Raw genomic sequence first — 144,179 nt, 5'->3', positions numbered from 1 at the left:
AGGACAATGACAAAAGTAAACCCAGAGTTAATCTCAGAAGAAGACTCAAAAAGGAAATAGTTCCAGAAACTGGCAAGGGTGAGAAAATAAGGCAAGGATCTTCACGCTTGACAAAAGGGGCAAAGGGACAGAGCAGACGCTTACTTCTACATAAGAGTTGTGGAAATATAGCATGCACAAAATGATAGTAGATGCTCTTTGAACCAGAAGGCATCAGAGAAGGAAAAACCCAAATAAAGTTTTCAGAAGTCAACTACATTCTAAGTGTCCGACCAGAACTAACACAATACAATGACAGAGTAATCCCCGTGTACCTACGGTCCCAGAATGACACACATTCCCTCCTGCTGTTGGGCAGCAGCTGCTGATCTCTTACCAAGGTCAGGTAACTCTAGAAGTGTTTTGGTTTGTTTTTTTCTTTTCTTTTTTCCCGAGCTTCTGCTTAGCATTATCTTCAGGTACCATTAGTAAACAGAAGACGTAATCCAAAGAGTTTTGTTGCTTTACCACCTGAACTCCATCTCCACGTTACAGAAGTACAGAAAAACTCACTTCCCTCACTACCATTTCACCATACTCCTGATCAACCTGGAAAAGAAAATAGTCAGAAAAAAACCAACCATACCAGCTTCTTAATAGAGTAGTCAACTAGCAGGTTTGCATAAGAAACACTTCTTGTTTTTCACTACCTCTTTGGCATATTTCCTAATCAATTTTGTCTCTCATTACAACCAGGTCTGTATTCTCAGCAAGTAACAAGTCTTCCAAGTCAATATCCAAACAACAGCATCTTCTAAATATCATGGTTGGGTCACTGTACACACAAACGCCTGAACTAAAGCAGGCCTACTAGCATTAAATACCAACATCATACCACTTTACTCTCAGTTCTAAAAGCAGCATGAAACTTGCCTGTTAAAAACAGCAGCAAAATCACAGCTACCATAAGCAGCCTACAAAGTTAGCAGAGGACCACATCCCAGAAAGCAATTTTTATTGGAGCCACAAGATCAATGCGATGCCACACATCATAATCTTATTTTTATATCATAAAGCTAGAAAGCTACTATCTCAAAAATACTCATGTACAATTCACAAGGATTTTGTTATGCTCCAAATGACAAATAAGGTCTGAGGGCAGGCAAAGGTTTAGTTTGTCAGCACCAGTACCTAAAAAATAATAGCTCAAACAGATGTCAGTGTGAAATAAATATGGTTAAGTATGCTCCAATTCCTGTTTAAATGCACATTTTATCTTCCTAAATACACTATGCCTTTTGGGATCTCCTATCAAAGGGTCTTTAAAAGTTTTCCAGTAAATCCTGGAAAATGCCTTGATGAAACAGCGTACACAGTACTGACATTTTCCTCTTCCCAAAATATACTTCAGTCTCACCAGATCAATCTTTCTTCCTATCCTCCCCTCTCCGGCCAACTCCTCAGTAGCTCACGCTTTCCCTCTCTGCTTAAGCCTTGTTATTTCAGTTTTCACAGACAGGCTCCCACAGACCTTTTGCTTAGATTTTTCAGACTCATTCTGTCACTTCCACTCTCTGTATGCTGCCCGATTTGTGTACGAGTTTAGTAACCCAGTGCACCAGGCATCACAAATATTTACTTGTCTGCTATCTTTCCACCTCTTTTTCTGATAAAACCCCCGCTTATCTATAGGCAAAGCTCAAACTTTCCTTTCCACATGCACAACTGCATCCCCAGTTGAGAGCTACAGTGTAGATAAAATATGAAAGGCCACAATCATTTTAACCACTGCATTATCTATGCCTATAACTGTAAAAGTCAGTAACTGCCCGGTACATTCTCACACTTCTTCCAAGAGAAATGAAATCATTTTGTCCATCTGTCTGTCCACCGTGCCCCGTTATGTTCCTCAGTAACTTTAGAGCACACTTCCTACAGTTCTGCTGAATTTATCAGGGGAATATATCCACGAGCTTTACAAAAACAGCTGGCCAGATGGAGGACAGAAGCCTCAAGAAGCCAAGGACAATTTGGTATATATATCCTTGATCTTTACAGCAGCCGACTGGCCACTCGGCAAACGGGAACACCTGACTCAGCTGGCTGTACACATAAAGACCAGGCAGATTAGGACACAGGTGGCACCTGGGTGCAGTCCTGAGGAGATGGAGGCTACCGGGGGACTGAGGGTGGAAGGAGACAGACAGGAGTTACTATGGCAGGATGTGGCAAACAAGTCCCCAGGAAACCAGGCTTCCTTAATTCCCCTCACAGAGCAACTTTCCTTCAAGCACCATTACCTACGGAAACAAAGTTTATATAATCACACTTTTCACCAGTAAGGTTTTGGATCTATTGGCTAATTTCAAATACATCTGAGAGAACAGTAGATGTTTTAAAAGCAGAGCTTACGTGTTTACTGGAAACTGGCAGCAGGAAAGTGCGGGGGGAAAGGCTGTGGCGTTAGCTCCATCTGGGCAACAGTGTGCACACAGCTGGTACACAGAGGGAGCTGGAAACACTGTACATGGCGGCAGGAATTGAAAGTACCATAGAGTGGAATGCTACGGGACACAGGAAGGAGCCAAGGGTACCAAAGCAAAGGAGGGTGCTGGGACCCAGTCAGAAAATAACCAAAACCACGCCAGTTTCACTACTAAGGGAACATGACCCCATACACAACAATAACATGAACTGGAAACGTTTTAGGGAGCCTTGTTCAACTTGGAAGCAAAGCCAAAGCAGTGAGAAAATTCTGTAGTCTTACTTCTCAACTTGATGTTCCTATGTTTATTCAGTTCATACCTAAGATAGGCACCAAAAACTCAATCATGGTGTGTATATCCACCTGACATGCAGCAACAAGAAGCCTGTCTCTGCTTTAAGATAGCACCAATTACCTTCTCCCACTTCCAAGAAGACAGGCAGTGGACAACGAGCCAGAGGAGAAGAGATTTTGGTATCAGAATTGAGCTGCCAATTTTGTTAATGTGCAAGGAAACAAAATCCACCTCAGCCTCCTGAGATTTTGTACTGCCAACAGAGACAAATCTTGTTGCAACTAAGTAGGTCAGACTTAAGGACATAAGGGGTGCATGGAGTCATTTTCAAGTTAAAATAAACCACAGTATTAATATCCTGTTCTGTAATAAGTACCAGGTGGGATCTATTCACATGGAATTCACTGCCAAGATGAGAATCTACATTTTACAATTTTCTCTGTTTGCTCAGACCCTAAAGCATACGTGTATATTGTAGGACCAGGACCTCAGCTAGCCTAAACCAAACCAGCTGCACTGCTTATACACATCTGTATCCAGAAAGGGTCTAAAGATGCAAGTCCATTAAAAATGGGTAAACCCCACAGGCTTTGACAACAATGGTCAGCATTTCTGCTCAACAATACACATCTTATTTTCCACAACCGGACAATGACCTTAGCCAAGCTGCAAGTGGTACTCTGTGAGCTAGTCCATTGTGCGGACGGCTATTCACAAGCGTGAGTACATCGTTAGAAAGGCAGCAGGCTTCACAGCTGTGCGGCGTTCTTTTCCCATCTGAAAGCAAGGATCCAGAAGAGGAAGGAAATGTAAGAGCGCAGACAAACGTTCACATCTGCGATAGCGATGCGCCTGAAGTCCTTAACTGACCACGGATGAAATCGGGAGGTATTTTGACAACCTGACCTTCCACCTCGGGAAAACGTAGAGGTATTCCCAGCGAGGCAGATCTGCTCAGACCGAAGATGCCCGACGTGCCGGAGGACCCGGCCGTGCGCATTTCAGCGCGCTGCTGATGCCGGCCGCAGCGGAGCGGCGCGGCGCAGCCGGACCCGCGGGAGCCCTCCGCGGGGCGCAGCCCTCCTCCTCCTCCTCTCCCCCCTCCCCCCGCCGGGCAGCTCGGTGGGAGGCCGCCGTTCTTCCTCCCCCCCCCACGGCCAGGCCCTGGCCCGGCCGAGCAGCGGCGCACCTGCGCGGGCGCCGCGCGCCCCTGGCCAACGGCCGTAACGGTTCTAACGGCTCCTCCTTCCCACCCTCTCCGCGGGGCTCCTCAGCCGGCACCCAGCTCCTGCGGCGGCAGACGCCCGACCCGCGCCGGCCACCCCGGCCCTGCGGCCGCTGTGCCCCGCAGGGAGGCGGCGGGCTGTCTCCCCCCGCCCCGCCCCGCCCCAGGCCGGTGCCCCGGGCAGGGCGAGGCGGCAGGGGCGTGCCCGCCCCTCAGGTGCCGCCGCCCCGCCGAGCCACGCAGGCAGGCGCGGGAGCGGCCTCCTCCAGCTCCCGCCGCCCTGCGGAGCGCCCCGTGGCCCGGGTCGGCCGCACCAGCCCGCCCTCCCCTCGCGCCGCGCCGGTGCCGCACTCACCCCGCCCGGCGCCCGCGCTCCATGCCCCCGGCCGGCGCCGCCGCCGGCCCCCGCCAGCTCCCCAACATGGTGCCGCCCGGCAGCCTGCCCCCCACCCCGCAGCCAATGGGCGACTGCCCCACCTCCCCCGCTCCACTCACCGCCCGCATGCCGGCCAATGAGAAGGCTGTCTTTTCCTCCCCAAGGGGAGGCGGTGCCCCCTCCCATAGGCCGGCTCCTAGCGCCCTCGGCCTCCCGCCTCCAATAGGAGCGGCGGAGGGAGAGCCACCTCCGGCCAGCCAATGGGATGGGAGCGGCGATTAACCCCGCCTCCCTGCGGGGCGGGTCCTGGTCCGCTGCGCCGGGGGAAGGAGCGGAGATTTTTTAGGGCGAAATAAAGGGAAAGAGGCAGTTTTTTTAGGTGCATTAAAAGTACTTAGCTCTGATGGCGTGTGCAGGATTCCGATAACAACACACAGCGATATTCAGATGTATTTGGCTTCTGTGAATTTAGAAGTATAGCCCTATTATACAGTATTATTATACCGTATATACCCGTTATACTGCATATTAGGACGATGTTATATCCCTAAACAATACACTTTTTAAAGTTTATGCATAGCATGAATGTCATTTCTGTATCTATGCGCATGCTGCTGCAAATAATCTATTAATTTAATTTTTTTTCCCTCTGCTTACACATTTCCTAATAAAAAAAAAAATAAAACAATGCTCCGGTGTCAATTTAATTTAGCAGGCATTACTCGAAGTTTGGCAGGCGAAGCGCAGCTGGTGCAACGCCAACCTGCCTCAGCAGGAGTCACCACCGAATGGCACAGAAACGTTCTCAGAAAAATATTACCAGCAAGAAACTCGGCAGAGCAGTGGGTGGACAAGGCACAGCTATTCCGTCACACACACCACCCAGGGTGCTCCATAACCACAGCCTATACATCCTGTTCCTCCATATCTCCTTGCTATCCAGAACGCTTTTCTCCATCACTTCTGCTCCACTTGCTGTTAGTGATCATTTTTTTTTGTCCACCCCTTTCTTCCACTTATTCCTGGAAACAGTCCATCAAACCATGGAAGGTTGCTCCCTCCCCTTTCTTCAGACCTCCTGAGGACACCTCCTGTAGTTCTTCACCAACCCAGTACCCACCATCCAGGTCTACCTCAACTGCATCTTGCTTTTTATTGCGCAAATTGTTGCTCAAGACTAAACACTATTAATTATTTGTTTTTATTCATTTGGGTGGGGAAAAGGGAGAAGTAGTCCCATGCATATATACTTGGAAGATGGTCTCCAGCACAAACCACTCCATACTCTTGGGCGAGATGCGAGTGAAGCAGGTCTGAAGGCCCAGTCAGAAACAGGGAGCGCCCGATCTTAGTTACCAGGGCAATGAGAAGAAGTACAAGATTTCCATCGCAGAAATTCACAGTGGAGAAAGTGGGCTGCTACGCGGCAGCCCCATTCCTTAGCTCTCCTCTTCCATACTGCAAGGGAAGGAGTTCACCACCAGACCTGGCAGGAACACAGACGTGGGATTGGCTGTTGGGGAAGAGGGGAGCTCGTTGAGAAATGAACTGTGGTTACATCCCAATCCGTCTGGCTTCCACCGATTCCTTCCTAAGCCAAAGAAAGTTTCTTTCTGTGGTGCTAGAAAGCAATCCCTCGCAGAGGGACAGGCAGAATTCGGTGGGGAATTTTTCATCTTGCACATGGATCTAACGTTTCCTACGCAGAGCATCCTGGGTTTGTTTGGTACCTACCATGCATCCTAACAGCACTATTTTTATTATCATTGGCTCGCTGTGACTTTAGAAACATAGCTGAATGCAATACCTTCAGCTACTTTAAGACTGCAACAAATACTGCATTTGCAGACTGGCTCATCTGAAGTGGAAAATAAATATATTTCTTTCCAGGAATTTTCCCTTCCCCTCCTCCATTTTTAAGCCTCGGAATGAAAACCTTTTTTAACGGGACTTCTTAAAACCCCTTTGAAAAAAAAAATCATACCTAATACTTTATGACTTCCTGCTCCAAGCTTCCAAGCGTTGCAAGCAAACATCTTTGCAGACATCCATACACAGGATACTTTTCTCGTGCAATGTTATTGCTAGAGGGAAAGATAGTTAAAAATAATATATATATTAATAGCTGTTTCATTGTTATGGACCGCATCTCTGCTAACTCCTCACCGAATTAAAATTTTAAACCTAACTACAGTTATGGTTTTCATTATTAATTAGCACATTAATATTTAAGTCTGAGCACTTGACTACAGCTATTGAAACATTAAGAGCTAGAAGTGGCCAAGTGGATTAGGTTACGGACAAGCTATGGAGCTGAGGATGGTGGATGGCAGAGGGACCAAGAGTAGACAGGGTGGTCACGATGGGCCATCATCTTCCAAAGCCAACAGACCGAAGAGCTCCGTTATCACTTGCCAAGGAGACAGCGGACTCCAGGAAGATCAAGAAAAAGAGCCGATGGAGCTGGGGCTCTAAAAAAATCTGTAGGTCACGGGAACAAGGACTGTCTCAGGCTGGAGAACAAGGTCTGACTGGGGAACAGCAGTCAAAGGACCGTCTCAAAAGCTGGGGCTGATGTGGGAAGGAAGCCAGAGACACTGTTAAATAATTCTATCTGCTCCAGGAAAACCTCTGCGTGCTCAGAAGGAGAAAGCTTTAAATCAACATGCACACTGTCACCAGATGCTGCACAGATCTTCCTATTCAAAGAGGTGTGTGATCCTGGCAACAGCCTGAAATCAGATTTATACAATACAAAAGAAATTCCTGAGTCAAGAACACCACTTAGACCCAGCAACGCATGTTAAATGTTGCTTTGCAGAAGATATCTATATAAAATAAAACCATGTGCCAATGGAAACAGTAAGCTAAAGTTACAGAAATAATTTCAGCCAGGGTGACGCTGAGGTCAGGTATCAAGCACAGGCTCTCAGATGGAAACTCTTCAACTAAATAGGTGCTGTCCCCAACTCTATTTCTCCCTGCTGGGCAGTGGTGAGAAGAACGGGTATCAATGCCTTGACTTACCTCTGAAGAGAAGTTCTTGGATATTGTGAAACTGGAAGGGTGAAAGAACCTGAGATAGCGGGACCAGCAGAAATGAGACAGAGTCTGGGGAAAGACAGGGCAGGTTGGTTGAGGAACACTTATGTGCACAGGGTCTTCTCTGTCTTGCCAGGCTTGGCAAGCGTGCGTGGTGGTTAATGCAACCTAGTGACCACACTCCCCACGCCTTCCTTGTGGTGCTACCTTTAGGCAAAAAAAGGGCCACAAGGCCATTGTTCAGCAGAAAGACGGCACAAGAAAGCTTTCACTGAGACTAGAAAGTGGCAAAGGAGTCCCTCAGTATATAGTCAAAAAGGCCAGATCCTTAGGACTGGGATCAGATTAATGGGATCTGGGCTTTGGACAATGTGTAAAGCATGCAGGAGCCTCCCAAGCAAGCACAAAAAGCAAGCGTGACACATGATGACTTAGTCAAGGTGACTCAATCAGTTGACAGCAGGTTCGTTGCCACCTCAGGAGCAGGCAGGCCAGGCAGGGCTTGCTCCTCCTCTCCTGGACCTGTCCAGAGGGAAGGACAGCAACAGACCTCCCTTTTCCAGATCCAGCCTGAGATACTACTCCCTCCGGCTGCTGGTCACTGCCAGCAGAAGTCACCAGCACCAAATACGTGCCTGCTGAGGAGTTCTGCATCACCACTCCCTAACGTGCTTCAGGGAAAAATCCACAGGGTTAGTTTGTATAGGTGCTTTGAGCTGCCTTGGGTGATGGTGCCTGAAGCAGATTAGGAAACACACACCCCAGCTGCTCCCCAGACAACACTGGGTAGAAGAGTTACAATAAGCAACTACCTGCGTTAGTATTTTAATAAGAGTACTGCACCCTGAAGCATGAAGTTAAAGCAGTTATACAAGAGATTAAAATTCTTTTTATAGTAGTCTCAGGCTTATTTATACAATTAGATTGTAATTTTTATAATTAAATATTTGTGATTTCTTTTTTCTCCCAAGCCACGCTTAACTGGAAAGACAAAAGCATACATTTAACATTTAAAAATTCCTTAATTGCTTTTAAATGTCACTACAAATTAAACAATGTTTATTTGCAGTATAATTGACAAGCAGCACTAAGAGGCCGCCTCTCCACCTGAGCGGGAAGGCTGGTAGAGGAACAGCGCAGCAATACAAGTTTGCATTGCATAAGCTGATTTTATACTCCCTGCTTCCTCTCTGCGTGCGTGCCTTTGACGGCACCGTGCCTGGTCCTGCCGAATCCCAGCCTCTCCGAATCCCAGCCTCTCACCCCCCGGTGGAGCAGCAGCCAGCTCACTAGAGATCAAACCTCCTCCTGGCGAGGGGGAAGAGTCCCGATCATCCCTTGGAAGAACAAAACAAAAAGCAGTTAGATGAAGCCCAGACGTTGGTTGGTCTGGGTTTTCCATGGAGCACAGCTACTAACCTCTGCATCCTTCCCACCAGAGGCTGGGCCAGGAGAAGATGGAGAACTCGAGGCTCATTAAAATCTCATCAGAGCTGCACGCACACCAAAAACCTGACAACAGCACTGGAATGGCCATTTCAAATCAGTCAGTCCAGTCACTGCAAAAACAAAATCCAGGGAGTTAAAGGCAGTTTTCTGTGCTTTCACATTTTACATGAAACGAATTAAAGATTAGTTTGGTGGGGTTTTTTTGACTCAAAGTATTTTTAAATTAAACTGCAAGTCTGGTTTGGATGTTTCATGAAGCATCAGTGGCCAAAATCAATTTTTGGAAGGTAGAATCTGGTGAATAAAAACTGTGTGCATAATTCTGAGTCTTGTTTAAAAGATGAGGGTTCAGCACAGCCTGGGAAAAAGAACGGGAGAAGAGGGGCTAGCTTGCTTGGAAAACAAACTCCACAGAGCAAGAGGGTGCCAAAGAAAAGGAGCAATACCTACAGTACAGCGATTTTCCTTTTCTCGCTGGACATAATAGAAGTGTTAGAGATACTGGATAAAAACAGTAGCATTCTCAAGCTTCTCATGACAAGTCAAGCTCTGTTCAACTGAGAGGTTGAAACAAGTCACTGTGCCACGATAACATGACAGCCAGGCTTTTGTATACATTTCTTATGTGTGTGTGTATTAGCCTGAAATAATTCAAGATATTTAAATCATAACTAGCTGACGTTAGAGCAAACCAAGTCAGCCATGCAGAGGCTCTTACAGTTCTTCCTATCACCTTTTCAGGCTGTCAGCAGTCACGTGGATATTTTTTTATTGGTGCGACTGTTTTATCTGATTCCTGGTATGAAAGTCCTTCATTATTCATGTAAGCCTTCTGAAAGTGCGCTCAGCCATTTTGGGAGAAGCCAGAGCAAAGATCCTAAACACAAGCTTGAGAAACTACTCGGGGTTAAGATTAAATAACTTAGAAAGAAAAGTTCGCCAACTTAGCTATGGTTCTAGGGCTGAAAGAGAATTGCTTTCATGAAAAAGGCTTCCAATTCCTCTCCTGGTGAGATGGGACATCACCCAAACTTACCTAACCTTTATTTAAAAGGAGCGATGGATGCTGTTTGACCTCCATGGCTATGACTTGACACACTTCCTTACAGATAACCCTCTTCATGGTTTCCCTTCAGGGCTGTAGGCAACAACTGCAGAACATGGGGTGGATTTATCTCTCCCCCTTCATTCAGAAGAAGGCTGTAGCACTGTTTGCTGGCAGTAAATTCAGGAGACAACCGAAAGGAAATATACCTCTGAACGACAGCCCTCTGGGCCAGAGTGGGCTTGGTGGAGGGGGAGCCTGCGTTACCCCATCTGCAGCTGGTAGGGCTGCGAAGACTCCATCTGGAGGACACCCAGGAAGGGTTTTGGGGAGGTGAGGATAGGGAGAGAGCAAGCCCAGCCATTTGGGGGCTAAGCTTTTCACATGTCGAGTCTAATCCTATTTCCATGAGCGTTTCCAGTCTTGGAAGCTGGATCTGTCTGTAAGAATTTTTTAAGTGTCTATAAATACTTTTCATCTCAAAGCTTTTTACAAACAGACATGCTGGGTCTGCGCAGAAATCCCTTTCCCGATCGCTGAGATAGGGCTCCCACTTGAAAAAGAAGTGACTGCTTTGCCAGCTTACTGCTCCCCCATGCAGCAGCTTTGCATAACGTATTAAACACTGATCCCAGCAGATGGAAGTACGGAGCTCAAGGGAGGGTTGACATGGCTAGTTAGTTAAGTAAAACCATACTGCAATTTGGCCACAGTCCTGAAACATCCATTATTTTGAGAAGCGAGATGGTATCTTTAAAGCCCTCGATACGCTAGAGCTTGAACTTCCTCTAGGACAGAAGGCATCTCCAAAGATGGAGCGAGGGTCTAGTGCTAAGGCTGATCAACCAACATCATTCCTCCAGTGGGAAAATGATTCCTGAATGCAGCATGACACTAACTGCATCCAACCTTGCTTACCCACAAAACCAAAGATCAATTTCTCCTTGCAAACAGCTCTAACGACCGTTGAGTTTGTACGACAACTCATTTCTACTGCATATTCTGTCCTTGCTCAGCCCAGTCTGGCTCAGTTCTCCCTTCTGCAGACAATGCAAACATGAGAGAATTAAACACGTTTATCATCCTTGGAGGAAATTAATTAGACCAGGCAATTCTCAAGGTGAATAGTGCACTTCCAGCGCTCAGGTTCGCTGTGTTTCAGACAGCATATGAGAAACAGGAGTGCTCTCAGACTACCATCATCTCCCGCACAATGCCTGGCTGTGCTCCCATCACCAGGAGCCTCCCCAATAACCATCCTCTTATTTCTGATCTTTAACCCTGCACGTAAACAGGGGTCCTCTGCTCAACTGAAGCGAAAGGGGAAACTTATCCCTTTTTAATTGGGATGCTCTCTGCCCAGAAGTAAATACAGAACATGCGCACAGTGAGGCATCTCATGACACGCTCCTAAGAGCCAGACAGCCAGCTAAGTGGCTTGCAGCGAGAACAAGCAAAACACAAAGTTGTTGCTCTCCATATTCAAAATGCACATTTACAATCAGACAAACCTTTTTGCTCTTGCATTTTTAAACAGTAGTGCAGACTGGAAGGGAAATTATTAGCATCCTGGCTTCACCTCGGCATGGAGCAGCTCCTTCCCAATGCTTCTAGCTGTGCAGAAGGTCCTTTGGGAAACTCAACCCGTTACAGGTACATTTTTCAGATCTCATAGAATATTCATCATCATCCTCTTTTTGGCAAATGAGCTTTTGCGGATTTAGCTACAAGATTTTTAAAAAATATGAATTATTTCTAATACAAAAGATATAAAGGATTTTTATTTTTTAATTGGAATTAAGAAAAGGTGAAGCTTTTCACCAGAAAAAAAAATTAAGTTTTCTCTAAAAGAGGACACGAAGGAATCTAATCACTGTCCTCTAGTATCAGCAACAAGGATCAGCAAGACCTGCAGAATGTCCCTCCACACGTCTCCACAGGGTGTCAGTGTTATTTCAAATTTGAGTAATTTTACACTGGAATTAGACTAATTTTCTCACCACGTTATTTTTATGAGCCTGCTCCTCAGAGAGCTGCTGCCACCACAGACTGCTTGTTAGAGAGCTCCCCCTTTCCTCCCTTAGCCACCATTAAAATGAAATTTCTTAAAACGGGGAGAGAGAAACAAATCGTCATGGTGGTCTGAGGACATCAGGAAGATTTCAGAGAGATTTGAGAGTTGACATTCACTACTCCAAATCTGCTACCAGTTTGCTGGTGGATTCCCAGTTCCTGCTGGGTGATGATCTTTCAGCAGGTGACGCAAAGCTCTTTCACATGCACCTACCCAGGGCTGTACGTCCTTTCCCGGACAGATACGTAACCACAACGAGCATCTCCGGCACTTCAAGAGACTGCTGCAACCCATTCTGTGTTTTAAAGCCATTTGAGAGCCGACTCTGAGGCAGAATAAAGCTGTTTAAGTTGACCCTTGCCAAAAAGTATTTTCCAGACACGTTACTAATGTGGCTGTGCTGAAACAAGGTCCCACTGTACTCTGGCAGCTGTGGCAGATGTGTGGTGCGACACACAATATCCCCACCGACCTGTGTACTCCAAGTGACCGCACAAACCAGCTTCAGTTCTCCTGCAGGGGCTCTGCTAGGATGCCTTCTGAACCAATGCTCCCACTCTCAGCGGCTTCCTTCTGTTTCCATTGGTCCAGCCTGCCTTCTACAGTACTGCCACTCATAAAATAGCTCCCCTTTTAACCTGTAATTTTGGGACAGTTATTGGAGACACACCTCAGTTGTATGCCCAACAAGGATGAATCCTGGCTCAGGAAGTTTCTACAGGTATTAACTACTCAGCGTTTCAGTTCTTTACCATATTATTCTAAAATGAGCCATTACTTACTGATATTAAGGACATCATCCCAAAGAACTTTTTTGTGCAAGCAATACTTAAGAATGTGCTTGTATAAGGACGGGCAACAAACAGGCCTGTCTCTGTATTGTGTGCTTAGTCCGGCAGAGGACATGCTCTGCCTTTGACATTCATAGAATCATAGAATGGCTTAGGTTGGAAGGGACCTTGAAGATCATCGAGTTCCAACCCCCCTGCCATAGGCAGGGACACCTCCCACTAGACCAGGTTGCCCAAGGCCATGAACACCTCCAGGGATGGGGCCTCAACAACCTCTCTGGGCAACCTGTTCCAGTGCCTTACCACCCTCAAAGTGACAAATTTCTTCCTAATGTTTAATCTCAACCTTCCCTCTTCCAGTTTAAAGCCATTCCCCCTCATCCTATCGCTACATACCCGAGTAAAAAGTCCTTCCCCAGCTCTCCTGTAGGCCCCCTTCAGGTACTGGAAGGCCACAATAAGATCTCCCTGGAGCCTTCTCTTCTCCAGGCTGAACAGCCCCAACTCTTTCAGCCTCTCAGCAGTAGTTTGACAAACAGTAGTGTTTTTCAGCAGAATCACCCATTTCAGTTGCCCCCATCATGCTTCTCCCTATTTATCCTCCCACTCCTACGCCAGCCCTTCAGTTGTGCCAATACAATAGCCTGTGAGGCCGTGCAGTAAACTGAATTGCGGAATTGACCTCGATTAAAAATAACATGGCAACAAAGCAAGGAAGTATATATTTAACCCAGATTAATTACCCCATCGAATTCACCAACTGGCTGCACAGTAGTTGTGCCACCAGGAACAAGCATGGGAGGAGTGGCGGGTGGGAAGGAGGTGCTGGACACTCAAATCAGCGCTGTTGACAACAGCAACGTTCAATCTGTACCCTTGGAGTTTGACCTGTATTAGAGTAACAAAAAGATGAAACTCCAGATCTTCAGAAATACCTAGGGGTCTGATTTCCCATAGATTTCAGGGTTTTCATGCTCCTCCTACACAAGCAACCACCTTACTTTCTTTGACAAATCTGTCCCAAGCTCTGCAAGCGGATGAGCTCAGAGGTTGAGAACAGACAGCTGGACTCCTGATCTCCAAGTTGATACTCACTTCACAAGCTCAGAAGTTCTCAGATGGTCATTCACAAGATTACAGTTAGTCAGAAGCTGGTCGGTGGGTCCTCCAGTCAGTGGCCAACCTTCCTTGCTATAGCCCTTTTCAAAGACTTTTCTACAGGATGACCACTACCTCTACTAAATTATGACTACTTTTTCAATTTGAAGGAAGCTGGAGGAGTTGGGACGTGACAGTGGCAGATCACACAAGGGGATAAGGACCTTGCGTTGGACAGGTGACCTGATGGAAGGCCAGGCGCTGGGATCAATGCCAACTACTTCCAGCATAGAGGCAGAAGAGGAGGTTATTTCCTCCAGCTGCAGTTCTCAAGGGGAAAAGGAGGAAGATCACATGCCCCAGAGAAACTCCAGAACAAGACAGCATCTTGCAGACCTTCACCAAGACTCCAGAGCAGTCATCGCACTACGGGTTTTGTCCTGGCTGGACTAAGAACCTGGCTGGTTCTTTCTATTTTACCCTACCACAGCATAGCATGGTACCAAGCAGGCTCCCAGCCTCACAGCAAGCCCTGCTCCTTCTCAAAGCTACCTGGTGGTCTGCAGAACATAAAAAGATTTTGGAACAGCTGCACTAGATGATGGTAGAGAAGGAATATTGACTGGGACCGCTGTGGCTATTTCTTAAGTCTTTAGAAAAGAAACATCATGGCAGCTATTTAGTATGGTTTTTGAAAAATCAAATATTGACAGAAGGAAGTTTTCCAAAGGATGCCAGCAGCTTTTGCAGCAACCCCAGCAGTAGAAACACACTGCAGCATCAGATGTGGGCTGTAACACAGACCAAACCCACAAGCTCCATGCAGGCAGGAGAACTACAGCGGCACTTCACCCTCTGTAAGATGTTTGACTGTGCACTGGAGCAGGGGGTGGCGAGGGTTGGAGGGTGGAAGGGAGAGGCTAAAATGCCCCGAGGAACTACAATCTCACTTGCCAAATTCTGCATTTTACTGGGAAAGGGAGAGAGTGACTTCACTTTTTACCTCCCCTTCCCCACTTCCCCTGCCCCAAACAGACAGATGTGGCTTTGCAAGAAATTAATTACAGATGGAGGCTAAAAAAAGGGGAAAAAAAAAAAAAAACAAACCCACAAAAACCCAACCCTCAACCACAAGGCTTTTTCCTCTGCAGACTTGAGGATGGATGGGGCGACCTGGGAAAACTGGCAGATGGAAAAGCCATTACAGATGTGAGGTTTGGAGAATAAGGCTGAGGGACAATTTGAGAGTTGTAAATTTTAAGTTTGGGGGTATAAATGCATTGCTTAGCAACAAAAAACAAATAGGAAACAAGAAGCCTCACGAGAGAGACGCTTAAATGTTTCAGAATCCCTATTTGAGGTGAAGACTACATTACCAGAGACCTGAGGAGCTGCTATTCTCAACAGCTAGAGTCAAGATAGAAAGAAAATGAGGACTTTAATCTCATTTCCACACAGAAATGCATTTAACTTCTTTTGGGCAAGAAAAGTAGTTATTCAGTTGTTCCCGTACATGTTTTGCACGGCGCCTACCTGACAAGATCAGAATACATTGTGTATCTTGAAGCACTTTGCTACCCAGGAAAGATTTCTCATAATGTGTTCAAATATATGCAGGGAAGCTGCTTTAATGGGGTTTACAATCATTGCTACCATATGTCTGACCCCCCGCTACATGGTCCAATACCTTTTTATGCTGCTGCATAAATCTTCTCCTAAAATTCCTGACGTCTCAAAGGATGGCAGGGGCCTCCATCTCAAGGGAGAGAAGGAGAAGGGTGAAAAAGAACAGATCACCTGGAAATAAATGCTGAATGTTTTACACTGTTTCTTCAGCATGAAAAGACAAGGATAAAGAGGAATGAAAGAATGGAAAAAAAAAAAAGAAAAGAAGAAAAAGACATTACCAGCTTTGGAAGGTCAAATGTTACTGCTTTTGCTTTTTTTTTTTTTGATCCATTGAAACACTAGAAACACAAACTAAAGCAAAGCACAAAGCTTCCAAACGAGCCTGCAACCAAAGCCTCACCTTCTGCAGCAAAACACTAAGGGAACTCATTAAAGATTAAAAAAGAAATTCACAAGAAACCACAAGTCCCTTTAAAAATTCTTTTTCTTCGAAGAGCCTGTAAAAGTAGTTCTTTAAATACATACACACATGTGCACACACATATATATGCATACAGGCATTTATATACAAGAAAAAAAAAAAAAAAACAACAAAAATTAAGCATCAGGTAGTTCTTTGCCTTGTTATGGGGTATTAGCCCATGATATTACCTCTAGGGTATGCTGAATTGGTAGGAGCATGCTGCGTTCCTCTCCTGCACTGCTGAACATGACATCATTCAGTTTCTTTCATGAGGGAGGTCCACATTAAACGGAGTTCGGAAATAACCCAGACATTCCCATTCGGTTTTGCTCCTCCAGCTAAAAGAGATGCTCCAGGGCCCGGGTTTTTTTGGTGGTGTTTTTTTTTTTTTTTTCCTTTTTTCTTTTTTCCCTAGCTGAAAAAAAACTAAGCACAACCAAGTAACCCTTGAAATAACTAACAATTGCAAGAGTTAAAATCAGTAGGAAAGTTTCTTGGCAGCTTAGAACTTCAGGCCAATAAAACCAGCTGTTTGGATATATACTTTACCTTTAAAATTGATGAAAAAAAATAGAAGCGCAATGGACACAACTTGTTTAATCTAATGGCCAGAAATCAGGAGAGCAAACACCGCTTAGAGAAAAGGCATTCTGACATAAGACAAAATAGTTCATCACTTGCACAGTTCTCCTAATTTGGAGGACTGGAAGAGTTTTATAATTCTCTAGAAAGGGAAGACAGAGAACGCAGTATCAAAGATAAATGAAAATTTTGCCTAGAAATGCATTCAATTACAGTCTTTGGTATAATAATGAAACCAGTTCTTAGTTTAAAAATAAATAAATCCAGAAAATCCAGAAAATGATTATTCTTTACTTCAATACAAGACAGAACAAGGCCTGGAAGGGCTGCGCTGGGTCACTGCCTCCTGTCTTCTTGGCTGCCCTGGGATAATGTAATTCTTTCAAGGAGTGCACTTGGCTTTCTTTGCTGTTCAAAAAGGGAAGGTAATAACACGTAGGTCACCTCAAACTGAAAATGCAAAGAGCTAACGTGACAAACATCAATAAATTTTGAAGAATTATCAGAACATTACAAGCTAGGGCTACCTTTAGAGATGAGGGAAACAGGTACTTCTGTATAGATCCTCAGTGGTTTTATAAGTAGCACTACATCAGCTGAAACGACCAGATGCAAATACCATGAGCAAGATTCAAAGAACTGTCTCCCACTGTGGTTAATCTCTTAGCATTAAGTGACGTTCAAAATCCAACCAAATACCATTTTGCAGGCGTGCTATGAAGACGGTGTAAATCAGAAAACAGTGTCTGCCGCTATATATCTGTACACCTGCCTGAAAGCCAACACTAAGCCCTTCCTGGAAGACAGGCTTTTGGGAAATGGCTTGATCTTTGGCCAAAAGAGTCACGTAAGAAAAGCTCATACAGGCGAGATTTCAGACAGATAGTTTTAGCTTGGCCCGGGACAGAAGCAGAGACCACAAGCAGCGGTGTTGAAGGTACCTGAGCTTGTGTTCCCTTTCCCCATTTCCCTGTCTAAACCCATGCTGGCAGGATTATCAAGGCTTCATTCCTCCACTGTCCTTGCAAGACATTTTATGCTTTGCAGACCAAAGAAGTGAAGGGGCATCTTTCCAGTACCTGAATTAAAGCCTAGGTTATTAAATCACCCACATCTCTCATTTACCACAGTAAATTTGAGGAGAAGAAAATTGCCTACTGCAAAAAATTACTTGGTAGATCAGCACCAGCAGATGACATTAATAAACAAGGCCCTAGCAGCTCCCAGGAGTCTTTATACAATCAGTGAAAACTATTTGACAAGATGGTAAATACATGCCAGAAACTGATGGTCTCCATCTAAGCGCAGACTCCCCGCTGCTGCTAATGCTAATAACACCACTAACCCAGGGTAACATTAGCTGGAAAGTTTTACACAGTTCCCTCAGATAGCCAAGGGTCTAGATTTCCAGGATGAAAGAGGCAGGAAAGCCTGGGATCTTACATAAAAAAAAAATAAAAATCAAAAAACCCAAACCACCAACAACCCAACCCCCAATACCCAAAACCACACACAAAACCAAACCACTCCTATAATTTCCTCTATTTTCCTCTCTCTAAAATTCACGTGGGTCTTCACTGCACAAATGCAAAAAAAAAAAAAAAAAAGGCAAAATAAAATGCAAACTCATTATTCCATCTTTGCCAGCTGCTTTTCCTTGCAATGAAAGCTTCTTTTTCCATAATGGTCCCATTACAGATGGGAGACTGGCCTGCTGCAGCAACGCTGCCCAGCCTGGCTCGCTTTTTTTTTTTTTTTTTTTTTTTTTTTTTTTTTTTGGAAAAAGTGGCATAGAGAAGGCATAGTGAAAAAATGAGCCTCACTTTGTTGGATTCTTTCCTGGATAAAGGTAGGAACTCCTACCAAACCCCAGGCACTCGCGGCCAAAAGCATTCCCCCGGCCAACGATGTGACACCAGGTCACTTGACACAGGGAGCTTAACAAAAGGGAAGAAAAAAAAAAACAAAACCAAAAACAACCCTCAAAGTTTACTCGTACTCTTGAGTGAAAACAGGCTGCTAAAAATTGCACACGAATTAAAGAGCATTATGGTGTGGAAACTGAAATCTCATCAGATATTCCACTGGAAAACAGAAGGAGCGGCTTCTCCAAGTGCGAGACAGCGCTGCTGCTCTTGGAGAGCGAGAGGGAGCGAGCAGCCAAGGGGTTGGACAGGCTGGCCCAGCTGAACAAGCCTCACTTTTTTGGATGCTGCTGAAACTTGCCACTGTTGCTGAAACCCTGGCTTTGCTATGCACTTCACACAGAGGAGATAGGTGTGGGGCAGGAGAGATGATGGGGGGAAAGGGAACGCGCAGAGAGATAGGAAGGGAAAGGGGTTGCTCTGTTCCCGAAACCCCTGCCTACCCCATCCCTCGTGAAAAGGCTCCTTCAGCCAGACCTATCTGTCAGTCTCCGATCTGCCTGTCAAGATTATGATGCTCTTTGATTTTATTCATTCCTGCTGGAGGTTTTGCTTAAATATAAACAGCAGAGCATTTCAGAAGGAATTAAAAAAAAAATACAAATAAATAAAAAAAAGAAATAAGAAATTCCCCAAACCTCCAGGCACATTTTAAAACACATTAAAAACGACACAACAGTAACAGCTTCATACATACCACAGCTGCAGTGATTTGAAGCAAAAGTAAGGAACGTTGAATGTGCTAGTGTTTTGTTTTAAAATAGGGCCTATAGACTTCACATTCAGGCCGCAGCCCTCTACAACGCCAAAATCTCCCCTTCTTCCCCCTGAAGGAGAGTGAGAAATTCAGCGATTCCCACTTTTCCCACCTTCATTTCTGCTCCTCCATCTCCTGCACGTGCTGGGCAGGCTGGAATCCCGGAGACCGGAGGCTTTTGTGAGGTCCCCAGGACGCCGGGAAACACAGTCAGCTTTACATTAGGATTTACAGCCAGTAGGTGAATAACAACTCAAGAGGTGTTTTATTACTTGTGATGGGACTATCAAAGAAGCCACAGGGTACTTTGCCAAGCGTTTGGTGTTGTTTCTTTAGTTCTTATTGGCAGCGGCCTTGGTCATTGCTCTATTTTTCTTTCCCCTCCCACTCGCTTATCTTTCATCTTACAGCCTCCAACATTGACTTAATTGCAACACACTGTATGTTGGACATTAATCCACACAAATGCTGAAGGAATTTCAGCTGCTAGAAGAAAAAAAAAGGCAGCAGCTCAAGCTTCTGACACACACAGGCCAAGATACTACTCCAGCACTTTATCACCGCACTGGTTGTGCAAACAGAAAATGAAATCCTGGTCTTGAACTTCAGGGGTCCCAGTAATCCCGAGCCAAGGATGCTCAGCTCAGTAGCACCTCTTTTCAATTCCTGCCCTGCCTGCACAAGGGCTACGGTGAGATGAAACAGGAACCAGCGACGGGACCCTTTGGTTGACTGACACACAATCGAGAAGCTCCCCTGGTCAAAGATGAGGATGACTGCAAACCTATGAACTGTATTCCTTTTTAACCCAGATGCTTTTCTATTTCCTCTGTTCATAAAAGGAAAGTGCAAGTCTCTTGAGCTACCAGGAAAGGCAGAAGGCTCTTGTGCACAGATTTTGACATTTTTATCTTCTGGTTTGAAACACGGCCAAAGGATGAACAGCTTTTCCTTTGGTAAGCACAGGGCTTTAACAACACGTCCCACCTTGCGATTAACAGTAATGTCTCGGTTTCTTGACCCTTTTGTCATGAAGAATGGAACCAGATAACCCATCAAACAGCATGTGGAAACTATATGTACTTACTGTATTCTTGTGCATTTGGCATTTCTCAAATACTGCCCAAAGTAAAAGCTCAGGCTTGCACTGTGAGTGGCACGTATAAAATCTGTGAAAGACAAAGCAATTTGTCGGTTTAAGAAAGGTAGGTGATTATCTACTGACACTCATTTGTGCTGTGTGCAAATAAAGGGGCCCAAACCAGTGCAGTTATGTTTTATAGCATCACAAATGTCAATAGAGATGGACTAGCTGCCTGTGTAACTTAAACAAAAACAAAGAAAGAGAGGTGGTGTACACTGTTAATCTATGCTGGAGGATTTCGAAGCAAATAAACCTCTATTAATCTTTTCTGGCTTGTATGTGCAGATGTTTTACTTTTTGTAACACTATTTCAAGTTAGACCCAGATGTTGTAAATCAAGCTGCAATGCTTATTAAATATATATATATATAAAAGGCATTTATTCCATCCCTTCAGCATTGAAAGCAGTTCAGCAGGGCAGAGCACCCACCCTCTGCAGAGAGTGCAGATGGCATATTTGACCCTGGCAACTATACACAGTTCAAGCAGCTGATCTCTTTGTAAATGGCTCCTCCTCAAGCCAAGACAGAGACTTCCAGACTAGTGTCTCTCTGAAACAGGAGGCACTGGTGTACGTAAAATGCACCCACTTTCTATGCTGACAATAACCACAACTATTGGACCACATATGTAGTTCTTTTTAGAACCAGACTTCTTTTCCTCCCTCTCCATTGAGAGTTACAAGGCATTTTGGATACCGAACCTGAATTTAAAAAGTACTAGCAACTTTTATTTATTTTTTTGGTAAATTCTATCTTCACCAAGAATCCTTCATGTTTATGAAATTCCCTATTTACCTTTTCCATAGATTACACTGGTTGTAGTGGCCATTCAATTCTACACAGACTGCTATGTAAATGACCAGTTAAACCCAAGCAAACGCTCACCTTGTTTTTCCAGTCCCAGCATTACTTTCGTATTTACTGCTGTTTATTTTCTGTTTTGCAATGCCTTTTGTTGGCCTTGCAACCTTATTAACTCACTAGTACAATCCTTTCTACTACCAATTTGTTTAAAGGAAATACCTATGCTTTTACGTAATAAAACATGAAAAAACGCCAAAAGAGAGGAAACTGCAGTCCAGTGTAAATCATGATGGGACACTGATAATAAACGAACCTCAATCATGACAGACAAAGCAACAAATCCTCATTTAACACACCAAATAATTTACCCTCAGCCAGAAAGACACTCAGTCTGACATTCAAACGGCCGTATTTGTACATACAGCGAGGCTGCCAAGTCTCCATACTTGAATGATCTCATAGACTCTGGAAAAAAAAAAAAAAAAGAAAACCAAAACATTTTACCATACTAGCTGAATACACAGGGGCATAAAAGGATCGACTTTAAAGCATTTTAGGGATTTGGGTCCTAGTACAGATCTGCAGACAAGCTTTGGGAAAAATTATGACCGCAAAGTCACAGAAAAATAAAAGACCTAAGCAAAACCCCCTTTAAGCTTTCTCGCCTACAATACTGCTATCCATGAAGAATAACCACCGCTAAAGATCTATTGCTGTTCTCTCCCCTACTTGTACCAAGCATAACCCGCACTTGTTTCACAAACAAGGAAAAGGTACATAACAAGTTATAACCGCTGTTGGAGAAGTTGAAGTGTAAAGGCAGCAATGTTTTTCTCCGAATCATTAGAAAAAGGTGATCAGTTTTCACCTATGACGCCTTTCTCTTTTGCTGTCAGCCAGGCATTGCTTAGTTAGAAGGGAAAGGAGGACAGGGGGACGACATGGATACAGACGAACAAGAGGACATTGATCTGTGTGCTGCTACCTAGGAGAAATACCTGCGTGCAACCCAGTTGGCTTGGGCTTAGTACGGAGCACAGATAGTTACTGAGCTCAGCTTGGTTCCCAGCTGTGTACACTGGACCTGATCCTCTACTTGGGTAAATTTCCGTAGTTCAATTCGGCTGTGAACGATGACAATTTTACCAGCTGGAGACCGGCTACATTCGGGGTTTCTAAAAACACCGCGGTGCCTTTCATCGTGTGACTGCACATGTGAAACCAACTTCGAAAGAGCACATGAGGTACATCTTATCCTGCTCAGATGAGACAAAGGCAAGCAGAAATCTCAGGTTTAAATAGCGACTGATAGGTTTGGATTCCTCCTTTGCCAGTTGCTAGGTCAGGATGGGCTGAATTTCCAAGCGTGCTGCATAATCAAACTCCCAGTTGACAAGAGGGACTCAAACAGTCCATTATATTACTCAAAATTATGTGCCTTGAAGTGTTAAGCCAGGCACCAAATATGCATAACCAATCTTAAAAAAAAAAAAAAACACCACAACAAAACAGGCATAAGTCACTTGCTTCGCCTCACATAGTGCATAAATTGCACAACATGGAAAAATAACAGGGAACATGACGGAGAGATAAGATGAATTTTCTTCAAGCCTTAATTACTGTTATCTACAGTTTAACTTAGTATTTCACCATACTGTTTCACTGCTGCTTTTCATAAACAAGGAAAGCAACATCAGATGCCAGAATCAACTCTGCCTCAGCATCCCTCACTGCACATCAGCCTCTCCGTGCTGCTCCCATGCAGCGAAGTCTCCAGCATTTCACAAGATTCATCTGCACAACCGAAACGGCACCGATACTGCCGCGTTGGGTTATGGTTGTTTTTTTTTTTTTGTTTTGTTTTGTGTTTTTTTGTGTTTTTTTTTTTTTTTTTTTTTTGCGTTTGAAGGTGCGGTGTATAATCTCAGCTCTGTTTGTCTACATGTGGGGACTAACCGGTGCAGCCGCTTATGTGTGGACCAAACCGTGCCGGGCTATCGCACCCTGCTGCACACCTGCAGGTAGTTCACACTCAGCGTACAGCTCTGGAATCTCTCTCTCTAGTCCTCTCTGCATAAATCAAGCAGCAGGGAGGCTCAGAAACATGACGAATACGTTGGCTAGAATATCTCCTGCTGTAAAGACACAGGGAGGAAGGGGGATACTAAACTAACCTTGCCTTGGATGGAAAAGCAGCTGGAATTTAATGTTCTTGGAAGCCAGCCCTGGCTGTTCAGACAGGGATCTGCCAGGGAAGTCCCCAGTGGAGGCATTGCTCATTCTCCAAAACTAAAATGTCAAGAGAAAGCACTGGAAATCATTAAGCACTCCGTTCAACATTTCTTGAACAATCTCAGGCAGGGGGAAAAAAAAAAAAAAAAAAGCCTCTCAACCACAAACAAAACAGAAACAAATTCTCAGTGTTAATACAAAACAGAGGGGGGATCATCAGGAATCTCAAGTGGGATTTTGCTTAATCGTGTCAGTCTGAAACGATACAACATCAAGCCAGCCTTAAAAAAAAAAAAATAAATTAAAAAAAAGACAAGATGGAAGAGAGCAGAAAGCAGAAAACCAAGAAAAGGTAAACAAAGAGAACTGTGTTTGGCCTGGGTTTTCAGGGGCTTCAGTATTACAACCCACCCGGTGCGACTGCCCCTGCACCAGCTACAGCACCTGCACGTGGCGAGCTGTGCTTGGTCACCGTGAACTCAACGTGGAAGAGAAATGGCGATCAAACAGAAGGCAGCACAGAAAGCCTTCCTCTGGAGAAGAGCTAGCAGATCCCATCTACATCTCACTGGCACAAACCCCCATTTGGAAGTATGTCACTATTTTCTTTTCCTAGAGTTCAAATTAAGGAAAGAAAAAAAAAAAAAAAAAAAAGGTCACTTCGCCATCTGCTACAAAAGTGGAGCTCTAGAAAAAAATGCGTGTGACAGTTTTAATCCTATACCCATTCAGACACACATACCAACTGGCTATTATGGAAATACGTTTCCGCAGTTTGTACTTCCCAGCCCTTCCAGGGCGAGGGAAGATTTTCTTACAGATGTGCCTCTCCTCCAAACACTTCACTAGTGAGGTAGCTTCTAAATCACTGACAGAAAAGCATAAAATCAGTACTGAATTTTGATGCCGTGCTATGGGAACCACCACCTTTCAACTAGAAATTTAAATGACTAAGTCATGCCCATTGAAATAACTAAAAACCCATTGGCCATTTTTGCAAAAAAAGAGGCAAACTTGCTAAGTGGTAGGTTAAACTGGAGAGGGTTTTTTGTTTGATGGCAGAAAGATTTGTACATCTGAACAAAACAAGGTTCTGTATTTTATGAGTTGGGTAAACCGTGTACTCAGTGTTGGATAAACTGGCTGCTTAATGTTGACTGATCCAATAGGTGGCAGAAGCTATTTCTCTATGATCTGTAAATCATTTGGCAATCCCTTTTGGATGAAAGATGTATCAGGAATAAAAAAATAAATATAAAAAAAAAAAAAATCACAGTTCTACTCAACTGAAGTGTTAAATTCCCAGGAATCAACCGAGAAAGTGCTCCACGTTACCTAATTTTATTTTTTCCAGTTAGGATTAGTAACATTTCTTACAATGCTGGAAAACCCAGGTAACAACATTTTCCTGAATGGTCCTACTGAGGACTACTGCACTTAGTCTCATGGCAAAAGAAAAATGGACTTTATCCTACTCCCTGAATGCCTGGACAGGTTCTGCCTAAAGAGCTCCTGTAGGGCAGGTGGAAGGGGAGGTTTTGAAGCGGGCTAGAAGAAGAGTGCCTCTGCCCAACACTCTGCTGACAATCTCATAAAGACAGTAGCTGCGACTATGGAGCATGAGATGGGGACCCAAAGGATCTCCAGAAGCAGTCCTGAAGGTAGCCTGGCGCAGCTGTGTGACTTCTTTGAGGGCCGGGGAAGGAAACAAGAGAAGTAAAAGTCTGAGATACGAGAGAGGATTTCCTGAATTTGTTTATACACATGTATGTATGGACACGTTCCAGCAGAAGAGATAGATATTGCTTACAAAAAAAAAAAAAAATATCAACAAAATGAGAAACAGCCTTTGTGCATTGGGATGAGACACCTCTTTCCAGAACAGGCTTCCAAGCAGAAACAAACCACATTTATTCCAATATCTAGCAGCGAACATTGGATTTAAATTGACAGAATTAAAAAAAAAAAAAAAGTTTTATCCTCCCACAAGCTGACTGGTATAGCAATTTTCATCTAAAGCAGCAGCAGATCACCAAGACAAACATATTCACAGGGATTTCCTGTCAAAAGTCACTCTAATACAAACATATTTTTACTGGGAGAAAATAAAGCTCACTAGTGACATCAGCAGAACACTATTTCCGTTTAAAATTAAAAACGTGGCAACTTCAGTTTTAATGGAAATTAAAGTGCGCTGGCACTGTCAACTAACTGTAAAGCCATTTGAGGGTTTTGTTTAATTTTTAATTTTAAAAAATAATACTTCAGAAGGGGACATACTGTCAATACTTTCACAGATCCAATCCCAGTTTCCATGTGCGCTAATGGAACCCTTACAGTTCTCCATTCACGTGACTTAAATTTGGGTTACCACAAGAAATAGGATATGACTTCAAATCTTTAGCCTGATCTTTCAGAGAAAATTAAAAGAGCATTTTTCCATAGCTTGTAATTATTAAGTATAAAAATACCTGTTTACCCGTAGTTCTGATTAATCTTCTAATACTAACAAAGGAACCAGTGTCCATCTTTGGAGAAGTTGTATCAATTAAATTTGCATTTACAGAGTAGCTGAGACCCCCACAATTTAAGATAAACAGAGGCTCATGGGTATTTGAAACCTCGAATTCTTTGATGTTCAGACATAATAACTTGAAAATTTTCATCTTGCAAACTTGAATTTCAATAGAAGGCACAACTTAAAGAAGTTTTGGGCCACCCTCTGAGCTCCCAGAAAGCGGCAGTTTTCATAAGAGTTGCACCATTCTAGCTAGGGATACTTGTCCCTGCAGTACAATTGGACTCAAATTAATATTTTGTACTGCTTACAAACTAGAACTAATACTATATTTTAAAAAGTACCTTTAGAAGATGACGTTTCCTTCAATATTTAGCAGTCTCTGAGACTGTTCATAAGAGACCACAGCCCAGAAGAGAATTCCTACATCGCTAAGTGCCGTCTCATGGTATTGCAGACATCTAAGTTGTAGTATAATTTCTTTCACGATCTGATTAAGCTGCACAAAAATCTCCCACAGTTATGGGGTTGCTCCCCATGGTTCCTTTCAGAAGCTGTAACAGATACTTTCCCTCCTTGATGGTGTGAAACCTATCTTTTGTTTATAGTCAGTTTATGTGTGTTTGTTCATGTGACAGTCTTCTCTTTAGATGTTTCTTTTCTATTTCTTGTGTTGCAGTATATGGGTAAAGAGCCTCTCCAAGTTTCACATTGTGGGAATAATACATTTTTGAAATCCTAAAGTGAATTAGGAAGTAGATTTAAAACAGTAACACAACCTTAAAGTATGGAGTGTTCGGTGCCTAAATCGCTCTTTAAAACAAACCATGAGAAATTAAAATTAAAACACTCCAAACAGCATTGACTTAATCCAATTTGTTATTTCCTTGCCAGCAGCACATTTTTACTTTAATCTAACTGCCTATTACATTTTCATTGCATATCCTCGACACTGAAGGAACAAATACTGGGTTGATATCATCAGAGCATTCAATGTCATTATCTAAGTAGAAATGACAGGCAAAACAATATATTAAAAAGAACTCAGGCTTAACTGAAGGACTCGATGAGCTCAAGGTGAACCAATCTGATGCATCACGAAAGCCTCCTTTGGAAGCTCTTCACACATGCACAGCAGGAGAAAAAAAAAAAACAACCCACTGTACTTGCTTGTTTACATTCAGCACTGAAAAAGAAGCACTTCAAGGATCTAAAGGCAATACAAAGCACTGAGTTATAGAAAATAATAAATATATAAGCCTTACAGGATTTGTTAGCTCCTTTTACTCTTGAAAAGGACCATAAAAAGGGGGTGAATTAAGAGGTTTGTGTACTTCCCTTTTTATACTTGAACCTAATAAATCATTCTTTCCTTACCTTTTTAATTTGAAGAAATTTTATTTTGCTCATATTTTCCCTGACCACTTTTATGCAAACAAAATGGCAAGAGGAGCAATGGCTTGCCCCTTCTGAGATTGGCAGAAGACCGAACAGGAGCAGTAGGCTATCTCACAGTCACCCAAATGCATTATTAATCTTAAGTAAAGCACTTCTTGCGATGATTACCTTATGCACTATTGGAAAGTCTTCAGCTCAGAAAGCTTTGTCTAGAGACTATTTTCTTACAGTGGTTTTGATATTATAAGCTTCTTTGAGTGCAAGAGATTGTTCTGTCTGCACGCAGCCCCGCTGAAGTCCCTGAGGGTTCCACTTCCACATACACCCATCTACAGGCCTGGCAGTACTGGGATTTAAAGTATTTAGCTTGCCCGGCATTTTTCTTGGTCTGACTGAGAGACGTGTCCAGGCCACCGATGGGCTTTACCTCCACACATCATCACTGTCAAAACCTATGATTTAAATCAGGATAACGGATATACTTTTGCCAGAAACACTGGAGGATATGTACTCCGACAAGTTCTTGCTTGATTATTTTATGCATTTATGACCCATTGGGAAGTGCACTGGATATAATCTCAGAGCTGGCTTAATCTACAGCCTGGCAATTACCGTTGCACGCTTAACACAACACTTACTACTCCTCTGCTGTGCCTCAGCTTCTCCATCTGTAGCACAAGGACAGTATGACACTGGTTTCTTCTGTAAGCCACTCTGAGACCAACTGATGAATCCCACGGTAAGAGCAGACATATTAATTCCTTGCCAATATTAAGAACTGGGCAGTAAGGCATCACCACACTCCTGAGGAACAGCATCCCCTGAAACCTTTTACCGTCAAGTTACTTAATTTGACAGTTCTCATTCAGCCAAATGTGATTGGAATAACAGCAGCACAAAGAATATGATTTAAGCAAGCTGTTGTTTAGTAAATATTTATTAGATAACCATAGTAGCAAGCATGGTATGTCTTTGTATAACGGCTAGCAGATATTCTCAGATAACCAAATGGCTAATACATTTATGCCGAAATAGTTTCCTTATTCCAACACCTCACAAATTGAATCCAAAACTGTGTGCAAGAATCTTATGTGTAGACATTACACAAAATACTTTGACTCCTAAAAATAAGTAATAATATACAGATGTCTCTGACAAGACATAAACCAAGATTTAACACAAAGCCTGGGGCATATTTCACATTGGCTCTAAATTGGTGCGTTCATGCCACACCAGTTCTGCTCTTTATCATCTCACATGCACAGCTTCAACCCCTTTTTGAAAAACATTCTTTCTAGAACAGGGAACAACACCACCACATCTCCCCTCCCTCTGTCCGCTCCCCAAATACACTTTGGGATTTATAAAAAAAGTAAGCTTCTTACAAAGCTTAGGCTTTACGTACAGCCTTGCTTCCAGCTGCCACTCACAAAAGTCTCCTACAGGTGTGGTGCCTCTGCAGGCAAGAGGCATCAGGAATGGATTCTCATTTCTCTACAGCTGTAGTATTCAGAGACTACTAGAAGCAAGACTCCATGTTAAATTAAAACTGAGGAAGTATATGGAGAACATGATCCTTGTTTTCTATCTGGCACTTTTCTAGTAAGTGTCAATGCAGTTCAGTACAAAAGAATGCCAAATGCGCTGTTGAATATGATCTCTCCACACCATTACGCCTGATACGTTTCAGGGCACGCTACATGATGGCTATGAAGTATCTCGATGTATATGACTCCTCACTGTCCTGGTTTGAGGTAAAACAGAACTAATTTTCTGTTCAGTAATTTTACTTTTGTTAAGCCTCTTGTAACTAACTGAACTCTCTGAAATTAACAGCAATTTTTCAGACACTATTCGCTTCCAGAGTGATAAGACCATATTGTTTATAATTTATGCCAAGAAATGGTATGCGGAGAGGCTCTTGCTTATACTCACGTGCAAAGACCGGATCCTTTCTAGAAGGACCAAGATGATTCTTGAGTCATTCAATTGCTATCCAGTCTTTAAGAGATTCATTCTGCAATGGAAGGTTGGGCTGTTGAGAGCTCCCATATAATCCCTTGTGCTGTTAAGCAAAGGCTTCTGAGTCAAATCAAGATTAGAAATGACACTGGTATGTGTTACTTTTTAAATTATTTAATCTTACCCGAGAAACCCCTGTTCAGTAATCCAGATTACTGAAACAGTCAACATTAAAAGTAAGCTTTTGGAGGAGGGTTATTTTAAACATACTTTACAACATAGATCTCAAGTATTTTTATTATCAGAAGTGTTTTCATTTTCATTAACATACATTTTGATGGATTACATCAAAGAAATTAAGAGATTAGCAGAAACATTTTCATTATTACAGCTATCATCATAATGCATGAAAATAAGGAAATGAAACTATAAAGCTTTCAATACATAAGACAGTCATTCAGTGTTGGAAGTTACTTACCTTGCTAAAAGTTCACTCCTCATCTGCACGCTGTAGGTTTACTCTTTCCTCTGAAGCCTCTGATACAGGTATCAGATAGGATATTAGAACAAAAGCAGCACTAGTGTAACACTATATCACACTGATGGAGAACTGATTATTCAGGTGAGAGAGGCTTGCATTTAGTAACTGCCTACACACAGTATTTTGGATATGTAGTGCAAGTCAAAAAGTTCATAAAATGCTTGCTAATACCAAATATCCCCAAATCAAGAACAATAATAGACCACAATCATCTCATTGAGACTGTCTTGTTTTGAATAAGTCTTAGATACATGTTTTTACTCATTAAAGAGCATACTGCTGTTTCAGCACTGGGAACTCAGAATTTGCTTTTCCCAGTTCTATCACATAACGCAACTGAGCTATTCACAATAACATTTTTTTCTCTAATCCACTGCTTTGGGATTGCTCCTGTGCAAGGCAATGACCCCCTCCTCTCATGCTTGCTCACTCTATTTCCAGACAGCTTCACCTTAAGAATGAGCTGCTTTCTATATTCCAGACAGCCATTCTAAAACATTACAGAAATTCTGCACAGTCAGGTAGTGAGCAACACAAGCCACAGTCTACCCCTGGCTGTAACGCGCATCTTCAACAAGCTATGAATTATTTAAATGTTATATTATTTGACCTTAAAACAGTTCAGCTCCTTATCCCTTTTCCATAATGAAAGTAACACATTTTCCTACCTAAAAAGAAAATGAAAGATGTATTAACACTTTGCTGTTGGCTGTATTCTTGTACAAGATCTCTCTTTAGCTTGGACTCATTTTGTGTTTTGCTACACATATAGTAAAGGCTAGTTTTGCACAGCAGCAATTAACAGTCTCTTGTACCAGTTCTGGGAGACAGGCAGAAGGTTTTGCTCTGGATCTGCATTTTGTCCGTAAGTACCAGATTGAACTAAAAATGGGGAACTGAAAGAGGGAAATACCAATGCAAACATAAATATTACCTATGCAAGGATGTCTGTTTCAGTAATAATGCTCAATTTAAGCAAAAACTAATAAAAATATTACTTACAAGTCAGAAGCACGGATTCAGTCTTATGTATTCCATTTACTTGCTGTTATAAAAACCATATCTCCCCACTGTTCAGTCAAGGAATACGGTTCATGCCAAAACAATATCATCTGCTTACATCTGGATATCTTCTGCTTACATTTTTGTTACCTAACATTCCCATTTACAAAACCTAAGCTTAATACAAAAAAGGGAAAAGACCATCTCCTCTTTTCAGCTTGCTTATTTCATGCATCTGTGGTTTGGTTTCTCCGTTTCTCCTACGGATACGAAGCCCCCTCTCCCCCCACTGTAATTCCTTCACATGCAAAAATGAAAAAAAAAAAAAAAAACCCACACAAAAAACCAAACAAAAACCAAACCACATATCAAAGATGAAGTTACAAACCCAAGGCAGTAATTAATACTTCTTACAGTTTCAAGAATAATATTCAGTTGATGGACTCACTAGCATATGCACCTGATGAAAGACAGCAGGAAGTATATCCACAATGAAAATCATTCCAGTTGGGAAGCAAGGAAGAGATTAGGTGCCTTTCCCCTGCCTGTCTTCCCACTCTGTGGATTGGAGGCCCTCTCCTGTAAGCAGCAGCCCGAGACAAGAACATAAGGAAAGAGGCCAAAGAAGTCCTTGACATGTTTCTTCATTTGAAAATAAATACATAAATAAATAAAAAGAATGCTTCAAAGAACTCTCACTCCACCACTTTTAACAGACACTGCAGAAAGATGCTATAGCCCTTAAGGATTTAAAGGCAGAAAGTATATGAAAGACAGAAGTCAGATAAACAATGGAGCTAACAGAGGAGAGCACAATGTCACAATGTGACAAGCATTTCACCTCACCCCACAGCATTTCCCACTGAGGGCTGTATGATCCTTTTCAGAATTAAAAAGACACAGAAAGAAGAGAAGCAACACCAAAAAAAAAAGCTAATGCAGTACAAGTATTTGCATGCTATTCATTTGTTCTTCATTTTCAGTTTATCTTCCATGTAGTTGCTCCTTAAATTAAGAACCAATTTGCCTGATGGCTGCTTTCAGTAAGTTTAAATTTATCACATCTCTAAGTATACAGAAAAAAATCTGATAAACTACCATGGAGAGAAAAAACCACATCATTTAACAGAATGATCTCTGAAACCAAACATAAATCTCTTCAGTGAACTGTATTTTCCTGGTAGTTTTTGGATTTCTTTTGCACCAGACAACGGTATATTTACATGCTACAGTTCAGAGGTTCATTGGAAAAAAAAGCCACTAAAATTCCAGCTGATCTCAGCATCGTTCTGAAAGACAGGCAAATTCCATGTCGCAAAACCCTCTTGCAGTACCAATCTTTGAACGAGAAATTAAGACTTCAGACACAGGCCATCTTTTAAATCATTTATTTCAGTAGGAAAGATTTTTGAAACCTGTACTTAAATTCATTTAAACTAGCTTATGCAAACACACAATTTTCACACTCACACACAGAATAAAGTATTAAAAAAGTTGAAGAAAAAGGCTAGACGACAGCCAAACTGCACATCACTCAATGAGATCATAGTGCAATCCCTCCATCCCTATAAGACCTCACGCCAGCAGGGAATATGAAAAATGGCTTGTGTTTACTGCATGACAACCTTGATTCCCCTTCCAGTGATGGTTGGTCCTTAGAGGATTATTACAAAACACATATATGATTTCCTGGTGCTTTTCACACTTCAGTACAGTAGTATTTGAATGGATATGCTCCTGTACACACGGAGCTAGAAGTGCCTGTAAACACGGCACCCTGGAACCCTTTCGTTCAACACTTAATTTCTACTGCTTTTCAGTTTAATCTGTGAACAGCTTTGGAATGGTAAGAAATACCTTCAGGAAACACACGTGAAGGCCAGAACCTACCCAAACAAAGAGAAATAATATGCTAATCAAACACACAAGGGAAACAGAACATTTACAATGCTTTTTGTCATTCAAGAGCAAGGTCAGGCTAACAGCCATAACCATGCCATGATCTGCAGGAACTTGCATTTCATTACATTTCATACACTGTTTTTCTTAGCATCGTAACTTTAAGAAAACTTGTCAGCTCTGTTCTGCAACATGCCTGGCTAAACTAAGTAATTTTTCTTTTCTCCTTTGACCTAACCCTTCTATTGTCTTTGAATCTTCGTAGAAAGCAAAAGATTAATTTGTAAATTATCCTTCCCTTTCCAACATCTGAATTTATAAACACTATAGTAAAACCGCTATGTTTTTATAAGGATGTGTTCCAGGAAAACAAATATTTAATTGCTTAAGAACAATACATTCTTTCTTTCATTTCCCCTTCCAAAGCTTATAAAGTCTGGCTACTAAAACAATCTCTAGCAGTTGTTTCAGTGAGGGATAGTACTCTCTACATAGTGTTGGCAGTAGAAATACAACATAAAAAACTGAGCTTATGAGATATTAAGAAAGAATAAGATTTATCCAAGCCTTCTCTTTCCCCAAACAGTTTTTTCCTGTAGTATTTATTTTACATTAATTAAAAGCTTGGAAGAAGTAAATCTTGTAAGAAAGTTCTTCAATGTTTAAATCAAAATGGGAGAGGAAAGCAAGCTCCTTTCTAATAATGTGAGCTCTTAAGTTCATGTGGTTTGGACCATGACTTGAACTACCCTTTTCAATTCCCCGCCGCCCCCCCCAATCTACTTAGAGACATACCAAAATAAAAATAAATTAATTTTGAAGAAGTCTCAGCTATTTCTGACAAAAGCTGAACAAGCCCAAGCTACCAAATACCTCTGCATTTTTCCTAAAAAGAGGCTATCCAAATACAGAAAAAAAAAAAATACTAGAGCAACTCAAACCACAACTATTTTACATTGACCAAAACAACTAAGTTCTGCAGAAATGCAGTGACTATAAGGAATGTCACCCCTCAGTACATCAAGGACACAGTATGCAAATCTGCCATTGTGGTACTCTTAGCACTGAAATAAAGGAATTGGTCTTCAAGTTAATAATAAGGCACTGACAAAAGTCCTCCTTAAATCCAAGCACTCACCCTCTTGATGCATTACAAATTAGAATGATGGTTTAAAGAAAAGCATAACCCCTACAAACCAATTCCATGTCCACTCGTACAGATTGTTTTACAACAACTTTCCCAAGCTAAATCACCTTATGCACACTCCACTTTTAGAGAAAATTAAAGAAAAAAGGGCAATACTTAAATAATAATAGAACTTTTAAAATGTGTCCTTGTAGGGAGAATAAGTAATTAACTGATGTGATTTAGTACCAGCCCTGGTGTTTTGATGCTTGCAACAGGCAGCATACCACAGCCAGCCATTGGAACTACTAATTGGAACTACTAATGCTGGTGAGTTAGCATACCAAAACAACGGGTGGAAGAATGAAGAAAAAGGCCACTGACAGAGCCAGAAGAAACAACATTCCATGATTTATCTTATCTGGATTTGGACAAGATTTGCTACAGTTAACAAAACCCATAAGATCAATTTGCCTTTTATCAAAAGGGATCTCACCTCCTCGAGTGCCTTAACAGCACAAAAAACCCTGCAATTACTTCTGCTGGAAGGGAAAGCACTTCCTTTAAACATTTCTTATGTCTGATACTAATAGAAGAGGACTGTTGTTAAAAATGTATAAATGCAAATAGAGGGGGCTGATATTGCAAGAAAAATTAGATTAGATGAATTTACTTCTAGTGAGGAAAAGATAACTAATAAAATCCTGCTGTGTTTTTTTTATGCTTTCTTTTGCTCCCAGTATGTTTTCAAATATGCATACTTCTATAAATGCTTTTTTTGATAAAGGTTCAAGTGCTCTACAGTTGTGTTTTAAGGAGGAAAGTTAATCAGCTGACTCCCCAAAAGAGACAGATTCCTCAAACAGAGGCTAAAACATCTGTGTAACTAGGAGGCTGCTTAATATGCCAGCTGCAGAGTTGACAAATAATGTCTACCACTACAGTGTTTTCCTTTTCAGATCTTTCTTAAGTAGGATATGATTTTTCACAGTAATTTCAAAGAGCTAACAGAAACACACTTTTAAAGTTGGGTGCTAAAGCTCATTCATTAAGTATTTATGTGTATTCCTTTAGTCTTGGTAGTTTTAATGCCTATAACTTGCACCTAAATACTTAAATAATAATAGCCAGAGTAATATTCCCCTGGCATGAAATGCCTGCAAAATGAAATACTTGTCTGTGTTGAGCTATGTTTTCTTGAAAAATTATCAGAATTTTTCAAAAATAAATCTGATTTGCTTTCTAAGAACACTGGAATAGAAGTCAGGTTTGAAAAACCTAGCCAAAAGCAGTACCAATTAAGTGAGAAAGAAAAAAGTTAGCCGTAAGTATTCAACCACCAGTGCAATGTTAGGTATTTCTAATGCACTGCACCAATTTCATAAACCAGACACTTCCTGGTGTTCAATCTTTACAAGATTGTTAGTTTAGTTAAAGTGGTTAGCAGTCAGCAGGTAATTAACATTTATATGCGAAGTCTTGCTATGAAGATCTACTCTGAATACTTTTTGCTCATATGCCTCCAAAACACAGTACTCTAAGGGGCATCATTAGTTTCAAAATCAAAACATTAAGAAATAAAGTGACAAATATTAGCTGAAATATTTCAGCAGTTATTAACAAGATAAAGAATTAGAGCAATACATTAAAAATAAAAAGAGAAACTGCCAACTATATGAACTAGTACCTGAATACCACGAGCTTGTTGCTGTCCTTGTTATCTCAGCACTGGTTTTAATTATTTATTTTTGTTTTAACCCCCTATTTTGAAAAAGAGCATTACTACATCCTTTACAGTGTTATTTGACTTGTCTGAGTCTTTCCAAAGGTTAGCTGAAGCAGCTTTCCCTCAGGGAACAGAACCACTTTCTCTTTCTGAGCACCATTTATCTCAAAATATGTAACATTTCAGTATTTCTGTGTTGCCCTGTAGGACTACGTGGCTAAATAGGAGATAAACAATAGGAGAGTACTGAACTACTCATTGTAAAAAGTGCCAATAATGTTTTCCGTGTTGTCATTAACCACTCCAGTTATTCTGATGACACATTTTAAGAAACTCCTCCCACAATATTCAATCTCTCCCCTGAAAAACAGCATATCTGAGGGTAGAAAAACAAGGAGGAGTAGGAGACCTAAGAACATTGAAAGCTGGTAAACAGCAACAATTCACTAAATGATAATTTGTGAACGGTTTTCCCCACCATCTTCCTACCATAAAAACCTAACTCAAAACAGCTGGAAAAATACAAAAAACCCCAATAATAAATGAAACCTTCTGACCTGGCTCTGTCTTTAGCAAAGCTGTGTGATGTCAGGCTGGGGCTCACAGTTGCATGTGTCCTTTCACTAACAGGAGAACAGATACAGTTGTGCTGCAATGAACCTATAATAGCTTATTTAAAAAAACAAAATCCACAGGCTGTTATTGACAATGCTTAAAAAAGTACACATGTTGTTAAAAAACACTTAGTTGTTGAGAAGACAGACACATTAAATAATTTTTAAAATGACAAAAACCCCCAAAACTAAAGTTGTGCAAAGTCTACTACAGTAACACTGCTGGCTATGAAGATGCTGTCTTTACTATACATCCAACATGGGTAAACTTGGGAGATGTGTGAATTGCAGAGGGATTCAGCACAAGCAACCCCTTCCCAAAATACATGACTTCAGGATCAGAACAGACTATTCCTTCCCCATCAAAACAGCAACAAAATTTGCAAAGCAACACAAATTCCCATGGTGCTTGTGGTGTAATTCTGACAGTAGCATCCTTCTACTGTTTTCTTTCTACCAAGAGCCAATTCACCAGAACAATTCTTGGAAACATAAACCAGACTATTACCCTTTACATCATCAAGTGGTTGGGGTTTTTGTGTTTTGATTTTGTTTTGTTTTGTTTTACTGTGAGATTGGATTATCCTTCTTTTTTGCCCCCCCCCAGAAATCAGAGATTAATCACTCCCATTAAGAGATTACTTTGACTCTGGAAAAAAACCCAAAAAGTGAATTTATAGGCTTCTACTCAGATGCAATAAACAAACTGTACATTTTCAAAATAATAACTACTAGTAGAAACCTTTATTGAATAGTCAGAGAACTCTGCCACAGACTGGTAGGTAGCTTGTTTCTTTTTAAAAAGGATTATTCATGGTGGAATCTGCAAGCGTATTTACGGCCACTAAACCACAATGTCAATGAAACAGTTACTACTTTTTCACAGACTTCAAAGTTCTGATATCGGAGTCATATTTTGGACAACGTTTCCTTGCTTTACAGATCATAGTTTTGAAGATTCAAGAAAGACTAATCATCCAGGAAACTATATCTAGGTGACATCAAGGAAAGCCAAATAAAGCAAGAATCAGTCTTAAGCATAAAACACACATATAAAGCGTGGCTCCCTTTTTACAACCATAATGTTCTTCTCTGCGAGTAATTTCAGTGACCAAGAATTATTCCTGTCAAGGACGGAATTTTGATAGTCCCACACCTTTTCTCTCCTTAGGTTATCCTACCTTCTAACAAATTAATTTATGCCTGAAGATCAAAAGAGCTTCTGTATGTAAGGTCTGCTTTAGGCCATATTATCAATACCACACATTGTCAACTATTTTGACCAAGACAGATACTAAAATCAATTATTGCCAAATGAGAACATGAAAGCTTGAAATTGTGCCTCTATCTTTTTATAACGTAGAACATTTAAGTGGCATTATGAAACACCATACACTGACAGTGGTCCCTAACTGATAATTAACAGATACCCAGAGAAGTAAAATGTCTCCATGAACTATACCCAGGTGTTGGGTTTTTTTTTTGTCATTAAACCTTCATATGTAGTAGAGTGACAGGTGTAGAAACAAATGGGAAGAAAACACTCAGTTCTGACCCAACAGTGCTTTCAGTTTTGCCTCTTCCATGCACATACCCCGAGCACGCAAAACATGTGAGCTGTGTTTTTAACCAGGAATTAGGAAACGACGTACCAAAAAAAATTTTGGTGTGTAAGTGCTCAGCCTTTGTGCCACTCATAGGGAATATGGCTCCCATACAGTACTAAGGTTTGCAAACACTGCTATTTTAAACTTGCAGTTGTTACATTTCTTGTACTTTTAGGTCTGAGAGAAATAACAATGCCCCAGGCTAAGCATGCCTGGGACAGGCTCCTATCGAGAACTCCTGGTATAGTCTAAACAACATCTCTAGAATGTGAAGTACCTCTTTTACCCAGTTCATACACAGCTTTTGATACAACTCTTAAATACCAGTCTACTTGTTTTCTTAAGAATGCCTAAAAAGGTGAGTTATTTTCAAAATTAGTATAAAGTTAAAAGAAACGCAAACTAGCTACAATCTATTTAACTCAAGCACAGCACCGCCAGAAGTTTCACACACACTATTTGGTGTTTCATGTTGTTTTTCCTTTCACTCTTTAAGGCAGTGGTTTCCACAGGTCAGTTCAGAGAATATAACGAAGCATGGTCCATGGCAATTCATGTTGCAACTCCATTTTTAATTTGGGGGACTCTTCTCCCCAACCATTAGTCATTTTGTTCAGGGCTCCAGAGTTCAGAGATTGAGTTGACAGGCTCTGTTCTGGCACAGAATACAGCTGGCACATTTTTCATCAGGACCTCGTTCTCAATTACGAGATGGTTCAAATTGTACTTTTTTTTTTTGTTTTGAAATAGCCTATTATTCAAAGGTCATCAAGTTGGCAGGAACCTGAAAACAAAAATATAAATGATAGCAGATTTTATTTTAAGTAGTAGCTACTTACATTCCACTGTTTCACAGACTAGCCACCTGTTTAAATACACATCGTTACCACTTATTCTGTCTCAAAAAAGGGAAGGAGGAATGCAACTATCATTCAGCAGCAGAAGCATACTTAGAGCTGTAGAAAACCCAGGTATAACCAAAATATTAAACTGCTGCGTGGTTTATAATTTTATTATATGGCCTTAGATCTTAATAATTTTGATGAAATTTAAGATTTAAGTTGTCAGCAAAACAACCTTAACATGATAAATCTCAGCACCAAGCTACACAAGAAGAACCTTCTCACTCGAGTCCCAGCTAGAGAATTCTTGGCACGCAAGTCAGTGATTGATGGAGGCCCTCTAGTATTTTTAAGACTAATTTAAAAAAACGAGGCATAAACACTTGCCTGGGCTTTTCCCATAGGAAACCTGAATGCCTGCTCCAGACATCGCTCCCTTTCATGAAGATTAAAGCTAGTTTGCATTACATTAGTTTATATCCCGATTTTCTCCCCATCAGGAATTTGCCTGACAGCAACATCCCTTGTTTAGTCAGGTTATTAAAGAGCCACCGTATTCCTGATGGCTGTCAATAAATACCCAGTTTGGTCTGATTTGAAGCAAGCATTTCTTGCTTTGCATTTGCCATTTACCTGCAGAAGCAAGAATGATCAACTGGGCTAAAGTTCCACCATTAAAATTAAAAATAATATCTACTAAAATAGTTCCCAATATTATTCAACTGGGTAGGTGTCTATACTTTATCAAAGGCACATTTAAACATCCAGTCTTTCTTAGGCAGTCATACTGTTCACAAGCAAGAAGATCTTCCATTTTAAACACTATCAATAAGGCGTGTCTCTAGGAAATGCACTGCTCAGAAGTCAAATCATGATCAAGAGAAAAGTAAGTGTTACAAAATTTTTTTTTTTTTTTTTTTTTACTCATTTGATAAACCAACCTCTGTAACCTAATGTCTGCGTGAAACACTGCTTCTGCTATGGAAGCAATTATGCTGCAAGAACCCATACAGTACAACTGCACAACATGCCAGAAACAGAAAATATACAACAAATAATGGTAGCAGGGGTTTTGGCCTTTTAGTGGTAGGTTTTCTTAATTAATCCTCCCCTCCTTTTTTTCTTTTAAAATCTCCTACGCTTACCTTCACTTTGCTGTCATATTTTCCACCCCACCAAGGTTCTTAAGCCTGCTGCTTTTGCACAAGCTAGGGGCCGAATACTTTAAACAAGTTTGCATTAAATAGTATTGTTAAGCCTTACTGAATAAAAGCTGTCCTCAGAGGGCAGTTTTCAGGCTTGCCTGGAAGTCACCACTTTCTTGCAAACTCTTTGCCACTATCTGCTACTATTCCCACATTCTTCAGCTAGCAACACAATTTCCTCTCCTTTGCACTGTCTCAAATACTTTCAAGGGAGCTTCTACAACCCTCTTTACTCCTTAGATGTCTCTCAGAAGCAGAAATGACCAAGAAAGCATAGAAGGATCTGGAAAGGTCCTTCTGTTTCCCCTTGAAATTCGGTAGTACTTTTGCTCTGGGAACTCTAAAAACAAACATGCAAAGGAAAAAGGAGATTTCAGGAAGACAAAGTGGTAACTTAAAAAGGATTTTGCTGATGAAAAAGGTCAGTAAGAAATTATATGGGAACAGAATATAATAGGGGTTGGAGTAGTCTTACCTTCCTTTTTGATTCATGGAAAATTCTACTTTTGCTTTCAAAGTCTGCCAAATGTACCCAGGACTAAACTTTTTTTTTTTTTAAATACATTTTAGAAATCCATATAAACAACAGAAAACATGAATGCCCAAGACCTGACAAAATGGCACTATGGAAGAGTTATCTGGAATTGATATTGAGTGCTGCGGTTTATGGCTTTTTATATAACTGTAAAATAGCTTTTTTTAAAATGGGCAATGACAAAAATATTGCCACTAGAACAGATATTTTAAAGCATTCCTCCCACTTCCCCAGTTGCTTTAAATTAGTCTCAAGATAGTGCCAAATAATTCTTAATTACCACAGAAACTCTGAGGACTTGTTTGCAAAGGGACAAAGAGGAAAGCTAAGGCAAATCAATAAGCATGTAAAAATTGATGTACAGGCTGCTCAGAGTAGATTGCTCTTCATACAAAGTGATCAGTTACAGCTCGGTCATCTTGAAGATCTATCAGTTCTGAGCTCTTAACAGCTCATTCCTTTTCAACGTCTTGCTCTCACCTGTTGTCTGTTGCTTTGGCAGGCAGCACTCAGGTGTTTAAACCAGAGCATTGCATTCATTCTGTTTCCAGCCTGAAACTTATATGAATTTCCTAAGTGAGAAAGGTAGAGAAAAAAAAAATGGTAAAAGAAACAATACTGAATACAGGTAGGATTTAGGTATATAAGTTAACTCTAAATTAAAACATCATGAAAAAATTTAATAGCAGAAGGTTCATATAACTTAACACTTTGTCTGGCATAGGTGCAACTTAATTGTTTGACCTAGTGCAGAAGTTTCAACTCGCCTGTCTTCCTTTCCAACATTCTAAATTTCAACTAACACCAGTGTCAACTAGGAAAGAGCAAAACATTTCTCAGAACCTTACAACAAAAATGGTTTTGTTCATTGCCATTATTGCAATTTGTTTATATCATTTCATATTTTTTTAATGAAGTGCAAGATAGCATGGAAATGCACTGTAGAAAGCTACATTTGAAAATTGTTCCTAAACATGTTGATACATTTCAGACTAGAATTTTCAGTGTCTGGTGTTAATAGAGTGCTTGCTCGGATTCAGAAAGGCCGAGTATTACAAAAACATTTCAAGTTCCTGTTGCTGAGTTTAAGCTGACAAGCATTCATGATTTACACCACACATCAGTGGTGCAAGAATAGATGCTTGGAAATAAAATGTACTAAGACTTGAACTAGACAAAGCAATAAATAATGTTGAGATCCTTTATCAGAACTTCTAATGATGTTCTTTCTGCATAGTTTGAAGTGCTATGGAAAAATAACAATTTCTTCACAGTTTAAACTAAAAACCAGGGCACTATGTTGGAGTAATGGAAATCGAGGCTTCTCTGCAAAACAGTCAAGATCTCTTAGGTATTTTTTTTCCTGGTAATAGTGCTACATTGGAACTGATGGTTGGTTTGTTTGTTTTTTACCTTGGAGAGGAGAGGGGATTGGTCAAGCACCTAGTGTTAGCTGGATATTGAACTTTTTTTATTATTGTTACTTACATTTTCACATATGTGAAAATGCCTCCGAGTGGTCTAAATATAGTTTAAAAGAATGCAGATGAATACTTCCAATAAAAATCACAACTGGTGGTGTTAGAGTTTGGAGAGTTCTTAGAACTTAATGAAGACTAAAGGTTCTCCACGGACAATTGTTCCCATAGCATTCTAAAGGCAAACATGACATGCCGAAGAGCAGTTGAATAAGAGAAAGGTAATATCCTTCCAAATTCATTTGGTTGCTTATGAATACCTCGGCAAAGCAAATGTTTATTCTGGGAATCACTGCACCCTTGGAGCTAGCATTGCTTACCCTTCTCCGAATCAGTCAATAAGAAGAGATCTGGGTGCTCAGGGTCATCTGCCATCATCACCATCCAGCCCACCACTGACACATTCTTACTTGGTGTGGATTTGAACTGAAAATACAAGCAGAGATGCAAACCAAAGTAAAACATGAAGCTTCAGCCAGACTGACTGCACTGCACAGAGCAAGTGTTCAAAAGGGCAGTTCTTCTCAGGGACACTGTTAAAGACACAGAATAACTTCAAAGGAAGTTTGACATAAAGCACTTCATAAAATTAAGAAAGTTTATGAATTTTATAAGGAATTAGTGAAAACAGAACTTACCATAACAAATGATACCCAAAACAAATTAAAAGGAATATTCCAATCCCCCAAAACGTGTCAACAGATATCTAAATTGGACTGTATGAACACAATAGCATTCCCCACCACATTACAGCACAGGTGTATGCATACTATAGTTCACAAAAAAGTGCATTAACAAATGCAAAACTAATCCCTCCACTGTTAACAAACAGAAGAATTAAACTTGTCTGTGCCATAATTATTCAAAGTTATCATGCATTAATTATGACGACAGTCTGTAATTACACATAACACGAGTCCTGTGGACAAGATAACACAACTGTGTAATTAAATATTATGACCTGATGAATGAAATAGATCAAATGAGGGTGTAGATTCTACAAACATAACATGCTCATTTATCGACAAGATATTCAAAATGATGGAGTTTTCGTGTTCAAGGTGTTACTCACACTTTGACATACAACTTAGGTCTCTACTAAGCACAATACCTGTCTCTGGTACACTAGCCCCTCTTCTGAGAGCTCTTTGGTCCCATTCTCCTTTTCATCACCTGGTCTTTATTATTTTCTACTTCTCAGACTTCTCCTCTCAGTTCCAGGCTACTTGCCCATTAAATCTCTGTCAACTCATTTCCAAACCACAAGCTTCCTTCTCCCTGGTCTCCTTGCTTATCTATTAATAGACACTCACAATTCACCTCTCATTACCTGCTCAGGCAGTCCCATTCACTCCCCAATACCCAATTCATTCAGTTTCTCTCAAGTCTTTACTTGCCAGGTGTCCCCTTCCCACATTCATGGGTCCGACACAGGCTTTTTTCATCAGTCCTAGCGCTCTTATCCTTTGCAGTGCTTTACCTCACTTCTCTGCCCAGAAGGTCCAACTCTGCTACGCGCTCATCCTTATCAGATGCATCTTCCTCCTGTCATGTGAAATCCATATTCTAACCGCTTTATTAGTAGTTATTTGGACCTCTCAATTACATTATTAGAAACCATAAAGCTAAAACAATCTCATGGACGTTTTAAGTAATTAAAATTTATTTATAGTTCTAAAATACTTTTATTCTTCATACGAATGCCACATAGCAAATTTACAATATTAAGCATCAAATGTCTTTTGTTTCATTTTAGAAACATTGCTTTACCATTGCAAATCTAGAACTCTCATTCAGCAAAAGGAGGCATTACTGCTAATAAGTTTGAGGATATCGCAAGCAAAGTAAGGGTTTAAAAGAATATTCTCTATATGGGAATATAACTACTTTATGAATAAAATTCCAGTGCAAGTCTAATGCTATTCTAATCTATGCCACAGATTAACCGGAGACCTTCAATGTCCAGGTAAGTTTATCTGTCTTGGACTTATGCAACAGGCTACATTTTAAACCGCAGTTTAAAATACATTAGAACTTTAAATGAACAAATGTTAGATCAATATTTGGAACAAAAAGTATTTTAACCAAGTTCAAAATAATTTAAGAGTCCAGTCTCTCTGTATCTTATAAACTTTTGAATGCATCATCTGTGTACTGCCCTCTTTATGTCGCTATAGTTACACTTGCAGGAACCATTCCATCACAAGTTCCTACCAGTCATGTTCAGCTGACATTTATGTAATGTCAGTGGAAATATAGAAGCTTGGAAACTTTAAAAGGATGCTTGTACAGATAGCTTAAGCGTAAAAGTGATGATGACTGTTCTTAGGAAAGACCTGCCTGCCAAACTTCAAAACAGATGCCCTTTTTTGATATTACTATGGATGAAACTGTGGGAAACAACCATTCCTCATAAAACCCATAGAAGCACATATAGTAAAGTTAAGTAACTCTACTGCCTTTGGGAGGTGGACAGATTTGGTAACACCTCATAAGAAAGAGTAGTAAATTATAAAGGTCCATCAGACAACATTTCATTACAGTGAGAGTTGGGTAACATAACTTCTTTCCAAACAGAAACTAAAATTTCTTTGAAGATTCCAGTCAGTAATGAAAAACGTTGAGAAATTTTATCTGAAAGAAGGAATAAAGACAGAGAAAGGGAGTAAAATAAGGATTAGCTCATGAGTTCTTGAAAAAAAAAGAAAAAAAAAGTATATATGCAGGACTTGCTATGGACCCACTGAAGACGTTGCCTCGAAAAATAAGATAACACAACTTACAATTAAACGAGACCTGCAAAACACAAACTTCCAAGTCATACTAAAAAGCACTAATGGGTCATTTTCATAGATGTTGAAATTTGAGTCACAAAGCAGTTTTAATAGGTTACAGATCAACAATGTACCTCTTGAACTGCACTCACGTCTAGTTTAATGCAAATAGCACATTTGCTTTCCTATCTTAGTTATATATCATAACAGTAGGTATACAATATGTGAAATTGCCGTGCAATCAAAATTGCTAGAGCTCGCTGCTTTTTACATTTTATTCAAAACAATTAATCATGGTACTTCTCCAAAAAGTAGGAAGTTCCACACAAGGAAAATGTTTCCTGCCAGCAACAATCCATCATCACTTGAAACACATGTCAGTTTTCCATCCCTCTGCACCACTGGATTTGTATTCCATGTTTACATAGTCCCCCAGGGCAGTACATTCTCCACTGATGCATAGAGCCTTGCTAACAGCAAGTATGCTTTGTTAACATGGAGGGAATGAAAGCTTCATTGTAATTTAATGTTCCTGGTTCTTCTTTATTTATTTTTTTTTTTTTATACAGGCCACCGGAATGACACACTTATTACACACATAGAAAACTACAGAGTTCTGGTGCTAGGCTTCACATAACTACTTTTTTTTGGTTGTTGTTCTGAGCTCAAAGACATTTATACATAAATCAAAACCTCTGAATTCGTCTGTGAACAGACTTTTCACTCCAACCTTTTGGCACCTACAAATCTCCTCCTCCTCATCTCCTGTTGAGGTTTTACAGCATTCTAATATTCAAATAATTTCTTGGTGGCTGAATATACTTCGTAGAATGACAGCATTCTTTATCAGGGTATTTCAGTGACAGTGCCTGAGCAACACTACCAAGATTTCTAGTGCCAATAAATGGATCTAATTCTGAATATAACATGCAATGGAAGGCTTGGTATGAACATGCTTGAGCTTGAAGATTCAAAAAGTCTATTGGCTATTTTTACTATTTTCCTTTTCTAAAGGTGTGCAACTGCTATAGTTTTATCACAGAAGCTTGTTTGTGGGTACCATTTCAGCATATGAGATAAAACTTTAGGCATTCCGCACACATTCGTCTCAGATTCTCCTGTACCACATGTCTGGTGTCTGACATTCATGTGCTCATTATAGACAATTCTCCATTACTCTAGTAATAACTGAAACTTGTTCACAATTTAAAATACAAAGCTCATTGTAGTTAGTAGTCTTTCTTAGTAGATGCAGCACAAGAACATTTGTCACATCCAGGTATCTACAGCATCCTCTTCCTTTGGACTAGATTCACATCTAGAATACACACTACACTGGATGCACTCCTTTGTCTTTGACCACAGGCATGAGAAGAAGAGCTGGCTCGCCCATGTCTAAAAGGGAGGGGACTTCTTGCCCTTTTTGCTGGATTACACTGGGATTTTTATGAGCTAATTTTCCAAAGAGGTTGGCTATTATAAGACTGGAAGAGCTTTCAGCGTCAGTGCATTCCAAGTCCTCAGTCTCAGCTGCCTGAAGCAATAGCAGCAGCAGAACAGTCAGAAGCATTCCTGTAATCAAGACACATTTACCATGAGAGGTCTAGCCAGGAAACTTTATATAGCAGACTGACTTTTTCATTGCCAGTATTCCTTTCCATGTCACAGAGGCCTTGAGAAAGGAAGCTGAAAAGATAGATGGCTCCAGAAGATGCTTGGAATATTTCACCTAGGTAAATCTCAAACTCATCAATCTTTGAAAAAGAAACCTGCTTCAAAGTAGACAGCATCATCCTTTTTATCCATTTAATCTGGACAGTAACAAAACAAAAACTAGATCTACCCTTATATCTCTGTATTTTGCAGAACGGACCTCTTCAGAATATAACTGGGCAGTATTTGTACAGTGAACATATACTCATGCACTAGCTATCTGCAGATGGTTGGCTATCTACAGTTTATTCTCTCTTGATTTACTTTCTTTCTGAAAATGCAACCAAATGTGAATTGAAGCATGACACCTGACAAATCATCTTACAGACTCCAGAACAAAAGCTGAGGCTTTGTACAATAACCCCTGTACTGAAATGGATGGAAATCTAAGCCATCAATGGCTAAGCTGAAAGTACAACACAGGTAGACTAGCTGAACAAAGTTACTGACCACCTATTATAGGCTGTTTAATAACCTGGAGCCTCTCCCTCTAAGCCCCCAACCTCAGTCTCCCACAGCAGTTACCAGGTTATCTTCCCCCTTAATTTCAGCATAAAGATTATACTCTGTGTTATTGTAAACTTTGGAGCAAAAGTATGCGTGCATTCACTGTGAACTACTTGTTTAAATAAAAGATAATCCAAACCGTAGCTAACGGGTATTACATTATTTTAATCATGCACCTTGAAAACCAAATCAGAAACCTGAGCTTCATAACATGCTTTGCATCCAAACACAGAACAAAATATGTTTGCTGCCCTAACAAGCTAAAAGCAAGACATCGGCTGTGTACAGACAAATCCAAGGTCGTGCTGGATAGTTCAGTCTAATTCCACAAAGCCAACTGTTAAAAAATTAAATTTGCTCTGCTTTTTACTACCGCTCCTCTGTCTCCCTTTCCTGGGAACTGTGTTGCTCAAACTCTGCTCAGTATTTGCAAGCTGTAATGCTGGCAGGCTTCTGATGGACAATCCTGCCAGCTTTATGGCCTTGAATGTCTCCTAGCCTCTACCTGCAAACTTCATTATTGGTCTGCTGGCACATCCTTGGACAAATAAACATGAGAACATAAGTAGGGGGACAGAATTTAACTTCTTAGGCACTATTCTCTGTTCACTAGTGCTTTAGTAGTTGTACGTATGAAGACATCAGAGACTTGGGAAATATTAAAAGTCCATTCAACAGGTTCAGAAAATATTTTTTGAAAGATCATTCTAAATTGATATGACTGCATTTCAAGACAAAAGTAAAGGCTTTTGCAGTAACAGACTCAAGAGGATCAGATACCAGACCTGAATGTTTACATGTTACCTTTTTACTTCATTTACTCTTCCTAAAGAAAAGGCAAGACCACTTAAATGATTAAAATTGTTATTCTGAAGGAAACATATAAGCAAATGACCACATAAAAATTCAATATACTTAATTACCAAACAATAAAAGACCAGCTATGCAATTTTTCCAAGTTTTCTAAACCCGTATGTTATTCAGATTGTTTTAAAATACTTATACACAACACTGAAAAAGCTTCTGATTGAGTAGCTACAAATATGGTAAAGTCCTCCATCCTTCAGTACTTTGACAGACAGTGGACAAGAGAGACTTACAAAACGCATATTCTATTCTTAAAAGAAAACATAATGCAATTTTGGCATAAAGCCTGAAGGCATCACATCAGTAACAGGAGCACAGTCTGACATTACAAAAAATTCTTTTCCATCTCTCAATGTTTCTAGAAAAAACAAGCTACTAACTGTTAGTGACATAATGTCAGCACAAGTTTTCTCTTTGTTCTTTCTTTTGCTTTAATACTTTGCGTTTCTGCTCATAATAGTTTGTAGGTCTGCTCTTTCCAACTACCTTTACTTTTAATGAGACAGACTCCTTCCATAAAGTTTTCCCTGATACCAGAGGCAAATGCATCCAAACACATGCACTTCTCTACAGACATGCAGGAGACAGAATACTTGGCTAACAGGCCATTGGTCTGGGCCAGTATTGTCTTAACTGACAAGACAAATTAAGTAGGATCAGTTTTGATTTCACCTAAGCAATCAAAACTAGTAGGGGCAGGGCAGATGGATGATGGCAAAGAACTACAAGTATTTAGCTATTACTAAACTACTTTGAGTATTAATGTACTGTTTCCTAATTAACTCCTTTCAATAAAAGTGAAAAACACTCAAATTCTTTTGTAGATGAAGACAACATTACACACAAACTTTCCACAAAGAAAATTTGAATATCCAGGAGTCTACTAATCAGAAATCTTAAGCTTCAATTCTCTACCCTCTGAACGTAAGAACGTTAAGATAAGAAAACAGTATTTTGCACCAAAAAGAAATAAGATAGTCCCCTTACACGAATTCTAGGAGCACATCTCAATTTGAAAAATTACATAAGCTTTACACAAAGCAAATGCTCTTCAGTGACAGTTGTCATAAATTAAACTGACACACTGGCCAAGGCAACTATAAGTAACGGTTCTGAGTAGTGAATGAACTCAGAAAAAGATCCAAGATCAAATGTTACCCAGTTTCTTAATAGAATCTTGGCGGCATCCTCTTCCATTCTAATTAACCAGTGAAAACAGGAACTACGCACATCATAACATCCCTGGAACATCTACAGAAAATCCTTTTATTACTTTCCCACATAAGTAAAGTATTTTTAGCTTCTTTCAAATAAAGTTGCAGCGAATGAAAGGAAAGCCAGCATCATATGATATGCTAGCTCTCTGCATAACATATGAAGTGTTTTGTACTCCATTGTAGTTAACATATTACAGGATTAGACAGAAAAAGAAACTAGTCTAATTTTACCACATATATGAAATCAGTACATGTTTAATGTCATGTAGTGACTTCTCAGTCTTTCCACATCAGTACTTGTTTTGGATTTCAAGTAGCAACAAACTGGTGCAAGACTCAGATCATCAAAAGATACTACTTCTACCTTAGAAAAGCAGAGAGACCCAGAGTTCCCTTCCTAATAGACCAACACATTCAAAGAGGCCCATAGCATATGCAAAGCAGATGTTCTTGGTGTAGCACATAAACCTGCATGGTATTTCCATTAGGGCATATCCATACGAGGTGACCGACTGATTGGAAGACAGGATAGTGCTGACTAGAAATCATGCAAGTCCTAAACTATTCTCAGTGTTTACATCAGGAAATTACATTTTAATTTTGGCAGATGATACTGGAATATGCCTGTTTTACATACATGTTTTCTCTCTGTGGCCTTCAGAGATTTTGCAGCGTAGTAAAAGAGTTGGGTTCCACACAGTGCTACCCAGTATTTTGTCCAAGATGCTACCTAGAGAGAAAAGAGAAAAAGCGTAACGGATAAGCAAAATGTTTCATAGTATTGAGATGTGAAATAGCAGGCATCATCCTGCAAGAACATGACAGCACTAACTGTCCAACCAAACCTTCGGCCATGTTTCCAAAGCTGCTGTCTCCAGTTATTTGTGTAGGCCTATGAATGCATTAAAAATCTAGAAAGCAGAAAGAACATGCCTTTCCTCACTAATCTGAGAAAAATTTTGTGCATTTTATTCTATACTTTCTGCAACCCTTATTGAACACTTCATTGAGTTAAGAGTACATTTGTTCCTTTTCCATTTTACGTACTGCCATAAGGTATCCCCCTTGTCATGAATACGTATTTTGATTTAAGATTCACAATCAAGCATATGTGATGCAAATGCTAAGGGTTGTTATCTATTGATAAATTGTTAGGATCCACCTACTGTTCAGAAAGACAAATTATGCTCCTCTCTTAACTTCTCTTCTACTCCCTAGATCGTGGGTATAACCTTACAAACTGGAGAAATCCACCAAACAGAAGAATGCAAACTCTAGCAGTGACCCTAAACCTTAATCAGCAAGGCAAAGGAGATTGCAGATACTTGAATTAGCTGCACAATGGCCATTTTATTGTATTTCTGACTGGGTAAAGGCAGAAGGTAAGAAAATGAATTAAAAATCTTACTGTAGGTTTTTTGCCTTCTTTCAGCAAAGTCTTCCTCCGGAGAACACCTTGAATAGTAACTGCTCCTGGATACAAATGAACAGCCAAATCTTCAGATTCTAGGGAGCTGAAAGGAGCATATGAAGATTTGCATGAAAAAACATTTTTCCTAAAGTAGTTTTCCAATCATTACCACAAACTAATGCAAACATCTGTATTTTAATTTAGAAATGTCAACTTTTTATTTATTGGACTTCATTGTGGAAAAAGACTTTGGCTGTTACAAGGAATTGCGGTTGTGGAATTTACACTCACAAGCAAAAGTGATCAGAAAAATTAACTAGCCAAGCAGGTAATCCTTAATTAAAAAAAAACAAAACTCAAGACAACTGAAATACAAAAACAATTAAGTTTAAAAAGCAAATGTTTGAATTACATTCATACTGTTGCTGTAGGTGTTAAAACCTCTCCTTCAGCCCTTGGAAGAAAGATTGAGTATTTTTTTGTTAGAAACACTGGAATCATTGGCACATCAAAACCGAAGCATAGCTCAAACATGCACAATCTTTAAAATATTTCAAAGCAAGAAGAATGGGCAGGAGCAGTAATAAAGACTAGAAACCCGAACCATAGCTTTAAGGTGTCTCAATGCATCTGGTGCTCTACTAATCATCAACCATATGTAGGATCTAAGAGCAATGGGACAAAATAAATGCCAGGTCCAGCACTGTGAAAAGGAAACTTAGCTTTATTAAAATTACAAAGCTGACTGGCTTACAAAACATTCTCAATCAGAAAAAAATTACAACAGAAATAATTTCAGTAAATGTCAATCAGAGCATATAACTAAATTGCTGAGCCCAGCAGCTTTCTAGGAAAGCCAAGAAATTGAACAGCATCTGAAACTCGTTTTGAAGCCAGGATTTGCTGTTTCATCCATCCTAACATTCATGAATGTTTAAAGTAAATTGGAAATCTAGCAAACATTTTCATTGCAGTACCTACAGAGGATGATGATATGGAGACAATTTTGGACATTGACAGATGTGAACGTGCATTTAATTCAGTGAGACAATGCTTGCTTCTTGACATGACAAAAGTTTCATAGTTAATGGCTACTCTTTCCCAACTACAGTGCCACACAGCTGGAGACAGAATTTGTATTTTAATTAATCAGAATAATGGGCTATATTACTATGTCAGCTTGCAAATACTACTACATATAATGAATTGGGGCCAATTTTAATGCGTTGTTCATTTTAGCCATATTTCTTACTTCAGGCAAGAAGGGAAGAGAAATTCAATACAGAACTGCCACCAAAGAAAACATCTTGAATGCCATCCATTAGCACAAGAAGCAGCTTTGTTGTCCACATGAGAACTACCAACACTGCTACGCAGTGGTGGGCAGTTAAAAAGTTATCTCTGATAAAACATCTTTAAGCCTTCATATAAAGATCCAATGGTTCAGAATTTGGATTTGCAGACAAGAATGAACAAAAGCCCTCACGGTGATACAGATTAAGTCATAGAGAGGAAAGCTTTAAGTCTGAGAAAAAGGTCTCTACCTTTATTTCAACATGTAAGTTAGAAAGATAACACCAGAAAACACCCACTTAATTATTAAACCAAACCAAATCACCAACAACAGAGGGAAAGTTTGACACCTCTGTGTGCAGTGGGGATTGTACCTGCTGGCCTTCATGTGGCCTCGATAGCCATTTCGTGACACTCTTGTCCCCGGACCGAGAGAATGGTACAACCTGTTCCTGTTGGATTCCATTATAAATTGTACGTATTACATATACTTTCATTCACACAAACAGCATGACTGCTAAAATAGCACAGTATTTTTTTCGTGTGCGTATCACAAAGCCACTTTTTCCACATAAGAAACAGAAGATAATTTTATTTAGAAAAATGCATGCAGGTATGGATATCATGTTTTTTATTTCGTCAGATGTTCTCTTTGTCAGTACTCATGATACTGAAGTGTTTTACTGGCGCTGAAGAATAATACATTTTGAGACCAAAGTCTGCATTTAGTTTTTAGAGATTAAATCAGTGTCAAGGAACCACATTAATAAAACTTGTATGTCTTTAAATCCTGACTATAAATGTTACTACCAAAAAATTATTCAAATTCTGAGCATGCACACACACAAGCTGTTAGGCTGAAAAGAATCAAAAGCACTATTAGAATATGACTGACACTGCTTAAAAACTGTTGTATTAAGTAACAAAGTAAGCTAAGCAACATTTCAATTCTCCAGTTCATACAAGCTTTAAACTTTACATATAAATTTCACATTTTAGAGTCCTTAACCTGATCTATACTATTATCCATAGCCAGGACTTGTGTTCTAGACCTGCCTTTTGAATACTGCTTTGTTTCACTGAAACTTGTTTTTCAGGATCAGATCTCTTAGTTGACTGAATTACATTAAAGTCAACAGAAGCATATGTAATTTGCCCTCACCTGCTATTTTTTATCCATTTCCCTTTTTGCTTGTATTATATGTTGAATGACTGAAAATCAGCTCTAATTCTGCAGAACCAGGCAGTTAAGTACAAGATTATGAGAATTTTACAGGCAAAATCTCCTACATACTATAAATCTAACAATCTGTCAGCTGGGAGAGGGGCTTTGTATTTGCTGGATAGGGCTGTATTTCTCAGAATGGAAAACAAACAAGTAGCAATGTTATGTTTCAGTCTGAACTCAGAGTAGCATACAGCAGTCAAACAAAACAGTCTTAAAGAAGGGACACAGTAAAGGTCAGCAGCACTAAAGAAGAATGTTTTGGTTTTTTTTTTTTTTTCTTCTTGTTTTGTGTTTGTTTGTTTTTAAACCAGCTCAAACTATTGCCTTTGCTGCAGGAAGAATTATCAAAAAGATACTAATGTATTACCTTCTACTAATCTATCCCAGAATATGCCATCATTTGTTTTTAAACATAACTGATATCTTAGAATTTATTAAATATTTTTAAAAATACATTCAAGATACAGACAAATAAAGTAATAATTAAAATGAAGGAATGAAAGCCATAAGATAAGCTGTATATTTGTGTGTACATATATTTTGCATGCAAATGAAGTACATTTTCTTCTTACCTTAAAACTCGTTTTTTTTTTTTTTTTGCATAACAAGGAGGCTATCACTCTTGCATTCAAGCTATTTCAGGGATATCTATTCAGAGACATTCAGGAGACCAATAAGACTGAAGTGTCACTTAGTATACTGTCCTTAACATGATGTAAATGTCAGGACTTGGAATTAAAATCCTTCGAGTAATTTTGATTAGCCTAAAGGGAACACCCCAATTCTGAAAGACTGTACTCAGGTTTCAGACTAAGTTTCTGTTGTACTTAAAAACAATCAGTGAGTCCAGTTCTCATCCCTTCCACGTTTCCCAGTTACAAATGACAGTAGGGCCAGGAAAAGCAGGAATATTTAATACAATTCCATCTGTTACCTAGGGAGTCTGTGTGTGGAGTATCTAATTACTTCCTGTTAGGCACACTATGCAGATTTAAGCCCTCCTACTCAAAGATACTGTTCCTAAATCACTGGGGAATATTGAATTCCCACTCGCCCTGCATAGGAAGTAATCATTAATAACACTGGAAGTATCCCAATTTTGCCAGCAGCAAATTAATGCTTCTCCCTTGCTCTTTTATAAGAATGGAAACCCACTGTACAGACCAAAACTACATAGACGCTCTCTCTAGTTACCTTGAATTTTAACATTTGCATTTCAGTGTATTACCTATTAAATTCCAAAACATGCTTCATCATCTTATAAACCGAGGAACAGACACAAGGTTGCTGCGTATCTCTAGCAATTTCACACATGATGTTTTGAATGTCTCTAAGGAACCCAATCCCTCTCCCTGGAAGCAGGCAAGAAAACTCACCCTCAAAAGCATGCAGTTTCAAACACAGTTCCCAAAGACCTCTCTCAGGAGAGAGGAAAGTACTGAAGGCAAGTGGAATTTGGAGGAGCAGGCATCTTCTGACATAATTGTTTGTCATGGAGCAAACCTTTTAACTGGGGGGAGTCTGGGCCAGCTAGTTCTCATAATGACAGGGATGAAAAACGTCTGCTTTGTCTCAGAAGTCCACACAACTCTGGAGAGTGCTATCATTCTCTAAAAACATGAGCTTAAGCCTGAATCTTACTAAAATTTCAAGTTTCTTATGCTACTTAAGGTAAAAACACTCAGTTCACCACTTTGTCTGAGGCTTTCCCACATAGCTTTTTGGCTTTGAGAAATAACCTGAACTCACTTAATTCCATAATGCAACAGGGAAGGAAACCCAAGAAGAAAACCTTTTGAATGTTGCAGGTTGCATCACTGAGCACATACAAGTTACAGATTTTCTTTCTGACTCTATGAAACATGTCTTCAAAGCATGGTAGAAAAAGTCATCCATGGCAACTCTGAAGCTGATCAATCACCTGAAATTGAATTATAGAAGTAAACCATGCACTGTATTGTGCATCTTACTGAGCTGTGGGAAGATGAAATTTCCACCTTTTACTATATTAAACTACAGCTCTTAGTCTTTTTCCACATTCCCAAACAATACATGGGAAAGGATTGAAGTGGTCAATGTCACCTGAACAGGTATTTGCAGGTATTTGGATAAGGAGCAGGATATTAATTCTGAACCACAAAATCAGGCATTAGGACAGGGCATTACTGTGCCTTCCCGTGTATAACAGGGGCAAGTAACAATGAAGTGAAGAGTAGATGGGAGAGAAATCGGGTGACAATGTCAATGCCAAGAACAAAGGGATGAAGAATGAATGAAATCTCAGGGAAAGTGAAAACATAAAACGGATAGGTCACATGAAGAGCATACACAGGATATACAAATATATAAAGCCAGAAAAATTATTTAGGGTTTAATGGTACTCTGGGTGAACTACTTAGAAGAATGCATGCAATGAGTAAGCACCCAATTAGACAAAAGCCCTATTAACTACTAGTGAGCAGAAGGTACTTCTCTGCTGCTTTAACAGATTCAGTGAACTTACTACAGTTTATTAATATTCTTACATACAGAAGATGTCTAGATCACTAAAATAAAGCATCATCTTCAGGACTGAGTGAGAGATTGTAAGTAGCTATGTCTGAATAGAGAAATGCAGGTTCTGAGCGGTAGTTTTTCTTACCTTTCAAATGCTGGCCAGGAAGTCTCTTCACTGAGTTCAGAACCATCGCTGCTACCTTGAAAAAGATAAGAATATAACATACTTTCTTTCATCATCTACAATCCATCTATTTCAATTATGTCTGTTTCTCCTCAGAATACTTAAGAGTCAATGTGTAAAAAATACTTCACTAAAATACTGCATGGCATGAATAGGAAGTGAGTAACTGATGCTATTATCAGGTGCACTCACATCAAACTAAGGCACAGACTACATTATTCCAAGCAAATGTAATAGTCCAGAACAGCAGGTCCTGGAACATTTCTAAGAAGGCCTGATCCAGACCTGTAGAAATAGAGAATCTCTCCTACTTAGGAATTTTGTAGTAAATCTAGCTGGAAGGGACCTTGGGAGATCATCTGGTCCAACATCCTACTCAAATATAACTCAGCAATCAGATTGCTGAGGGTCTCATCTAGTCACCTTCTTCAAGAATACAGTGGCTACAATCTCTCTGAGCAACCTGTTACTGTGTTTCACAACCTGCATGTGAAAAAAATTGCTACCTGAAGCACTGTTCTGCAAAATGGTGCAGTAATTCCTGTTTGCCCTAGTCATCCAGCCAACACTGAAGTTATTAGGGACAATAAAAGTCTTATTTATTTCCTTATTGCTGCATAGCTTTAGCTTTATATTAACAAGAAGTGCAACTTCAATATGACTTGAGCTCTAGTTGATTAAGGCTCATGTGATAGAAACCCATATAATTAGAACCCACTAACAAATTATGAACCAATTTTTATATTTAAAAATAGGTTAATACATGAAAATTTTATCTGAAATGACATTATGATGGCAACTATATTAGCTTTGCCAAGAAAGTTACATTTAAAGCATTGTACTAAGTACTCTACAGAAAGATTTAAAACCTAGTGTTTTTAAAAAATGCAAAACAGCTGAAACGTCATCTTTCAGAAACTGATAATCCTTGTTACAGTATCAGTACAATTACAAAAGTTAAATGAATTTGGGGGATTCATAAACAAAAAGTTTCATTGAAAAAATTTAATCTATACAGAAATTGCCAATTACACTTTTAAAAGCAATGTTAATTTAGAAAAAAAGTGAAAATATCACAGCTATTGATTTAACATTTATATTTATGCTTATACATGCTTTAAAATATTGTAACAAAAAGTTGGAAAAGGCTGAATTTTAGGATTTGACTAGCCCTCTAACAACTATATAGAACATCTGTAACAGTTTTTTTTTTTAGATTCTAAAAAACACCAGATGATTTTTTGCACAACAGAAGTTCTGGTACTAAAAACCCCCTATCCCGAAAATCAAAAGAATATAGATTACATCTCTCCTTCCAAAACAAAACAGAGGTGAAAGGAACTGTTTATAACTTACTAAAAGTTAGATGCCTAGCCAAATTCTTTCTAAACATTAAGTGCACTATTTGACTATCACCTCAACTGGAAATATTTCATTCATTCAGTACTTTAAAAATATATCACCTTCTTAAATTCTTCTCAAGTATGTACTTGATATTTTGAGTTTTTCCAACAACCTCAAGCAGGTCTTCAGGTTAAACTTAATAACAAATCCTAGGTAGTATAAATCCTTTCTATTAAGTAATGTTCTACACAAGTTTTGGTTTTATGAAAAAGCCATGACACAAACCACTGTCATTTCAATTTCTTGTATAGAATTAAAAAAAAAAAAAAAAATCAGAGTTGTGTTTACCTTTACTGCATATCAGGAAGGCTTTTTCCTATCTTAGGAGGAACAGCAATTGGCAAAATTTTTTTTTGCTAACTGTGCTACTGATCATCAGACAAATTTCAGGGTTATTTAGACAGGGAAATCATAGAATCACAGAATGGTTTGGGTTGGAAAAGACCTTAAAGATCATCTAGTTCCAACCCCCCTGCCATGGGCTGGGACACCTTCCACTAGACCAGTTTGCTCAAAGCCCCATCCAACCTGGCCTTGAACACTTCCAGGGATGGGACATCCACAACTTCTCTGGACAACCTGTGCCAGTGTCTCACCAACTCAGACTAAAGAATTTCTTCCTAATATCTAATCTAGAAGTACCCTTTTTCTGTTTAAAACCTCTACCCCTCGTCCTATCACTACAGTCTCTGATAAAGAGTCCCTCCTCATCTTTCCTGTAGGCCCCCTTTAGGTACTGGAAGGCTGCTACAAGGTCTCCCTGGAGCCCTCTAGAGCAGTTGAATACAGACAAGAATTTTCTCTTCATGTTTGTAGACGTGCATATACATGTCTATGCTACAGCCATACAAACAGTGCGAGGCTAGATTCCTAGGTATGTGATAGGGAATGTCTATACCATTGCATAGCCATTCCCCCCTAGCCACAGCATCCACTCATTGCTGAAAGTCTAAGGATATTGAACTTTTAACACAGGGTTCCTTTATCCAGAAGTTAGTCCCCAAAGTTAAACAGGTGTTAACATAAACAAACCAACCCCAAAGAGTTTAAAAAGTACTCAGACTAAAAATTCTTTCGCCTTCTCAAATCTGCAACTGACACTCTCTTGGCTCCGGTTACGCAGTGTTTCCAGAGCTGCAGTCACTATAGCTGGTGACTGACCTGCCAGAGCTTGCAATTCTAACATGAAAACAGGAAAAAATTGGCATGGAGACCTCAACATCAATTTCTGTAGCACAGCTAACATCATGAATATAGACTCCATGCCCTACAGTTACGTTCTGCCTTGCTGAGTCTATGACCATACTGAAAATCCTCATGTATATTTGAACTAGTTCATCACCATTTAACTATTGTACAATAAAGTTTAAATAGCTCAACTTCGGCTTGCTAATTAACCAAATAAGAATGGTGTGAAGACTGGCAAACGACTCAAGCAATATGCTGCCAGAGAATCAACACAAACAGCTGACACCATCACTGACAATGGAGTTTCCTCATGAAAAGCTAACAAAGGCAAATACCCAAATAAAGATGGAGCAGAAACAGGGGTTTTGTATGGCTGCATTAACCACAAATAACTCCCAAGCATATGGCCTGGACCAAACAATACTAGTAAGGATTGGGAAAGAAACAGGGTACTAAAACTACTTTATATCTCTCTCCTCAAATCCAGGCATCTACATTTTTAACCTAAAGAACCATACAGCTTTTGTATTCACCCTATCACTAAAGTAGCAGTAAACAAGAGCAAAATGTGGTGTCCACATTTAGGGCAAGAGACATCTAGATACTCATTTAAATGGAATATTAAAAAAAAAAATAATAAAACATATTCCTTCTGCTTGAAACCCTACCGAAACTTTGATCTTCTGATGCAGACTGCTGATGACTCAGAGTCCTAAACACCTGAGCAGTATACTACAGGGTAAGGAATCAAACAAACACTGGCTGTGTAGAGTTCTTCCCTACTGTATAGGCTGCCAAAAACCCAAACATAAATGCATACACTGTATACCTACATCTATGCTTCATTTATTTAAAGAGAAATATAATCCCTTGTAGAATTCAAGTACTTCACGATGGTGACTTAATAGAGGAATTCATTAAAATGCTGATATTCTTGTACCCATTTTATGCCAGTTTTAGTTTGAAAATGTACTCTTCTTATAAAGGCACTTTCCTACATTAATTCACACTGATTTAAAATATCTTTCTTTGCCTTTGCAGCATTAATTTCTCTGATTGCATTAGAATAAAGGCTCAACTTATTCTCAAGTGATTGGAACACACAAATAAAGGTAAATGTTCAATAGCTTTTATCCATATAATTGTAGATTAGGAAAAATAAGTGTAAGAAAAGTTTGAAAAAGAAAACACTCCAAAGTTTGAACAGAATTTGCATCCAACGCTGCTACAAACATAATCCATAAATGTGTTTTCTTTGAATTTTTAAATTCTATTAAATTCTATTTAATGTCTATTTTACACTGTCCCTTTACCTCTACAGAATTATTTGGAAAATTAGCCATTGCAAACACATTCAGCTTTAGAAAAGAAATTTGTAAATGCAGCTGAACCAAATCATAAGAAATGGTGGAAATCCAAAACTTCTGAGAACATTAATGATGTGAGCTGAACGTTGCTGCAGAGATACTTAAGGGTACAATTACACAAAAAAAGAATACTTAAAAAGTACATGAAAATCAGGGAGTATTAGAAAACCATGTATTCTTAAAAAAAAATAAACTTATGAATAAAAGGAAGTTTCATGCTATTTCTGAGTTGAACCACAATCTAAGTATAAACATCTCAATTTATCCTACTTTTAGGTGAGGAGGTGACAGCAGGCAAATACGTGCAGAAGAACAGCTGGTAAGAGCGTGCAGGTGGTTCCTTCAACCCAGCCAAGGGCAATGCTTAAGACCTCAGGACGGTAAGATCACTCTTTTGAAAGACCATATACAGTGACCTCATCAAAACAGAGCGATCACAGAACAAAACTATCTTGTAGCTTTAAGACTTAAAGACAGTAAGTAGTGGGGGTTCTCAATGCACTTTCACTGCAAAGTAAAAACATCTGTCCCAATTTACTAAAAGCACATATTCTGGATTGTCTGCACAAAACAGGCTTCTTTTCAGCAGTATTCATCTGTCTGTATTTTCCTGTGTTATCTGCCAAAAGTCTTTTTGCAGCCAACAGAAATATAGCAGAATTTTAAGGACATAAGTCCTATAACCTCTTTTTAGCCCCCCCACCTAAGAATGAGATGAATCATATCCTTGGAAAGAGCTTAATTCTCGATGTGATTATGAAGAGCTCCAAATGACTGGCTCAAATGCAGCTGTCTAAATTACTAACATCTAAAGCTTAATTAGAAGAGACTATTTCCTCTTGTTACATTCCTGAATTCAAGAGAACATTTCCCAACTGATATTGTATATATGACTGGTCAAGTGTTTCTTCCTTCTAATTAGGATAGTCTTGGCACTGCTGGAAAAGATTTCTCACTTTTGTTCAGATAACAAGCACCTATATGACATAGGTAAAATGGCAACAGAACCAGATGTACATATGCCCTACTCTAGCATAATATACTCTGCTGAACACAGTTTCATAGTTCTAGGAGCAAGAACTCTTCTGACCCAAGCACAAGAAGTTAACATAACTGGGGCTGTATGTTTAATTTTAAGTTCTAGGTTTTTGCAGAATGAGTTGAAGATATACAATCAGCCTCCAGACCCCAAAATTAAGAAAATCCGATAAAGATCTCTGACCATGGCTTTCATGATACAGATAGGCCTATTTTCCAGAAGGCCCATACCTGGATCACTTTCTGCATTGCTGCTGCTTTAGAAATCATCCATTACAAAGAAAAATACCCACTTAGTGTATCCTTCATATTTGAAGGATCAATTACACTTATGTGAAAATTTTGGTATGCTATTCACCGTTCCCAGAATGGATCATCAGTTTTTCGCCAGCACAACACAACCAAAATTGCCCATCATCACTTGAATGTGTATTTTTAGTTTACAGACACATGCGCTGCTGGTTTAACTGCTCAGTTTTAATATGATTATATGCAGAACAGAACTTCATCCAGCCACAAACCTCAAGCCTAGTGATGCCGTAACTGATCTTTTTATCACAGATTGAAAGTTTCTATTAGAGAGACAATGGAAGAAATCCAAGTGGAAGAGTCCTTGTGTATATGAAGAAGTTGGTGTGGTCACCAGTGGAAAAAAGAAACAGTACTCTGATGAATCTTCAAAACATGCCTATTGATTGCTTTACTGAATTATAAATAGACTACAGTAAGCTGTTAATAGTAACAGTGACTCAGACATGAGGCCTGATAAAACTGCATGAATTGACATGCTCTAACAATTTAGACAAAGCATCATAACAGTACAGTGCTGCACACAAACATCTTATAGACACTTATTATGTTGCTGCTTTTTTGATATTTGATGTAGAGGCAGATTATATCAGCCCCTTCAATATGAAAGGACGGGTAATGTCTGAACATCTCTGAGGCCTCAAAACACAAGAGTGATTTAAAGTAGTATTACAGTCATGTTTAAGGTCATATTAAAGGTGCTGGCATATCAGAAATATTGTCCATATTTTGAAGTGGGATCATTTATCCAAAAAGTTAAATACTATATAGGCTTATATCTAAGAAAAGATAGTCCTGTTTTTAGAGCAACAGGTTTAAATCCACATTTATGGGCAAGGTGAGGAATAATGCTCTTTTCAGTACACGCATTTAGAAGTTTTCTTGACTGTCTTTTGAAGTTGTGATGTAGAATACTGTAAACCTCCTCTCTGATCCAGTGACTGTACTATTTCCAAGTACTGAGTAAACAGACTACTTCAAACATGATGGAGGAACTTAGCAGCTTCAATCAACTTCCTTAAATCCTGCTGAAGCAGCAGTACAGAATGCCAGACAACTCACATTTCCAAGAATTCTTCAGTAATAGATACTGCAAGCCTCCAGAGCTTACTCTCTTCCTTCATACCTATTTCTAGCACCTCTAATAATCTTTTGTGTCATTTAAATTTTCATAATCAAGAAACATGAAAAATAACAATGATGGTAGACTGTCAAAACACAGACAAAACTAAAGTATCGGAGTATGGGGAGGCTGGAGGTGGAAGAGAATAGGAGAGGGGAAGTTCTAACCATACATGCTGATCGCACAAAAATGCATAAGGTTGCTATTTTACAAGTGATTTATAAAAGTCTTCTGGAGTAGCAGTTTTGTTCCAACATGTAAAGGTGACTACATCAAGTCGATAAGGTTATGCCTCAGCTAAGCAAGAGAACAGAGTTGAAAAATTCAGAGATGAGACAAAGAAGGGAAACTGTATTCTCCAAAATGTCTAGATGGTGACTGGTTCCTATTTGTACCTCATGAAAAACTGCCTGCCGGCTCTGGCAAACCTTCCCTGCTAGGCTTTAATGGAGGTAAATAAATAATTTACTCTGGAAAAAAGGATCAACTGCAGAGAAGTTTCTTAGATATTTAGACATCAGTAAAAAACGGCACTGAGAAAAGGGCAATGCTACATCTCAATGAAGGTGACAAAAGTTTTTTTCCCCTAAATCCAGCATAATGCTGAGAAGACCACACTTGGAGGGTAGTAGATGCATGAGAACCTTTAGTCTCCTGTACTGTGCAATCCCTGAGAATACAAGCTGCCTGTATGCTGGTAAGAAGTACCATTCCTGCTGGATGATTCTAAATTGGCAAACTTTGCCAGAGCAGAGAACCTGTAGAAAACAGAGACAGGCAATGCACATTTGCTACTGGAAGCTGCCTTATGTGAACATGTTCAAACTACTTTGGTCTAAGCTAGTTCCACAGATTTATTTAACAACAGAATTTTTTAAAATTATTGTCTCTAGATATTTGACTTTTTCCATATGAAAATTATATTTAATGTTTGCTCAGAATATGTCTTTCTCCTCAAAGAATACATGAACAGCTCCTGAAAACAGCATAATTTGAAACTGCGTGACCTTGCTTCTCTCCCTGAAGGTTAAAAAGCAAACCCATTTTTTAAAATTATGTTATCTAAAGAAATGCGTAACACTACAAAAATCCTGTATTACCATAAATGCATAAAAGTGAACATCAAATTCTACCAAGCCAATAATTTTGAGAAAGAGGACTGTGATAGAGGCTCCATTTCTCAATCTTCGCTGCAGTTAGGTGGTTTTGAGAGGCACTTGCCCTGCTCTCCCTCCACTTTAAGGATCTGTGCATAACAGGAAAAAAGAGCAACTGCTGTCACATAAGAAACTCAGGAAGCAGAAGTTCTCGAAAGAACACCCTAAACATTTGAAGATCAGTAACTTACCACAATGAAGTAGATTCTGACATTTTGAAGTATCTGAAAGTTACTGACAAAAGTAAGGAGTATTTACAAATTATGCTGTTAAAGACTGTCAGCAACAGACAGTTCTCACTGTCAGTTTCATAAGGCATTTTAAATAGAAAAGGTACCACAAGACATTTTGAATTTGGACTGTTTTGGAAGGTGGAAGAGAATAGGAAATGTTGCCTTGAGCTTCCTGCCATCCCCATCAAGGAAGAGGTGGAGTAACAGCAGTTGTATCATTAAAGGGGATACAAGAAAAAAAATCTGCTTTTTATAATTTGTCAGCACGTAGTTCACACTGTATAAATTATGCTGCCCTCCACCTACATTTCTATAGTTTCTTCTAAAATAGAGTTTTTATTTTAGAATAGTACCACTGCTTGTACAATTGCCAACTAATCGTGCTAAAATCTTTATTAAAAGACCACGTACTGCATGGGTATGTTTACAGTTCCTACCTATTGAAATTCCACTAGAAAGGGTGGAACTTTCTGCCTGCCCTCGGGATGGGACATGAGGCTCCATGACGCTGTCATCCAGTAGATGCCTTGGTCCTGCGTTGGGGAATGTTGCGCTTTTAAATTCAGCCGTATTCATTTTGTGTATGAAACTAGAAACGAACAAGGACAAGACTGTTACAACATTATCTTTGATACATTTCAAAAGCTGTTGCTTTAGCACCCTGAAGGATTGCATGTAGTGCGTTCCGAGTACCAAACTAAATCATGGTTTGAGTCACAAGCAATTGCGCACAAACTATACTATCTACGGGAAACGCTAGTCTTAAAACTGCACAGTGCTCTTGGAGCAAAGAGAGAGTCAGGAGTAATTTAAAAATTACTTTCAATATCTTAAGGTATTTTTTTCTTACTATAACACATAATTGAACTTCAGAATCGCATCCTAGCTCATTAAAGGTAAACTTACACAATACAAGTTGAGATGAATTACTGAATAACTACAGTCTTGCATTTTGAAAAGATGACAAGGGAATTGATGATATAATGATCAAGATATTAATTGGAAGTACACCTATATAGAAAAAACCCAAAACAATTACTATACAAAGGTATATGAAAGTCTACAAAGGAGGTCTCATCATAAAAATACCAATAAAGCAATTATTTCAGTTTGTATTTGAAAGAATTACACTGGCATTGAGTTGCTATAAGGGATAATTTTGTCATTCAGAAGAGCCTATTTTGACTAACTCATTGGCTATTCTTACCATGGTAACAGCCGCACAGTCTTCCTATTTTGACTAATTCTCTTTGGTTGGGATACTATCATTATAGCTCTGAGTTTGGTCTCTTGCCACATATTGTCTCTACGTGAAGTATTGCATACATATCGTGCTACTTTTTAAAAGCAAAGCTTTTCTATTTAAAGATAATACATCACAAAGCTCAGGATTCTCAGGTTAAATAAAATGCTGACTTGTATCCCAGACTGTGACATTTCCTATGCCCATGCGGTATCAGGTTCCTAGGCGAAGGGGGTGTTGGTGGTAGCAAGGCTCCTTCAGCTGCAACGTTTTTCCGTCCACTTTGTGGAGACGCTCCAACTTCAGAGCCTGGGAACAAAAACGACATTACTCCTGAGTAACTGTCAGGGTTACTTCCCAGAAAATTGTGGAAGAGTTGCACAAAACCTCCTAGGCTCAATTTGTAAGAGATAGCCTGTAATAAAACTCATTGATATACTCATATTGATAATTTAAAAAACCTATACTTTGGCACAGGATGAAAAATGAACACACTCATTTCAAATAGACTATCTAGTAACAAGTATTTTGTAAGTCCTAAAGGTTGCCGCGTTAGCTACATTGGCATTAAACAGGTCCCACTGATTCTACATTTTGAAAGTCCTGCCTTCAACTTTTGGCATTGATCAAAAATAATGTACATTTTTGGAAGCATATTAAACCAGGAAAAGTTTACATGAAGGCCCTTCTGTCTAGACACAACAAAGAATGAATATTTAATAGCTCTTCACCCCAAATGACACTAACAAGTTAGTGCCACAATACATATAAACACTGACTCAATTCCTTGAAAGAATTTATTTACCGATCACCTTTACACTTTTTATTATAAATATACAGTGTTTATACTTCACACTTTTTATATTAGCCTCAGGCAAATATTATTCATGTTCACAACTCAAAAATAATGCATTTCACAACCTCAAATCTTCTAACATTTATTAAACATTTACCTACTAAATCTTCTCTGGAAGCAGCAGAGTGGGGGGTGCTGGTCCCTGGTTCTATCTTTAATGAAAGTCTGCATTAAAGAAGCATTAAAAATTACTTTATCAGGAAATAGAAGCATATAAAAGTAAGTTTTTGAAGAATAATTTTTTTAAAATTCACAATTGAAAGGTGCCTGTTTCTATAATTGCAAGAAACACTATAAAGTTAATACAAACTGTGCATAGTTATCTTTAGCACACACAATTTCCAAACATTCTTTTTTTGGGGTGGAAAAAGCCCTACCACCGCAACATGGCCCAGGATTCACAAATGACATGCTACGACATAATGTAGTAAATGTAGTCTATTGCTTTGGTTCATATAGACTGGGACAGGTTTGCAATACCATGCTGAAGGAGGACCAGACGCAACAGCAAAACCTTGGCTACAGCAGAGCCCTGCAACCTTTTCTACATGAGGGAGCTTGATGCAGTTGGCCCGGCCAGCCACAAACAGCCACCAGTTGCCATCTTCACCCTCTGTGAGCAAAAGCCCAACACCAGCTGTGAACAAGGTGTGGCAAAGTCACACTGTGGAAGGACCTGGGAAAGAGGCCATTGCTCAGTGTTGGCATCAACCCCCAAGGAAAAGAGCTGTGCATAAACCAGGATTACGCAGCCCTGGGACTGCTATCAAAAGCATGAAACTCAAGTGACGATACTACTCTAGCATAAAAACTGGGAAGAATAAAGAGTACACAAATGCTACCCCCACTTTGGCTAAGATGTTTATACTTGCTACTCTTCATATTTTAAAGTTTTCTATAAAGAGCATGAGTGTGCTGGGCCAAACCTTTCGTGTTTACTGGTCTAAAAGCCAAAATCCTTATTTTGCGTTTTGGAAAAGACATTATCAATTTGACTGCATCCATAATTTAAGTTGTTGTTTTTGTTGGTTTGGGTTTTTTTTTTTTCCCTATAACGGGCACTTTTAAAATGTTATTTCCAACAGTACCACAAAGAGGGCAGACTCCAGGAGCAGAGCAATCCATGAAGACCAAGCATATCTTCTCCACTCAGTTTGGAAACTTTGAAATTAGCAGGGTTGGAAAAGCATATACTTAATTTTGGGATGAAAAAGTTTGAAGTTTGACAGCTCCTCTCCCTCCCATCCCCAGACAGATTAGCAACAATTCATTACAATTTTAAAATATATATTTTTTTAATAAAATAAAATCCTTTAGGAAGAAAAATCATGTATTCAAGTCACAATGGCTGTTCTTTTCAGCCTTTCTGCAGACACCTTAGGGGATAAAAAGTAAAATAGTCACTTATAGTAAGAATAGTTCTTCAAAATACCCCCATAAAAAATTCAGTTTGGAGACAAAATCCACAGGTGTAAAAACAGACTTTCTGAATAGTGGCCATGTTTCTGCATTACGTGCAATTGTCTCCATTCACTTCCCTGCTATCAAAACATGGGTTGTACAGGATGAAGAGACTGTAGCTTCTTCCGCAATAAAATTCCCACCAGTAGTGAGTCCTACCTAGTGAAGGTGGCGAAAGGTGAAGTGTGGAATTCATGAAAATAACATGCTGCTAAGAAACAGACACTGCAGTTGGTGTTTTTTTTGTTGTTGTTTATTTTTTCTTTTTTTTTTTTTTTTTTTTGTTTTTCTTCAAGTGTTTGACCACAGAGCTTTACTCTCTGTGCAAGCAAGCAATACTTTCAAAATCAGGTTATAGAACATTTCAGCAAAAAGATAAAGCCAGATGCTCGCACACAAAAATGCAGAGAACAATTTACAAATCTTAGAAGGGAAGCCACGTGTCTGAGGCCTTGTTTACTGTTTTTTGACATAAACTGAGGGGTCCCCATTTGCTGCCTTTTAGTAAATCCAAGTTAAGGCTATTAAATGGTAAGGCATATCTGTTCCTGTAGCATGCATACCCCTCCCACCATTCGAATGTATCTACACAAGCAACCAATTCTACACAACTGAGGTGACAAACTTCCCAGGCGGGCAGGATGGGAATGGGTGGGGAACCTCAAGCAGATCAGCCAATGAACAAAACTTTCTTCATATGCAACAGATTTGCTTTAGGTTTTTTCCTATCCTCAGGACTTGTTCCTGTCTCATGCCAGAATTTTCCATCCCCCGGTTTTGCTGGATGCCAAATCACTTAATACAGTAATAATCTTTTAATTAAGGAAGTGGAAACCCCTGTTTTGAGTGGTATGCTGGGAGGAATGGGTGGGGACACAGACAGTATTTTGCCTCTCAAAAATCAAGTGTTTACATTTTACTTACACTGTATAACCTAATCAAGAGAAAAATATAAAATGAAAGCAAAATATATATGAAAGTGAAAGCCTTAAGTCACACTCAGTAAGAACTTGGTACTGGACACACAGATTACTTTGTTCCGGTGAAAAATGACATAAGGTACTTCCAATCATGGGATCCACCTTATTGACTCAACAGTGTTACACGTGAGCCAGAAGTATGGAGTCTTCATTAGCAAACACTCAGAGGTCTGCAGATCAAATCAAAAGACCAAACAGACCTGAAAGCTAGGACTTGATACACTCAGGCATAGAAAAGGAAGGAGATATGCCATCCAGCATGCTGAAAATTGTCTTGAGCACAGGACCCCGCTGTAACCTCACTACTTGCAACAGGTGCATCTGATGCAAATAATCCCCTGAAACAAGTGCAATCTTAAAAGTGACAGGCTTTGTATTATAAAAGTTATTTTGTAATGAGTTAGTCAGTTATATCATTTCATACTTACTTGTAATTGTCATCTTCTACAAACTTTTGTAGTTCTTCTATGTACTGAACTGAGTTTAGATATTTTTGGACATGAGGCAACAGAGGAATATCTGGAGAACAGATGACATTCATTATCACTGTACCATTCATTTGTAAGCAAATTTATTTTCCAGAAACTATTTAAACAGAATCAGATCTCTTGCCTTTTTATGTAAGATGAAGGTACAAACTACAGTCCCTACTGATGTTGAAATTTTTGTCCTTCATAGCAATTTTTGCGTGTTGAGCTGACATTCCCCACATCCATAAAGCCAGGTTTGCATCCCCCTAGAGCTGCTCCACTTATAAGAGCACGTGTAAGGGAAAAGTGAGAGTGCGCCCCTGGTCAAACTGAAGTCCCAAACCTGGAAGGTTGTATCTGAAGACTCCTTTACAGCCCACATTCTCATTATGTTGAGCTTTCAGTGAAGCCACAATCCTGTGCTAATTTCACATTCCACCATCACAAACACAGCCTTACGACTTTACTAAAACTTGAAGAGGATTGTGAGGGAGACAACCTTTGAAGAAAAAATACATTATCTAACCTACGAACAAAACTATAAATGTCCAAAAGACAAATGGAATGTATTTTATTACCTCCAGTAAAAATACTACTCCAAAAGCAATCCTACTATTTTTTGATTTCATAGTCATAAAATTATCAAACACGGGGATAACAAGTTTATAACGTACTAGTAAAACTACTGTTAAGTACAATATATTCCACATTTTTTATCAGAAAATACATACAGCAAAAGTATGTGTGATATAGGAAAAGGATAATCTTATTCCGTCTCCTCACGCTGACACTCTGTCATAACCAACAGTACCAGAATAAACTTAGATTTTTGGGCTGAGAGGGTGAGAGAGGGTGAGGGAGAGTGTTAATGGCATTCCAATGGGCTGGGCCTTAACTTACATTGCCTTACAGAGGACATATATTAAAGATTTTTAAATTGTTCTCTTTAATGCTGCAATATTTACACACTAGCTTACCATATTCACATGACTGCTGTAAATCTGAGATTATTCGAAGAATGTTGTTCATTAAATTTGTTCTTTGCTCACTTTCCAGAATGCTCCCTGTTGATGGGTAGGCAGAGTCAATATATGTCAAGTCTGACAGAAAAATACCTGAATAAGATTAGAATGAAAAGTTTATTTAGTGTCTCACGTTTAGCAGAAAAAAAACTCACAAATGATACTTTGAAGAATTTTTGCTTTTGTTGACTAACGCACATGCAGGTTGACAACAGCATTGCCTCAGAATAGTATTCTGGATTTACTCAATAAATCATTTCGACAAGATCTCCAAGAGCCTTCAGACCCAGAGTAAACCAGTAATAATGCTTAGACTTACAGGAAAGTACATCACCACGCCACCCTTGTCTGGGATTGAATTTGCACTCTCCTCAATCACTTAATCCTTAGTTTTGTCAACCTTATCTCAGCTATATTTCCAGATGCTGAGGATATGAGTACAGTTAGGTTCCTGTGTGCAAGCTTTCATTCTTTGTATGACAAATCAGCAGGCGGTAGAGAGGATCCTTTCCTCCTGCATCACACCACGCATGTACAGGCTGACTTTAACAGTGTCATTATTTCTAATTCTAAAGTTATTACAAGGACATGCACAATTAGTCATGAACCTAATCTTCTACCATATCACAAATTAATTGTTCCCTTGACAAATATGAAGCATTCTAAACACACAATGCTAAAATACACGATCAAAATTATGAATTCTTTTAGGAAGTCTACTACTTCTCCAATTCAGCAATTAAAAAAAATAACAGAAGGAAAAAAGTCATATTATCTATAAGTCTTCAAGCTAAATAGAAACTCAAACTCAACTTGCAGCAACATGGGAAAAGTTAAGTAGGCAAAAAGTGCACTCAGATTGAAATGCATTATGAAACCTGCAGTTCACATTAATCACAACTCCAAAGATACAACAGCCTTCAATTCTTCCACTTGCTTTCTTCCCCACCACCACTTTAACCTTACTACTCTTTCAATCCCTTAGTCATGTAGAGAGGAAAATCCTCCTCTTTAGATACTAATGCTGTAGGTAAACCACTTATTTTAATTCTAAATGCAACTCCATTTCTTGAACTTCACCCAAAGACTAATCATTTTTGTGTCAACTACATGAAAAATATCCTGACCAACTCTGCTATTAAAATGAATCGCTCTTCATCCCCTGCATCTTCCACAAAATATCTAAACAAACAAAAAAATGATTTAAGTTTGTATTTTTTACAAAACTTATTTCAGCAACAGGGAATTTCTAAAATTATATTTTACTTCACCTCTCAGCCTTGTATAACCAAAATCATAACAAGAAGTTTGCCTTTACAGGTGGAAGACTATTAATACAACCTCACAAGAACAGCAGTTGTGTTTGTATAGCACCTAAGCAGTACAGTCCTCAAATGTGAGTTGGGAAACTCTGGGCATCACTCCAAAATCAACACATACACGCACGCGTGTGCACACACACAGAAACAAATTAAAATATTTGTGGTTCAAAGCTGACATATAAAAAAGCGAAAAAGAAAGGTATTACACATGACCTGATATACTACTAAATTTCTCAATTTTCTATTCTGTTAGAATCAGTTCATGAAAAAATAGAAAGGATAATCAGAAACATGAGACAGCATAGCAATTAAATGTGCCTATCTAGACTGCATAAGCTGTCCCAAAACTAACATTGCTAAGCAATTTCCAAACAGGCCTTAAAAATCCCAAACCAGCTCAGTCTTCCACAGAAAATAGTAAATCATGCTTACTAACTATAATTAAGGAAATTGACTATGAACAGGCACCTGCAATATTATGCAGGACTTTACAGACCAATGTATTTGTAGGATTATCTTTGTGAATGACTTGCTCAATTAAGCACTGATTTTTATTTTTTTTTTTGTTAAATCAAGAGCTCTTCTGTGGAGAGGTGTTCTCTAAACTTAATGCATTTCTACGAAGTCTAAAATATTTTTGAAAGCATACTAGCGTAATTCTCTTTCAAATGTAATTGGCATGTCCTTTGTGAAGAAATCGAACAAATCAATGAAAGCAAATTGAATGCGCTTAAGTGCTGGCTGACTATCGACAGAACTAAAACCAGTATTCTGCATTCCTCACAGGGCATAATCTAGGTGGGTTTTGCTACTTCTAACACCAGTCAGATGTTATCAAATATTCTGATACCTACCCAAAACCATCACACACACACACACAGTTCTAACATTTTCCACATGTATCAGAGACTTCATGTGTTTAACAACTGGAACTGTTTCTTATTAACTGAATGTCAAGAATTGAATGCGACATTCTGTTGAACATTCTTCTAGACTATAAATGGTTCATTTTTCCTGTTGTATCCAGCCAGGCTGCCCCTTTTATTCCCAGGAACACAAATCGAGTTTTATCAGCCTGAAAGAATCTTTCTTCTAAATGAAGCCCAGTACTGTAATAACTTGAAAGGCATCTTTAGGCAGCGTAGTAAAAATGTTTGATTTGTAATTGCCTGCTGAACTCTTGCACAGTCTGTTGCCATATGGTACCCTCCCTTCTACTGGCAAACAATCTTTCCTTGTTCCTAACTTCTCAGCCTCCCTACCCCCTCCTTTTCTGGAGGGTACGGATAGGAAATCCGAAGGAGGAGTTTCTTCTGCTCTCAGTGTGTTTGCGGTGACATCATAGGTGGGCTGAACGTCTAAGGCGAATGTGTGTTTGTTTAAAAAAAACTGTCCAAAAGTGATGTATATGGAATCTGGGTCAGCTGTAGCTGGTTAGTGCACTTCTGCATATGAGAGTAAAACACTGCAGTTTCAAAAAACATTTCTTTCTCTCTTCTGGAATAACACATACTGGAACATAACTTTTTTCTTTTTTTTTTTTAATGATTAGTTAGCTTGGTTATCATATGGAGAAACCCAATTCCTCAATACAGCTTGGATCTAACAGAGAAAGACAAAAGCAGTTTTCAACTCCAACTGCAGATTAACAATCCACAGCATCGGGTAATATAGGAAGAAAAAGCAACTTGGCCTCTGGATTTTCCATCTACCACAGAAGCAAAACAGCTGGAAGATCTTTTTCTTGGTAAGTTTTAAAAAGTTATTCTTACTTGCAAGTTTAATTTTGAGCTATTTGCAAATTCTACATACATCTCCCTCAAGACACAATTGTGACGAAACAAATCTCTCTCGGCCTGAGAAATGTTTGACAAAATTATAAAACTCTCTTCTGTGGCATTTGGTATACTTTGGAAACTTGGAAAGAATTAAAAAGGACTCTGCCTAAGAGCAGAGACTAACTCATTCCAGTTGTAAGGATGAACACGTTTCAGTTGTTTAGCTGTAAATCTTCTGTAGATTTTGTTATCTACAGTTACAGAAAATTAGTACTACCAGATTCTTTGCTAAGCATGCAATTTGGGTATTGTGAACATATTAATGTGAAATTCTGATCCTACCAGAAAGCAAAAGCCAAAAATGCTATCAATTTCAGGGAAGCTGGATTTCACCCAACAGCAGAGCATAGACCTAGCATTACTAGAACTAGAAAATGGATACCTCAATAAAACCACTGTAAAAAGTCCCAAGTAAATCAATGCACATCTGTAAGTAGCAATCATTGTATATCGTTTCAACTAGATTTTTATTTATGGTACTTCTGAGCAGTAGGAGTATGCCGAGTTGTACAACCAACCAAGAAACCCAAGTCATACATTGATTCAGAATATAATCAAGTTTGCAGCACAAACAATTGTGCAGCTGAAAATCGAAAGACATTGCTGCAACAGGCACCATATCCCTTTAACAATTTGTGGAATGATGGGGAAGTTAATTTTACCTCAGTTGAACAGCAGTTTGTTTCTAAATAAAGATTCATTTCATAAACATGAAATGCAATATACAAGGCTACACTGTATTAAGTGGAAAATAGAGGAGTTTGTTACAGTTGTTCTTTGGGAGGAGGGAGAGAGAAGTTGCAAGTCAACAATTAAAACAACCTTGTTTACAAACAGAAGACAAAAGTACAGACAAAAACCAAAAAAGAGTTCTTAATACATAATTTTCTATTTTTTTGCCTTTCTTCATGCTGACTTGGTAAATAACCCAGAACAATAGAAAAGAATTTAAGTTATGTATTTGTATTAACAACTCTCAGAAACGTCTGACACGCTAAGAGAGAATGAAGGGGGTGATGTTAAAAGAAGAGACAAAGTGTTACAGAAAGCAAACTTAATTAAGATGTAGTAGCTATGGGAGGAAAAAAGTCTGAAGCAGTCTTGACAAACAAGAAAGATGGATCCTTTCCAAGCTCTTGAGCCTTTTTTCTTGCTATCCTTTTGTGCTGCTTTACATATGAAAGAGAACAACCTAAACAACAACAAAAAAAAAATTTGCAGCCTACATTGTGTGCTTTGGACACCAGTCTCCACTCATTCATTATTAGCCAAGGTTTTGATTTATGCTGCTTAGAACAATTCCTAAATCTTTCACAAATGAAAACAGCTGAGTCAATAATTTTAAAGCAATAAACTGGCTGTGTGTAAGGTTTTAACTCTTTCTCCTTTGCTGTCTTCCAACTTTACAGTTCAAATTTTGAAATGCTTATTTTAAAACAAATAACAGAATACTAATATTATTCTGTTTCCACAAGAATGATCTGAAGTACGATGGAAAAATATGCCATTTAAAGTTTTACAAAAATTTACTTCCAAGAAAGGGAATTCTGAACCTTTAAACTTTTGCCAGTAACTACATGGCTTTATCAGGTCTTAATTACTGTTTTACTGGGCTTAGTTTGTTTTTTAACATGCGCTATTAGTCTGGTCCTTAAAATTTATACACCAGTAAATGAAACAAAATTTCCTATGGCAAACATCACTAGACGCTTAATGTCTTCAGTATCTGTTTCACAGAGAATTCTGGAGCCCCTAAATAACACATTTCCAAATGTAAAACGCACCACTCCATTGTACCTGCCTGTTAAAATGGTGCAAACACACACAATGGCTGCAAACAAGTGAATACAGACCCTCACATTAAAAACAAACTTGACCAAAAAATCTGGAACTGTTATGGTATTTTGCTGTGTTTTCAGAATATCCCATATGACAAGATTTACAAATCTCTTCTGCAGAGAACTTCTAAGAATCTATAATTTTTAAAAGTGACACATTTTCAATAACTATTTCAAGAACCCCTGAAGATTTTTCGATTGCCTTTCCTAAAAGGAATCAGATTACCATTAACCTCAGAGAAGCAGTATTTTCTGACTCAATACATCATGTATCTGACTAACAAAACCCAAGGATGTATTATTCCTGGATCCCAGTCAATACAATTGAAAGTAATCCTGTTATTTCAGCAGAGGCAGAGTGACTTGCCGGAAAAGCATTTGTTTATATAGGGGAAAGTAACTTACTGAAGTAGACAGATGTATCAGAAATCCATGTGAACCTTTCTCCTATAATAAGAATGTTTTCCCCACATCAGTATTACTTCTAATGTTATGGACCCAGTTTTAATCTAAAAAAATCCACAAAAATCTCCACTTATTCTGTGTAGAGATAAGGGAACATAGATGGTTTTATTGATTTTAGCTGCTTAGACAAAGCTCAACAGAAAATGAAGTAGGCGTAACGTCAATAACAGAGCTTTCAGAATAACTGGTACCGTGTTCAGAGGATCTTCCTTCTCAGTATTATCATTTACTTTCTCAAAAAAACTGTGTTTCTCTTTCTGTTTTACACGTTTATACATGGCGGTTTACAAGAGAGGGCACCGTTGATATTTATCATTTGACCATATTCTTTTAATAAATACTCTGAATCAAGATATGTACTGATACTCTACCTTCCATACAAAGGGAATTCTATATGCACATTTACCTGCAACACTTCTCTTCCCTTCAGTTGTAACAACCTACACTGCCCAGGGAGAAGCTTGTCTCTGAAAGAACGGCTTCTAATTTGTGTTGTGGGTCTCCAAATTCTACATCCTGCTGAACATGAGAGTCACAGCAGTACAACAAAGAACAAACAGTTTGTTGTGTAGAAAGTTAAAAAACGCCAAATATATACCAGCTTCCACACTTCCTCATTCCTGCAACCCTAATATTTGTAAGCGATACGATATTGTTGAGGGCAACACAGCCCATGTTATAGTAGTTTCTCAGTGAAAGTTAAAAATAGTGGTTACTGGTTTGTTTTGCTCTTTTAAATTGGAATTTAATTCCTTTAAACGCCTTTAAAAGCAATAAAACAAAAGATTAATTTTGGAAACACGTTGTTTTTTGTTTTTTTTTTTTGTTTGTTTGGTTTTTTTTTTTGTTTTGTTTTGTTTTTTTTTCCATGGGGATCAGTCTGGAAAAAGAAAATAACCAAAAGAAAAAGGAATGGTATTAAATGTAAAGTGGTATAGAAGCCCCATCCACAGCTCTGAGTATTTCTGACAAGATGGTGATGAAGTTTGTATTCCTATGAAGAGTAGCAAACTGCACATTTCCTCCTGCAGAAGCAATAGAACATCAGCATACTAGAACATATGTAATACAACTTCTACAGAAATCTGAGACCCAAAACTGGGTGACACAGACACAACAGAACCAGTGAAGTAACAGTCTACTCTAATTTAAAAACATGACAGTTCATAAAGAGTTAAATAACATTTTAAAGAAATAGTATCTGTAATCATGATCTCTCTCGCTTATTTTCCAAGGTCTGCATTCAGGCATTTCAGCAGCCCTGCTCACTACAAGCAACTTGCAGGAAGGGTTTGAGACTGTGGTTCTGTCTAAACGGATTCCTGAGCCTCAAGCGCTTATCTCATAACAGTTATGACACTACCTAAACATCTAAACTTGGGAATCTGTGACATAATGTGTCTAATTAAAAAACCCTAGAACTATTTCCCAACTCTAATATTTGTCATTTTTTAGTTTTACATATTAGGCTACCATTCTGTGATATTTTGGATAAACAGTTTATATTTTTTTAAGCTGCTTGCCCAGAACATCAGGAAATTTCTGAAACAGTATTTTCATTTCCTTCTAAGCTGATTAAAACTCCAGGTAAATATCTTACTCACAACCTATTCTTGTATAACAAGTTAGGTGTTAAGCTGATCAAACATGCCAAGCAACATCGTAAGATGTTTAATTTTTTCAACATCAAAATTCATCAAGCAGATTCTCAGAAGGAACTCATCCCTGCTTATCTAAATGTCTCAGTCTAATACAAGACATTTGAATTATTTCAAAGTTCTAGGGCATAATCTTATGCAGCTGTTGCATTTGGTCATGCTATATTACACCATTTAATTCATTTTATGATCTGACAGCACATATATAGACACAGAACTTCTAACTCATAAGTGTAAAAGTTCAAAATGAACACATATAATATTAAAAGAAATGCAGAAATGAAAACAGACTGCAGCAGAATACATGGTCAGAAAGTGGGCTGCATTGCAAAATGTTTGGTTTTGAAGGAGTCATTTAAGTTTTAATGTATTTCAGGGGAAAAATGTGCTGCTGAGGGGAAAACCCCCAGCCATTCATTATTTAAGTAACTGTATAGGGTCTTTAAAAACTACCAAGAACTAAAGTGTTATTCACCTTTTTAGACTATGAAGTAGCTATTATATACTGTGAACATAGTAAAATACTGGACTTGTACTATGGCTTCATCTTTAACCATATGCCATGAAGTCACTTTCCCTGCATCTGCAAACACTGAACATAGAAGTATTGAAAAATAATTTAGATGTGAAGAGGTTTCAAACTTTAGACAATTAATTCAGCTCATCCTTGTCCAGTTAGAAACCACACATAAACCCGTTTCCCATGTGTTCACCATAATTCATGTGAAAATTTGAACTAATGAACTTCAAACTCTGAGCATTGTTCAAGTGATTAATATTTTAAATGTCTGAAACTACCAAATAAAACCACACTATTAGCTATGGAGAAAAGTGATACTTTTTCCTACTTTTTTATAAAAAAACAACCCACCACCACAGAAGTTACACTTTCAGCAGTGAAATATTAACAAAACGTTTAACCAAGTTCTAGTTTTGAGAAAAATAATTACTAGTAGATAACAAAATACTTATTACTACATACTAACAGTAAATCATACAGAAATAAGTTTTTAAATATAAACTTTTCCAAACTTTTATGTATTCCCTCCATTTATGTAGGGTAAGAAATGATTTCCAGTATGTGTTAAAAGCAAGTGTTTTCTCCCCCTCCCAGAAGCAGGGCTTGCAATACAACTATCAGCCAAAAAGTTGTATTTTAGGCAACGGTGGAACATTCAATCAAGATTCCTAGATATAATTCCTGACTGCATGCACAGCATGGTTTGAAGTTTGTAACCACTGCTCTTAGTGAAGCCAAAAAATAAAGACTGGATATGTTTACTCTGAGATCGAGCAGAAATAATTTGTAGCTGTAATATTAAAGCCAGTAACAGGACATGGAGAAGTCACCTGACACAGAAGTCAGCTTATCATTTTTAAATGGTGAAAGCAGCACTGGTCTGCTTCTCCTTCAGCATGACTGTTTCAGGATTGCCAAATGCACTTGAACTTGGCAGGAACAGCATGAAAATTATTAACTTTCTCCAGTTTTACTTTATTTCCCTTCATAACTATACAAAGGCCACTGTAAGAGGTCTTGTACAACTGCTAATAGTAGTCTGGAAAGGAAAGCCAGACCAGCAGCTGCAATAAGAAGTGATCTGCTTGACAAAGCAAGATGTGAAAAATGAGGGCTTTTTCCCCTGATTTAAGTGATACCTTTGTTTATGATCTCAAATATTTTAAAAGTTAAAAAAAACCCCAGGTTCTCTAAAAACATTCTTCAATCTTTATCACTACTTTTTTATTCTTTAACTTTTTTATTTTCTTTAAAAAGTGAATGACACTCTTCAGTATAGTATTTATATTGATAACACACCAAATAACCCAGTGTTATTTGGATAAAAAATGCTCTCAAAGATACAAAAATAGTGTGGCAACAATTTTGAATACTCATCTCAAAAGGCAACTAAGTAGGAACACAAATACAGAGCAAAGTGTTACAGGCTTTCCTTACAAATTTAAAGTTACTTGAATATGTAATTTTTAATGTTCAAGACAATCATGTCACACTAATCTCCTGCCTAACACTAATGTCCAAAAATAGTGTTCAATATGTCTGTATTTTTCAAGTCTACTTAGGGACATGTTTTAGTGCTGGTTTTGGCAGTGTTAGGTTGATGTTTGGACTCAATGATCTTAAAGGTCCCCTCCAACCTAGACGATTCTATGATCTGTGTATATATAAATTTGAAAAATGTGTGTATATATGAATAGGTACATACATAGTATTTAACAAATTATATCTCTCTATCTACATATATGAATATAAAAGAGGACGAGAAAGGCTTATGTAATCAAAATTCCAAAATTTAGATAAATATTTTTGAAAATATTATCAGCCATTCTGTCTCCCTACTTCCCTTCCATGAAGATATTCTGCAAGCACTCTGTATGTTCTTTAACTTTGTGAATTTAATTGCAGTGAGTACAGATCTCAGCAGTCAAATTTATAATGAAAACATAATACATCATCTAAGCAGAACTTAATTTCTGAAAGTTTATCCAGCGCAACAACTTTCCTACTAAATCCAATACCTAAATGTTAAGGTTTTCTGCTCAAAATAGAAAGTTATTCTTTGAAGCTAATCTAATAGAACCTAACTTCAAGTAACAGATTCCAAAGAATTGTCTATGTACATGACAAACCCATCATCTTATGTAGTTAAAGCAGTACAGAAGCATTAGTTATGGCTCTAATTTATTTTATCTCCTATCTCTTCAATAGTCTCACCTGACAGTCATCACACTTGCTGTAAAATGAAGATATTTAAATGGACTTTGGGTGTACTATTGTTCCTCCTGTTGTCTATCGGGCGCTGTACAGAACAATCTACACCTGATAAAACATCCCAACGGAGGCACCCTCGTTCAGCAGATGGTGGAGAGGAAGGGAAGAAATGTGGTTACACATTCTTGGTCCCAGAACAAAAAATCACAGGGCCAATTTGCGTGAATACTAATGATCCAGGTACTGGTAACAGAAAAGATGAAGTCACAAGAATGGACATAGAAAACTTGAAGGATGTCCTGTCCAAGCAAAAGCGGGAGATTGACATTTTGCAATTGGTAGTAGATGTGGATGGAAACATTGTGAATGAAGTAAAATTACTGAGGAAAGAAAGTCGTAACATGAACTCTCGGGTCACCCAACTTTATATGCAACTCCTGCATGAGATAATTCGAAAGCGTGATAACTCACTTGAGCTTTCCCAACTGGAAAACAAAGTCCTTAATGTTACAACAGAAATGTTGAAGATGGCAACAAAATACAAGGAACTTGAAGTAAAATATGCAGCACTAACCGATCTTGTAAACAATCAGTCTGTGACTATCTCACTGCTGGAAGAGCAGTGCTTGAGAATCTTCTCACGACAGGACACCCACGGGTCTCCACCTCTTGTTCAAGTTGTGCCACAGCACATTCCTAACAGCCAGCCATACACTCCCGTTCTTCTGGGAGGTAACGAGATACAGCGAGACCCGGGTTACCCTAGAGACAGAGATGTAAGGCCACCACCTGATCCAGCTACTTCTCCTACGAAGAGTCCTTTCAGAGTACCACCACTGGCTTTAATTAATGAGGGTGAGTTAACTATCACTATTTATCTAGCCTGAGATTTCTCTGTTTCAGAGGGAAACTGTCCTGGCTATAGGAATAGAATGAAGAATTTAAAGCATCTGGTACATCTAGACCTTGCTTCTGATCCCCCCCCCCCCCCCCCCCCCCCAGCTTTAGTTTGCCAAATATTCTAATTCTTATGCTATAGCTGCATAAGACAAATTTGTTGAAATAGCTGATACTCAGAAATTCAGTCTGAAGAATTTACAAATTTGAGTAACAAAATATTGGGGTTTCTGTCTCCAGCTGGGTTTGACTAATATTGAATATTAGCATATACTTTCTATTATTTAGCCCTGTTTCTTTGAAGATGCCTAATAGCAGCATGTTACAGTAACCAGCAATGGCGAATAACAGAAGCTAATTCACCCTAAATAAAAAAGTAATTTTAAGTAGTTATCTTTATACTGACACAAATACATTTGCCAGAAGTTAATCCTGCTAGAAGAATTTTACTCCTATTCTGAGCTGCTTTAAAATGAACATCTAAATCCGCCAACACACTCGTGCAGTAAGTCTCTAAGTGTCTGGTTGAAATATTCAAGAGAGTAGGATAAGTTTGAAACTATAATTGCATCAAGGCTGGATCCAATTAGATGCACTCAGCTTTGAAAATTTAAAATGAGTAACTACATTCCCAGTAATTTGGTGTCAGTAGGGGATGGCAAGTTAAACTAATACCATAAATATTATGAAAACACATTCAGGAGACTATACCACATCTTCATGTGTTATATTTTTCAGGTCATTAGATAAATTCATTCATCACTAGAAACAAAACTAGTGACAAGAAAATTAACTACCTCTGAGCTGCCCTGAATTCTATCATGATTCTCACTTTATTAAAATTTTGACAGAATTGTGATAAAAAAAAATAATTAAGGATTCAGAAAACCAAGTTTTTCTCAGACATCCATTCAAGTGCTTGCTCTTGACTCCTGTTAACTTTCACACCAAAAGGATTAGGTTGTGATTTTTTTTGTGTGTGTTTGGTTGTTGGGTTTTTTCTTGCTTTCAAATTGCCTTTAGTCACAGTTGGAAGCTCAACTTGGTTCCCAAGATGAAAACAAACATTTGTTTGTGACTGTTCTACAGCATTACAAACAACTAGCTACTGCTGTAAAGAACAGCTATTTTTATTCAGGGTCTGCAGAACATTCAGGCACAAGCCCAAGGAAAATGCCAGATGTCTTTAGAATTTAAATCACACATCATGACACAAAGGAAACAGCTAATGTAAATGCATTACGTTAATGTCTGGTCAGACAGCAAAAGTACAATTCTAAAAAACGGTGACTTCCTGTTTCCCAGAAAATCCACGCTTCAAGGTTTTGTTAAAACTGCACCTTTTTCTGTCTTAATATACGCCTGCTGTACATACAAAATGAAGCAATAGCACGAAATATTTTCCTCTAAATTATCTACCATAGCTTTCACTAACCCTTTGCCACTAAAAGTTCAGAGTTTGAATCCATTTTTGCAAGGGAACACAAAAGAAATCTTAGGAAATTTATTTTAACATTATTCAACTTTCTCTATTTAATAGTAGATTCTTAAGTTTGAAGTTTAAGTGTTTCTTGCAGTGCCTTGGGAAAATGAGGGTTGAGAATTGCTACAACTGGTAGAGCATCAATCATCAAATACAAAACTTGTAAATTGCAACACAATGCCCAGTTATTATCTCTGATTTTTTAAATTAAGGTAAGCATATTTAATGGTCCACAGAAACAAAACTGTCCATGTCATAGAAAATGAACTTTCCACTTAAAAGATGGTGACAACTTATAATGTATAAAGATGTCAGAGAAGACCAATGAAAACCAAACAGTCCCATTTAGAAACAGGACTGTCAAACACTTGGTTACAAGAGAATAAAAAATTGGACAAATAAGTAGGAGCTTTATCCTACTGTATCTGAAGAAGTCGTACCTAACAAATACTTGCACGCAGCAGAAGTTTACAGAAGGGTCAATGTTCATCTTAATATTGTGAGTGGAGAGTAAAATTCACAATATATGGGGAAAAGAAGGATGAGATCATATTTTGTTTAATTTGCATTAAAATTGCTCTAAAATTTGAGGAAGAATAACGTTCCTGTGAATTATACTTTTAACAATTATCTTAATCCTTGGAATAATAACCAGTGTCTCCAAATTTTACCACCACTACGTTGCAAAAAGTAGACAGAATACTTGAAAATTACGCCCCCCACACCCCGCTAATATATCTCAGTTAATGTAGCTTTCTTTTAATATTTTCCCAATTTTATTTTGGAATTTTCCTCTACTACTGCCCAAAAATCCTTTATATGAAGCTTACACAAACACAGCTTCTATATCATCCACTCAAGATAACATTTGGCATCTTAAAATAGGATTCAGCTATCATTTTATTAAGCTTCCAACTTAAAATATTTCATCATTTTCCTGCTCTATTACATCTAATTTCCAATAGAATATGATCTGTACTATATTTCACATCTAAAACCCAATTTTAGAAGGGAAATATCAAACAGATCATCTTCTCAGAATATTTCTAATTTATAACTGTCTCAGCAACTTAGCGTACACAGACTGTTAACAAAGACTAGATATGAATGAGATATTTATTCCTTACATAGGTAACAAGATTTTAAACAGAATAATTGTTTTTTTTCCATTAGCCAGAGCCTCCACTCACTCCAGCACTGTGGAGAATCTTACACTGTTTCACAAACCTCAGCATTTCCACTGGACAAGAAATGTACCAATTCTTATACCACGAACTTAAAATAATTACATATAACAAAGAATTTACTTAGTTCTCAAAAAAGATTCAAGGTTATACACCAAAAGTTATGGGATTTGTTGGATTTCCTTACACTAAAAGCAGAATTCCATTACCTCTACTACAACATTAACTTATGATAAGCACATAGACAAATCTGAGCATCCAAAAGGAGGCAAGTTGCATCCTGTGACCTTAATGCCAGCTGAATTTCAGAAGTGATCAAAGTGTATTATATAAACAGACTAGTACAATTCTGTCTGCCTTAAAAGTTACCTAAGATCACTCCAACCATCTGCTTGGGTCTCCCATGGCAAAATGAATCCTCAATTCCTCCTCCAGTAGAAATCATGTGAAATAATACACAGATCTAATTCAGCTATTCTTAATATTCAATAAACACTAAAAAAATAGATTTTTTCTGATGCAATAACTGCTTTACAATAATACTTCTAAGAACAACCTTCCTGTTCAGTTATACAGTGACGAAATTTACTTTAGACAATTCAAGGAAAGTAAGTGAGACCCAACTTAGTCCAGAAAATCATCTATCCACTGGACAAACTTTGCAATGTGCTCAAATTATGTGAAAATTTTAATTGTGAACAAGAGAAAAAGCACTCATATACCAAACCTACAGTATTTCTTTCCTAAGCTAGAATGACAAAAACATCATCAAATACTGACAGTACAGTATGCAGCAGTACTTTAAATAATAGTTCAATGTCTGCAGCATTCTTGGTAGCACTGTCACAGCCAGAAGCTCCAAGCAGTCACCTTCATTAGATACACAAGTTTTTTGCACCCTAATATGAAATGCTTTATGGATTTCTTGCTAATTACACACCCAACTGGTAACTACTACTTTAAAATCTAAAAAAAGCATGACTTTCAATTTGCTTTTGTCACATATCCTTTATCTGCAATGAAGGTCACTCTCACTCGACCTCTGGCTTTCATTAAAGAATAACCTCAACAGCTGCCTTCTATGCTTCTTTGCACATTAGTTTCTTCTGTGACTGATGAGTTTTCTCTGAACTACTGAGTGGATTTGAGAAAACGAGCCTTCTAAAATGAGAGGAGAGCTGTAGGCAATTTATTTTCAGATTTACTGTGTATGAGTTTTCAAATACATATAGGGCATCCACCACTAAATAGCCATCAGAACATATCCTGCTTTTCACTAGTAAATACCCAGTCTCTCTAAGTCAATTGAGGTAGTGATACACGAACATATATCTTTTTCTAAATAGAAAATAAAAATATTACCAAAAATTGAAAGGCAAACCAGGCAAAGTTTTGAGAGATATGTAAGCTGCATGCTTCTTACAGAATAACCAGATACTCTTCTGTAAGTATTATCTGTAAAATCCCTATTCACATGGTCTGAAATAGAGCTTTCAAGCAGCACTGTCAACAGCATTTTTGTAGAATCACAGGCCAAAACACAAGTATGTGAGCCCTTTTAACTGCTCAGAAGTCCTTCTCCATTGCTTGCTTATTTTCTTCATGAATATCCATCTACACATATCACACCAGGATGACACATGAAACTTACAAGAAATCCTATCCACAGTTAACAGGCTGATACTAGAACTGGGTAAGTACATAAAGGCAAAAATGTTATGCAGTATAAGGAATTTAGTGACAGATTTTCTTATCTGTAGGCTTTGGCAGTATTTCTTAGAGCAGCTCGAAAGCTATTTAAGTAGTGCGTGCCTGGGGGGTTGTTTGGGTGTCTTGGGTTTGTTTTGTTTTAAACTTCCAGCAGTTTCAAATGGGTGCATGAGGACACAATGAAGTAAACTGACATCTACCTTTTCTAAAAGTGGTACAGGAGAAAATAGTTAATGAAAATCATAATGCACTTCTTGAATATCAAGAGTCAGAGTATAAATCTTTGGCACAGTAGACAAAGTTAAAATTCGGTGTTGGTAACCCAAGTCCATTAATTGTTTAGCAAAATGAAGTTTCTGTTTTAAAAAAATTAGGATATTAACACATTTATTAATGTATACACAGTTAATCTAAGACAGTAACTTTTCACACTGTTTTCCATGGTAGTTTTACCTTAATTGAATTAGTGACTTTCCATTATTATTATAAAATATACTGGAACAATGTGCACTGCATAGCCAAGCTTGAATGCTTACAGTATTTCTTGTCAAAAAGGTCCATTCAAAGACTGCCAACAAGCCAAGGAAGCTGGGCATTCCAACAGTGGCATTTATATGATCAAAACTGAAAATAGTAATGAGCCAATGCAACTGTGGTGTGAGAACAGCCTGGACCCTGGAGGATGGGCGGTTATTCAGAAGAGGACAGATGGATCTGTCAACTTTTTCAGGAACTGGGACAGTTACAAGGTAAATTCTGGAATGCAGAAAATCAGCTGCTTCATTTCAGTGTGGCAATGACATTATCTATCACAATCAAGATGGTGCAAATACTTCCAGCATGATTCGGCGTTGCAAATGGTTGTACTGAATGATAAACACTGAGGAGATGGAAATAGCTGCTTAAGTTAGATAGTGAAATTGATTTTACAAAGATAATTGAAAAGAGTGGTCATCCCTCAGAGGCACATATATTTCAGTGGGAATGTCCTATTTCACTCAATGCATTACTAAACTTTGTATGAACTAACTTATTGTCAAAATAGCCAGCATTTGTAACGCACAACACAACTGGGGAGACATGTTATTCTAGACAGTGACTGGGAAGTCATTTATTGCCAAGACCTAACTAAACACATGATTTTTATTAACACGCTGAGAACTAGAGTAAGTATTTGAAAAGCTTAATTGTCTTACTTATGAATAAGCAATCTCAGCCAGTGGAATTATTCATTTAAGCACATTAATACATTTGCAGGATCAGGGCCTCAACTTCTAAACATTCCTAATAATGAATTAAAGGAAATAATTTCTACCTTTAAAATTCGATTAGAAGTCTGAAGATGTAGGGCTGGTGAAGGGAAACACATTCTTGTGTGCTACTGTCATATTATGCACTAGCAGGCATAATGCCTAGGATGACAGCCACATGCTGCTTTGGAGTAATTACATGCTAGACAGGAAATTTGAAAATTATTTGGCTGTGTTTTTTAAACAGTAATAATGTGCTGACTTCATACATATAGGACACAGTTCTTCCCTATGATGCACTGCACACTTTAAATGGATCTACGATTGCCACGTGCATTGTATCTGAAGAGAGAACTGAACCACATTTAACTCAATCAGTAATCTAAAAATAGTGTCATATATACAAAGTAAATGATAAAAGATTAATATGAGGATTTTCACTTTTCGCATTCTTGGAATTTAATGATTCAAATGTTAATCATTCCTTAGTAGCAGTTATTCAAAGTCTTAACTTCTCAGAAAAGTAGGTGGTGGTGTTTTTTTTAATGTTATAAGGCAGTTATAGAGTGCCTTATAAAGTAACCATAAACATTCAAACATAATGCAAAGAAGATGAGGAAGAGTATATAACTGGTGTGTAATAATGGCTCGAGCTTGAGCAAATTTGCCCCCAAGAGATTTGTTGTTACATTGCAGCAGCGGAAGATAGTAGTCCTACCACCTAACTTTCAGTACTTGAAGGTACACCTCTGTGACTGGCTTTAAACTAAAGCCTCCACCACTGACAGCAGAGATGTCTCCCATGCCCACGTTTCTACTTCTTTCCCAACCTCTGTGTGGCTGCACAGCTACAATGCTGACGCATGGGAAGTACTGCAAATGCGGCCATGAGCCAGGAGAAAAGCAATGCTACCATTTTTGGCAGCAGCATGCTGTTAGATCGACTTAAGCCACTTGTGAAACTCCAGCTTGAGTTAGGAGCCTAAACTGTTTATCTACTGGAGAGAGACTTCCCCAGAAAGTGATTTGAAGCAGGAAATCGACTGTAAGTTGATAATCAATGGAGGGCAGGAAGACCTCAGAAACTAGTAAGCATAACATAGCTACAGTGGGTGACATACCTACCTTAGCTGCAACACCAAACATTAACAACACTGGTTTACTAAGGGACACGAGACAGCAGATGTGAAATAGCACTTCACAGCTACCATACTGGTAGTCTGTGATTTGAAAGGAAAGACAGCTTTATATTTCATTTATAATAAATCTAGTAAAGAGCAGAGATGAAATATGTGGTTAAAATTACAGTAAAACCAACACTAGTTGCATTAAAAAGGCAACAAAAAGTTATTTATCTTGAACACTGAGACTGCTGATCCATAAATACCTTTCCCAACCTGGAAATATACCCCCTTAAATTTCATTATTCATACATTCTTACAGATTCCCTTAGCTTTGCCAAGAAATATAGTTAGTTTCCCTATTCTCTCACCCTGTATCTTAAAAAGAAGAGGTCATCACAGAAGACATAGTTTTGCCACCTTTACTGCTTCTCATAGTACCACATGCAGCTAGCAGTCCAACTGAGTAAATGGCCAAGTGCAGCAAAATAAAGCATTCAAATGCATGGGTTCAGCAGTCATTCAGAAGCCCAAAGGCTTTCAGTACCTAAGTTCCACTGGTTTATAATACTCCTATTGATGAGTGTTTTGACAAACAAGAAAAACTAAGCTACTATCACCTTCTGATCTTCTTTTACACAGAAAGGATTTGGAAACATTGATGGAGAGTACTGGCTGGGACTGGAAAATATTTACATGCTTACCAATCAGGATAATTACAGACTATTGATTGAGTTGGAGGACTGGAGCAATAAGAAAGTCTATGCAGAATACAGCAGTTTCCGCCTGGAGCCCGAAAGCGAATTCTACAGGCTACGTTTAGGAACATACCAAGGAAACGCAGGCGATTCCATGATATGGCATAATGGAAAGCAATTTACGACACTGGACAGAGACAGGGATATGTATTCAGGTAAGGAAACTCATATGTATGCGAAAAGTGAATACAGTAGATTCTGTTAGTGATATCACCTTTATAAAAAGAATATAGTACAACAGAGGTATGTAAATTATGATAAAACAACTCTATTGAAAGATGCTTCAAACCGATAATGACAAAAAAATCACGTTGACAGGGCCCCCTTCAAGTGCATGCACCATTCAGAAATTCAAATTCTATTACCCTCGTTGCAGGCACACTTGAGCAAGCTTTATATTCAGCTCAATGAGATCTTTATCACTTGCATGTGACTCTCTGCAGTCACAATACCCAGCCAGGTGATCTCTCAGAGTACTGCCGTGGCCACAAACCAATAATCACCATGAACTAAAGCCTCTGAACAGCATAAAAAGAACTGCAGTTGTGCACAGGCTTAGTTATGTACCAAAAAGTGAGAAACAGGCAGATCACTTTGTTTTGTTCTCCTTAAAGGACACTTTTTTGTTCATTTCCATGCTCTTCCTCCAGTTTTCCCCTTAAAGCCTTAGCAGTAAAAGAAAGGTTGAGCAGTGTAATACTTCAACTGCTTTTTCTCAGCTGTCAATAACCATAAAGCCGGACAAATCGTGCAAACTCTTAAAAAAGCCTGTAACAGTAAATACACAAGTTACAAGCAACTCTTTGTGGAACTGTGGCCCTGCGTACTGCTTGGGACTGTATCAACTCACATTGCTTCCACTGAAGTATTTCTAAACAGTACATAATCCGAGTTCCTTGAACGTTAGCTCACGGACAGCCACTGCTGGTAGTCTGAGAAGAGTTGATCTCCTTAGTTTTCAGCTGTCACATTAAATACTGTGCCAATAATCCCCCCTCCAGGCAATGGTCGCTGTTGCAACAGAATTTATAATTTAGGTAGAAGCAGAAATTGATATGACCACAACAGGCTACGAAGTACTTCGAAGTTCCCTCTAAGAATAAGACAAACTATGAAAGCTTCTGATAACCTCTCTTTCTCCTCTTTAATGTTGAAGTTCACCCATTTCTTTCTGTTCCACAGGAAACTGTGCTCATTTTCACAAAGGCGGCTGGTGGTACAATGCGTGTGCCCACTCTAACCTTAACGGGGTGTGGTACAGAGGAGGCCACTACAGAAGCAAGTATCAGGATGGGATATTTTGGGCTGAGTACAGGGGAGGTTCCTACTCCTTGAAAGCAGTTCAAATGATGATAAGACCTATAGACTGAGGAGGAAAATCCCACAGTGCTCAAGTGATCACATATAAACTTCCTGGTGCTTGAGTTCCAGAAAAATAAAATATTACTTTTTTATCATTATTTTGCACAATCTAAAAGCAGGTCTACAGTTTTCCTGTCTCCCCGCCCCCCCCCCCCCCTTGTGTTCCCCTCTCCTTTTTTTAGAAACCTTTTCTACTGTGACAGACGGTGTTTTTTTAAACACACATTCACAAAAGCAGATGTTTGTGCTTGCAAAGCATATTTATCTTTGTTCAAGTCCAACGTACTTTATGTAAACAGTCATTAAAGCTGGTAAAAGATTCCAGATATATGACAAGATATAAGCTTTTTCACTTAAAAAGCTTATGCTTTTTCAGGTTAGCTCAACCCTTAAATGTAAATATGTGAAATGACATTGTCTTGCTTTAATGTGAAAATGGATTAGTTATTTAACAATTTATTTAAAAATGTTGGTATTACTTTCAATGAAATTCTGAATTTACATTACTGTTTAAGATTTACTCCAAGAAGCTACACAAAAAATTGAAGACATTCCAGCTTTGCCAGAAAATAGAAATTTTTGCAACAAATAATTTCAAAATAATAAGTGATGAATTAAACATAAAATATAAAATGTCTTAGTGGTGTAGAGAATTCCTTAAGATCTGCATACCATACCTTCTGTAAAACACTTAGGCAAAATGTTCCTAACATAAGAAAAATAATTGTATGAAATTATTGATAAACTTAAGATAATCAAATTGCTCAGTATTTTTTTTTTTTTACTTTCAATCCTCATATTCAAATGCCTTAACTATGCAAAAATATTTCTTGATACTTTGAACTTAAATGGCAAAACAAAAAGGTCCGATATTAAAATAATGACTTTAAACCTGGAGACTCCTCCCCTGCCCCAATTAGGAGCGATGAGGTCTGAACAAGTGTTCACACATACTAACGTAGAGAAGGACTGAGTCTCTGAATATTAGAAGTTTTCCTCCAACACAGCTTTCTGCTGACATAGTAAAACAAAGATTAGAAATCAGCTCCGAGTGTATTCTCCCTGCCACCTCAACCTTGGACTGCTCTTATGACATACACATTTCACTTGCCCTACAGGTAAACAACTTTTGATCCTGTCTATATTAAAGTTTCTACCTTCTAGATATACATTTTCCACTAGAATTAATATGTAATTTAAGAAATTATTCAGAAAATATTTTTCCAATCTTTAACAAAAGCCATATAACATAACTGCACCAAAACAAGATACTTCCAAAATCAGAAACAACAAAATGTTCACTTTAGGTACCAGAGTCTCCAAAACTAAAGCTTTCTTCCTAGTATATAAAGTTATTTAAGAATTGTACTTAGCCACACCTTACCTAATTTAATATTACACAAAAACCTAAATACGCTGTTCTGAACTGTAACTAATGTATGTGTACGGCACCTCATATGTGCCTTCAGGATTTTAAGGAACTTTGGCCCTATTTAACATAAGAAACCCTAATAGCTGAAAGAATAACCTAATATTATTGTTACGTTAAATTAGTCTATATCAATTGCTACACAAAACCTCATTTCTAATTCAGGGGACAGAATTGAAAGCATTCTGCTTTCAAAATACATCCTCTGGAATAGATAAAGCTTCATTGATAATTAATGGCTGCAAGGGTTGTAGTTAAATCTTTGGTCAGAGATCAAAGCCAACAAGTTTCAACAATATTTAATTGGGGTTGGTGGGTAGATGGGGAAATCAGTCCCAGCGTGTTTCATTCCCAAGTTCCAAGAATTTTAACTGACAGAAATGTTTAAGATTACAATTCTGAAATTGTTCTTTATATGAGGAATATTTGTTTGTTACAAATACCGTACAGACCTCATTGATTGAGTGTTCTATAAAATGCTTTTTAATTGCAAACATTTAAAATTCAGACTACCTGTAGTCTATCTTTTTTTCTAGGGTAGCCAGATAGAAGAGCAGTTCAGGTAAATTTAAAAGCTGAAAATGCCCTCCAAAACGTTCCTTTAATGAACACTTCTGACAGCTTTAGTTCATTCAACCGACAGATCTCTTCTCCTTGGAAGAGATTTTATTTTATCACAAGAGAATCTCTTGCCTGCTACAAAAACAGTGTTTGTTTATTCAGTACAGTCAGTTGAAAGCTGTACTTTGCAGAAACCCCTAAGTAAAATCAGCTTGCACTCAACTTTTGTATTCAATCTATTCAATCTTATATATAGACATCTAAAAAGTGAGTCTTCCCCAATTTAAAGCTGCAGGATGGCGTTAACTAAACATTTTTACAAAATACACCAAGAAAGCTCAGATTGTACAATGTGTCTGCTGAAAGGAAAGACTTAAAATTAAGTTGCTGATTTAAGATTACGATGAGGGAAAGCACAGTGTCTCTTTCAGGTTGGTTCATACTCTGTACAATAATTTACTACTTTCAAGTGCTTGTTAACTATCAGTTCTTCACTTTTGGGTTGAATTTTCTAAGCAGGGTAAATGACTTAAGAAGTTCAATGTTTTCTCTCACACTTTTTCTAGAAAAGTTTTTCAAAAGAGGCTGTAGCATCCCTCATGATTATTGCACTGGACATTCAGAAGCAGTTTGTCTGTGATGGATATTTCACCATTCCTGTACTATCAGACCAAATTTAACCAAGCAGACCTTGAAAAACTTTAACTTGTACTAAACCTGAAACACAGTTTTTACATTTATTCCCAAAATCTATGGCAAGCTTTATCACTGAAGTAGCTGAATATTCATCAGATGAATACTTCAATAACCTGTTTTCAGCTTCTCTGTTTCTGGATATACTTCCTGAAAGACAGCTATAAGAAAATATTTCACAAGGTAGTACTGCTTAGTTAAATAAAAGTCTTACTTCTCAAGATATGGCTCAATTGTTTCATTGTGCAATTTCAAATGAATCTTAACTCCATGATAAGACTCCCTTTGAGAATGGGGTTTTATTCTAAGGTGAATTATAACATTACATATACAGCTCCCATTTGTTTCGGCTACTTCAGTTGGCCAGGTGATGCAACAGTGATGACACATCCCACATCGCATAATGAGGACCTAATGCTGAACATTTTCATTGGCGTTAGCACTCTTAGCACTCACATTTAAGTTATTGAGTCCACACTCACGAAGTACTCCTCGCACTTGCATTTCTACATCTCTGGAATCACATCACACTTACTGCTGCAAGGAACTGAAAAATATTCTTATCCCCCCCCCCCCCCCCCCAATTAAATGGGGAAGAACGTCTCTATCTTTCTACCTTGCCCACAGTGAGTGAGCTGTGGTAATAAGAAAACAGTCTGTACTTCTATGGCTCTATTCCCATTGCAAAGACTATACAAAAAGAGCATTTCAGCTTTATCTCACTATGCTAAGATGGTCATGAAAGACACTCCACACCCACATTCGATATTTGATTGCATAAGGGTAAAGCTACTAACCTTTGAGGGGTAAAACATTCATCCTTGAAATTGCAGCTGAAATTTCTTTATATGCTAATTTTCCCTATGACCTTCCAAGCAGGGTCCTTCACGACCAGTGCCGGTATTTCTCCGGAGGGGATTTGCAATGACAAATGTAACTGTGTGGCAGGCTTTATTCTCTGCACTCTTGGAAAGAGCATTTTAGGGGAGCATGGCAACTGCAGGATCTCTGCACCAACAGTGAAGAAAGCCTCACCCCACCCCCTGCTTTTACCATGAGAGGAAATGGATCTTATGATTAATCCCCCTCCCAGGCACATACCATGATCAGAATTTCAAACTGCCAACTTCCAGGTAGACTTTTGCACACGTTTTAAACCAGGAGCAGCACTACTCCTGTGTACAATTTTACACCAGAAGTAACAGGAGAAAAAAGACCCTTTCATGATTTATAACCTATAGCTGGTAAGCTTAAAACAGAAAGTAAAACAATCAAGATACTTCTGTTACATATGATTCTTACATTTGTAAAAATGCCTTGGGAAGGGAATTTTAGAAATAAGACTCCTGCAAATCTACTCAAGTCTTACTGGAGATTAAAGCTTTGATCAGATGAGAACAATTGGACTCAACAGCCAATCTTCCAAGATAGATCCAGATTTATCATGGCTGTAGTTTAAAGGCAATTTTGTTCTTTTTGCCACTTATTTAAAACTTACAAAATTAATTTTAGAGGGAGTGCACTAGTGGACATTTGCTATTCCTTTGGAGAATTAAAAAAAAGGCTTGAGGACATTCTTCATGTCATTAGCAAGACTTGGTATCATATGAAACCAGGTCACAACACATTCTTTAACTACAGCGGGTCACAGCAAAGAGCATTTCTTTCTTTCCAAGTAGAAAAGAAATATACATTTCATAGAATTGTAGAATGGTTTAGGTTGGAAAGGACCTTGAAGATCATCGAGTTCCAACCCCCCTGCCATAGGCAGGGACACCTCCCACTAGACCAGGTTGCCCAAGGCCACGTCCAGCCTGGCCTTGAACACCTCCAGGGATGGGGCCTCAACAGCTTCTCTGGGCAACCTGTTCCAGTGCCTCACCACCCTCACAGTGAAAAACTTCTTCCTAATGTTCAATCTGAACCTGCCCTTTTCTAGTTTAAAGCCATTCCCCCTCATCCTATCACTACATGCCCGAGTAAAAAGTCCTTCCTCAGCCCTCCTGTAGGCCCCCTTTAGGTACTGGAAGGCCACCATAAGATCTCCCTGGAGCCTTCTCTTCTCCAGGCTGAACAACCCCAACTCTTTCAGCCTGTCCTCATAGGAGAGGTACTCCAGCCCTCAGATCATCTTTGTGGCTCTCTTCTGGACATGCTCCAGCAGGTCCATGTCCTTCTTATGTTAGGGACTCCAGAGCTGGATGCAGTACTCCAGGTGGGGTCTCACGAGAGCAGAGTACAGGGGCAGAATCACCTCCTTTGACCTGCTGGCCACACTTCTTTTGATGCAGCCCAGGATACGGTTGGCCTTCTGGGCTGCAATCGGACACTGCTGGCTCATGTTGAGCTTCTTGTCAGTCAGCATCCCCAGGTCCTTCTCCTCAGGGCTGCTCTCCAGCCATTCCCTGCCGAGCCTGTATTTGTGCTTGGGATTGCCCCGACCTGGATGTAAGACCTTGCACTTGGCCTTGTTGAACTGCATAAGGTTGGCCTGGGCCCACCTCTCCAGCCTGTCCAGGTCCCTCTGGATGGCATCCCTCCCCTCCAGCATGTCTACCTCACCAAACAGCTTGGTGTCATCGGCAAACTTGCTGAGGGTGCACTCGACCCCACTGTCCACGTCACCGACAAAGGCATTGAACAGTACAGGTCCCAGTACCGACCCCTGAGGAACGCCACTCGTCACTGCTCTCCACTGTTGACCGCAACTCTTTGAGTGCAACCGTCCAGCCAGTTCTTTATCCACCGAGTGGTCCATTTGTCAAATCCATGTCTCTTCAATTTAGAGACCAGGATACTGTGTGGGACAGTGTCAAACGCTTTGCACAAATCCAAGTAGATGACATCAGCTGGTCTTCCCTTGTCCACTGCTGCTGTAACCCCTTCGTAGAAGGCCACCAAATTTGTCAGGCATGACTTGCCCTTGGTGAAGCCATGATGGCTGTCACCAATCACCTCCTTGTTTCCTACATGCTTCAGCAGAGTTTCCAGGAGGATCTGCTCCATGATCTTGCCAGGCACAGAGGTGAGACTGAATGGCCTGTAGTTCCCTGGGTCTTCCTTGTTTCCCTTTTTGAAAATAGGGGTTATGTTTCCCCTTTTCCAGTCGGCAGGAACCTTGCCAGACCGCCATGACTTCTCAAATATGATGGCTAGTGGCTTAGCGACCTCATCTGCTAGCTCCCTCAGGACCCGCAGATGTATCTTATCAGGTCCCATGGACTTGTGCACCTTCAGATTCTTCAGGTGGTCTCGTACTTGATCTTCACCTACAGTGGGTGGTTCTCCATTTTCCCAATCCTCGTCTTTGCATTCTGCATCAAGGGTAGTGCGGCTGCATCTTTTGTCCTTGCCAGTGAAGACTGAGGCAAAAGAGTCATTGAGTACCTCAGCTCTGTCTCTATCCTGGGTAACCGGTTCTTGCATTTCCTTCCGGAGAGGGCCCACAGTTTCCCTAGTCTTTCTTTTCTTGCTGACATACTTAAAGAAGGATTTTTGTTTGTCTTAATGTCCCTGGCCAGATTTAGTTCTATTTGGGCTTTAGCTTGTCTAACCCAATCCCTGGCTGCTCGAACTATTCCTCTGTATACCTCCCAGGCTACCTGCCCCTGTTTCCACTCCCTATAGGGCTCCTTTTTCCTTTTGGTCATGTCCAGGAGCTCCTTGTTCACAGAATCATAGAATTGTCTAGGTTAGAAGAGACCCTTGGGATCATTGAGTCCAATCATCTACCCTACTCTACAAAGTTCTCCCCTACACCATATCCCCCAACACCACATCTAAACATCTCTTAAACACATCCAGGGATGGTGACTCAATCACCTCCCTGGGCAGTCTATTCCAATGCCCCACCACTCTTTCTGTGAAAAATTCTTTCCTAATGTTCAGTCTAAATCTACCCTGGTGGAGCTTGAAGCCATTCCCTCTTGTTCTGTCATTAATTACCTGTGAGAAGAGACCAGCACCCACCTCTCTACAGTGTCCTTTCAAATAGTTGTAAAGAGTGATGAGGTCACCCGTCAGCCTCCTCCTCCTCAAACTAAAAGAGTCCCAGCTCCTTCAACCGCTCCTCATACGATTCTTTTGCTAGGCCCTTCACCAGCTTCATTGCCCTCCTCTGCACTCGCTCCAGCACCTCGATATCTCTCTTGTATTGAGGTGCCCAAAACTGGACACAATACTCGAGGTGTGGCCTCCCCAGTGCTGAGTACAGGGGCACAATCACCTCCCTACTTCTGCTGGCCACGCTATTTCTAATACAAGCCAGGATGCCGTTGGCTTTCTTGGCCACCTGGGCACACTGCCGGCTCATATTCAGCCGCTTGTCAATTAGAACCCCCAGGTCTCTTTCTGCCAGGCAGCTTTCCAGCCACACCTCCCCAAGCCTGTAGCGCTGCATGGGGTTATTGTGGCCCAAGTGCAGGACCTGGCACTTGCCCTTGTTGAAACTCGTACCACTGATGTTGGCCCAATGATCCAATCTATCTAAGTCTCTCCGTAGAGCTTCCCTATCCTCCTGGGAATCAACACTCCTGCTTAACTCGGTGTCATCTGCAAACTTGCTGATGATACACCCTATGTACTTATCGAGATCATCAATAAAGACATTGAACAGAATTGGTCCCAACACTGAGCCCCGAGGCACATCACTTGTGACCAGCCACCAGCTGGATTTAAATCCATTGAGCACCACTCTTTGGGACCTTCCAGTCAGCCAGTGCTTGATCCAGCGGATCGTATGCTCATCCAGGCCATGCGAAGCCAGTTTTTCCACGAGAATTGTATGGGGGACAGTATCGAATGCTTTTCGAAAGTCCAGGTATACAATATCAACAGACTTTCCCTCGTCCAATATTCTGGTTATCTTGTCATAGAAGGAGATCAGGTTCGTCTGGCAAGACCTGCCTTCCATAAACCCATGCTGACTAGGCCTGATCCCCTGGTTGCCCATTATGTGGGTTTTGATGGCACTCATGCAGGCCTCCTGGCTTTTCTGCCTGCCTTCCTCTTTGTAGGGATGCATTGTTCCTGAGCTTGGAGGAGGTAGTCATTGAATTTTAATCAACTTTCTTGGACCCCCCTTCCCTCCAGCGCTTCATCCCATGACACCACACCACACAAGATTCTTCAAGAGGCCAAAGTCAGCTCTCCCAAAGTCAAGGGTGGTCAGCCTGCTGCGCACCTTCCTCGCTACCTCAAGGATCTCAAACTCGACCATTTCATGGTCACTACAGCCTAGGCTACCCTTGAGTTTGACACTGTCTACCAGCCCCTCCTTGTTGGTAAGAACAAGGTCCAGCATAGCTCCTCTCCTTGTTGGCTCCTCAACCACTTAGAGAAGGAAGTTGTCCTCAATGCAATCCAAGAACCTCCTGGATTGCCTATACCTTGGCTGTGTTACCCTTTCACTTCAAACTATCAAGTCAAGCCCAAAGCTTATTCTAATACTAAAGTTAGACAAAGTTGCTACTGTATTGAGGAAAACATTTGTAACTGAACAAAACCTGAAACATTGTTTTCCAACATTTCACTTTTTTTTTTTTAAATATACACTTGGATGTATTAAGGCAGTATTTTTAAAGTGTTAGACAAACACACCAATGCATAAAGATTTCAGCAGTATTAGAAGACCATAACAGCAAGGGTCAGAGCATCATGAGATTTTTTTTAAAAAATCTGACAGCAGGCTGGCTTGGGACTTCTATGATCAGCAAGAAAACAACCTGAGCCTGGCTTCATGTTTCAAAAATTAGAGCATAAAAGTAAAAAAGCAACTGGAAAGCTATAAACTGCATTTCAGAACCATATATAGTACGTATATACTATACGTGTACACACGACGAGAAAGCTACAAAATGTCATGTTTAATCACATTACATTATGCTTGGCTTCTTCTTTGCCCCTTTTAATTCAGGCCTAGTTTTAATAGGTATGTCAACAAACAGGGTTGTTGACATGTGATAGTATGCCACACCAGCAATTTTCACACCTGCACTTCAGATAAAATAGGCTCATGCTGATTCCCCTATTCCAGGCACAAACATCTGAATACTTGAAAATACAGGAAATTAACAGCTGTTAAAATCACGTTGGAAGTGATGGATGTTTCTGGGGCAGATGTAACAGGGAAGTAAAAAATGAAGACAGAATGAAGAATTCTATAGGACTACTTGTCACTAAAATGATTATTAGCTCTCCACAGCACAGTATTTTTTTCTATTTAAGTATAAAGCAAGTAAAATTCACCCAATTTCACAAAACCTGAATACATACATTTTAGAGGTATGATTCTAACATCACTGATGGTATTGCTGCTCATATCAAGCTATGAAGCAACTGGAATAATACTGTGACAGACACATAGATCACAGCCTAAAGATGACTGACAAGTTATTAATTTTGAAAAAGTTAATAGTCCAGTTGAGTAAAGGAAATATCAAATTTCAGGAACAAAGAGGTTACAGTTTAATAAGCCTTAGCGACCACAGGAGGACAGCTTGACCTTAGGTGTAAGAAAAACTTGTATCTGCAAAAATATCAACTATTTTTTCCGGAAATGGAAAAAGCTGGGTAAACATTTCCTTTATTTTATGTGACTACCAAAATCTTATGGTATCAAAGAAAAGCTACATTAAAAAAAGCACACTGATCCCTTCAAACAAACTAAACTGAGACACGTTAAGTAACACTAGATTAGCCTGGCAACAAAACCAATACATATGTAACACATTTGTCTAGTTTTCAGATATACAGGAATAAAATTTACTCATAATTATTCCATAAAGCTGATTCAGTCGTAATAACTCAGTTTCTCTTGTCACCTTAGAACAATTAAGTGCAGCAATATCTCCAGATTTTACCATATTCCAAACCCTACACTTACTTATCCCAGAGGTTGGTGATTTATAGCTTCTCATAAATTAAACGCCATCATTAGTGTAACAGCCAAGTATTTAGCTCTTTAAGAGTGCTAGCAGACATAACAGTTTAAGTACTTCTCCAGAAGTCAATCAGTGTATCTATACAACAGATAGGAAAATAATTTCCTAGGGAACTGAAACTATGTAAAACCTGAAGTGTTTGTGATGTTTAATAGCCATTTTCTTTCTTAAACTAGTGAGGTTATTTTTTTGCTATATACAGAGTATCCAGAATCAACTAGTGGTTATAGATCCTTTACTGAAGTATTGAAATAGTTTCATGAATGCTTAAAAGACGGTGTTAATTTGTGTAATCACTGCAGAAGTACGTTTGTCATTAGTGTTTCCCACTAGAAATACTTCAACTTACCTAAATAGGGAATACAAGGAGTCATCTTCAAGCTGCTGATATAATCTCTAAGCCTTTTGTAATTATCTTCTTTACTCATAACGTACTCCAGCTTTTCAAAGGTGGCTTTATCCTTCCGACTCAATAACTAGGAGGGGGAAAAAAAAGGCAAACCCAGATGAGCTTACGTTTAATCATTATGATTTCTCTTTTACCCACACAAGCATGGATTTCCACCCCCACCCTCCAATTGTTGTGGTTATTGGTTTGTTTTTTAAATACAAGTGCTTCAAAATTACAGCATTTACTCCTTAAGGATGAATATGCAGAGAGTTCAAAGAAAAGTAGTTATTTTGGCTGTTATATTTAAACTAGCCTTTTAAAAAATAAATCAGGTAAAACTTTGGCATCCTGGAGGATCCTTCTGAAATAATACATGTTATCAAAACACTAATCTAGCTAACACACATCACAATTTCATGTGCTGTGCACATCTACAATATTTCAAACCAGTAATTTATTCACTCCAATCATCCGTAAGTTAACATTTATTTATGACATATGCTGAGAAGTTTTATACTAATCCAGTTTCACAAAAACCCAAATTCCAAAATACGTTCTTATTCCTGAATTGAGAGCTATCTCAACAAGTAATTTTCCAAAAAGCAAAATAATATCATTAAGACCTGATAAAAATCTTTAACTAAACTACAATTTTAAAAACAATATATGCAGATATACACACATCCATGTACTTGGAGGTCCAGAAAAAGAGTAAGGACTTCATCCATTTTTCCCTACAGAAGGCATTATGGACTTGAATACAGGCTGTGTATATTGTTCTGTCAACTAGCAACTTCAGTGGCTCTTAATATTACAGGAATGTCCACTTCAAATATAAAATTTAGCAGTTATGGATCTCCTTCACTGTCCATTCCTCCTCCCCACCTCCTCAAAAGTCCCTTCCTTTAACAGAATTCACAGCAACCAGGATCTCTTTGTAAGACTGGGAAAGTAAGTTATTTTTAAAAAAATCTAACTGAACTACTTCTGCAAAACCACATTAAAGACTTCATTTCAATTCAGAGCCAGAATTTAAAGGAGGGTATGAGATGTTCCCACTGAACATTTTGTCAGAAGACTCAGTGTCCCAGTCACAATTTTTCCCCTATAAGATACCTAGTAGTGCAAAAATTACAAGGGTCAGATCGCGAAATGTTTATGCATATACCCATTTCTCTTTCAGGGACAATAAACATACGTGAACATGATAGAAGTGTCCCTTCTGTAAAGCTGTAAATTCAGTATTGAAATAGCTCCTCTTTTTACTTACATTTCCTATATCCTAGTCTGCATTAGGATAGCTAACACAACATCAAACTAAACATTGGCTTTCAGAAGAAAGTAACTTGTTTCCCAAGACATGCTGATGTCTGACACTCCAGTAATTAATTTACATCCTTAGCTTTGGTTCCGATATTTGGATGAAAAGCATCTCATGATCACTAAAACTGCAGACATCTGCCAATTCCAAGACAAGGAAACAGTAGACAGGTATGACTTCTTTCCAGCCACTGGAACATGACATTTATCTTTTGAAGTTCATCTCCTCAAAGATGGTTGCAGTTTAATCAGCCTAGATTAGCTTGCCTTTTAATAATATTCTAAAATATTTTGCCTCCATTTAGTGTCTAGAAGGCTTTTTATAGTTTTGCAGACTGGAAGGTAAGACAAGACTAGCAGGCATAATAACAGACTAAATTTAGACTTGCAATTAATTGTATTTCCCTGAAAACATGCTGATTTGCACACCCTTGTTCAAGTCTGATATATTATTTCAGGCTCTTTGAAGAATATCTCAACAAGTTGATCCTGTATGACTTTCCCTTGTGCTCACAGTGAAATTCACATCACGTTTCCACTTCCTGCATCCATATTGAAAAGCACAGAGAACCTGACAATATTAAGTGTTTCTGTGAGGCCAAGTAAGGACCCAACCATTATTTCTTCAGTTTTGGAGCTGCTTCTTTTTCCAAATAATTTTTCTTCCTCTGTCTCTTAGACTCAAAGGATGCAAGGAACAGTAAAGAGATGCACGTGCACAGACAACAAAAGCTAAGGCTGATAGTTTACAATAGCAGGGAAGGATTTGGAGCCTTCCAGACTGCTCTTTGCTTCCTAATTATAGTGTGCGAGTACTGACAACCACCTTTTTGAAATGGAAGGAGAGCTGAGGTATTGGGCAAGATTCACTCACCTAACTTCAGATGTCTAATGATTATTTCCTTATATTGCCCAAGTCCTAGCTGGTCACCTAGACTTACTTTACATTAAATGGAGAGAAGTAGAATATTCTATTCTATTCTAAGTACTTTCTTAGTACTTTCTTAGAGAGTTTTGTAATTCTTTTAAAGTTTTGAATGAGGCAAATCACAGAATAGAAGCATTTATTATTCTCCAGAGTTCAGAGGGCGTGCAGACAATGAATGAAATTTCAGACATATCGTCAGAAGACATGAATTTCATCTTTTTATAGGAACATTAGATTACCAAGCAAATATTTAATGGCCCCTTTCAACTCTAGATTCCATTCGTATAAGGTGACTTTTTTCTTTTACAGAGTGAATATACTTGTGGCTATTTTCCTGACTTAGTTCATAGCAATCCACAATCAAATAACCTCAGAAATTAAGAAATCCTTCCTTAATGAAGGTTTTGGAAGGTTACTGTTTAACTTACTCATATGACTTGGGGACTCAAATAACGGATTGGTGTGCCTTTTCATGTCTTTTCTTGCCTTTAATATACACAAAGCCAAAAGCTTAGAATTACTTCAAGAATTTACAAACTGAACTTCCAAGAGAAAGCCATCTAAATCAGTTTGCAGTGCACACTGCTAGGAGCTATCCTGCAACTTGAATTTGCAAAGGCTTATATAAGATGACAGCAGAGGTTCACTTGGGATTGTATGAGAAATTAAACACCTGTAGAAACATGGGAGAAGTTATCTGGCATTTCAGAGGTTGGAGGAGGGGCAAACTTTAAAAACTGATACGTATGTCAACAGCACACAAATAATCCTAAGTGCAAACCAGGACCTCTGGTTGACCAAGCAGGAAAACAAACTGGTGACTCCCAGTTCTGAATAGCGTAATTATGGTAGTAACTAATATGGTTATATTAACATATAGTTATAGTTGACAGTTGTTTCGAGACACGCACTCCCAAAAATAAATCAATTTGGCATCACAGTTATGTAAAACTGTTGAGGCATCAATTCATCGACATGACAAAACCAGAAAAACCAGAAGTTCTCCTCGAGATCATTTTGAAGTGTTAACTTCCTTAAGATTTCCTTAGAGAGACTTTTGGTATTTTGAAACAATGTCTTAATCGTGCATTTGCAAAATGTGCCCAGAATACTAGATTAATATCTTGACAGGAGGGTATTATATTCAATTTTGGTAACATTTATCAATTGAACAACATTATCATTCTGTTATCAAAGAAACACGTTTTGTAACATGCAAGGATGTGCTGACATGTCTTCAGTGAAGGCTTTTAGCTCTTTTTAACAATCTATTTATATGGATCCCTTGCACAGGAGTGTTTCAGTCACCTGATTATTTCTATCACACTTGAAAGTGTCACAGTTCATCTGTTTACGCAGCTGGATAACTACACGGATGTATGGCTGAATCAAGCACAGTGTTTTCTTAGCCCTGAGGTATCAATGAGCAGAAGTTATTCCTAGTGTTCTTCTGATCAAGGATACAACTACACAAAAATAATATTAATTCCAGTCAAAAACCAGACGTCAAATAAAAATGTTTCCAAAGAACACCATTCTTTCACAAATGTACAAAAGCAGACATACAAATATACTGTGTAATGCAGTTGTTGTAACTATGAAAATAATTTTGAAAACTCTGAGCAAAGTGCTAGATTTAGTTATCAGTCACCGAAACTACAAATCTCTCTACGGAAACTGGATCAAGAGTTTCTGGACATCTGCTCTCCATGGCAAAAAAAAAAAAAAAAAAAAAATTCCAACAGTATAAACCCCTAAACGATTAAAGTACAACCCCCTTTGGCATTCATAATTTTCCAGCAACTAAATACAAAATCGCTTCTGGCCAAATTAGAAGCCGCTGCGTTTAGAAAAATCTGCAGGGAACCATTTTTCAAAGGAAAATATTTCTATGCCAGAATGGAAAAAAAAAAATTCAACAGGAAATCATAAACTTAAGAGGCACAAAAAACATTAATACACAGTACAAGAAGATTAAAAGTATCTGTAATAATTATTGCATCCTTGAAAACAAGCTACAGAATGTTGTAATTTCCTAAGAATAAATTAAATCCCTTCCATTGTCCTGCTGCTCACTTACCGCCCACGTTTTAGTCAGCCTGAAGATTGGAGCACTCTGTAGGCCTGACACAACTGCCATAAGAGCATGCAGATTATTCAGCTCATACAGTTTCTGAGGACAAAAACATGTACAATAACAATAAACAACATTCCAAGTGCTGTCAATAATTAACATAGAATAAATAACAATCTAAAAATGAAGAAATCTTGCATGTTCTAAAATGAAGAGTTAGTTACAGTGAACTGCTGTACACCCATACCACTTTTATGGCACCTCCTCATATTTTTCCTTACTACATCTATACAGTTTTGGATTAGACTATACTAACTGTTTCATAGTCCATAGAGAACCCTTAAAAAAAAAAAAAAAAAAATCTATATAGGCATATATCTTGGGACATACATCAGAAGTGCCAGAATTATTCTGACATTCCGACCCAACAAATTCCATTCACAGCATTCAACAGAATTTTAAAACTTAACATGCCAAAAAAGGAAAACCCAGTTGTGACTGATGTAATCATGGCAGTACTTAATATTGTAAATGAATTTGGCACCACAGGTTTATGTAGCTACCAAGGCTGCATCAAAGCCCCCCAAAATATTGTTGCAGGATGAAATCAAGCAGATAAATTCCAAAAGCCACTTACCTGGAGTACTTATCTCACTGAAAGACAATTTGGGGGGTATGACAACTAAAACTAAGTAGTGGAAACGAACAATGAAATCAAAACTGAACACAGAAAACATCAGGGTAAAAGAATTTTCTTTAAAAATCTACAAAATACTGCACGTAAGTATTTTCTTACATATTTGGAATTTCCCTCTCCTCATTTTTTCTTTTCCTTTGTCTCCAAAACCATCAATCTGCCTTGGCCAAGAGACTACTGGTACTACTGTCACGAAAGCTTAAAAATGATCCAAAATAAAATGCCGTTCCTTAAGCCCTTCTGCAATATCAATTATTCTGATAGCTATGAGCACCCAGGGATTTTTGGTGGAGTGCACACAAACTGAGGTTTTACCCCTAACAAAAAGACTTTGATAGAGAAATGGATACTCAACTACATTATGCAAATCCTGTTTAACCTGTTTGGAAAATTCACCAAGGTAGGCAACTACTCTAGCTAGAAACACCACAATAATATAAGGAACTCTTCCTACTCAAGAAATGGTGGAAGTCCTTTTTCTTCCTTGAAACTCAGCTTACCCAAGTTTTCTTTATTAGGAGGCCTTTCGTAAGGTAATAGGACAAAAAAGTTAGACTAACCTGATTCTGAATAAATGCTGAATATCAGAGGAGACCTTATACTTGGAAGGCCAAAAGCAATACTGCAAGGATGGGTTTCTGGCTAATAGTTTTGGAGCAGGGCAAATTATAATCTCTCTACTTAACGCACTGGCAGAAAACTAACAGCCTTTTATAGAACAAAGTTCTCATAGGTATTACTCAGAAATGCCATCTTTAATGCTTACTTGTCAGGACACCCTAGTACCAATTTCAGTCTGGGAACCCAGAACCCTATGATTCCAGCAAGACTACTAAAGAACGAGAGTCTGTCCACACCTACTGAAGAAGTGTTTTCCTCTCCTAATCCTCTTTTGGGAGGATTCTTTAGTAACGGTGTGTAAAGGGCAATCAGTATTTTGTGGGGTGAGGGGTGGGGGGTGGATATTTGTCATATACCATAGTTGTACTATTCTTCCAAATAGTACTGCTGGTGCTTGCCTCCTCTCCTACATGATAATCCTTCCCCCCTACCACACACACATCCCCAAACAAGGTACTAAACTTCACTGTGGCTAAGGACAGTGTAGCTGATTAAAAATGAAAAAAGGGCTTTCATAGCTGCTGCCAGCATTGAAACAGAAGACATAACCAGACAGGATAATCTGGGAACTTCAGGGGAACACAACTATTAAGTCCAATTAGTTCATGCATAAAGCAATATATTATGAGATACCATTAAAGGACTGCTAGCTGTATTACAGATAGATAGTTGTCAGCACAAAGAACACACTGTAAAGTGGATTTACAGTTTCTCTGAGAAGTTCATTAGTGTGACCCCTGGCACCAAGCTGTTTTGATGATAGCTTTGGTGTAAAGAGAAAATCCTTCAAATGGTACTAACTGCAGTAACTTCATGTTAGCAGCCATATGTAAGGAAAGCAGCAGATAATAGATACAGTAAGTAAATGAACAGATATAAAAAACGCCCCATGTATGGTTTCCCGATTTATGTAATTGTGATTTTTACAACTCATAGGTAAGCAAAGCTCAACTAAGTAACTGTTAGAGTACCTAACTGTCAAAACCCTGCAACATTTCAGCAGACCCTGCTCTCTGCAGTCCACTGATGAGATCAGACATGTTCAGGGTGCTGCGCCCAAAACAGAGCCTACAACACCCAGCACTGGCAAGTCCCATCCAAGTACTAACCAAACCTGACTCCACCTGGCTTCCAAGATCTTTTCTGCAGTAGGACCACACAGGTGAACCTCCTTGCCTCTATTGAGGGACATGGATTATGAGGCAAATTTTTGTATTTAAAAAAAAAAAAAAAAAAGGACTGATTTTTAAAATTACATGAGGTGAAGTTACATTAACTCATCAGATATCAAAGGATATTTAAGAGAGATCCTTTTTATGTTTATGACCACAGCATGATTATTGAGCAAAGCCTGTGGAATCTTACAAAATTAGCTTGCTTTGCCCAAAATTTATAGTCAAATCCCGTAGAAGTAAAATATTACTTCATTAAAAAATGCACATATCAAGACAAAGAATGCATTTGCAAAATTAATATAAAGGTATTTAACAAAAATTGTACATCTTTGTTTTGCAGGTAACCTGAGGTGGTCATAGAAGTTAGCTGTAGTAACAGTCAGCCACTGTCTGTTGAAAAACATTCCTCTCTCCACTCTACAATGAAGAAGTTTCATTCTGTTTGAAGGGCCAGGACTCTAGTTCATCTAAATGTAAGTCAAGATTTGCTGACCCTTTTCTTATTAATGTTAGTTCTAAAGGTTTTCAGGAAGATATCACAGGATAAGAGCTCTAAAATGTTTTATGAGTTCAAGTATATTTTTGTAACAATATTTATTAAGTTGATATTATTTATGGCACAATTGGAACAAGAGATAACAGATCCTTTCCTTCCAATAGTAAAAGCAAACAAACTACTACTGTTCCAACTGATGCTGTTTGAACTGATTCTACACACAGCATTTTGGTTTTTAGAAAATACATCTGGTAAATTGTATTATCTAATAAACAATATTTGAAATAAGGCACCTTTGCATTTCCTTAGTTAAGCTTTGGGTTTTTTTTTTGTAAACAAAGACTTTCATTTCAGGACTTTGGTCTGTCACTATTTCTGACAACTTTGTTACATGCAGAAGCCAAACAGATACAACCATAGCTAAATCAGGTATCAGATAAATATTTACCCATGTGTATTTTTAAACTGACCAATTTAAGAATAAGAACTTTCATCACGGTGAATCCCCCCTCCCCACCCCAATCCAAATTCTTACCTTAGCAGTTTTAATATAGTGGCTCAAAACCTCAGCTCTTATTTTTAAAGTTTGTGCATGTAGAATCTCTCTAACAACCCAGAAGCTTACCTAAAAAGAAGAAAATGTGCCTTTTTAAAATACAGAGCTTCAACATTACACTTTTAATACTTTTATTTCAGAAGTAATACATTAGAAGTCCCACAGCATTCAACTTCCATCTATAAAGTTGAATACATATTAGAAGATGCAAATGCTTATACTATAAAATTCCAACCAATATAACCCAGATACTAATAAACTTTTTTCGAAGTGTTTTGCTCTGTTATTCTGCTCATTCTTACCCAAGATACCTTCTACCATTACATGGTCAAGCAGTTGCTTAAATCAAACTAATAAATCCAACTTATACTTAGAATTGAATCTTTTATGTTTCATAACTGGTAGCATGCACTCCACTGTTTTGTTGGACAGTGCATGTTCTGGTACCTGCTCTTCCCGGTAAGCATGTGGGTGGGTAGAACTTGTCTGTGTAAAATCTGTCACATCAGTTAGTTGTGTATAAAGACACTGGGATCTGTTTTTCTAATGAGGAAAACCCTTCTGCTGGCAGTACATCTCAAAAAACCTCAGCAGAATCAGTTATGCACAATCTATGCAAACAGACTCGTTTTTAGGCTAAGTTTGAACATGAGATCTCACAGACACAAAGCAAATGGCAAAACTCTCAAACCTCAAACAATGTTCTCCCAAGAAAATAGAATCATGAAGAAATTTTATTAAGAGAGTCTACAAAATGAAGGAATATAAAACCTAAAATTGAGTTATATCCTTTGATTTTGCTTTTCCACAGCTTCAAAGTTGCACTAGTCAACTCGCAGATGAGTTGAACAGCTTCAATTACAGTTCACTGACATTTCCAAATTCCCAACACCTCTGAATAAAAATAATAATCAGACTGATATCACCTGAACAAAATTGGAACATAAGGTAGAAAGCCTCTGCTATAACTTAGAGTTTATAGTTTGTACTCTTATTGCTGGCTATGCTGACTACCTGCTAATACACAGCACGCTACCATACTTATCCATTAAGTTTTACAGGAATAGCTTCACTGTTGTAGAAAAATCACTGTTATATTCAGTATGGTATGAAGGATGGATGCTGCATTTCATAGTTACATGAATGCATCACAAAAGCTGTACTTTTATTAACAGGTCTAAATTCTAATCTTTTCTTCTCCCATGACCTCTGCCCTCATATACTTTAGCACAAAGTAGAATGATAGATAATTAACGTCTTCATAACTGTAATAAAACAACAGCAAATAATTAGCAGATGGTAACAAATACCATAGCTTTTATTCATGTATTCACTACAAGCTAGGAAAAATGAACAATTAGCAAGATACAGAGTGACTGCCATTTACAAAACTACTGAAAACAGTGTATAAAATGTATGCTTTCATACATAAACATCTTTCAACCTGTGATGCTGCTTTGATTTTTAAGTGATGCTAAACCACTTATTGTAAACTAACATTGTGTATATATGTTCCTGCTGAAATTTTCAATTAAAAAAATGAAATATCCTGTTTATCCTGTTTCACTTTGTACAGTATGACAGCACTTGTACAGAACAGCATGAGAAGATCTGCACCTCCACAATTACTACATTTTCAGTGAAGTTACAGTGATCTGATGAGAGCTGGGATGTCAAAACACAAGAGTTCTTTGGAACCAGAAAATGAAAGAATTACCAAAAAAAAAAAACCCACCAAAAAACCCACAAACATCTTGCATAACAACTGCTTTCCCTTGGTCTGTTTGTCTAAGGCTATATTAGCCAGGAAAGAATTAGCCATGGAGCTCAGTTTTCTTTTTCCTTTATTTTCTTTCTTTTTTTTTTTTTTTTTTTAAACAAAGTCTCGCCAAATAAACTGTTACCCTGGTAAATAAAAAAAATGGTTCTGTGCAAACAGCATTACTATAAAATATGTAAATACTGAATACATAAATACTAAAGTACAGTACTTCAAAATATTGTCAAAAAAAGTTAAACCTCAGTTTGATGTGCTGCTGTAGTTACACAGCTTGAGAAAACCAACTTTTCCCTTGACTGCTGAACAAGTTTCTAAGGAGATACTTTCCCTTTGAAGATCAAGGGAATTTAAATTTTTAACATAGATTTTCATATCATAAAGAATCAGGTAAAGACAACACACATATTGCTATGGCTTAAAATCCCAAATCTCATCAGTCGCAAGTTAACAGAGCGTCGATGTAATAGGAGACTGCTTGCGGTAGGCCAGACTATGAAACACTTGCTCAAAATACAGAGCAATGCTCAATCATTTTCATAAGGATGAAAAAACAACCAATATACTATGTTGGCCCTGACTTCTATGGAAGTTCATTAGTATCATAGTGACATAAGCACTGTGCTGCACAAGTACTCGTTTACTCAAGGAAACCTGGTTTCCATCCAGACCCAGCCAGGCCCAGTTTCAACACTTCCAAGCTCTTGCAGGAAAAACAAACCAGAACAAAATGTAAAACTTTCTTCGAAGCTTAGAGCTATCCAGTCCTTTCAGTGACAGAGTAAGCAGGAGATAAAGAATTAAACACACTTAACCATTTCCACTTCAACCACCTCCACTCCTCTTTGATGTGTTTTTACTAGCATTGACATTGGGTTTTGGCTGGTCTTGTCTATTCACTGGTGTCTTTAGACAACATGCATTCCAAATATTGAAAAATAAACAATTTAAATAAATTCTTTTGTTTCAATAGGCCACTTTATTTTATCCAGGTTTATTCTTCACATAAATCATACATATTTGTTCCACACGTATTTTGTAGTTATTTCGCTTCCAGTCCTCTCTCACTGCATTTAAATGTTATTATTTCTCACACTGTCCCACCAAAATCAATCAGATAGATGACCCACAGCCTTTGGGCATCAATGCCTTTGATACCAGTTCAAGACAGCATTTAACCCTTGACCTTAATGGGAAGGATATAAATACACAAATATACATCAACCTCAAAAAACATGCTTAACTTTTGAATGTATCTTTTCTTCAATCACAGCTTAATCCCATGTTCGCCTTATCTGAAATACTAATTTTGTTATACTGGTGCTTTTAAATTCATAGCTGTTGGTTCCAAAACTAATTATGCTTTCCGTGCTAGTTAGTAGCTATGCAAATTTGAGACTCTCTCTTTAATAGGGTTTCTGGATAATTCTTCCAAATACCTGTTTAAAAACATTCTGATATGGTACACAAAAAGCATGTAATGTAAAATAGACAGTACTGACCTTGCATTGTTACAGCTAAGGTAGGATCCCTGTCTTTTTGTTCTGTATCCAAAGGAAGCATACTAACCTCTTCCCCACCCCATTTTTCTTGTTTCTGATAGCCCTAGTAAAATTTCACTATCACACTTCACTGCAACTCAGCAACACTACAATATTATGTAGGAGAAATTTGTCTTTAATGTCTGCATTTTGTTAAAAAAAAACAAAAAAAAACCAAAACAAAACACCACCACCAAAACCACAAAAAAGAACCACAAAACCCAAACAGCTTGACAGAGTTAATAAAACAGAAAACTTGACTTTTTCAAGTGGGTTCCTTGGCTTTAAAATTGTTCCAATGTATTTAATCTAGTTGACAAGTTTCTTTAATATTTTAAGCTCTGTGGCAGCACAGTTCCACTTCCATTTAAATAAAAAACCTCAAGAAAGAGGTTTTTAATACACATAATCTTATAACCAGGAGAGCAAGTTACCTTTACATAAACCATGAAATGTTTTCATATCAATTCCTAACCGCAATCTTAAAAAAAAAAATACAATCCCCTTTGTTTAAAATTTATGATAGCCACTTGTTTTCAAAAGGTAGAGAACAATGGTTTAGTGAGGAAGCAAAATTGGTAATTTTACACTGACAGATTGACCAGTTACAACAGTAGTATGCAAGTATACAACTAACTTTTAGAGGAAGGCTGAAAAAGGCAGAGTTTTTAAAAAATTATGTAAAGAAATTACATACTTAAAACCAATACTTAATAGTAGATGTGCAGAACTATGGAGTACCCCGTAGCAATGTATTCTTCAATAAAAGAAACCTGGCATGGAACGATTCAATTGATTTCCCTTCCTAGAACGTGATGTGTTTTTACAGGCACCACATATAATTATCACATAACTAATGCTGGAAATACAATACTTCATTCTCAATGGACTGCAATCAACTGCACATAATCATTACTGTTTCCAAAACGCTATCAGCAGATCAATTTGCTGCGAAGCAGCTGTTAGTGATTTAATATTCTCTTTACTTATAACGTGAGAGCTGTTCATGGTTTTCTTTTGGCAAGTTGGGGGGAAAAGGAAAGAGACAGATGCATAATGCATAATTTAAACCCAGTGAAATTTCAAAGGTTAACAAAAGTTTGATGAAATGTGTTCACGCCTGATAAAGCCAAAAGTTGCAATGATTTTCCTGATTACTTATTTTTGGTCTAAGCATCAGAAACCTCCAGGTAAGCAGGGCAGGTGCCCAACAGGAACTACACTCTGCTGAGTAAGCACCTGGGGTAGAACTGAACGCTGAAAGGCAAATCAGACAAGGAAGATGAAAATTGCTTACTCCACCATGCCTTCTTATTCCCAGCTGCCACAGTCCATCCCATAAGAATTCTTGGGTTTCACTGCTCCTGAAAGGATGGTGAATCTAAATATGATATTACTATTGGAATGAATGGGGCCTCCGCAATGACACATTTGGAACCATAGGCCCACACCACATCAGAAGTAATCCACAGTACTGTCTCAGTAAGTCAAAATTTAAGGTACTAACATGAACCTGCGACTGAAACAATACTTGCCCCTTTTCCCTCCCCTCTCCAGTCCCATTATACTTCGAAGGTAAGACTGATGACTTTCCTTGGTACCAGAATAAAGGCTGATGCAAACTTTTTGGTTTAAACATAAAAATTACACTTAACTTAAAAATTATACGTTCCTGCAGCCATCAAAGCTGCATGCAGCAGTTTCCCAAAAAATCTGTTAGAAACAAACTTACCCAGCATCTGAGCAGATGTTAAATAGCTGGGCTTGTTTCCTCTTTATTGCCTATTCTTTGACTCTTCGGGGCAGTTTCTTCTACAGGCTATTACAACTACCATATCAATGTTTTTCAAATGACACTTTAAAGAGAGCAGAAACAAACAAGAAAAAAAGAAATAGGAAAGAAGACCTAGAAATGCCTTCAAATCTTTTGGCTTTAAATGCAGTCCAAGAGACAGCCTAATCACAGAATCACAGAATTATCAGAGTTGGAAGGGACCTCTAGAGATCATCTAGTCCAACTCCCCTGCTAAAGCAGGATTGCCTAGAGCACATTACTCAGGACTGCATCCAGGCGGGTCTTGAAAATCTCCAGAGAAGGGGACTCCACAGCCTCCCTGGGCAGCCTGTGCCAGTGCTCTGTCACCCTCACTGTAAAGAAGTTTTTCTGTGTATTTGAACGGAACTTCCTATGTTCTAACTTGTGCCTATTACCCCTCGTCCTGTCACTGGGAACCACTGAAAAGAGCCTGGCTCCTCCTTCAACCCACCCTTTAGATACTTGTAAGCACTGCAACATCCAAATGTGATGGTGCTAACAATGTGAAAAACAGAAAGAAAAGCTACTTGTCCTGTTCCAGGCAATTTAATGGTAAATTGCAATGGCTCCAAATACTTACTGTCTGCCTGTTAAAAAAAAAGACCTTTTCCGTTGGAGATAATCAACGGAATAGAGCCTCAAACTGGCCTGTCTTGATTACACTGGTGACTCCACAAAACTCACTGACACAGCAAAGACATGCTCTAGATTTCACCACTGTTCTTGTCTCAGGGGTGTCCCAAGGACAATTCATATTACTGGCAATGTATTTCTTTTAGACATTAAAAACCAGCAATAACAGGCATCTAAGAAAGGGAATCTTTTGTAGCAGTCAATGCAATGTCTGAAACCCAGTAGGGAAATGAAAGCCAGGGACAGATCCCGTCAGATGGATAGGTCTTCACTGGAGCTTAAAGACAACAGAAAACAAGTTTTTCAAGATATTAGGAAGGCTCTTAAGAAAGCATTAGCAAAAACAATCTCAGTGAAGGAACCTGCCAGCTGACAGAAGGGCACATCCAATTTTTATGGCTGCAGAGAAAGCACACAAGTGGAGTGAGGCTTAATTACAAACCTAAACCTTATGACAAGAAAATTTGCAGCTATATTTGTGTACGTACCACTATATGGAATACCTATACAGTGACATTCAAAAAGAACTATAAACCACCTGTCATGGCATCAGTCTTAATGCTATTACATGCTGTTTGTATATTTATTGCTCTTCTGGTATTCTCCCAAAATAAGCTACAGAAAGGGAGGGTTCATAAATAAGTCTTAATCCCTTTCTGACTGCATCATTTCTAGCGAGGCCTTCAGAAACAAAGCCAAAGGGAAGGGAGAGAAACAGTACAAGAAATTCTATAGACAACTGCTTAAAGCCAGAGTGCTGCATTTTATTCAAGGTTCTCCTTTACCTTACTAAAAAAACTTACAACAGTAATGTAGGTCTTTTAGTCCATTGAAACATACTGAGCAAGCTCAAAGACACTACATACTTTTGAGAATCACCTAGTTTCATAGTTTATTTCAGATTGACTTATCTTTCAATCAAAAATAACAGTTCTTTGAAACAAATGAAGCATAGTAGAAAAAGGAAATTAAGACTGATGAAATAGCCAGTGACTGTCAACAACTATCTAACATACACTCTGGGGTAATGAAAATATGTAAGCCTCCCTTTAGCAGTTAGCAATTCTTTCCAGGGAAACTGGACTATCATCTATTATGAATAAATGTTTTACTAAAAGGCAAGTATTTCTAGCATCTTATTCTCCTTACTGCCTTTGTTGTATGTATATAGCCAGTTTTGTATGGATTTTTATAAAAACTAAGACTGAAGAAAACCAAGAATACCACCCATCAATTAGTAATCCAGTGAACAGATTTCATAAGTGTTCCACAGAGCAAAATACAGAAACATCCTCTAAAAAAATAAAATCTGAAATGGTCAAAAACCCCAAAAGTTATTAGGATGAGCAAGAAGGGGAGACTGAAGTTAGGATTACAATAACTAACTAGTGGGATTTTGTTGGCATGATGGAATTTCTGTATGTTAATCTAGAAATACTGTATCTAGAAGTTTTCTAAACACTATTTATCATCAGACTTAGCATTTTAGCTACATTTAAAGTGAGCTGTACAAGGCAAACCTCCTTCCCTCATTCCTTAAGATATTTTACAGGTTAAACATTTTTAAACAGCTGATCTGTAATGACAAACTGTCAGTTTGCGTACAACTGATTGCTTATTCCCATGATAAGGTTTCCCCTCCTTCCTTCTTGTTACTAAGCCTATTTTACCAATTCTTTAATACATCTGAAGACTTTCTGTTTGGTCAGTTTCTGCAGTACTTTAGTACATTATACAATAACAAATAAGAAGCCAGGTCCTTGATGAGGTATACTGCCTAACATGGCCCTTACTATAAAAACATCTCAGAATACTCAGCAAAACAAAATGTTTCTTTGAAGAGGTAACTTGCATGAATAAACAAGACAGCAAATGTTGGGATCACTGGCGTGTCAGTGAGATTAGTGCAAGAAGTATTAGTGTAAAAGTAGCCTCAGGCTGCATACATAGTCCAATAAAGGAGCAACTTCAAACGCTAGATCGGAAAAATAAAAAAAAAAACCCAAACACAAACAAAAAAAAACACAAAACAAAAACCCCCAAACCAAAGTCCCCAGGCTTTCAATAGATGGTATAGACACAAGGAGTTTGCAGTGTAACATTTTCTCTTCAGTCAAGAGAAGAATCAGGCAAGTGTCTAAAACCCTTGCCCAGACAAGCATTTCAGTCATTAGAAGGTTAAGAAATATTGTAAGTGTTGTCAATGAGAAGTAACATGATTTGGTCATACCCTGAATGTGAGCAATAATGGAAAGTGAGAAAGTACACAACAATTGATAGAAAAAAAAACACCTGAAAAAGTTAGGGGTGTGGTCTGAGTTTTAGATGATTAGCAAAGACATCTGTAGATCTGAAACTGGCCACAGAAGATAGGTCTGGAATAGAGCTTGTAAGTTTGAGACATCATTAAACATTTACAGGAGGAGATGAGGGTCACAGAATTACTTCATCTGAAATACAAAATATGGCATTACATAAAAAAAAGCATTACAGTTTTGGGACTTGGTTAGCTAACTACATAGCTGGAGTCCTACAGCTTCAATTGTGGAGAAAGCTAAAATTCTGATCTTATTTTAAAAGCTGATTTTACACAGAGAAATTTTTGAGGAAGAAAGCCATAAATCTCAAATACACCACCTGAAAAATTATGCAAACAGAGTTAAAGAATAAGTTTTGTACAGCAAAATTGTTTGGAATTGTGAAAGTTTGCCCAGAATCACTTTAGAAAGGTAACCATACCAACAAAAGGCTGCTATTTGTAGGGACAAAAACATCTATGACGAGCAAAAGACACTCAACTAACATAGAGAGAAGTTACATCTAATTACTACTCCAGAAATCCTGTATGGTAATAAGCCTTTATCCTGTAGTTATGATTCAGTCTTTATGTAAAGAACAGCCAGCATTTATGGGGAGAAAAAAAATAAAAATAATAATAAAAAAATCACTTAATATTTTCCTGTTTCATCAATAGCTGCTATTTAAAACAAACACACAGTTATTTCTTCAGTACTGTTTTGGTCTTTCTGTATATCCTGAAGATGAGAAACTCCTTATAGCAGATACTTTAAGTTTTCAAGTAATCAGCTGTGAGCAGTAACAAAAGTGATGTGCCAGAACATTTAATTCCCCAGACTTTATAAATGTGTATATGTAATGACACTGGAAAAAATAACTCACGTGATTGAATCTTCTGGTGAAAGCAACAGCATTTGGGGCAGAACTGTATTTCTCTTTTTTATTCCAGCCACAGCTTGCCAGCTCCTGGGAGAACAAGGATGAAATGTCATATTTTATTTTTTTTTAATTAGTGCATAACACATGTCCAGAGCCAAGAGCATATAGACAAATCTTAGTCTCAAAATAACTAGACAGAGCAATAATACATTGAAGTAATAAATATATAGTTATACTTTTACAGATTTCTTGTGTAAATTGAGATTTCACAAGTGTTATTTCTGAATTGTTTTGAATGATTAGATTTTTACGATTAATCTTTTGTTGAGTTGTGGACTTTTTTTTAAATTAAGGTCTTATTAGAAACAAGTCAAATAATTCAAGATCCATATTGTTACCACAGAAAATCCTGCTTTAAATGCTAATGTGAGCTAGGGATAAGCAGCATATTCTTTTCTTTTTAATTGCTTTCTGAAGATATTTAAAGTCTACTGAGAAGACACATCTTGTTGACTCAATCTAGACATGTCGCATTATTTTAACTTGGCATGTTGCATTAAAATTGTCATCTTTTGCAGCAATAATAAATGAAACACTATTTCCAGTTTTCCCTTCCAAAGGAACCGATTTTATTTTAAGTTGAACACTCATCACTTAAGCAACTAGTTTTGTGGAGTAAAAGGGAACAAGGAGACTTGCTTAAAAAATAATAAAAATAATCATGTAGTTCCTGTACATAAGTCCCCCTAAAAACTGTAGACCTCAACAGTAACAGATTATTTGTAAAGCCTGAAAAAGCATTACTTTATAACTACAAAGTTACAGTGTTTTTTACTTGTCTGTAAAACTTATTCAGCAGTTGGGAAACTACATCATCTTCCTCGGTATTTACTACCACTTAATTTCATTAAAGCAGCTTTAATTGCAATCATAAAAAACTAAGTGTAACAATGAGCTCTTCCATTCATATACAACAGCACACAGAATAGATGCAAATATATACAGCATACCACCTATTCCACAGTACTTTCAAGAAAAATTATCAATACAGACAGCTTAATTATTCAAGTGGCATAAGACCAAAGTACAGCCTTTTGTTTTTATTTATTCATGCTTTCTTTCCACATCTTCCACTCTGAAGCACTATCAGTTTTACCACCATCTTGAAAATTGCTTACTGAAACAACCATAGAATCACAGAATCATAGAATGGTTTAGATTGGAAGGGACCTTGAAGATCATTGAGTTCCAACGCCCCTGCCATAGGCAGGGACACCTCCCACTAGACCCCAAAATCGTAGAATTGTTGAGGTTGGAAGGGACCATTAAGATCATCGAGTCCAACCATTAACCTACCCTGACAAAACCACTTCTAAACCATGTCCACAAGTACCACATCTACCCTTTTTTTAAACACCTCCAGGGACAGCAAATCCACCACCTCCCTGGGCAGCCTATTCCAATGTTTAATAACCCTTTCAGTGAAAAATGTTTCCTAATATCCAATCTAAACCTGCCCTGACATAACTTGAACCCGTTTCCTCTTGTCCTATCACTTGTCACCAGGGAGAAGAGGTCAGGCCCCACCTCTCTACAACCTCCTTTCAGCTAGTTGTAGAGGGTGATAAGGTCTCCCCTTCAGCCTCCTCTTCTCCAGGCTATACAACCCCAGTTCCCTCAGTCGTCCCTCATAAGATTTGTCCTCCAGACCCTTCACCAGCTTTGTAGCCCTTCTCTGGACAAGCTCCAACACCTCAATGTCCTTCTTGTAGTGAGGGGCCCAAAACTGAACACAGTACTCGAGGTGGGGCCTCACATGTGCCTGCCGAGTACAGGGGGATGATTACTTCCCTAGTCCTGCTCACCACACTATTCCTGATACAGGCCAGGATGGTGTTGGCCTTCTTGGCCACCTGGGCACGCTGCCGGCTCATATTCAGCCGGCTGTCCACCAACACCCCAGGTCCTTTTTGGCTGGGCAGCTTGAGCCACTCCACCCCAAGCCTGCAGTACTGCATGGGTTTGTTGTGACCCAAGTGCAGGACCCAGCACTTGACCTTGCTGAACCTCATACCATTGGCCTCGGCCCATCAGTCCAGCCTGTCCAGATCCCTCTGTAGAGCCATCCCACCCTCAAGCAGATCAACACGCCCACTTAGCTTAGTGTCATCTGCGAACTTACTGAGGGTGCATTCAATCCCCTCATCCAGGTCATTGATAAAGATATTAAAGAGAACCAGCCCCAGCACCAAGCCCTGGGGAACACCACTTGTGACCAGATGCTAACTGGATTTAACTCCGTTCACCACCATGACCAGGTTGCTTAAAGCCCCATCCAGCTTGGCCTTAAACACCTCCAGGGATGGAGCTTCCACAACTTCTCTGGGCAACCTGTTCCAGTGCCTCACCACACTCAAAGTGAAAAATTTCTTCCTAATATCCATTCAAAATCTACCTCCCTTCCAGTTTGAAGCCATTCCCCCCCCTCCTATCACTACATGCCCTAGTAAAAAGTCCTTTCCCAGCTTTCCAGCTACCATATAACGTAGGTAAGATGATTCAACATGTAACCAGTAATTGTGCCATTTAATGCAGTCACAGTTTAACAGAATTTTATATCTGGATATTCTACGCTCTAAAGTTGTGTTTTGTTTTGGTTATTTAATCAGGAACTTCTTAACATCTTTTCAACCAATGTCCCAAAACTACTAAAGAGTCTCACACCAGTCAAGAGAAACCTTGAACTCTTCCACTTGTTCAAGTTTGTGATGTGCTGGTATTTATTACAGAAGACTCAGAGATGCTCCTGTCCACAGGCACTGGGAAGAATGCAGGGTCTCTAGCTTTGTATTTAGAGCCATTCCTTCAAATTTCACTAGAAAGTTCTGCCACCAAAACCTATCCTGGAAAATGCCGCATGTTCACCACAGGAATGCATGTGCCCATCTCCATATATCAACCACAAAGCCCCAAGTTGCTCCTGTTGCAAAGAGTAGGCCATTGGAGAAGGAGTCCAAGAGACTCTTGTTTACATTCTCTACCCCTCAACATCTCCCAGTGCTGCTGTTTCCATTGGAATAATACTTACAGCTCTGCACTTGGGATAATACAAGGTGATTCATTCTTACTGGCATCTGATAATTACAGTTCTCCTGTCCTTCCTAAAGGGCCTGTATCCTTCCATTCCAATGCTCCAGCCATAGGAGCCATCCCACCATGTCTCCATGATGCCAATAAGATCATAGCCCTGCAGGCATGCAGATATCTCTAACTCCTCTTGCTTATTCCCCATGCTACATGCATTTGCATAGAGGCATTTAAATTGGGCCCCCCATGAAGCTGACTTACTGGCTGGAGTGGCTGGAATTCCTTTGTGCTGTGCTCCAGGGAAAAAGAGAGGGGAAAAGATGAACTCAGACTACAGGAGGTAGGAGGCAGAAGTTGTTGTCAACTGGCGACAGAGTACAAAAAACTACATAACAGATTTAGTGTTAAGATCATTTGAAAATACATGGGTACAGTAAAGAGAGGATAGGTATGGGACTGAGATGCTTCCAGAGGATATGGGTTCCCAAATAAAATGTCAGGGCCAAAGGCACATCCTCTCCTACATGTGCCTGAAGCTCAGCACAGAAGTAACAGACAAAGCAGTCCTGATAACTGCTAGTGGCAATAAATTTGAGAATCCTTTAGCTCTATCCACGTTCTTGAGTGGAAGTATGTAGCATTGGATACTGCAAAGCAAAAGATCCTGCTCCTGACTAGAAAAGTACACATCAAAATCCTTTTACAGAGGTGCTGAGGCACAGTTATGCAGGCCCTCAGGACCTGTGCTATGAATTCAGGTTCTTCAACAGCTTAGGCCAATAACTACACCGCTGTTTAGGGACAAATACAGGAGAGGTACAGACTTCTCAGAGTTCACAAAACCTTTTCCCCCCTCCCTTTAGTTAGTGTAAGAAATATAAAGAAGGTGCACATAGCAAATACATATTTGTTACTTCAACTTGAACCTTTTCTTCTACCTCCCACACATAGCTTCTCCATCTCACTTGCAAGACCTCTCTCCCCTATACAGCCAGCTTTATTCTCTCTTGACTAGAAACTTAAAAAAAAAAAAAAAAGTAGTTTCTCTTTGCTGCCTGTCCACAGTTTCTCAGCATTATTACCTGATCAGTCTGCTTCAGGGAACACTGTTGTTCACAACCCTCTTCCCCCTTGCTAGAACCTGTTTGCCTAAAATAATTTCCCTTGACACTGCTCATCCCCCCATCCTAAGATGCCACCAACAGAAGAGGATTCACCAAGGTTTTGCCTTCACTGCATTTGGTCTGTGAAAAGTATGATACAATCCTAATGAGCATGGACCTGACTCTGCACACACTACTGCAATAAAGCATACTAATTTGCTGAATTGGAATTCAAAAACCATTCTTATACTTCTATAAAAATACTCACTTCTTCGCCAATTAAAGATACCATGCCTCCTATACCATTACCCTAATTAAGATACGTTTCTTTGATCCTCCTCGAGAACTGCACTTTTTCTGCTACAAGTTTTAAACCTGATGTATTCACAAGGATTATTTCCTTAGTCTGCCAGTCAACTGAAGCACAGGAGCTACACTACTACAACTACCACTTTCTTATTTTGTGTAATTTATTTAAAATGAGGTGCAAGACTGAAAGACTTACGGTCAAGAATACAAAAGCTAAACTTTCTTCATAACTCATTTTGGTCTTCCATAGAACTTTATTTTCCTTAACAAAATACTACAGGAGCACTTAAATTATAACCTGTACTACATGGCAGGAGAGACTGTACTTCTCATTACAATCTTCATATACAGGTCAAAGTGAAAGTTTAAAAAATAGGAGGAGAGAAAAAGCAAGGATTAATAGTGGAACCATTATACAACTTCAGAACAAGTAAAGATGAATATTCAATACACAAATTATAGCTTTTTTCCACTGCAAAGCCTAGTGAAACAGAGGGGATGAACATCAAGGCAATAACCCAGAAAGATTTTCAGTGTGAGTACATATGGGTAAAGAATTTTGGAGAATGTATTAAAATATGCAAAATAACTAATCAGATTTTCCAATAAAAGCAAGCTAATGTGTTCTGCAAGGGGACATCTGGCAGTTAGTTAATATTAACATAGCTACCAGGAGCACAAATTAGCAAGTCTACGACTACCTTTCTGATTTATAGTCACTGCTCTTTAGAAAGCCACAGCCACTACAGGAAAAAGAAAACAAAAAAACAACACACCACTTGTCATTCATGGGAATCAGATGGAAATCATAGATGGAGTTCCCCAAGTCAATCATTTTTTTGTTTCCCAAAAATGAAAATGCACGTTGGCTGCTTTCATACATACAGATGTTTATGTAGCAGAGTGTGTTCTTTATTATCTTCATTTCTTATACTGCACCCCCCAATTATTAATTAACAAAGAAACAGCAATTCCTTCTACTTTCTTTCCTCAGAAGTTACTTGCAGGCATTTTTAATGATGAAGAAATGTGGTTTCCAGTATCGCTTGGAGTGATACAGTATGCTTAAAGCTCAGGCAGAGGATCATGTCACTATGAACAGTTACCATGGCTTAGACAGTTTAAGTCCATGCTTCCGGCTCACCCTAAATCTGAAGTGATCCACTGTACCTTAATCCTGAGTTATGCGGGCTACACTAAGCTCCCTGTCTGACTTTTCCTGAGCATGACACAGGAAGCTGTAGTAGATGATGTGTAGGAACTCTAGCACACATGTAAACCCATGATAACTGTAGTAAATTTGAATATAGCCAGAAAGAATTACATCTTTTTTTCTACAGATAGAAGAAAAAGGCTGTAGAAGTATACCAGTGTTTACTATGAGTATGTTCATTGATTCTGAAGCTAAAGGAAAATTTACCAGATGTCACTGTAAAAAGTGTTATTCAGTTGTTTTTTGTTAAGATAAACAAGATGAAATTCTGATGTTGCTTTTAAAAAAATCCCAAACCTACAATAGTTTAAGAAAAGATTTTAACACAATGAAAATGATGCAACACAATAATTTAGTCAAGTAAAACTATGATATTTAAAGAATACTGCTCACACTTCCTAAAATGGCAAAAATTCACCTCCAGTTCTTTTAAAAATTAAGCATCTTGGAATAAAACTTTCAGAACCCCTATTTGCAAAAACACGTGCAAACACATTAAATGCTGAAAATATTCATTCATATTTTATTCTATGGAGCTTAGAAAGCAAATTGAGATTCACGCCCTGTATAACAAAGATTTGTTGGTAAGTTACAACAATCTATAATAAACACTCATTTTTTAAATCTTGGCGCACTGGGAAAGATTTTGTTCATCTCCCACAATGCATATGGATGAGAGCTGTGAAATTTCATTCTAAATGGAATATCTACTAACACTGATATTAAAAAATGCAAAATTCTGTCAACACCTTTTAGTCACTCATAAAAGGGCTTCTAAACTGAGGCTTTAACACAGGTGAAATCAACTCAACATTGCTTTGTTTTCTAATTACAAATTCAACAACGAGTACACACATCAAGATACATGGAAAGATTCACAACAACTTGAATCAAGATATGGATATGGTACACAGTCTGGTACATATTCCAAAGAAACTCAGAAACCTACAACACTTATTCTGATGTCAATACACCTTCAGGCAATCTAGGTGTTCCATGTTTGTTTTCCCCTTCCGCAAAACAGAAGGAAAGCATTTTAATTGTGTCTAGCTGCTTCTGACCCGAGAGTTAATCTGCATGCTCCTTTTCCACAGGGGATTAACAGAATTTAGAAGCACATCAGATACAAAATGACAGACCTCTGCCTACCTGTGAAGGAGCACTGGTGGACAGACAATACTTACACACTGTCAGTTCCTTCAACTGCTTTTGTGCAAACACTTGAGAAGAGTTAAAACAGCTACCCTTCCTCACATGGAAATTCTCCAGTGAAAGCATCATGCGAATTTTTCTTATGCTCTACACACTGATTTCTTAAAAGGGATTACTTTCTAGATATATTCACCTACTCTCCCACGGTTTTTCTTTCAGATAAGCTCCATTATTTTATTCTGCTTTTTCCCTTTATAGTTTACAGTAAGTTAGAAAAAAACAGCAAAATTACATGTGCTTTCTTGACATTTCTTCTCAGCTCCCAGAGACTTTCTGTAGGTCTGCTCACACAACATAATCTGAGATACAGGAGGCAACATTAAAAGAGCAATAAATTATGAGGTATGGAGTATTGGATCACTGTCACTAGGTGTAACTTGCTGGCTTCCTTATGGTTGTTACACAATTGACCGCTCATCCTGTGCACTGCTGAAAGCAGATTGCAAAGAATAAACCACCATCAAGCTCAAACAGTGGAATTTCTTTATCGGTAGATCATTAGGAAAAGTCCTAACTAGTTAAATTGGTGGTTTGATTTTTTGCTATCCAGTTCTTTGAGGCTCAGTGTAACTAGAGGTGAGGCACTGTGTAAAAGCACCCAGAGCTTACTCAACTTCAACACGAACACTATATAGCAATAACACTTAACATTAGAAAATGTACACAAACACACACGAGGAAACTATTGAAAAGAATCAGATAAAAGGGTAAAATGCTTTTTTTCTTTAAAAAAAAAAAAAAAAAGAGATATCCTATTAGAAGATCGAGAAAAACATATTCCACCAGTCAAAAAGACTCTAAGGATACCCAGAAAAAAAAAAAAGCCAGAGAGATCAAATGGGAGGCTCTTTGAAGGATTTAAAAAAACAACAACAAAACAAACAAAAACCCAACGAAAACCCCACACAAAACCACAAGGGTTTGGAAATAGCTTGCTGAAATCATTAAAGTTAAACCATGACAATGTTTTAAAGTACAGATCAAAACGAAGCCTTCAAAAAATATGTGGGTACACAAATGATCAAATCAATAGTCACAATCGAGATATTCAGCAGGTTTCTCCACTTGAAGCAAAATATTCTTCAGCATGCCACAAGAGTGATATGCCAAAAGCCTGCTACCAATAAAATAGCTTATGATAGTCTAAAGGTGACTGATGAGCTGTAAAAGATTTCCACCCTACTGATAAAGTGGACGATAAATTGAATAATAAACCTTCAAAAGTGCAAAACAATGCCCATAGGGAAATGCTAATCATACAGAAATAAGGATAAACAAATTCATCATTTATTATAGTCACTGTGAAGATTCTGAAGACATCAGTTCAAGTCAGGCTGCAATCAGAAAGGAATATGGCATATAAAAACAAAACAGAGAACACAAATCATCAATATATCCACAGATCACACCTATCTTGAATACAAGATGCCATAGCCGTTTTTCTTTTTCCAAAATAAAGATATGAACCAGTGAGGGAAACAGAACAGGATGAGGTATTGCACGAGGTATCAGGAGCCAAAAGCTAAAACATTATGATCAGAATAGTCAAATCATGATGTTTATCATTCACAAACATTAAAACCTAGATATTTCACCTCTAGCACTAGCTGAACATATTTAAATACCAACACTTCATTCCCCAAACAAACTATCAGTTCCAGATATTTTTATGTTATAAAACCTTCTGCTTCAGAGCTATATGAATTGGTACAAAAATTAAGATTTATTGACATACTTACACTTTGCAATTCCAGAATTTATACATTGGCAAAACTTTTTTCATTTAAATTTGAAACCAAAACCAATGAACTACTTACTTCTGGCTGAATTGCTTTAAATACAGGGACATCCATTAGCGTTATCTGACCCTGAAATAAAAAAGAATAAAATAAGCTCAGCTCAATATTAGCCTTGCATTCCATTAAGTTGCTGTGCTGCATGAGAACGGTACTTGCTCTGTTTCCTTTTATTATTTGGGTTTCATTTTGTAGCTAATTTCAGAGGTTTCTGCTCCTACCACAGAGCCGTCCTGCAAACTAGAGAATAAAGTTCTCCAAACTTCACATTTAATAGAATAAAGAAGTTATGAGAAATTATTCTCAGGAGCATAATCCTGCAGTTATGTATGGAAGTCTGAGCTTGAACTCCAAAACGCTATAGAAGAAGCTATCCAAGAATACAATGAACTAACTTTAGTTGCTCAAGGGCAGTTTCTCTTCAAACTCTGAATCTGAGTCTAGATGTTACCCAATTCTATTGAAAAATCCCTAAAATTCTTCAATCAATACTTGGACCATATCTGAATAACTAAGCTAAGTAATTGTTCAGTTGTGCAGCAACAGTTAAAATTAGATACAGCCATCTCACTTCCAGCAAGTCAGAACCAGTAAGTACATTTTCATTCTGGGATGTCTGTTCAGCTTTCAAAGGGGTAAAGGGGAACTCACAGAGTCAACAACCAGGTTTTGCATTTTGAAACATATTCACAGAGCCTTATTTTAGGCATACAATTGAGGATTGCTTTCTGCCTACGTATCCAAAAAAGACCATCTCTTTCAAAGAGTATGTAGGTAGCCCAGAAATACCACTGCCGTCCGAGTTAGATACTGCAAATACCCTTTCAACAATGAATTCAGAGATCTTGTTCAGTTTCCTCAGATGTGAGCTGCATAGCTTTATTCTCACTTCCTTGAAAACAGCAGTTCCCCCATTTATACACTCTGCGGTACATACTGACAGCTTCGCAACTCTCACAAATTGCAGTTTCCATTGAATGCCATTGTTGGACAGCAGAATAGCTTCTCAGATAAAGTCAACCTTGCAGAAAAATTCTAACTAGGATGCTCTAGTTGAAAGAAAGCAGGTGCAAAGAGATGCACCTGCTCTAATGACAATACCTGCTCTAACGAGACAAGAAGTGATGTGTTTTGCCAGGCAACCAAATCTACATTTTGTAGCATTTTGTACATTTGTCTCCTTGACCTCTAAATCTAGTTTTAGGTATGAATTCTAGCAATTAAACATGACCATAAAAAATTTATATAAATCAGTCCCAGTTTCTGTAACTGACACACCACTGGACACGATCATCTGGTATTCTGCAGTACAACACCATGAAAGTAAAAAGCCCTTTATGAGCTTCAATTTTACAAACTTTCTTGCCTGGGCTCTGGTTTAGTTGGCTTTAAAACCATGATGCTTTAAAGCTATATTAGATTTTTCTAGTCTTGGGCTAAAGTGACATTAAGTCAGACCAATTTAATGAATCCACATACTCAACTACAAATAAAAAAATTTACACTCAGAAATGTACATGTCTGAACACCTTTGTAACAGTAAATCCTGCACAAACTTTTACATAAACAAGACATTCTTGGTCCTGTAACATAAAAACCACTTGCATTGGCTATGAGGTCTATGATTTGTACCCGCCATTCATTAATACCCACAAGCTATTTAACTGCCATCTTAAAAATTAATCTCCAAACTACCATTTTTAAATGATTTAACAATCAACTGATCAGCTGCAGCATCTATCTTGACAGCACAAATTATACTATACATTAGAAGTTTAAATGAAGTCAAGGACATCAGACAGACATACCTCCCTCCATTTGTTTTAAGCAGCAGTGATTAGTAATAACAGAAAATCAGGAACATAGCATGCCAAAATACTTTTTGCCTTCAACATAACTTCTCTATTCCCTTGCACCCATAGCAACTACAGTAAAATATATATAATAAGCTTTTGCCAAAAACAAAAGACACCTTTCAAACAGAAAGCAACCTTGCTAACTGAAACCATCCTATGACTTTAATATGAGGCCTATGAAAAAATTACTTACGCTAGAGGGAATCAAAATGGTTTCTTTTCCTAAAATTAAAGACTCTCTCTCCCAGCTTTTTTTTTTTCTACCCCCCCCCTCCCCCCCCCCCCCAAGACAGGTAGTTTTATCTTGCCACAAAATGTACCGACAGCAACAACTCATTCCTGGCAACGGAAGTGGATGAATTGCAACCTCATCTAGGTGTTCCTGCTCCGACAGGGGGATTGGACTAGATGATCTTTTGAGGTCCCTTCCAATCCCTAGCATACTGTGATACTGTGAATTTGTGAAAGTGCACCCAGACAACACAAACTATTCCAACAGTGGTTAAGAAAACTTTGCTTTGGAAGGATTTTGAACACATGCATAGACAGTGCTGGTAGTTTTTTGTGCTATTTCCCACCTTTCCCTAACCCTGAGCAGGTTACCTAGGAAACGACAAGGACCCTTGGACAGTGACAGAAGTAGTTCCTTGCCAAAAGCCACAACATGCTTGACAATGCTCTGCTATAGGTGAAAGGTACAGCTGGATCTTTACATTGCATACAGAAGAGCATTAGAAACTTCTAAACATGTCATAGATGTCATTCTGGGTGATGTTATGCTGTATCTGGGTAAGCAAATACAGCTTCACCTTGAAGATTTAATAGTATGCCCTCTTATTTTTCTACGTATAAGGCTCTCTTGAGGAAACAGATAGTCAAGGCATGTCTTTACTGGGGCAGGGAAAGACAGCCAACAAGTAGAGGGAACAAACTTTTTCTCCAAAAGCATGATATTTAAGAAGAGGGCAGGGAAAACCTGGCTAACTAATTTCTAGAGTTAAAATGGACTTGAAGCTAATAATCAAGACGTGTTCAGAGAACACTTATCCTAAAAGGAGTTGAGGCACAAGTTTGTTTATTTCTAAATCTTACTTAAAAGTGTAAGATGATAAATTGAGAATGCCTAAGGGCTTCCCTATGAGGGCAGCACTCACCTAAATACAGAAAGACTGCACCACTGCGTAGGACAAACTTGCTTGTTATTTGGGGGTGTGTGTTGTTTTTAATTTCCCACTCACTGGGAAGGAGGAAATCTATCCCAGTTCTGTAAATCATTTAACCACGCACCCATGGCTGTGCAGGCACAAGCACTAAAGAATTACACTTTATTACCTGCAGAGAACACTCAAAAGACACAGGGACAGAAGGAAAGCATGGATTGATTTCTCTCACCTGATGCAATCCTGACCATAGAGCAGCAGCACATTATAGTGAGGGTTAAGTCTTCCTTCTGATTTCCAAGGTGAAGAACCCAGTCCTGAAATACTAGCCATAGAGCTCAATCCCTAGTCTCCCACTTGTCTGCTAAAGTATATCAAGCTTTCCCAGAAACGTATTATTTTAGGTAAATATGTGGCTGAATGAACGTATTGCTATGCTTCCCAATAAATGAAATTAACTAGAAAATTGGTAGAAGTGGGCAAGCTGAAACCAAAAGAATGGGCACTTCAATAAATGTGAATATAGGTTATATTAAAACATCCTTACAAGAGACCCAGGCATTTCAATAGTTATTAACATTTCACTGCAAATCCTCCTCACTAAAACAAGATTCACAGAATCATAGAATCTTCCAGGTTGGAAGGGACCTTTAAGGTCATCAAATCCAACCAACAGTTCAAACAACAGTACAATAAAAATGACCCAGGAAACTGATTCATTGTTCACACAGAAGAGAGAATGCTTAAAAAAAAAAAAAAAAAAAAATGTTGTCTTTCTTCCCAGCCCTCCAGAATTTGTCATCTTAATCAACCTGAACTGCCTTAGCTAAATTGTAATATAACTTGCTTCAGTAGTGACTCCTAATCCAATTATTACTTTAAGATAGGATCAATACCCACTATTTATGAAACAAAGACAGTTGTTATAACTTCACACCAGAACTCACATATCATAACAAATGCATACATTTTAAATAGGGAATGGCATATTAACATTGGGGAAAAAAAACCAACATACACGCCAAAGCTCAAGATTAACGTTCACTACTAAAAAGATTTTAAATTGCTATTAAGAATGTTACAATATAAAAAAAGCAACTCTAAGAATAGAAAAAAAAATTCAAACCCGTAAGCTTTAAGAGAGAAATTTATTTCTTCTAGTATCACATTGATATTCAACTGGGTTAGTTTCTTTGCTTGTTTGGTTTACACATCTTGCTGCTTTCACTAAAAGTCATATTGATCTTCACTAACACTGTTTCACATTACCACTTGTTCAAGAAACATCCCTTATTGAGGTTCCTTTCTTAGAGAGCTTGCAATTTCCATTAAGAGTTCCAAGCACTTAAATTGTTCACAATTCCAAAGAGGGAAGCGACCGATAGCTCAATACCTAAGCTGATGGATAAGAAGCCATTTGGGTTTCTAGACATGACAGTGTACCTCACATAATAGTTTAAGAATACCTTTGACAAAAATTTTTTTTTATACATCAACTTATGAATAAGTCAAACAGCTGAATTTTTACCATTTTAAGGGTGCTTGCTCCCTGCTAAGTAAAAAATAAAGCAAACTGAAATGCTGGCATTCTAATTAATAGCACTTGAAATGACAAAACTTAGAAAATAATTTATGATATTTATGTTAGATGCCATTGATCAAATCTTACCAAAAAAAAAAAAGCAACTTCTACCATGACCAAATCATGGTCCCTTTAAACCCTAATAAACAAGCCACTAATTTGGTTTCTGCAGTGAAGAGACAATACACTAACTTTTCTCATTCCAGCTCCTTAATCCAGGCAATACAAATTCCTGGATAGCTCCTCCTCCTAAATGTGGTTTAATGTTTTAATATTCAAATCAAAAATTGTAAGTGTTCACATCGATTTGTTACATGAAGCAAGCCAACCATAACCTCTGTTTCTTGAGTTGTCAGCTGCATATATTTAAAAAAAAAAATAATCACATGTGCAATACAAAACCTTGAACTTATTCTTATTCATTTTTTAAATTAAACAAAGATAGGGAAACTTGGTATTTTCTACCTTTCCAGAAGGCTATTGAGTTAATTTACGAATATTAAAGAATTTCTTCATTGCTCGAGCAGTGAAAGACCTGAATGGGATTTTGTTTCCGTTTACCCTAGACCTCAGATAACAATTCCCCAATATGATTAGAAGAGGTATGTTTTTAATGTATGATTAATATATTTAATCAATCCTCAACCACTTGAAGAGCCCTACAGGAGAAAACCATCTTTTAAAAAACAGTTAATGATCATCTTGCAATTAAGACACTGGAATGGTAGTTGGAAGATAGCTTTTTACCCCCCTGCACAGCCATGCGAGCTTTTGCGTGTGGTTGAAAGACCTTGCCTGGGGACATTCTCCAACAAAATATTTTTGGTCTCCTGTGTGTTGAGATGTTGGATTTATTAACAAGTACTTCAAAATACTAAACTTATTAACACACAGCTTCATATTCAGATAAAGAGATTTACACCTCTCTCAGGCAAGGTTGTCAGGTTGGAAATTTTACAACCAAGTGATTGAGAACCCCATCTCATTGTGCTTCTTTGAGGTATACAGAGAAACTCAATGAAACGGAACTTTAAAATATTCCCCAATTCCTTCTCTCTTCTCTGTGAGCACCTATGGATTACTCTCCTTCCATAAACCCCTGTAACTTAAGAACTTTTAGTTGCAAATAACACCACTGCACTGAGCCCCTCTCCATGTCCCTACGTGAAATTTCCCATTTGATCTGAGCTATAATACCATGTTTCTAGTCCCTAGACCTTCTCAAGCATGAACTCCTTCTGTCAGGCTACTTGCTGTACTACAAGTTTTCCTGCCATGTACCTACCATGAGGATAGTGCACTTCCCATAGAGCTCCTGGACAGAGACTCCCACTGTGAAAAGAAAAACTAAGCTTCTGTCCGAGATGAAAAAAAGTAAAATGCCTACATTTTGGTTATTGAAGAATATTGCCATAATCTGATTTTCCTTGAAGCCATGTTGGTTCAAGAAGCACTTCATAAATTGTTCCTTAATCTGAATTTTTAGAAGGAATTATATTTAAGCCTTCCAACTTGGCTTAGCACTGTCTCTCCAGGCTGCCAGAATAATTTTCCTCACTGAAAAAATAGCTAAGCCTCTGTTAAGCACTGCATCAGTAGCAGAATAATTCTGCAGTTCAAAATGAACACTGGGGGATAAAAGTTCCTGTGTTGAAATTCTCCTTCTTTTCTCACAAAGTCTGCTCCAGAACTTTTATCATTAATAGTTCCTCTACACGCTATAATAAAGTTGCTTCTTCTTGCTCTCATTGGGAGGATACTTCCCTAAAATAAAGCTAACAGGAATACATACAAGCAGAAGTCCTTTTTCATCAAAAGCTCCTAGGGCCCAGTACTTCACTTTATTCGAACTGCTCTCAGATGCAGCAGACAGACTTGCCTCAAACTCCCTAATCCACTGACAAACAGCCTCAGGAGAGGCCAAAACCAACATTACTGCCAGGAACCGCGTAGCACAACTCACACCAGTAGCTGTGCAGGAACTTGCAGAGGGGGCTGTGAATCTGCCAGAGTCCCGCACAAGAGAGAAAGTTCTCCTGGGGAGAACCTCAGGCCAATTTAAGTTATTTTTGTTCTGTTCAAAGTGACAAAAAGTGTGTGTGTTGAACCCCACACAGCTCAAGACCTATTCCTGCACTTTTATTAAACAAGCCATGTGGTTCCAGAACTTGAGACCCGCTTCCTTTACAAAACACACTCTCATGCTCTTTTTTCAGATATAGATAACTTGATATTTAACTGTCATAAGAACTCCTCTAAGAAAAATTCCTTGTTTCACCTAAACATTTTTAAAATAAATGTTATATGCATATAGTTTCAAATTAAGCAATATTCTTTTTTCCAACATCCATTTGACAAAGTTTAACTGTAATCAGAATGAAAAAAAGTACACATACATCTTAATGCAAACTTACTCCATAGCACTTTCAGGGACTAGGGCAAAGAATAAAGAATCCTTCTTAGATAACTAGGTGGGAAAAAAAAAAGCAATGCATTTATACAGCTGCGCTTCCCTTAATTCTACCTCAAATATTTACACCGCCATGGCTAAGTTGAAGTATAAAATGGAAAAGTGAGTTAAAAAGTAATAAACAGTCAAATAATTAAACAGTAGCAGTCTAAGGAATAAGAATTTACTGTAAAGCAAAAAATAAATATTTCTCCAACTTGAGGTTCGCCAGCATCTTAATTTGGAGCTCATGTCCCCAAAGCATTTTCTTTTTTTCTTTCAGTCTCAGCACCCCCCCCCCCCCTTTCTACTGCTGCTGCACCATTAACATATCCCTCCCCGACAAATTGTGCCCTGTACACTCAAAACCACACTTCTCCCTTCAACAAAAATGGACAGCATTCACTGCAACTGTGTCTACCCTGTACACACACAACGGCTCCATCAGCAGGGCCAGACACCAGTGGGTAATCCTGGCACCAACTTGTTTTGTGGCTTTTAGCTGTTTAATAAAGAAGTGAGCAGTGATCAGCCTAAAAGCGGGTATTCAAAACAGAGACAGTCTCCTTATTAGTTACAGCTGGAAAGCTGTCTGTAGAATCCTTAGCAGAAAACAAACGTGTCCTACTTCATATTCATTGAATGGGATTCTCCCCCCCCCCCCCCCCCCAAAAAAAAAAAATTATGAAAAACACAAGTATTCAACACATACCTTGGAAATTTTGTTTTTGTAAGGTGATAAAGCAAACTATGAATTTGCAACAGCAGCAGCTATGCCTGAAGATCTCACCTGTTTCAACTATAACTTGGCCCTTTCTAGAGTGGCCTTCAACATTACAAAGAACTTACAACACTTGGTTGGTAACAACAGTATCACTGGACGTTATACATGTATTACAATAATAATTTCTGTTGCTGTTCAAACTGGACCCCTTGAAGGGCTGGCTTACTTTTGCTAGAAAGTTAGTACAAGACTTAACAAAGGACCATTACATGAAACAGCACACCGACTGCATTCAGGATAGTATTAGATGACTGCCAAAGAGAAGAATATGGAAATAAAATCACCAAAAATATTTACACTTGGGCTTCTCGTTGGCTTGGTAAGCAGCTTCTTGAAAATACAGGATTACAAGCAATAGTTTTCTCAGTCCAACTTGTCTCTTACCCAATAACTGACTAAACAGATCGAGTTTTGAAATAACAGTGATGTCTCTAACACAGTGGGAACAGAAGAGACATCTGTGTGTCTCATATTAGTACTGAAACCACTACGATGAATCTTATTTCCAGTATCTCTCAAACTTAATTATCTTTCAGATTTTTGCTCTTCTTTCTCCAGCATAATTGTAATTGTACCATCTGTACACAGTGACCCATTTTGATCAAAATGCAAAATGTGGGTACTTAGCCCACAAATTATTTCCTCAGTTCACCATTTTAAAAAAAAATATATTTTTTTGAAAACAGTATTCGTTCTGCAGTTGGTAAAAAATTCAGCCTTCGCTAAGTCACAGATGTCAGTAGTCTGCATTGCATCCATTTTACAAGAGCTATCACTAAACCAGAAGTTTTCTTGTACTTTGAAAAAGCAATTGGTAGCGTATCTATGTCCAATTTGAGAGCTACATACCCACTATTATAATGAAAACCTTACTAACATAGTTTTGCATTCTCATCATTACTGGTATCAAGAGCTTGGCCATACTGCATCACTTCGGCAGTCTTCACGTTAACACTGAAATCCAGATGAAGATTTTATACTTCTCTCTTATGGTAGGAGTAAAACCAGAAAGAATAAGGAAGTGGCCAATAAAATGAAAACAAGCGTAAGGGTCAAAGGTACTTTTCCTCCAAGGTACTTAAGTTTTTGGCAAATTTACTTATTTCTACAACCTTCAGCAAGGTTGAGCAGAAAAAGACAGCCTTCAAAGCAAGCAAGCCCTACTGGAAAAGCAGATAAACTTGCCTGAGGAAACAAACATTAAGTAGTACAGCTGTGTACAGAAACACTGGAAAAGAAATGAAATTAATTATAACCTTGCTAAAGGGCTGAACACTGACTACTGGCAATTTTGCTCAATTGTTCAGAATCCTATCTATAAGACATTTCAGATCCATTTACAGTAAGTGAAACCTGATATGAAGAACTAGATACTTTAAAAGGGAGAAGGCTAAGAGTAAAGGTATTTTCTTTTGGGGAACTGAGAAAACAGCAAAATTAAATGAGGTAGTATAAATCAAAAATACAGCCACAGGTTTGTAATTGTAATGTGAAATGCTTAATGAAAAGATTCCTGTTTGTGAGTAGAACTCTACCCAGTTTGAAATATAATATGAAAACAGTAAAAACATTGGATTTTAATAAAGATTTTTATTTGATCAAGATTTACTAAGTAGGTAACATTTAGAACACCCATGAAAGTAAAAGGTTTCTGCACAGGAGAGATGATTTAGTGGAGCAAAAGGATTATGAAATTAGATACAAGACAAGGCACTTCTGTATATTTTGCTGTCCATGTGAGTGACAACAACTCCACACAGACTAAGTGATCTATTCTACTGCTCACCAGCATCCACCACTGGCTAAATAGCTGAGCGATTCAAAGGAACCTGTAGCTATTCTGGCCTGAATGCATAATTCCACTTGAATTCACACCCCTAGCCCCAAATTGCCTAAATACTTAGATTTCCTTTATATAGAGAAATCATAAGATAAAACTGAAAGAACAGCCAGCCCCAAAAACATCTTCCCATGAAAAGTAGGTGACTCATTGCCCAGCTGTTCCTGACAGTGGAGCAAGGAAGATGCCTGAACTACATGACTTGAACATCAGTCAGGAATAAATCCCATTAACTACCCAAGAAGAACTTAATGTGTAAGTACCACTTCATAAACCAGATGCTTTAAATTTTCAGTGTGCTCATTAAAATCAATTTTGCCATTAATAATTAACTGAAATAGTTATTAACAATTAAGACTTAGAACAAACTTAATGGGAACATTGTGATACATACTACCATGTTTCAATAATTTCCCCAGGACAACTCATCATGAATCTCATCATTGGAATTGTAAATGCAGCACGAGCAATAGCTTGTTTAGCAATCTTTCTAGTAACATACTTGAACCACCTAGAGGGACGATCTGTCATCTTAACCTCTACAAGTAGGTAAAAAAACAAAAAAAAACAAAAAAAAACAACCACAAAAAAACCCACCCAATGTTTTTAAGTATTTTTACTCATTGCTCCTTGGTTCTGCAGGATATCCAACTCATTATTCTGTACCATTGCACCCGAAAGAAGAAAACACTCCCTCAATATAAGAATTAAGAGTTAAAAATTAACACACCATCAGAAAAAACAAGTACAGATCAAGTATATTCTTGCAACTAAAATATGCATGGTCAGAATTAAGCTGCATGATACAGATTTAAGAATCTTTGGTCTATGTTATACCTAAGAGTGTGAAAAATGCCTGGACAGCATAGCCAAAAAAGATCACTTGTAATTAAACAAAATATAGACAATTAAAAACTATAGTGCAGGATTCATTTTTGAAACCCATGGACAATGGAAGTTAGGCAGAAAACATACAGATTGGGAGAAGCAGAGAAAAGTTGCCAAGATTCACACACAAAGTAACAAAAATTACTTGAATTGCTTACCGCATATTCTTCTGGTGTAACCTTTAGAACATCAAATACCACTGCATCAAAGCTCTTCTTCAGTTCAGCTGAACCTTTGTCACTCAAGGATTCAGAACTGCTACTCTTCTGCAGAAACAAACAAAACCACCAATGATATTTTGGTTCTCTCCTCTTTTTTGTTTTTACACTCCCAAAAGTAGAATTTCTGTTCAAACATCACTGTTCACATAATTTCTCTACTGGACAAGTTATCAATTAAAAGTCATTCACAGGACATACTTTATCCTGACAAAAACCTCTAAAATCAGAGGCTCTCAAACTGACTTCAATGGATTTCAAACGTGTTCCTCAAAACACAATAGTTATATTCCAACACATAATTATATTCCAATTTTGTTGACAGGAAAGCTAATAATAAAAAGAATAACAATTCAGTCACACTGAATTTCAAACAGAAAAAATACCGCTATGGTGAGGAAAAAGACAGTCCACCCCAAAGGAATAGTTAACATCGAAGTACAGTATCAATCTCCTCTTGGTTCTCTTAGAATTATTACCACTTACAAGAATTACACTGTGAGCTACATGTGTTCCTGTTGAAGACACTTAGTATAAACAATTCTAGTTTGTTTTTTTTAAATGCACCTTTGCAAAAAATACCAGATCCTACAATGTTATTCTATGAATCTTTATTTACAACATAAAGATTTATCTTCCCTGCAAAATACAAACATAGGTCAAAAAATTAACACTTTGTATGAAATTAACACTTCATATTGGTTTCATATGTTTCATATACTGTTTCATATGAAAACAATACATCTATGTTATGAGTACTTCCTTTAGTATATAGATGCAAACCTAGATTCTATTCAGTCATCACAAGAAAGAAGGATTTTTTCGCATGGAGGTTGAGATGTTGCATCCAGATGTATGCTTCACACCTGAAGGTCAGGCATACTTATTTCAGAAATATGCACACAGCATGCAATCACTTTGCTGCCCCACACTCTCCTCCAAAAACTGGAAAGGCTATGCATGCTTCTGGCTTCTTAGTTTCTTCTCATTTTCAGAAACCTGGCGTAAAGGAAACTATTGACTAAAAAGGAAGAAATAAGACAAGACACGTGGACAAAACCATCATGAAGGACCACAGTTACTACAGTCAATAACTATTATCAGGTTTAACTCCTCTTCTTCAGCAAACAGTACGCTTGCCTGAAGTACAGTATGGTACCTGCATGCTTCAGCAATAGCATAGCCTTGATGTAAGTGCTAACAGAGCTCCCACAACTGTTTTGCCAATACGTCCTTTGGAGAGACTGAAGAGAAAGAAAACTAGTATTGGTGCACAGAGCTTATTTTCACCGTTGCTGGGAGGTCCAGCTCAGCTGTGGCAAAACACGCTGAGCACAAAGCAAGACCTGCCTTGTCTTATGTTGGAGATTGATGTATCTGTAAGCACTCTATCTTAACCACCATCACAGGGGATGCCTCCTAGGAAGCTGAAAAGATTAGACTTTGCCCACATAATGAAGGCACTTTCTGACAGTACGTGTAATTTTACTGCTACTGTTTTAAGTTTTCAAGACCATGGATATGGGTCATATACACAACACAAACATGAATAAGCACTTCACCAGATCCCTTCTGATTGAAGCCGAACTTCAGTACTGTTACACTGTACTTTCAGTAACGCCTGCATCATGTCTGCTGATGCCAAGGCAGGAGGGAGGATAGCATGCAGTCACTGATGCTGGTAAACAGTTCTACTATGCTACTGTCTTCTCCTGAAAACCTAACAAGGCAGTATTTTAGGGCTACACTATAGATTTTGACTTTGTCTTTCCACTCACAGAAATAAGCACATTTGAACTCCTTGAGAATTCAGCCAGCTGAAATAAACCATTGGCCATTTTTAAGCACTTTTGTTGTAAGGACATATAAAGAAAATACACATTCATTTAATAATTATGTCTGGTTTTAGTTGGGTTCTTCTAACAGTACAATCTCTCTGAAAAAGATGACTTGCCAAAAACTCCAAACCAGACAGGCATTTTCAGTAATCAACATACTTACAGAAACATTTCAGTTACAAGTCCTCCCTCCTCACGATTAGTCAAGATTGGAAAAAATACATGAATCTGCTTTCAGCAAGTGGTAACTTTGCCAAAATATATTTTAGTCAATTTTATCAGACATCATGTAAACATTCAAAACTATGGTCTTGAGTAAAAAGAGACCTTTCCTCCAAGAAATTTTTTTAGTTGCTTGCCAACAAATGTTCAATCAATGATTCATAGTACAATAAGAAAAGTACAAGTATCTGTATAAAAACAAACAATAGTCTTGGAGATTGATGCCAGCTTACTTGTTTAAATCTTGACAATACTCATGCATTGTGCTGGAGATTATTTGATTCCTTTTGATAAAACACTCCAATTTTCCTTTCACCTTGTTTGTGATACTTATCATTTCCATATGCACATGCAAGTGCATAGCACGCATGCAGCTCTGCTATCAAAACGCATGTGTAAATACATAAACCAAACATCTTTGGTAAGGTCCAAAGATTCATTCCAGGAAGCAACTGATTTTAGGACTTCGTGGCTCTCATCACTTCTGACTTTGTAATGTTCTTGAATACCTTGTCTTTTCAACAAAAGACAAATGAATAATGAAAGAAAGAAGACAAACTGAAATCCACTATGGTAAAAACATGTTTCACACTGACAAAGCAATAAAAATAATATGCACCAGTGACAAAGTAACTGTCTCCCCTGAGCAGAAAGCTTTAGTTAGTATTGTACACTTGTATAAGCAAAAGCATATACAGTCACCTAAAGAAGACAAACAATGCATCTGGAAAGATCCCTCACTATACACCAAAGGGAGATTTTCACTTCCCTTCATCCCAGTACTACAAGGCATTAACAAAAAACTCAAAAACTTTAAGAGGGAGTGATTTGCAAGCGTTTTAGGAAAAAAACAACAACAAAACAAAACAAAACAATAAGGTCTTGCAAACCCTCCAACACTGCTAAGAATTCAGGAATCAGTCACAACTCTCAACAGCTCCTCACATGATGAGAGCAAAAAGAACTCAAAAAGTTCTGGTACTAACTTGACCCCACCCCTTCTTTTCTTTAACAAGTAGATGACAAATGGAAAAATACATTAACTTCAAAATAAGAGGCATCATTGCAGGAGGCCAATTTCCATTGATTGGCTTATACACATGCTCTTAACTCATGAGCTGTTCACTTCTAGAGGGCAGAAAGGATCCATACCAATGCCTGAATGTAGTCCAAGAGACAAAGGGAACAACTTTACCCCAGTGCTACCATGTCAGACCGCCCCTTGACACATATACACAAATACCTGTCCAAGAAGAGAACATTTCCCACAGGCCTTGCCAGCCCAGCTTATTACTCTAAGAGCATCTATTATTGTTAAAACTTGAGAAGAAAAGCTTCTTTGTCTAGATGTGATAGAAGAGAACATAAAAAAGGCAGTTTTGGCTATGGCAACGCTGTAAATGCTAGCTCATGCTTTATTTTGGTATACAAAGGTCAGAACTTAAAGTTATTCACATCTAAACTGAGGCATATGAAACCAACACATAAAACAAGAATCTGCTGCACCAGATCCGTTAAAAGAAAAACTTACATTTTGGTGCATTTTTAAAAAATAGAGTACTTATAGTCTTAAGTATCCAATAACTGATTTTTGTAATCCTTACCTCTGAAGCAGTAGCTGCAATATTAACACTGCTTGACTGTCCGTTCATTAGGTCCATACTGCCCACACCATTAATCTTCAGCCCTACATTTACAACAGCAGGATCATCTCCAAGGCAACTGAATAACCATTCCTGCAAAAAGTAATCAGAAACCATTTTACTCATGTCTTAAACAAGATGTGGTATCTAAAATCCATAACAAAAATAAAGTACTTCCAAAATGGCTATACCACTTTGACGTCCAAACTTTAGATTCAAACACATTCTAAAAATACCTACTTAAAATTGACACAAACAACTGAAGGTTCCATCACGATCCATTACTTACTGTAGTATGAATTTTCATATTCTTTTACATATTATTTTCTATATACTGGGTATTGATATGTAAATGTACACATTAACCCTAACTTAAAGTTAGGCCTGCAACATCAGTTCACATATGATTCTTTTCCTTTGATTACCCACTTTTAAAAGTGTATTACAGATGTTAACTCTTTCAGATAACTTTTGTAAGAGGTTATCCAATAGTTTCTTATCTTACATGCATATTCACCAGGTTCAAGTGAAAATTACCACATTAAAAGCAATTTAAGAGTACAAGTGGAATTAACACTTTCCTCCACAAATTATCCGAATTATTGTTTGGTAAAAAAACCCAACCAACAAAAAAAAACAAAAACAAAAACCAAAAACAAAACCAAAGACCCCACCAACCCAAAGGAAAACTCCACACACTAACTTTTAATGCATCCTTGCAAGAATATTATTACTTTTCACTTCTACAGAAAAAGGCTGCAAAGAAATTGAAACCTTTGGCATCCACTACAAAAACAGTAAGACTACCCAATACTTAAGTGTTACAGAGAGAGTAAAAAGTTGGTTTAGGCTTAAATTTCATGAGATGTTAGTGCCCTCTAGTGTGAAAAAGATTATAAATCAGTTTTCATAGGTCTATGTTCACAACAAGTGTGACTGTTTCCGAAGGTGCTATTATTTATGAAATTCACTTCAGGTTTCTAGTGTAACTCAGAACTATTACATGGTCTGCAAATAAATGGAGAAGGTAAGTGACAGGTAATTAATACCACATGACAAAATAGTATTACAGCATCTCATACTTAATACCTCTATGTAATGAAATAAACAAAATAAAGTAATCAGAAAAAGCTCTATCTCCAAGTGACTTGAACCAGCTCTGTTAGACAAACAAGCCTGGAAGGCAAGAAACTGCAATATTTAAATAATAAAATAACCTTAAAAAAAGCAGTAACTTTAAAGTGTCATTATAGGAACACAATACAGAAAGGAGGGCAACTGAAAGAACGCCACATTGCAAATTTCAGTCAAACACTATAGCTTCTAGGTATTTTGGGGTACTAATGGTCCCCATCTGAACTACATTGAGCTGTACTTCTGCAGTTCAGAACAACCATCCACACTCTACCCTTTCTTGTTTTGTTTTTTTAAAAAAACTGATGGGACTGTCTCATGCACAGGACAGAAGATACTACATTTCACTTTAACATTATACTCCCAGCCCACATGATAAAATTAAGACTCTTTCCTCCACTAAAATATACTTAACTGCACTTAGATTTTAATTGGTATTATACTAACAGACCATACTAAGGGAAAAAAATACCTCATCTTTGGCTTGCAAGTGTTACTGCTGCCCTGTCCTTTCCTACCTCAGTTACCCTTCAGATTGTCTCATGTGGAATATTTCCAAATGCTCAGTTCCCCAATGCCTCTTTCCTATAGCCTTTTCATTTACTGAACTGGAGAGCAAGGAAATAAAACTCTAAATGATGTGTCATAATTTTCATTTATGTAGTGACGATACAGGACAGCGGTATGACATCTCCAAAACCAGCTTCACATCCTCCACACGTTCAAAATCTTATCTTCTGAAAAAACCTACCCTTTAAAAATTTGTACTTTAACCACTGTAATTATAAGGAAAATTTATACTTTGCACAATTTCATCATACAAAGCCAATCTTAAACTAAAGGCCATATATTTGACCTTTGTCTCACAGATAACTTCAGTTGTTCCCCTTCCCGGTACTAATGGGAGGAGACAATGGAAGAATTGAGGAAGAAGTGTTTCTGACCAAGGACAAGTAAAACCTGAAGTTTGGGTTATTTTTTGCAGAGGGATTGGGATGGTGCTATTTAAAAGAAATTATGCATATCATAGAAGCCTATGGAGGTGGCAGAGCAGCCTCAGATAAACAAGAGCGAACTAATTCCCCTATAAGCAACAGGGCTAAAGCCCAGGTTCCTCACAATTAGTCTCACATACTGGAGGCATGCAGACAGGCCCTGGCAACCTCCCCCCGCCTACTTCCTAATGCACTATCTCAAGCCTTACCCTCGGTCCCTTAACATAACAGCTCCAGTTTGCTACCTGTTTCCTAAGCTATTAGGAGCTTTATTTGCACCTGACCACCCATTCTCAGTGCCAGACAGACAGGTACTTATTCCTGTGCTGCCTGAACACAGCACATGCTCATTCACCTAACAGCAGGTTAAATGGGATCAGTGAGCCTGGCAACTATGTGATAGACTTTCTACCTCGTCTTGCAGACGACACTAAACTAGGGGGGCGTGTTGATCTGCTTGAGGGTAGATTGGCTCTGCAGAGGGATCTGGACAGGCTGGACAGATGGGCTGAGGCCAATGGTATGAGGTTCAGCAAGGTCAAGTGTCGGGTCCTGCACTTGGGTCACAACAACCCCATGCAGCGCTACAGACTGGGGGCGGAGTGGCTCGAAAGCTGCCTGGCAGAAAAGGACCTGGGGGTGTTGGTGGACAACCGGCTGAGCATGAGCCAGCAGTGTGCCCAGGCAGCCAAGAAGGCCAACACCATCCTGGCCTGCATCAGGAATAGTGTGGTGAGCCGGACTAGGGAAGTAATCATCCCCCTGTACTCGGCACTGGTGAGGCCTCACCTCGAGTACTGTGTTCAGTTTTGGGCCCCTCACTACAAGAAGGACATTGAGGTGTTGGAGCGTGTCCAGAGAAGGGCTACAAAGCTGGTGAAGGGTCTGGAGGACAAACCTTATGAGGAACGACTGAGGGATCTGGGGTTGTTTAGCCTGGAGAAGAGGAGGCTGAGGGGAGACCTTATCACCCTCTACAACTACCTGAAAGGAGGTTTTAGAGAGATGGGAGCTGACCTCTTCTCCCTGGTGACAAGTGATAGGACAAGAGGAAACGGGTTCAAGTTATGTCAGGGCAGGTTTAGATTGGATATTAGGAAGCATTTTTTCACTGAAAGGGTTATTAAACATTGGAATAGGCTGCCCAGAGAGGTGGTGGATTCACCATCCCTGGAGGTGTTCAAGAAAAGGGTAGATGAGGTGCTTAGGGACATGGTTTAGAAGTGGTGGTGTTTTTATCAGGGTAGGTTAATGGTTGGACTTGATGATCTTAATGGTCCCTTCCAACCTCACTAATTCTATGATTCTATGATTCTACCTTAGAGCACACTACCTGGTGGGGACAGTAGTGGTGCACACTGATCCAGGTTCTCCTTTTCTACCCAGTTAATGATTATGATGAGAATTGCAAGAACTCTGTCCCTTAGTCAAGTATGGTTGAAATTGGCCACCACATTGAAGAAGAGATTCATGAGGCATATAAAATAAAAGGTGATTATTTTTTTTAATAAGTAGAAAAGCACTTAGAAAAACCGTGCATGCAAAGGAAACCAAGATTACAAAATGTTATAACATCTGCCAGTCAGGCTGTATCATAACAAAGCTGTCCACATAATGTTAATTTTATACCCGCTATTGCGTTACAGCATTATGTCTGAATACATTTATACATTTTCCCACTTTGTGGAGATACAGAAAGGGTCAGAATTAGTGCTGTCTGTTATAAACTAGCATTTATCAACTTTAAAGTTCCAGAATTTGCACCATTTAAAATGCATTTCTGAAAGCTGTTGCTCACAGCAACAGTTTTGGCCAGTGTATCATTTAAGACAAATATTGAAAAAATCCTAACACTGGAATAATTAAATAATTTGCTTGCCTCACTACCCTTCAGCTCAACACCAAAATAAGTGATAAACACCAGTATCAGAAAGTAATCAACAGCAGAGCTGTTCAGAGTGGCATAGCTGGATATGTGAAATAACTTGTCACCACACTGCAACAGCGAGTCACACAGTTTTCACTGCGTTCCCTGTATATCTAATTACAAAAACTGAATTACATTGAGAAATTTGAAATTCCAGTCTGTTTCTCATCTTCTATTTAATAAATGCATTTGTGCTCAAGAGTGCATTAAATGTGGAATTGGAAGTGTTTTATATGATGCATGAAATACCTAAGCATGCATTTATGCCAACCTGAAGCCTGGACACACTATGCCACACATACTGTACAGTAAAAAGCAAACTAAAAATACCAATAAAAAGATTCATCACACCCAAAGAATGAAAGTGTCTAGACTAAGCAGGGTCTGCTGTCTTCAATGGGTCTGAGTTTTTCTGCAAATTCACCCAAGGGTGTATTTGATGATCATTCCATTACAGTGACTGACCTATAAACCCCCAAAATGGAACGCAGCTGGGTGAAGATGAGCAAGGGAAACGTGCCCATGAAGCTCGGAATAATGCAGGGTGTGACTGATCACAGCTGTTGCAAAGGAGCTGACTTTATCTCAACACAAAGAGGATCAGACAGTGGCCTTTGTTTTAGATAAACAGCTATGTCAGTTGAGCAAATCATCTGACTATGTTACAGTTGACTGAATCAACTAGTGGCATAAATGTTTCTCCCTGAGTTCATTAAAAAAAGTAAATGCCTCCCTGAGTTAGCGAGACCAGCATGAGGGGGAGTGAGTACGTGGCTCAGCCCAACACAGAGTACAAAAACTAAACAACTAACAAAGGAATTTCAAAGAGAGCAACAAGCTTGAGCTGGCTTCAACCCATATATTTCTTCCCGGCAATTAGAGACACCTAACACTGTGAGGGTGAGCTTATTCTAGAGACCAGGGACCACAATAGTATTGTGTTTGAACTTTGTATTGCAATTGCTATATTTTGCTAAGTGTAACTTTTCAGTATATTTTGTATCACTCTGCTAAATCAGAAACTATCTTCAGATATGCAAATTTAATATTAAACATTACACCCTCCATGTGTGGAACATCTGAAAGAAC

At 38.4% G+C, this 144,179-nt stretch overlaps 2 protein-coding genes across 5 annotated transcripts; one reads left to right on the top strand and one right to left on the bottom strand.

The window, feature by feature from the left end:
• Positions 1–38,544: 38,544 nt before the first annotated feature.
• Positions 38,545–139,067, bottom strand: RALGPS2 (Ral GEF with PH domain and SH3 binding motif 2; the record flags this gene model as incomplete). Of its 4 annotated transcripts, none has more annotated exons than XM_082483304.1 (19): positions 38,545–38,574; positions 40,853–40,944; positions 42,171–42,276; positions 49,566–49,658; positions 50,337–50,442; positions 52,007–52,084; positions 55,502–55,556; positions 63,797–63,948; positions 64,776–64,911; positions 65,556–65,623; positions 68,328–68,418; positions 69,347–69,484; positions 98,982–99,108; positions 103,352–103,444; positions 106,870–106,959; positions 115,838–115,921; positions 124,576–124,626; positions 135,272–135,379; positions 138,996–139,067. In XM_082483304.1, 19 exons carry the CDS (start codon positions 139,050–139,052, stop codon positions 38,545–38,547), a joined length of 1,755 nt encoding a protein of 584 aa, XP_082339430.1. The 4 variants fall into 4 exon arrangements, with proteins under 4 accessions (XP_082339430.1, XP_082339428.1, XP_082339427.1 ...); XM_082483302.1 differs by having other exon boundaries at positions 135,272–135,400; positions 138,996–139,052; XM_082483301.1 differs by having other exon boundaries at positions 55,502–55,596; positions 63,771–63,948; positions 138,996–139,052.
• Positions 79,273–89,016, top strand: ANGPTL1 (angiopoietin like 1; the record flags this gene model as incomplete). Its single annotated transcript, XM_082483928.1, has 4 exons — positions 79,273–80,098; positions 85,073–85,266; positions 87,531–87,801; positions 88,829–89,016. The coding sequence occupies 4 exons, from the start codon at positions 79,273–79,275 to the stop codon at positions 89,014–89,016; spliced, it is 1,479 nt and encodes a 492-aa protein (XP_082340054.1).
• Positions 139,068–144,179: the final 5,112 nt, after the last annotated feature.

Source organism: Vanellus vanellus, assembly GCF_965231255.1.
Source record: "Vanellus vanellus genome assembly, chromosome: 5".
Lineage (NCBI taxonomy): Eukaryota > Metazoa > Chordata > Aves > Charadriiformes > Charadriidae > Vanellus > Vanellus vanellus.
Note: the sequence above shows the minus strand (reverse complement) of the source record. Positions and strands in the feature narration are given on the sequence as shown.